This window comes from Oncorhynchus nerka, linkage group LG4, assembly GCF_034236695.1.
Source record: "Oncorhynchus nerka isolate Pitt River linkage group LG4, Oner_Uvic_2.0, whole genome shotgun sequence".
NCBI lineage: Eukaryota > Metazoa > Chordata > Actinopteri > Salmoniformes > Salmonidae > Oncorhynchus > Oncorhynchus nerka.
In genome coordinates, this window is record NC_088399.1 from 11,930,712 (window position 1) to 12,074,890 (window position 144,179).

Consider the following 144,179-nt stretch of genomic DNA (forward strand, 5'->3'; position numbering starts at 1 on the left):
GATTTCACCTGGCATAGAAAATGTGCTCTCTCGTCCGACTAGTTCATTACTATGGGTCAGCTGGAGATGAAATGTGAATATTGAAACAATGTTGCAAATGTCAGTGAGACAGACAGCAAGGTTTGTGCAAATCTCCGTTGTTGAAAACTAAATGTTAGTCTAAAAGAAATGTGAGATAATGTCTAGATGCTTTTTATAGTGGATATCAGGTTTATAAATTGCCTTGCTGGGCTGATGATTGCGCAATCAGATGGAACAGGGTAAATAGGCATTTTATCATAGCCGGTGGTAACTTTTGGATTATAAACTGGTTGGTTAGAGCCCTGAATGCTGATTGGCTGACAGCCGTGGTATATCAGACTGTATGGGTATGACGAAACATTTATTTATACTGCTCTAGTTACGTTGGTAACCAGTTTATAATAGCAATAAGGCACCTGTGGGGTTTGTGGTATATTGGCCATATACCACACCCCTCAGGCCTTATTGCTTATTAAATAGACACCTGCTGGAATGAGGTTTTAACCAATCAGCATTCAGGATTAGAACCACCCGTTGTATAAACTGATAAAATACCATATACTGTGGTAGGACATTGGGAACGGAGACCATGGGGGATAGAAGGATGCTGGATTGGTGCACAAACAACAATCTGATCTAGCAAAGTGGATGGATATTCATCAAATAAGTCATGATTGGTGTATTTTAACAGGCCCACAATGTAGTTACTAAAGTCAGATTTGGATATATCTGGCTGTTTTAGCTGCATAACATTTAGAAGTAGTCAGTTTTCAGGTTTAGAAGAAGTGACTGCTAAATGCTAACTCCCGTTCGTATAATTTAAGCTGGTAGCTTAGCTAGCATACAGATATCTGTGGTGGTAGTCAGTTGTTTTTAACTGTAATGCAGTTGATTGGTGACTATGACATGAACATGTATTGGGTTTAACATCCATACAAGCATTATACTCTGATTTTACCTCAACATAGTGTGAAATACACAACAAAAAAAATTAGCATTACATTAGCCTAAATGTAGGCTTATTTTGCTGTGGGACAATAACGAGATTCAGGATCTTTCCTCCCACGCGTTTCCATGGCATTTCCATTGTTTTGGTTGAGTTCCATTGGCCTTTTTACCGCATCTATAAAGGTATGGAAGTCTGGATACCCCTACAGCCATATAATAAGCAGGAAACAGCCACTTTAAATGAACATATATTTATTATTCAGTTCATCTCTTAATACATCTCTACATTGTTATTACATCATCTCTATACAGATCGTTGCTATAAAAGAGACACTTGATCAGACGCCAATTTATTTATATCTACAAATATAAATAATCTTAGTTAGTACTATACATTACCCACCAATTATTATTATTTTTTAATTATCTGATCTCAGAGAAACAATGTAAACATCAGCCATACACAGATATAAACAGAGGCAACTTATCTTGGCTGTTAAAAATTAAAATATCTGTACATTATCATGAGTATAGCTATTTTCTACATTTAGTACATGCTTATTGTAAGGCTTCTCCAACTTGAGAGATTGGAAATGGACTACAACTCTGTCGCCCAACGTTGCAGAGGAAATGCAAAACATTTATGTGAAAGAAAAAATAAGTATGCCCCCCAACTCTGTTCCCTTTAAGGCTGATGTTTGCAGGTATTTCTGCCTGAGCATTTTCTGCCTGTGTCAAGATTTGGTTTCTTTACAGTCTATAACTAGTCCTATCCCTGTCAGTGTTAAAAAAAACACAACCCTTTCAGGACAGCATCTGGTCCCTTAAGTCTAGTAAGGAAAGACACGTTGTAGAGACACAGAACATGACTTTCTTCAACACACTACATTAAAACAATAACTTGTTGGACATATGTCTTTTTTAACTGATTTAAAAGTTTCTGCACGGAGACTAAATTGACCATGTCAATTTACGTAATTCCAGGAAATAGATGTATCTGCCGAAATGTTTTCCCCCAAAAAATATTTAAGGACAAACAAGAACTCAAACAAAATGTTATTTTACATATTGTATAGATTATCAGAGCCTGGTGAGAATTAAAGCTCTGATAAAACGGCATGCTCAATTGAGGCATTTCACCGTTTTAGTCTGAAGTGCAATCACCGCAGCGGGAAACATTGAACACATGATTTAAACATGTGGAATTGTTGCTCAGTTGGTAGGGCAAAGAGCTTGCAACGCCAGGGTTGTGGGTTTCCATTCCCACGGGGAACTTGTACAAAACAATATGAACATGTATGCACTCACTACTGTAAGTGTCTCTGGATAAGAGCATCTGCTAAATTACTTAAATGTAACTCAGACCGTTCAGTCCCTCTTCCCTGATATTTGTCCATGGTGGTATAACAAAGAGTCCTAAGAGAAAACTAATTCTGACTATTAGTAGTGTAGCGGTTAAGAATATTGGGCAAGTAACTGAAAGGTCGCTGGTTCGAACACCCCAGCCGAGTAGGTGAAATATCTGTTGATGTGCCCATGAGCAAGGTACTTAACCCTAATTGCTCCAGGGTTGCAGTCAATAACGTCTGATCCCTGGACGTGACACCACTCTGAGGGTATCTCAAGGGGGAGTTGGGATATGCAAAAAACTCATTTCCAATTCACATGTGTGAAATAGGATAAATATAAGCGCCCACATAATTATTATGTTTCCCCTACATAGCAAATGGAATTATTCTGAAATCGGTCAAACTTAAGGTATAGTAGGGGTGTAGCTGCTTTGTACAGCTCAAGTCAGGGTAGCCTAGTGGTTAGAGTGTTGGACTAGTAACCGGAAGGTTGCAAGTTCATAACCCCGAGCTGTAAGTCGCTCTGGATAAGAGCGTCTGCTAAATGACTTAAATGTAAATGTAAATGTAAAAGGTACAAATCTGTCGTTCTGCCCCTGAACAGGCAGTTAACCCACTGTTCCTAGGCCGTCATTGAAAATAAGAATTTGTTCTTAACTGACTTGCCTAGTTAAATAAAGGTTAAAAAAAAAGTCATTACAGCAAGTTGCAACGGTAGCAGCAGCATTTGATAAACAAACAGAGTTAAGAGGCCTCACTTCCCTTTTTATCCCCAAAGGCCTGCAGGCAGTCTTGTTCCTCAAGCTTCCATTTCCTCTTGATGCTACGAGTGAAGATAATAGTTGACTTAAGATGGAGCTTCTATTTTTCATCCCTTCTACTTTTCTTCTCCAACATTTTGTTTCAATACCCGGATTAAATAAATGTACTATGATTTTTTTCTTCATCCACTATTAAGTTTGTGCCATGATAAGTAAGATAAAAAATATTTTTAACAAAGAATTGGTCCAAAATTAAATAAAAAATAACTTGTTGAATTTGTTGGGCTATAAATACTTTATTTTATTCTTTTTGAAAAAGGGAAATGCAAATTTATGCAAAACATAATCTTAATAGCCGAAATCTGATTTTTTTCACCCTGGCTCAGGAATTATGTGGAATCTTGAGGATTTTAGTTTCAGGAATGTCTGCTACCTTGACAAACACTTTTCCTTTCCACGCATCCAATGGAACACACACATTTCATATAATATTACTCCCTGTTACATAATTGAGAGCAATGATGGTTGAAGATAAATTCTACGATGTGATCGTTAAATAGCTTGGTTTTACGCAGCATTCAGCAATATGTTAGAAAACATATCTCTGAGGAGAAGGTGCACGGGGGGGGGTCCTCTCTGCTAGCATTATAATTGTGTTTCCAATGTCCTTTGTTGATCGTCCTCCATGTCTACCTGTACCTCACAGAGGTAAGCTTAGCTTAATGATCCCCATTGCTAACGGTGACTGCCTCAGGACCAGCTGTGGAGGCGGGGAGGCGGGGCATCTTCTTCACTGGGCTTGGGATGTGCTGCTGGGAATAAGGATGCAACACGTAAAAAACAGTTCCTGTTTTCTAATGTCACTTTTTATGTAGCTAATTTAATTATTTAATATGGAACAATGGAGCTTGTTTTTTCTGTCTCTGTGTGCATTGTTATTTTTATGTGTGGTGCCTGCATGCAAACTAAATGTCTCTCAGTGACCTAGCCTCCATACAATGTGCTGCTTCCAGCCACTAGTTTATGCGTATGAGTAGTGTCTGCGAGGTTGGGAATATTATTTCATTTATAAATGATTTGACTTCCGATTTACGTTGAACAATACAATTGTATTGTACCTCAGTGGCTGTGGTGGAGTTGACCAGGCCAGCCTCCAGGGGCAAGTCGTCGTTCAGGGAGCGTCTGGAGTACTCCCGACGGTGCTTTTCGTCCACCCGGGTCAGATACCACGTCCCAGGAAACAGCTCCTCCACAGCGCCCTGGGGCACGTACGGTGCTGGATGGGAAAGGGACGGGCATGGCTTCAAATTAAACATGAGTTCAATAAAGGCTCAAGCCTTTCTGTGTGTGTGTGTGTGTGTGTGTGTGTGTGTGTGTGTGTGTGTGTGTGTGTGTGTCATACCTAGGTGGTGGGTATCTTCCCTCAGCTGCATGTTTTCCGCAAACATGGCAGGTGACACCTTCCTCCTGGAGTCCAGTCTGGCCTTGAGGTCACACAGGCTGGCACAGAGCTTATCCAATCCAGAGCCTGAGGGAGGGAGACAGCCAACCAACAGACAATAAATACAGACCCCCGGGAAAGACCCAATACCTACTCATTCATATTTCAACTTAATAACCAATGCTCAGTCCAAAAACAACCAGCTCAGTTCATAACCCCTAGCACTAGACAATTCTCTTTCCTCTCTTTTGCCTCATTTGCCCAGCCATCTAATCCAGAAGTGTCAAGACTAGACGGGTTAATTTCTAGTTCCTTGGAGCGTAAATATCAGTGGAACCCATCTCTATAGACAAGATGTTTCCCCCATCCCATACAGGTGACGACCCCAGTGTGAGGTGAACCTACCAGGCGTGGCGTCCTGGGAGACTCGGAGGGAGTAGAGTGTGGCGGCAAACCCTGAGCCGTAGGAGAACAGGCCGATTCTCTGGCCCGCCAGGTGCTGAGGTGTGTGTCTGTCCAGGAACAAACGTGTTACACACACACACACACACACACTCCTATGTGTGCCTCTCCATAACTATCATTTCAGCAACACTTAATTACAGTGTCCTTATTGCTACAGTACTGAGATATATCTAAGTACTGTATAACTATTGTAATAACACAGTTATACTGTGCTTAGGTCAGTAAGGACAATGTAACACAGAGTGATTACAAACGTTGTCACACTACTTTCAGACATAATTACACAGTAATAATGACACTGTTATGTGCATTTCTTCTTACTAATGACTAATTCAAGTAGTAAGTTCATGTAATAATTAAAGTAGCACCTTTTATGCAAAAATGAGTTTACTCTGATTCATACGAGACTTACTGTGCGATGACAGAAGCAAGGCAGCCGTAGACAGAGGGGGTGTACATGTTGCCGTTCTGGTTGGAGACGAGGAGGGAAGCCTTGGTCTTCTGATCAAACATCTCTGTGCTGGCCTTCATGAAGGCCTTCTCCACATCCCTGTTGAAGTAGGTCTCTTCCGGCTTCACCTCCCTGCTCAGGACATAGAGGGAAGTATAGAGCCATTTAGAGTCATATATTTTTTTTATTTTACTAGGCAAGTCAGTTAAGAACAAATTCTTATTTTCAATGACGGCCTAGGAACAGTGCCTTCGGAAAGTATTCAGACCCCGTGACTTTTTCCACATTTTGCTACGTTAGTCTTATTCTAAAATCGATTAAATCATTTTTCCCCCAGCAATCTATACACAAGACTCCATAATGACAAAGCAAAAACAGGTTTTTAGAATTTTTTGCAAATTTATAAAAAATAAAAAAACGGAAATATCACATTTACATAAGTATTCAGACCATTTACTCAGTACTTTGTTAAAGCACCTTTAGCAGCGATTACAGCCTAGAGTCTTCTTGGGTATGATGCTACAAGTTTGCACACCTGTATTTGGGGAGTTTCTCCCATTCTTCTCTGCAGATCCTCTCATGCTCTGTCAGGGTGGATGGGGAGTGTTGTTGCACAGCTATTTACAGTTCTCTCTAGAGATGTTAGATCGGGTTCAAGTCTGGGTTCTGGCTGGGCCACTCAAGGACATTCAGAGACTTGTTCTGAAGCCACTCCTGCGTTGTCTTGGCTGTGTGCTTAGGGTCGTTGTCCTGTTGGAAGGTGAACCTTCACCCCCAGTCTGAGGTCCTGAGCACTTTCATCAAGCATCTCTCTGTACTTTGCTCCGTTCATCTTTGCCTCGATCCTGACTAGTCTCCCAGTCCCTGCTGTTGAAAAATATCCCCACACCATGATGCTGCCACCTCCATGCCTCACCGTAGGGATGGTGCCAGGTTTCCTCCTACAATCTTGGTTTCATCAGACCAGATAATCTTGTTTCTCATGGCCTGAGAGTCTTTAGGTGCCTTTTGACAAACTCCAAGCGGTCATGTGCCTTTTACTGAGGAGTGGCTACCGTCTGGCCACTACCATAAAAGGCCTGATTGGTGGAGTGCTGCAGAGATCAGATCCTTCTGGAAGGTTCTCCCACCTACACATAGGAACTCTAGAGCTCTTTCAGAGTGACCATCGGGTTCTTGGTCACCTCCCTGACCAAGGCCCTTCTCCCTCAATTGCTCAGTTTGGCCGGGTGGCCAACTCTAGGAAGAGTCTTGGTGGTTCCAAACTTCTTCCATTTAAGAATGATGGAGGCCACCGTGTTCTTGGGGACCTTCAATGCTGCGGACATTTTTTGGTACCCTTCCCCAGATCTGTGCCTTGACACAATCCTGTCTCGGTGCTCGACGGACAATTCCTTCGACCTCACGGCTTGGTTTTTGCTCTGACATGCACTGTTAACGGTGGGAACTTTATATAGACAGGTGTGCGCCTTTCCAAATCATGTCCAATCAATTGAATTTACCACAGGTGGACTCCAATCAAGTTGTTGAAACATCTCAAAGATAACCAATGAAAACAGGATGCACCTGAGCTCAATTTTGAGTCTCATAGCAAAGTGTCTGAATACTTATGTAAATAAGGTATTTCTGTTTTTATACATTTGCAAAACATTCTTAACCTGTTTTCCATTGTCATTATGGGGTATTTTGTGTAGATTGCTGAGGATTTTTAATTAATTTTTATTTTATTTTAGATTAAGACTTTAACGTAACACAATGTGGAAAAAGTCAGGGATCTGAATACATTTACATTTACATTTAAGTCATTTAGCAGACGCTCTTATCCAGAGCGACTTACAAATTGGTGAATACTTTCCAAAGGCTCTGTATTTTAGAGCCGTTTACATGCTATTCTGGGGACAAACTGGAACAGCATCGCATTTGAGATTTTTGGAATTTATCATGCTCTCACCTTTGTTGTTGTAATTGTAACGCCCTTATTATGTAATTGGTCTTTTTTTACTGCGTTTTTGTGAAGCAGTGCTCTCTGGGACTTCCCTATGTAAATAAAGGTTCAATAATATTTAATATTTGTATTCCAACCAGGAATTATGGTAATCTTGGTTGGATTATGTTTGGAGGATCGTAATTACTTGAATAAATGTGCCATTTTGGCTTCCGAGTGGCGCAGTAGTCTAAGGCACTTCATCACAGTGCTAGAGGCATCACTACAGACCCTGGTTCGATTCCAGGCTGTATCACAACCGGCCGTGATTGTGAATCCCATAGGGCGGCGCACCATTGGCCCAGCGTCGTCCGGGTTAGGGTTTGGCTGGGGTAGGCCGTCATTATAAAATATGAATTTGTTCTAAACCTCATAAGGATCGGACCCTTTTTTTTCAATTTCCGCCTAAAATTACATACCCAAATCTAACTGCCTGTCGCTCTCGACCTGCAGCAAGGATATGCATATTCTTGATACCGTTTGAAAGGAAACACTTTGAAGTTTGTGGAAATGTGAAATTAACATAGGAGAATATAGCACATTAGATCTGGTAAAAGATAATACAAACAACAACAAAAATCCCCCCCAAGGTCACAATGTACTATTCCAGGTTGGGCACTATTTCAATTTTGGCCACTAGATGGCAGTGTATGTGCAAAGTTTTAGACTGAGTCAATGAACCATTGTATTTCTGTTCAAAATGTTGTATCAAGACTGCCCAAATGTGTCTAATTGGTTTATTGATACATTTTCAAGTTCTTAACTGAACACTCTCCTCAAACAATAGCATCATATTCTTTCACTGTAATAGCTACTGTAAATTGGACAGTACAGTAAGATAAAAAAAATAATAAAGCTTTCTGCCCATACCACCCTGCATACCACTGCTGGCTTGCTTCTGAAGCTAAGCAGGGTTGGTCCTGGTCAGTTCCTGGATGGGAGACCAGATGCTGCTGGAAGTGGTGTTGGAGGGCCAGTAAGAGGCACTCTTTTCTCTGGTCTAAAAAAAAATATCCCAATGCCCCTGTGTAGGGTGCCATCTTTCGGATGGGACGTTAAACGGGTGTCCTGACTCTCTGAGGTCATTAAAGATCCCATGGCACTTAGCGTAAGAGTAGGGGTGTTAACCCCGGTGTCCTGGCTAAATTCCCAATCTGACCCTCAAACCATCATGGTCACCTAATAATACCCAGTTTACAATTGGCTCATTAATCCCCCTCCTCTCCCCTGTAACTATTCCCCAGGTCGTTGCTGCAAATGAGAACATGTTCTCAGTCAACTTACCTGCTAAAATAACAGATAAATAAAATAAAAAATCAGATATGTCTATGTCCTGGGAAATGTTCTTGTTACTTACAACCTCATGCTAATCACATTAGCCTACATTAGCTCAACCGTCCCGGGGGGGAGACACCGATCCTGTAGTTTTTTTTTACTGACCTGCCTAGTTAAATAAAGGTTAAATATTTATTTTAAATTGTAGATTTGTGTGGGAATAATATATCTATGGTGATTTATGACCAATCAAAAGGTAGTGCACTACGTAGCTAATAAGGTGCAAGCCTAACGGTGGAGTTCTAACCTGAAAGCCTCCAGGCCACTGAATGGTCCAGTCTCTGTGTTGGGCCTGGGGTGGCTGAGGAAGTCACTGAGCACCAGACGGGCTAAGGACTTCTGCACCAGCTTGCAGTAGGGAGAGTGGAACACCATGTAGCCAAAGTCCTCCAGGCTGAAACGCTTGTCCACACCCTCTGTGTAGAACATAGGACATGTTTTGAGCCAAACTGACCGGTGTCGCAGGAAAGCCAAGACCATCATCATAGAGCTCAGCTGCCACTGTCTGTTCTCCCCGCGTCAATCACTCAGACGCGGGCACTATTTGAGCATCGTGGCAAAAACTGTAAGACTGGCCCAATAGCTTCTACCACCAGACCATCAGGCTGCTGAATAGCCACCACTAGTCACCTAGCTGCTCCCCCTGTCCCCCGCAACCCTGTGCATGTAACTAATAAACTCATCTAATTTAAAACCAAATACAACGTTTTACCCAGATGGTCAATGATAAAACTGAGTAGACTGGGGTCAAATACAACAGTATCAAATACTTTTAAAATACCCAAGCTATCTCAGGAACAACAGAAACAATGGACTAGTCCCAAACTATAAACTAAGTCAAGCACACCTGAAATACACATAATGGACGTATTTGAAAGTATTTGGCATAATGCATTTGACCCAGGTCTGCTAGAAAGGCCGTACCAAGATTTCAATCAAGCTCATGGTCGGATAAGTTCCATATTGATATTGACAGTGGGAAAAAAGACACGTTTTGGTTAAAATGGTCTCTGATACTACAGAGGTGGGTGACACAAGGACAAACTATTCAGGATCACTGTCCAATCTTGTACCTAACCTAAATACCCTCTGCGATGACATTAGCAACACGCTACTTTCACTAAACCAATTTCAGGCCGCAGTGGAAAGGAACCTTAGTTAACTACTTAAGACTATAAAGGGAACTATAGGCCTGGCCTAAGCTCACTTTAGCTACTTAGGATTTAGCCTAAAGTGTTTGAATTGACCTGAGTGTTTGAATTGACCAAGGCCCATTGAAAAGGTATGGTGGATGCATTGAAATGAACAATGTTGTTATCAAATTTTTTAAACAAGCAATGTGCATCTTACAAAATGTACAAATGCTAATTTCTCTCACCTCTTTGCCACTGTGCATGGATCTTGTTGCGGTAGACAGAGTAACAGCGATCTAACGCGCTGAGGTAGCACTCGATAGACAGCTTTCCGTCCACCACAGGGTATTCTGACGCCATGTCTGGCTTGTAGAAGTCGTAGGCGTGCTGCATGTGTGTACCCCGCAGACCTGCAAGGTCAAACATGACGCACCATTTTATTCCATGTGTAACTCTGTTGTTGTTTTTGCTGCAATGCTTTGCTTTATCTTGGCCAGGTCACAGTTGTAAATGAGAACTTGTTCTCAACTAGCCTACCTGGTTAAATAAAGGTTACATTTAAAAATATATATTTAAAATAAAAAATATTTTTTAAAATCGCCCATTGTAGAGCAGGGTTGGGGTCAATTCCATTTTTAATTCTTGTCAATTCAGAAAGTAAACCAAATTCCAAATCCACATTTTCCTCATTGAAAAGCATTGAAGGGAATTGGAATTTCAGAATCAGTGTAAAGTACTTTTAAGTACAGCTTACGTAGTGTTTTGGGGTATCTGTACTTTGTTATATTTTTGACAACTTTTACTCCACTACATTCCTAAAGAAAATAATGTACTTTTTACTCCATGCATTTTCTCTGACACCCAAAAGAACTCATTACATTTAGAATGCTTAGCAGGACAGGAAACGTGTCCAATTCACGCACTTATCAAGTGAACATCCCTGCTCATCTCTACTGCCTCTGATCTGGTGGACTCACTAAACAGAGAACATCCCTGGTCATCTCTACTGCCTCTGATCTGGTGGACTCACTAAACATAGAACATCCCTGGTCATCTCTACTGCCTCTGATCTCGCAGACTAACTAAACACAATTGCTTGGTTTGTAAATGATGTCTTGAGTTTTGAACTGTGCCCCTGGCTATCTGTAAATTAATATAAGACATTTTAAATGATTTATACTTTTACTTTTTATAACTTAAGTACATTAAAACCAAACACTTTTTAAAACACTTTTACTCAAGTAGTATTTTACTGGGTGACTTCACTTTTACTTGAGTCATTTTCTTTTAAAAAATGTATCTTTATTTTTACCTAAGTATGAAAATGTGGTACTTTTTCCACCACTGAATTTCAGTGTACTTCCCGAATTGACTGGAATTGTTTTGGGATTGACCCCAACCCGGTTGTACAGCATCACATGAATTCAGACAGAAACTGGATGAATGGCTGGCTATCTATGAGATGGAAACGTACTGGCGGTCTCTTTGACGCATGGCTTGTTGAAATGTAAACAAAGCTGTGTATTCGTCAGTAAGATGAGCAGTGAGTGATATTGTGTGTATGTATGCATGTGTGTATACACACAGGTCTGAGGTGTACTGTTGAACTGATATTGACCTGAATGACTTAAACAAACAACAGAGGAACTGTGTCTATAATAAACAGGCTGGGGAGTCAATCTTCAGTCAGCGTGTCAACATCAACTATTTACACAGTAGGATATTGACCTACCTCTGTCAAAAGCCAGTGGGGCGTTGGGCCCTACCAACATGGCTATCGCACCGGCGCCCCCTGTCGGCCGGGCACTTCCTGTGGCGTAAACTGCAATGTCTCCTGCCACCGCCAGGGCATAACGACCTGCAGGGGGGCAGAAAGAGACAGCAGTAAGCAGACAGGTAACACAAATACTGAATATTCTTTATGAATAACAGATGATTTCTTCTCTCATTATGGACTGATACATTTGATTTATGGTAATTCTATTGTCAGCATACTAAGTCTAAGGTAGGTCCATTTAGAGGCAGTGTGTCAGACTTAAGAAATACGTCTTGTGTGTTCTTCAGTCAAATATTTGACTAAAATAGACAGTCACACACAGTCAAACACACCACACTTGAGAAGGTCAAAAAAACGTTGACACAATGTCAACACAACGTTAAAATCAATGCCTCTCACCGTCCCAGGAGCTAGACTCCACCCAGTTGACGGCGTTGAAGAGGGCGGCGGTGCCCCCATAGCAAGCGTTTGTCGTGTCAATCCCCTCCACGTCCGTGTTGCCCGATTCCTCGAACAGCTGCATCACCACCGTCTTCACCGACTTGGACTTGTCGATGATGGTCTCAGTGCCCACCTCCAAACGGCCCACCTGGTCGTAGGAGAGGCCATTCCTTTCCATCAGCCGCTGGACCACCGTCAGGCAGAGGGAGTTGATGTCCTCGTGGTCCGAGCAGAAGCCCATACGCGCCTGGCCTAGGCCCACCGTGTACTTGCCGGCCGACACGCCGTCAAACTGCTCCAGCTCGGCCTGGTCCACATACTGTGAGGGGAAGTAGATCTCCAGGGCGATGACGCCCACATCTTTGGGCCACGTGGCCTCGCCGTTGGCTGGGGCTGATCCAGGCATTCTGTATGAGCTGGTTGGGACAGAGAGAAGACAAGGATGAAGAGAGGTTTTAGAGATGTTAATATGGGGAGATTTTTATTCATGGTGGAATGTGAGGTCAGTAGGTTGATAAGGGCTGAGAATTAAGTGCAACAGAGTAGTTCACGTCATTATCCAGACTAGGGGGCACGAACCAGGGACCTTCTGCACAAAGACACTTAGCAGTCTAATCATTCTGAAGCTGTTAAGAATGGGGCGGCAGGTAGCCTAGTGGTTAGAGCGTTGGACTAACTGAAAGGTTGCAAGATCGAATCCCGGAGCTGACAAGGTACAAATCTGTTGTTCCGCTCCTGAACAAGGCAGTTAACCCACTGTTCCTAAATAGGAATTTGTTCTTAACTGACTTGCCTAATTAAATAAAGGTAAAATAAATAAAAGAATGACTGGATGATAATAAACAACAATGGAGCTAAAATAGCACAAGTTGGAAATGAACAGCAGTTTCTGGTTGGATTATGTTTCCTGAATAAGGATGTTTATTTGGGAGACCCGTTCGCGGATACTAAGATGGTGACAGACGAAGTGGGAAAGGTGGAGTCGGGTCAGATTGACCAGGAGTGGTATCATAGTGATTACATGTGTATTGAAAGAGCAAGAGGAAAAAGCTTTGTGGCTCTTTAAACTTTCAACATGGAAAATTACGATTTTCAGAGTCGGGCTCCGAATAAAGGTGTCATCTCTGGCGACTCGCTGGATATCGAGGCTTCTTGGTTAAGGGACAACATGCTGGTAATAGTTGGGGAAGGTCAATTAACCTGTACTATGAGCTTATGTACAAAAACTATTTCAATGTTATAAAATGCAAAACCTTTGGCCACCGGTCAAGTATTTGCAGAGAGTTTATCAGTGTTGAAGAGTCTGAGGATGCAGAATGCTGCAATTGTGATGGGAATCACATTCCAGAATTCACTGAGAATTCACCTGTTAGGGTGAATGAAGGAGGTCAATGTAGCGAGGATCAGGGCTGTCGAGCAGGTCTTCTATGCGGAGGCTGTGAAAATTGTTGAGAGAGTAGAGATTATGAAGCTATGACAGTGGATAACCAGCAGTCTATTGATGTCATTCATCAGAGAAAAGATTCTGAAATACTAATGGTGAAGGTGGATTTTGTTGCGTTAATTGTACAGGACAGACTACATTTTCAAAAAAAATCTAAGAGACTGGATATCATCGTGAAAGCGGCAAAAATATTATTGGATCTTCAGTACTTCACAGCAGAAACATTGCAGGGAATACTGTCGGAAAATCAGTGGTGTAAAGTACTACTTCGTTTTTTTGGGTATTTGTAAATTACTGTTTATATTTTTGACAACCTTTACTTAATTCCTAAAGAAAATAATGTACTTTTTAATCCATGCATTTTCCCTGACACCCAAAAGTACTCGTTACATTTTGAATGCTTAGCAGGACAGGAAAATGGTCCCATTCAAACACTTAACAAGAAAACATCCCTGGTCATCCCTACTTCTTCTGATCTGGTGGACACACTAAACACAAATGCCTCATGTGTAAATTATGTCTGAGTGTGTCCCTGGCTATCTGTAAAAAAATATATATATATATATTTTTTTTTATAATCTTTTTTATTTAACCTTTTACTAGGCAAGTCAGTTAAGTCAAGTAGTTTTGCTTAATATAAAGGAATTTGAAAGGTTTATACTTTTGATACTTAATTATATATTTCAGAAATTACATTTACTTTTGATACTTAAGCATATTTAAAACCAAATACTTTTAGAATTTTACTCAAGTAGTATTTCACTGGGTGACTTTTACTTGAGTAATTTTCTATTAAGGTATCTTTACTTTTACTCAAGTATGACAATTGGGTATTTTTTTTCACCACTGTGGAAGATATTCCCCCTTCTCAGGTTAGAGCCTATGTAGGAATCTAAGTAGACATTTTAAACTGACTGAAGGATTACATTGGTTTGTGGGGTAGGTCTGAAAAGCATACCAGCCTTCTTCCTATTATAATTTTTATTTTTGGACTACATCCCAAAAGGTGCATTGACGCCACCTACTGGGTGGGGTGAAAACTGAGCGACTTTAACGCAGAAAAAAGCAATAGGGGAAGTATTGATCATCAGGGAAGCAAACAATGTGATCAGCAGATGTCTTGCAGTAGTGAGTAATTGCGCTAGCGTGCTTTACGCGTTACTATTTCCTCTATCGTCTCCTTTTTCGTGATTTTTTTTAGCTAGCTAACGTTATCTGGCTAATAAAAATCCAAGAAAGAGAGTGGGATTGGAAGCTAGCTAGCTAATGTTAGCTCTGCAAGTCCATGGTTGGTCTGCCATCAAGTGTGTCAGAACGACAATATAGTGGAAGAGGATAGCCATAACAGGGCTAACTACAGCTACAATCTCTACAAGCCATGTAATCCAATTCTAGTTGATGACAGCTAGCTACGTAGGAAATTCGATTATTAGCTATGGCAAAAATATGTCTGTTCACATAAGCAGTCATCGAGAACATTCACAAAACCATCGACGATAGGTATCATCTTACCTTACAATCATAGGGTAATGACAAGGTGTCTGTTTGCTGTCCTTAGAGGCTAGCTAACCAGATCATAAGGTCAGAACTCGATGTGACCACAGTCGGACGAAAGAGCGGACGGACCAGCTTCCGTTTCGAATTCTCTGAACAACCGTTCGACGTAGAATGTTACAATGTAGCACGCTAGTTCCTCTCGTGGTACACGTTTGTTACTTTGTAATAACAGTGGTACTTTGTAAAATGGCAACACCTGACAGCACGATATGCATCCAATATTAGATTTAGGATCTACTCTACTAATACCATATGCAATTTAATTCAGCACCCCTCAGCAATCTAACTTGGAGCAAAAATGATATGCACCTAAATGAATAATCGTCTAGGCTACTCATTTGGAGCAACGTTTCTTAGGCTATATCAATTTAGATTACCCTATCAATTTTGACTACAAAGTAGATAACAGAACACTGATGATTTATCCATCACAGACAGAACACTCCGTTGACCATCTTGACCCTTGTGTACAGAAGCCTAACTTGTATCGTCACCTAGTTTAAAATAAGATGTTCCATAAAACCAACAATTGGTGTAGCCTATTTAATAGGTATAATTACTTTTACAGTAGCCTGTACCGCTATAGCCCAGTATACCATCTTGTGGATTGGAGAAAGGCAATCCCGTAATCAATCCGTGTACTCACCTTGAAAAAGTAAGTGGTCTATCACTTAAATAATATAACCAGCCAAACTTTAGTCCCTTAACACTTTCTTGGTAGTAACGACTGACTTCAACATGCAAAACATCAACCCATTTATATATGACGAGTGTACTGTACCTGTGAACGACACCCCGTTTTCCAAGTGCCGAAGACATGTCCAATCATAACAGAGATCCAAAGTTCTGAAGTTTCGGCATTGCCCACCCCTTTACGTATCCGACCAATCAACGAGAGGTAAAGAGAGACCATGCGCCGCAGCAGTCGAAGCGGTTCAATGGGGTGAGTGAATGACGGTGTATGGTGAGAGAGTACGGACCAATCAGGGAGCACGTCTGACTGCTGGCGAGGTAGTCAGAGACCTCCAGGCTCGAATCCGCGAGGAAGCTGAACTGTCTCCTTGACGACCAGGGGCTGGGTGTTCACGTGACTGGAATTGGTGGATCTCCTCATCCTGCCATTGATCATGAACTTTCCTATTTTCTTTGCTTTAAAAGGAACACTTATATACAACCGATTCTTGTTTGGCCGGGGTAGGCCGTCATTGTAAATAAGAATTTGTTCTTAACGGACTTGCCTAGTTAAATAAAAAGGTAAAGAATATATTTGGGGAAAATGAAGTAAAAATATACACCATGTGCTTGGTGGCTAGGCTACTGAGATTGTTTCTACAATAAACCCAACAGTCAGAATAAAATATAATCATGATATTCTAAAATAATAATATTTTATTCAATATATGTTGGAAGAATAGGCTAATTTAGGGGACTTTGGCATATCTGGGAGGTTTTGTTGGTAAAAAATTGCTTCCATAATTCAGTCAAAACTGAGTCCTTATTTAGGCCTTGGTCAAAGAGCAATATATATTTATTGGTCCTATCTTGCCCAGCAAGTGTTCAATGTCCTGACCCAACCAACAACGTTGTTTCCCAAGTAAAGTACTCAAGCAACCGGTGCATAAAATATTTCATAGCATGAAGTGTTTCTTGTATGTTGGAACAGTGTTCTGACTGCACGGTGCATTTTAAGATTACAGTTTAGAATGCATGTCTTGGAAAATTATTCTATAGTATGGCTTGCTTGCTCTGGGGTTGCCATTGCTCTCACAATGGGAAATAGTAATATACTGTAACACTGTAAGTGAACCCAGTGTACTTGATCATCATTTTCTCTGAAACCAAACCAGTGACAGTTTACCAGGTGGTGTCACTCATATGCTTTACCGCAATGCGAGAGCTAGGTTTTTGTAGATAAAGAAAATCTCGGATTGTGTGCTTTTAGGAGCCTATTGATCATGTTAAAACTAAAACCACTAAAGCTTGACACCTTTCAGTAAATGTTGGTTGAACATAACAATAAAGTCTTAGGTTTTTAGATGTTAGTGAGTTAAATTGTAGTTACATCTTTGTTTTTATGTTTGTCTGATTGGATCTTTTCCTACTTTTTCAAGGATGCATATGTCCTCTTTAATGTTTACAAATTTATCAAAGAATAACCAGTGAGTAACGACCCTCCCGTTAATGTTCATATTGTTTAAGTATCTATATGTAACAGGGTTAGAAAATGTCCCTGTTCAGTGGCTTTCACACAAAATGTATTGTTTTTCATATTTTTCATGTGGCAAGAGTGACCTCAATTGGTATAATGTGATACTGCAGTTCTGTGGTGACATCCTGGTTTTTGCAATCTCCAGGGCCCGTTTTTCCAAAGGTACCTGCAGGATTTCCCCAATAGGATAGGATTAAATGTTAGAATTGGGTTTTTCCAGATAAGGATTTAGTCATCCAATCTCACCTTTAAATCAGGATTAAATGTTGTTTTTGCTTTTTTCAAACTCAAAAAAGGGGAGTGAGTAGGATAGTTTTGATCCCAAAAATCTGGATTATCTTGATCCCACAGGAAGGGTGGATTCAGGGTGGCCCTACAACCTAGACATTTCTATGTAACGAAAGTGAGCAACTGAAAACCAAAGGCTCATTCTATTAAATTGATTGCTGTATAGGTATGTGGTAAATTGTTATTGAAAAGTGTCAAATACTTATAAGTGATATGCAGGCTCTATTATTTTCAATCAAGGTATCTCTTTATTCATGTACAGTAGTTTACTCATCTGTTTCCCTTTGACAGTGTAGCAGTAGCACCCACAGCCTGCCCAGTAGATGGCAAGGTGTAGGCCTGTTCAAAGCACTGAAAATCCGGACCCTGTGATATCTGGATCAGAATGATCCTAACCGATTATTTTCTTGAAAACCGTCTCAAACACAGCCAGACTGGTCTGATCCTGGATAGCAAAGAAGAGGATTACAGAATCTGCATCATTCTGATCCAGATACAAAGTTTTGAAAAACTAAATGTTGTAACATATATAACTGGGTGGGGTATTTAGAGACCTATCCAAATATGGATTGTAAATATCATGTAATTCTGGACTTTGGCCCCCAGGGCCCAGTTTTTCCATTTGGAAATTTGGTTGTGCATCAGCTATTTTTCTATTGTTATGTCAGTCACTGACAGGACACTCAATTAGCCCATGTCAGCAAACCATTTTTAGAGAGATTGGTAAATTAGTCTAGCTAGCTATCATGATTGAATTACCGACTGGGGGGGCCCCTCTGTTTTTGTTAGTCACTCTCATTCAGTGTACAAACGACTAGCTGGAGCTTGTCTGACCGGTTGGCTGTGAATGCCCTCACCCACTACTCAATGCTGATAGTTAAAATTATGACTCATTATAGCCTGTACCCAATACTGATAGTGTGTAGTTAATATTCTGGCAAGAACAAGACAGATGTGTCCATATCCAGAATTTCATTGGCTCTTTGTCACCACCACACATTACCAAACACACACACACAAATCTCAGTTCCATTACATTACACATAAGAGTCATTGGATGGAGTCATTGGAACCCTGATGCTCAATCTGAATATTAACAATTTCAGTATGGTTTTGAAAGCTTAAAAAGGTGAAAAGGTCTTTCATATCAGCGAGAAATAATAAATAAAAGGTTCAATTGTGACACATGTTTATAAGGTTAGTTTTAGTGTTCCCATAAGGACATGTCTCCATGTCACAGTGTGTTTTTACAGAAGACAGGGTACAGTAAGTGTATATTTAGCATTCTATTTTGACATGACATTAAAATAAAAGGTCTTTATGTTTCTAGAACCTTATTGCAATTGAGAATCGTTTCACGTTTAGATGGAGTATTTTATTTTTTGGGGGCTGTGATTGCCAGTCTAACTCTGAAAATAACATAAGATCCTTGGAGCTTATTAAAACCTCTACGGGATCGGTGTCCCTATACTGGGACAGTTGTTGCTCAACATGCGATAATGTGACTAGAATCATGTTGTAAACAACAGCCAACTTTACGGGACATAGACGGCGGCAGGGTAGCCTCGTGGTTAGACTGTTGGACTAGTAATCGAAAGGTTGCAAGTTCGAATCCCCAAGTTGACAAGGTACAAATCTCTCGTTCTGCCCCTGAACAACCCACTGTTCATAGACCGTCATTGAAAATACGAATTTGTTCTTAACTGACCTGCCTAGTTAAATAAATAAAAGGTATTAGACATGTCTTATTTGGGCAGAATGCTTAAATTATTGTTACTCTTAACTGCAGTGTCCAATTTACAGTAGATATTACAGCGAAATAAATACCATGCTTATTGTTTGAGGATAGTGCACAACAACAACACATGTTTATCACAGCAACTAGTTTGATACATTCACCTCTGAAGGTAAATAATGTACTTTACATTGTCATCTTGCTCTGATTTGTCATCCTGAGGGTCCCAGAGAAAAACTGTAGCATAGTTTTGTTTAATAAAATAAATATTTATATTCAAATGTAGGAACTGGGTTCCACAGTTTGCTGTCTCTGGCATCACACCCAACCCGCCTTGCCATCTAGATGTGTGAAGGTTAGTATCTTTTCTGTAGGGAAGCTAATGGTCCATCATGTATGACATTCCTGAGAGTGTGTCAACTTAAATTTGTATTACCATAGCATTTGTGTATGTTCTCTATAGTTATGTACTTGAAAATGTATACATTTACCAATTCGGCACATTTGGGCAAACTCCTGGCAGGCTTAATAGGAAATATTGTGGAGTCACTGGATCAGTCTGAAACTTTGCACATTCACTGCCATCTTGTGGACATCATCTAAATTACAACTATAATCCTAATCACTATCTGTCCTTTCTTATGCGTTTCAAAGATACAAAAAAAATTAAAAACACGTTTTTTTGTTTGTATTATCTATTACCAGATTTAATGTGTTATATTCTCCTACATTAATTTCACATTTCCACAAACTTCAAAGTGTTTCCTTTCAATTGGTTTCAATAATATGTATATCCTTGCTTCAGGTCCTGAGCTACAGGCAGTTAGATTTGGGTATGTCATTTTAGGTGGAAATTGAAGAGAGAAAAAAAAAAGAGAGTCCGATCCTTAAGAGGAGTAAGAGTAAATCTTGCACTAGCCAAAAGATAAACAATTATACCAGCTAACAAAACAAATAAATTACAGATGTAACAAGATAACTCTCTCTAGCAAATTCTCAGAAGCAAGCAGTAATTACAGTAAACAATCCCATAAAATATAAGCCCCCAATTTACATTGCAGATGCACTTCTAGAATACACACTGTATTGGTCGACAGCCAAATTTGCATCTTAATCTAATATGGTGTAATTGCAGACTGAATATGGTGTGATTGCAGACCGCACCCCGTGCGTTTCTTCTTCTGCTAAACTAATGGTGAAGAGGAAGAGAGGCCAGTGGAGATGACAGCGGAGATGCATAAATTGCGCAAGAAGGGAAAGTTGAACACAGATGTGTAAATTAGAAGTTAATTAAATCACTGGGCTATTAAGCCACCATTTTTATGCTAGCCTACTACAGTGGATTTAGGCGAGTGAATTTTGGCGAAATTTGTCTATCGCATGTTTTGTGCCAATGAATTAAAGTTGAACGTCGCCAAATGCTTCAGTTTAATTAAATGTGCAATTAAGAAGTAAAGTGCCTAAGCCTATTTAATGAAACCCTGGCTGTTGACGTAAACAACAGATCGCAACGCAGGGAATCCCCATTCCCCACTGAGGTAATTTTTGGAAATGGCAAATTCACTTTCTCATCCAAAACGCATATCAAGTGTAGTAAGCACGCTGTCCAGCAGTTCATATCAACAGGATGGGGGGGGGCCTTTCCATTACGAGGAACGTCTAACGTGGATCACTAAAATAATGATCACATTTCCTCAATAGGGCATTTAACAAACATGATGCTGTTGTTCATTTTTATGGTGTCTACCCTTGGCTTTTATAATGTGTCGATACATTTAGAACCCGTTGCACTGTGAATGAGGAAATATATGATTGTTTCTCCCTCGAGTATTGTGAGAAACCCCACGTTTGCTCCGGAAATGCACATGAGAACTATGCCCATTTCTGCTGAACAATATGGGAGAAATCGGACTCTTGCGTTTACATGTCAGGACTGTTCTCTTGGTACGTAACCATATCTCTGGACTTTACACATCTCCTGAAATATGTGGCGTTAAAGACTCTGGTGACTATGGATTATCGTTCAACTGCTGTCTGTAACTCCAAATGTTGTAACCCTCGATCTAGACTTGCCATTATCTTGCTGCTTTTTAGGTCTGGAAATGTCCAGTCTAATCCAGGTCCTGACATTCTTACCCCTGCCGAATTAAGTAGTCAGAGTGGCCTGAAGTTTTTGCATATGAATGTAAGAAGTCTTCTGCCGAACCTTGATTTTGTGAATATATGGATAAAAACTGCCGACCCGGATGTATTTATGCTTTCTGAAACCTGGCTTAAAAAATCTATTACAGACAAAAAAAAATATTGGCATAAAAAGGTTACAATGTTTTTCGTACAGATCGTAAATCTAAGGGTGGTGGTGTTGCTGTATATGTAAAAGACAAGTTCTCGGTGGTCGTTCTGAATTCTGTTACGAAACCTAAGCAATTTGAATATCTGTCTTTAAACCTAAACCATGGCTCATCTTTAAATATTGTTGTATCTTGCTGTTATAGACCTCCATGTGCTACTGTTGGCTCTTTGGATTGTATTTTCAAATAGTTATCACATAATGTCAATTCAGAGTTTGTCCTGATGGGTGATCTGAATCACGACTGGCTAACATCTAGCTCTGATCAATTTAAAATTCTGTGCAATACTTACAATCTCACTCAGCTTGTCAACAGTGTAACTAGGTTGAATATAAAATATCCTCTGAAATCCTCTTTGATTGATTTGATCAATACTCATAGTTTTAAAGCTCCTGGTATTTTTGTAAATGACATAGGTGATCACTGTGCTATTGCCTGTGTGAGAGATGATACAATTCCCAGGAAATGTCCATGTGTTATTACGAAAATAAACTGGAATTGGTTTGATATTCAAGGTTTTTTACATGATGTATCTAACATTGAATGGAATTAATCCCTGATGTTGAACTAGCCTTTTCTTACTTCCACAACACATTCCAGGAGGTATGCAATAGGCCCCTTTAAAAAAAAAAATCAGGATTAAGGGCAGAGAGAACCCTTGGTTTACTAAGGAACTTACAAAAATCATAAGGGAACAAAATGCTATGTGGGCTAAACCAAGAGGGACTGGTTTGGCAGATGATTGGATGGCTTTTAAATGTCTTCAAAATATGGGTATGGCTATGATCTGTAAATTTAAAGCAGACCACTACCTGAAATCTACTTCACAAAATTTAAATAATCTATCCAAATTTTGGCAAGTAGTGAATGGTTTGGAGTGCAGAAAAGACACACAGCTTCCTAAACAATTGTTGGTCAACACACAGATTGTAACTGAGAGAACCTCCATTCTGAAAGCCTTGAACCAGCATTTTTTAGATGCAGGCAGTTTATTTGAAAAGGTATAATTGAGACCCCTATGAATTTACCTGACACCCCTGTGCACTCCTTCGCCAGGTTCTCCTTTTCATCCTTCTCGGTTTCAGAAGTGTGTAAAGCCCTGAAAGAAATTGATTTTAAAAAATCCCCGGGCCCTGATGAAATAGACCCCTGCCTCCTACACATAGGCGCAGACATCATTGCTCCCCCTTAATTAACATGTATTTTTAACCTTAGGCTTGATGTTAAGGAAATCCCCAAGTTATGGAAATCTGCTTTTGTACTGCCTCTCCTGAAAGGTGGAGATCCCTCGCTACTTGACAACTATCGACCCATATCAAAATTGTCTGTACTGTCAAAGGTACTGGAGTCCTTAGTTAGTAGGCAGCTAAAGACCTACTTCCAAGAAAACAACATCTTAAATGGAATGCAATCAGGTTTTTAGGTCTGGCCACAGCACTGTTTCGGCAACATTGAAGGTTTTAAATGACATCCACTGTGCTCTTGATAAGAAGTTACATTGTGTGTCTGTTTTTATTGATTTGTCGAAGGCTTTTGACACCATGGACCATGCGGTGTTAGTACAAAGGTTAAAATGTTGTGAAATTACTGGTCATGCTCTAGATTGGTTTATAAATTACCTATCAAATCACAATGTGTAATGGCGGATGGTTGTAGAGTCCATAGAGGTGTGCTCAGGTGTTCCGCAAGGTTCTATTCTGGGCCAACTGTTGTTCATTTTGTATAACAACAACATTGGGGATCTTATTGAAACAGCGGATGTTAATTTTTATGCAGATGATACTGTTCTTTTATTCAAGTGGTAGTAGTTTATCTTTTGCCTTTGAAAATGCCCAAAGAGCATTTAACATCATACAACAGAATCTGTATGATTTAAAGCGGATTCTAAATTCGGGTAAAACAAAATGCATGGTATTTTCAAATGCCAGGCATGTTACAAATCATGTCATTGCTACATTGGCTGGACATACTATAGAGCAAGTTAAAGTGTATAAAATAATTGGGTGTGTGGGTTGATGATAAGCTGAGCTTCACTGTGCATGTAGAGAACCTGATAAGGAAGCTCAAGCTGAAAATAGGATTTTATTACCGGCATAAGTCTTGTTTTTCTTTTGAGGCCAGGAAGGAGCTGGTACGATGTACATTACTGCCGGTTTTAGATTTTAGTGATGTTATATATATGCAGGCCTCAGCCACTAACTACCCTGAGAGCACTTGATTCAGTGTATTTTTATTTTTTTACCTTTATTTAACTAGGGAAGTTAGTTAAGAACAAATTCTTATTTTCAATGATGGCCTAGGAACAGTGGGTTAACTGCCTTGTATCATGCAGCCCTCAGGTTCATTACAAATCAGAAACGTCTAACACATCATTGTGATCTCTACAGCGCTGTTGGCTTGTCGTTATTGACCTTGCGTAGGCTTAAACACTCAACGTCAACAAAACTAAGGAGATGATTGTGGACTTCAGGAAACAGCAGAGGGAACAGTAGTGGAGAGGGTAGCAAGTTTTAAGTTCCTCGGCATACACATCACAGACAAACTGAATTGGTCCACTCACACAGACAGCATCGTGAAGAAGGCTGAAGAAATTTGGCATGTCACCAAAAGCACTCACAAACTTCTACAGATGCACAATCGAGAGCATCCTGGCGGGCTGTATCACCGCCTGGTACGGCAACTGCTCCGCCCTCAACCGTAAGGCTCTCCAGAGGGTAATGAGGTCTGCACAACGCATCACCGGGGGCAAACTACCTGCCCTCCAGGACACCTACACCACCCGATGTTACAGGAAGGCCATAAAGATCATCAAGGACATCAACCACCCGAGCCACTGCCTGTTCACCCCCGCTATCATCCAGAAGGCGAGGTCAGTACAGGTGCATCAAAGCTGGGACCGAGAGACTGAAAAACAGCTTCTATCTCAAGGCCATCAGACTGTTAAACAGCCACCACTAACATTGAGTGGCTGCTGCCAACACACTGACATTGACACTGACTCAACTCCAGCCACTTTAATAATGGGAATTGATGGGAAATGTAAATATATCACTAGCCACTTTAAACAATGCTACCTTATATAATGTTACTTACACTACATTATTCATCTCATATGCATACGTATATACTGTACTCTATATCATCGACTGCATCCTTATGTAATACATGTATCACTAGCCACTTTAACTATGCCACTTTGTTTACTTTGTTTACATACTAATCTCATATGTATATAATGTACTCGATACCATCTACTGTATGCTGCCCTGTACCATCACTCATTCATATATCCTTATGTACATATTCTTTATCCCCTTACACTGTGTATAAGACAGTAGTTTTGGAATTGTTAGTTAGATTACTTGTTGGTTATTACTGCATTGTCGGAACTAGAAGCACAAGCATTTCGCTACACTCGCATTAACATCTGCTAACCATGTGTATGTGACAAATACAATTTGATTTGATTTGGTATACACTGATTTATAAGGCCATATTGGGTAAAATGGCATTTTCTCTCTGTTCTTTTTTAGTCAGGTCAGTAAATAAATATCAATTACGGTCTCATTCTGATTTGCTTCGAACAGTACCAAAAATTAGAACAGGTCATAGTAGAAAATGGTTTAAAAATATATATATATTAGACCTATGGGGACACCTATACATTTGGCAGCCAAGCAGGAGTGATCAATGTAGCTTCATTAGCTGTCTCTCTCCGCTGCTCCGTTTGCCTGCGGGCAATGGGCACCGCAGGTGGTATGAGCCAAACCATACTATCGTAACTCCTTGAACTCAATACAGACAAACTGAGTAGCGTTGTCGCTAACAAGCTCGGTAGGTATCCCCAATCTTACAAACATACCTTTGAGGCGGGTGATGACCTGCTGGCTAGTGGGCAGGTGAGCTATTTCTATGTCCCTACTATAGTAGTCCACCACTAGGAGGTATTTCTTGCCCTCTAGCTCACACAGGTCAGCTGTGATCTTCTGCCACGGACCCTTAGGTGAAGATGTCATGACAAGGAGTTCTCTCTTCTGAGTTGGTTTGTTCTCTGTACAGAACCTGCATCACGTTTCTTGCGATGTGGGTGCTGATGCCCGGGGCTACCACACCGACATCTCGGCTCTTTCTTTGCCCTTTGTCAGCCTCATGTGACCTTTGTGTATCTGTTGTAGAACTTCTCTCTGTGAAGTTGGGATGACAATCATGTCTTGATATAGCACAAGTCTATCCCGATCTGATAGATGTCTGTAGCGAGTAGGGTAGCTGCGTCATTCTCTGAGACCAGCCTTTTCAGATGTAGCCCGTGACCATTTGGAGATGGTCATCCTGCCTGTGTGCAGACACTAGTCTGCTCTCCCCCACAGATTCCACATATGCTTTGACTTCTTCTGTGTCTGACGTGTTTTCTTTCAATGGGTTTCTTGACAGTGTGTCAGCCACCACTAACTGCTTCCCAAGAAACACTGCTTTCACATTGAAACGTCTGAGGCGCATGAGCAGTCGCTGACACGAGTGGTGCTTTGTCCAGGTCGTACGTGTTGATCGATGGAACGAGTGGCTTATGGTCTGACTAAGACAAAGCTGCCCGTGCCCTGCAGGTAGCAGTCAAACCGTTCACATGACCATATACCTGCCAGGCACTCTTTTTCAATTTGCACGTATCTGTTAGTGAACGTGAACAAAATGCAACTGGACGGACCTCGCCACCCTCTTGTTCCTGTAAGAGGGTAGCTCTGAGGCCATAGCTGCTTACGTCCACACTGACCACAGTTGGTTTGCCGGCGTCGTAGTATGCTACTACGTTTGTTGACACTAACATAGCCTTGACCTTGTGGAAGGCCTGGTCCTGTGAGTTTCCCCACATCCACTCTGTCTCTTTTTTCAACAGCTCAGTGATGGGGTGTACACTGATGACAGGCCTGGAAAGAATTTCCCCAAGTAGTTCACCAGTCCCAGCAGTTGGCGAAGCTCAGTGATGTTTGTGGACTGGGCATCTCGGAGACGGCTTTCACAATGCTGTCATCCGGATTTATCTCATCCAAGTACAGGATCGCCGACTTCCCAAAGTGGCACTTGTCTCTGTTCAGCTTTGGTCCTGACTCTTTGATGGTCTGTAGCACTTTGCTCAGATTCCTGTCACATTCTTCCTTATTTGCACCGTAGACCAGCATGTCATCCATCACGACGACTGTGCCCTCGTGTCCTCTCAGGAGCTTGCTCATCTCCCTGGGAAAGATCTCTGGCGCGCTGTTTATTCCAAAAGGAAGGCACTTTTTGGGGAAAAAAGTTTTGCCCATGCTGCAGAGGGCTATATCAGTCCACTAATACAGGACTATTAAAGGCCCAGTGCACAACTTTTGTGATATTTTTTTATATTGTGATTTTTCAGGCGGTGTCACCCTCAGCACCCCAGTTTCCCGTGGCTATGTCTGTGTCTGAGGAAGCGGCCAGATGAGTCTCACACTTAGGAGAACAATAGGTGAAACTGGTTAGACAGGTGTTGTCACATTCCTAACCACCCACTTGCTCATGAGATTGGCCACCAAAGTAACTCTATTTGGTGGAGGGTGTGATTTTATTGGAGGGCTAGTCTGTGATTTAAATGTCAGTTGGTTGTTCGTTGCCGAGTCGTGTCACTGCAGCAAGCTGATGGCAACAGTTAGACCACAGGCCAGCTCCCTGGCACACAGTGGCCACGTTCCAGGACGGTTTTATTACAGTCAAGCTGCACACGGCAACCAATGGCTGCGTGCTACATCATCATCTGTGCAGTCAGCATCAGATTGGGCGTGTTCCATAGCTAATGCGAGGCGATGCAACAACCAATGGTCGCATGCCAAGTCATCAACTGTGTCATCAACTGACAAATTGCTATAACATATGACGTGATTAGCTGATACATAAAATACCTATCCAGGCATTGTAAGATCTGTCAGGCGTCAGCCATGTCTAAGCATAGGAACTTGCCAATTGCAACATCATTATGATGTGGTTAACTGATACGTTAAACACCTTTCACATTTTTATATATATATATATATCTTTTTTTTTAGATATCAAAATGTACCTTTACCAGTTGAATGTAATTTTTTGTTGTTGTATTACTATCTTTCTGAAATATTGTAACAAAATATGCAATTTAGACAATATACGTGCACATCAATATCCATTATTCATCAATATCCATTATCCATCGATATCCATTATCCATTATACATAAATATCTATTATCCATGATCCATCAATATCCATGAACCATCAATATCCATGATCCATCAATATCCATGATCCACGATCCATCAATATCCATTATCCACGATCCATCAATATCCATTATCCACGATCCATCAATATCCACGATCCATCAATATCCACGATACATCAATATCCACGATACATCAATATCCATCAATATCCACGATACATCAATATCCACGATACATCAATATCCACGATACATCAATATCCATTATCCACGATACATCAATATCCATTATCCACGATACATCAATATCCATTATCCACGATACATCAATATCCATTATCCACGATACATCAACATCCATTATCCGTGATACAAAAATATCCATCACATCACTGTTCCTAAGGCCGGCATTGAAAATAAGAATTTGTTTTTAACTGACTTGCCTAGTTAAATAAAGGTAAAATAAAATATATTATCCATGATACAAAAATATCCATTATCCATGATCCATCAATATCCATTATCCATCAATATCCATTATCCATGATCCATCAATATCCATTATACATCAATATCCATTATACATAAATATCCATTATACATAAATATCCATTATACATCCATATCCATTACATCCACAACCGTTAGGATGTTACTGATATCATAATGAAAAGAGAGAAACCAATTATGAAAGTTAGCTTTACAAAGAAAATGTTATTACGATACGATTTAAGGTGCATGTTTTACAAAAACGTTGTTACATTGCCTGTCCCAGTCACCTCAAGGCACTTTCATTTGGTTAACATATAATCTTCATAACTAATACTGGGTAACTGCTGTGAGTGGAAGAAAACAAGTTCTGTGAGTCCTTCCTAAAAGACATGCTCAGAAATACTTCAAAAAGTAGAGTCGCAATTCAACGGCTCAGACACAAGAGGTATGTGGCAGGGTCTACAGTCAATCACAGATTACAAAAAGAAAACCAGCCCCATCGCGGACCAGGATGTCTTGCTCCCAGACAGACTAAATAACTTCTTTGCTCGCTTTGAGGACAATACAGTGCCACTGACACGGCCCACTATCAAAACCTGCGGACTCTCCTTCACTGCAGCCGAAGTGAGTAAAACATTTAAATGTGTTAACCCTTGCAGGGCTGCAGGCCCAGACAGCATCCCCAGCCGCATCCTCAGAGCATGCGCAGACCAGCTGACTGGTGTGTTTACGGACATATTCAAATCAATCCTTATCCCAGTCTGCTGTTCCCACATGCTTCAAGAGGGCCACCATTGTTGCTGTTCGCAAGAAAAGCTAAGTTAACTGAGCTAAACTACTACCGCCCCATAGCACTCACTTCCGTCATCACAAAGTGCTTTGAGAGACTAGTCAAGGACCATATCACTTCCACCCTACCTGACACCCTAGACCCACTCCAATTTGCTTACCGCCCCAATAGGTCCAAAGATGACGCAATCACACTGCCCTAACCCATCTGGACAAGAGGAATACCTATGTGAGAATGCTGTCCATCGACTACAGCTCACCATTTAACACCATAGTACCCTCCAAACTCATCATCAAGCTCGAGACCCTGGGTCTCAACCCCACCCTGTGCAACTGGGTACTGGACTTCCTGATGGGCCGCCCCCAGGTGGTGAGGGCAGGTAACAACATCTCCACCCCGCTGATCCTCAACACTGGGGCCCCACAAGGGTGCATTCTGAGCCCTCTCCTGTACTCCCTGTTCACCCACGACTGCGTGGCCATGCACGCCTCCAACTCAATCATCCAGTTTGCGGACGACACTACAGTGGTAGGCTTGATTACCAACAACGACGAGACGGCCTACAGGGAGGAGGTGAGGGCCCTCGGAGTGTGGTGTCAGGAAAATAACCTCACACTCAATGTCAACAAAACAAAGGAGATGATTGTGGACTTCAGGAAACAGCAGAGGGAGCACCCCCCCTATCCACATCGACGGGACAGTAGTGGAGAGGGTAGTAAGTTTTAAGTTCCTCGGCTGACACATCACAGACAAACTGAATTGGTCCACCCACACAGACAGCGTTGTGAAGAAGGCGCAGCAGCGCCTCTTCAACCTCAGGAGGCTGAAGAAATTCAGCTTGTCACCAAAAACACTCAAACTTCTACAGATGCACAATAGAGAGCATACTGTCGGGCTGTATCGCCGCCTAGTACGGCAACTGCTCCGCTTACAACCGTAAGGCTCTCCAGAGGGTATTGAGGTCTGCACAACGCATCACCGGGGGCAAACTACCTGCCCTCCAGGACACCTACACCACCCGATGTCACAGGAAGGCCATAAAGATCATCAAGGACAACAACCACCCGAGCCACTGCCTGTTCACCCCGCTATCATCCAGAAGGCAAGGTCAGCACAGGTGCATCAAAGCAGGGACCGAGAGACTGAAAAACAGCTTCTATCTCAAGGCCATATCAGACTGTTAAACAGCCACCACTAACATACTGACTCAACTCCAGCCACTTTAATAATGGAAATTGATGTACAAAAATGTATCACTAGCCACTATATAATCTACTGCATCTTGCCATCTTTATGTAATACATGTATCACTAACCACTTTAAACTATGCCACTTTGTTTATATACCCTACATTACTCATCTCATATGTATATGTATATACTGTACTCGATACCATCTACTGCATCTTACCTATGCCGTTCTGTACCATCACTCATTCATATATCTTTATGTACATATTATTTATCCCTTTACACTTGTGTGTATAAAGTAGTAGTTGTGGAATTGTTAGGTTAGATTACTCGTTGGTTATTACTGCATTGTCGGAACTAGAAGCACAAGCATTTCTCTACACTCGCATTAACATCTGCTAATAAAATTTGATTTGATGTTGCAATTGAAAGGTCATCGCCTCAGTGTTGCCAACTTAGCGATTTTGTCTCTATATTTAGCGAGTATTCAGACCCCTCTAGCGACACATTTTCAAAAAAGCGACAAGCGACAAATCTAGCGACTCTTTCTGGTGTTATTGGAGACTCTGACGTGAAAGCACGTATCGTTCTTACTCTTCTCAACGAGCTGCGGGAGCTGCGGTTGCTGCCGTGGGCCCCAACCCGTCCCAAAGCACTCACAGGCGGCCCAGTCCTCGCGCAGCAGTCCCTCCCAGCTCCAGTCAGAGCAGGAGATGTTCACCCCTCCGTGTCCAGACTACAAATGAATCGCGCATGCGGGAAGCCGTCGCTGCCTGATCCTGCCCTGACTTACATTAAAAAAAACAATTAACCTGAATTAGGGCCAGACTAGTTACCATAATTTTCTCACATTGCCATTGACGGTTTTCTATTGTCTATTTTTGGTCCATTTAGATTCTTAAAGTAGATTGTATACAAAAAAGTGTTAAAAATGTTATGGTTAAAAATGTTCATGTTTTACTGTGACTTGTTGTAGGCTCCTAAGTGGACCATAAGGTCAAAAACCAAAACTAATTAAGAAAACTAAAGTTTAAAAAAACACACACAAAAAACGAAGTAACTCCGCCAGAGTGTCTCTTTTGCCGGTCCCAAGCCCGGATAAAGGAGGATTGTAGGAATTGTGACAATAAAAAAAACATGAATCGACAGAAGAAAGTTCGTTTGTAGTTTTAAACATATTTAGGGTGTCTTTTTAACTCACCCTTTGTCTCCCCCACGACGTTATTCCTCTCTCTCCTACAGCGTCCACCACAATTACATGGCCAATTATGGAAATTAGGTGATGACGCCATTTAGCGACTTTTAGGACAGCCAATAGCTACTTTCCTTCCTTACTAAATCAGTATGAATGAGAAGGACATCACCTCCAGACAGGTGCAGCAGACCAGAGTTATTCATGAGACAGAAGAGATCTTTCAGACCAGTTCACCGTGTCAACAGCTATTGAAGGGGGGGTCAAAGACCAACAGTAAATATCAAATCTGTAAATCATTTTTTTAAATGTAGATTTTTTTCATTTTACTCTAGATGGATTAAAGGGTTTTTCCAAGAGATTCCTATACGACATATTTACCAAATTTTATACAGATCTTGGCTGTAGTCATACAGTACCAGTCCCTCCTGCAATAGCCCATCCTGCAGCAAATCACCCCCACAACATGATGCTGCCACCCCCGAGCTTCACGGTTGGGATGATGTTCTTCAGCTTGCAAGCCTCCCCCTTTTTCCTCCAAACATAACGATGGTCATTATGGCCAAACAGTTCTATTTTTGTTTCATCAGACCAGAGGACATTTCTCCCAAAAGTACGATATTTGTCCCCCATGTGCAGTTGTAAACCATAGTCTGGCTTTTTTATGGCAGTTTTGGAGCAGTGGCTTCTTCCTTGCTGAGCAGCCTTTCAGGTTATGTCAGTATAGGACTCGTTTTACTGTGGATATAGATGCTTTTGTACCGGTTTTCTCCAGCATCTTCGCAAGGTCCTCTGCTGTTGTTCTGGGATTGATTTGCACTTTTTGCACCAAAGTACATTCATCGCTAGGAGACAGAAAGTGTCTCCTTCCTGAGCGGTGTGACGGCTGCTTGGTCCCATGGTGTTTATACTTGCGTACTATTGTTTGTACAGATGAACGTGGTACCTTCAGCCGTTTGGAAATTGCTCCCAAGGATGAACCAGATTTATGGAGGTCTACAAAAAAAAAATCCTGAGGTCTTGGCTGATTTCTTTTGATGTCAAGCAAAGGTAGGCCTTGAAATACATCCACGGGAAAACATCCAATTGACTCAAATGATGTCAATTAGCCTATCAGAAGCTTCTAAAGCCAGGACATTTTCTGGAATTTTCCAAGCTGTTTAAAGGCACTGTCAATTTAATGTACTTCTGACCCACTGGAATTATAAAGTGAATTATAAGTGAAATAATCTGTCTGTAAACAATTGTTGGTAAAAATTACTTGTGTCATGCATAAAGTAGATGTCCTAACCGACTTGCCAAAACTATAGTTTGTTAACAAGAAATTTGTGGAGTGGTTGAAAAACGAGTTTTAATGACTCCAACCTAAGTGTATGTAAACTTCTGACTGTATATACATAAACTTTATGAAATTATTTGATATTGTAAGCCATTAAATATTTCTGCAATGAAAACTGACTCTGTAACGGTACCCCCTGTATATAGCCTCGCTATTGTTATTTTACTGCTGCTCTTTAATTATTTCTTACTTTTATTTCTTATTTCTTTTTTAATAACACATATTTTTCTTAAAACTAAATGGTTGGTTAATGGCTTGTAAGTCAGCATTTCACTGTAATGTCTACACATGTAGTATTTGGCGCATGTGACAAAAACTATTTGATTTGATACACATAAAAACATGTTATGAACCTGGTGTGACATTGAAACTGTGCTGACACCTAGTGGAAATCAAGAGGAATTACACCACACACACACTAAAACAGATGCTTTACCTACATTGCTCTTTTTTATTAGACACTAATATATACGTCCAATAAACAGACATTAAAAAGTCGGAATGTAAAGCACAAACAACTGGAACGTTCTTCAAAAGCAGCTGTAGTGAGTCAAGCATCTTGAGGTTACCTGAAATAGATTAAAGCATATTTTCTAATTTATTTAGTTGAACTCAACATCATCGACAACATCATTATATCCTTCCTGTTTGGCCCTATCCGGGGGTATCATCAGATGGGGCCACAGTGTCTCCTGACCCCTCCTGTCTCAGCCTCCAGTATTCATGCTGCAGTAGTTTGTGTCGGGGGCTAGGTTCAGTCTGTTATATCTGGAGTACTTCTCCTGTCCTATCCAGTGTCCTGTGTGAATTTAAGTATGCTCTCTCTAATTCTCTCCCTCTCTCTGAGAACCTGAGCCCTAGGACCATGCCTCAGGACTACTGTTATGGGTGTAAGATGGTACAGTGAATGTTCATTACTGCAACTCATGTGTTTTACCGGTGTGCTTGAGATACCCGGATGGATTGTGATGTACTGAACAAGACTGGTTACTCGCATCAATGCCTCTGTCTCGTCATTAACGTTCAAACATGGTGTCAGAGTCGGATAACTACCGTAACCATGCTTTCCGCAAATTAGAGTAACCTGTTCTGGTTTACCAAACAAATGCTTGTTTGAGTAAAATTTTGCCGGAATTGGCCTTAGCTAGAGTGAGTTTGCTAGTTAGCTTCATTGTTGTTAGCACCGGTTAGACATGGCAGCGAACATTCCCCCTCCCGCCGTTATGAAGCTCTGCGGGGATTGGAGCACGAACTGGGATACGTTTAGAGGTGAATGGGAGGACTATGCGCTAGCAACGGGACGTCTGGAAAAGGACGATGATGCAGTGGCTGCCACTTTGAGGACTATAATGGGAACTGAATGCCGACACGTATACAAACACAACCTGAACCTAACAGCAGCTCAGCAAGGTAACGCTATAGCTATTCTTGATACTCTTGAACATTACCTTAAGCCAGCAAAGAACGTCATCTACGAGCGTTATGTTTTCGGTTGTTACAAACAGGAGGACGGGGAGTCCATTGACAGCTTTGTCACTAGGTTAAGGGAAAAGGCCCTCATATGACATGTGACTATGGTGCTTGTAAGAGATGAACTGATCAGAGATAAGATTGTGTTTGGCATAACTGATGAGGGCACCCGCAGACGTTTGCTGAGAGAACGTGACCTGACGCTGGTCTTGGCAGTGGAGACATGCCGTGCAGCAGAGCTTACTGATATACGGATAAGGTCCATGGAGCTAGAAAGGCAACATATGGACAATGTCAATGCTACATTCAGGCAGCCAGTAACACAATTCCCCTTTGCCACAGCTAATGCTACAGCCAACTCTGCAGTAGACAACCCCAATACATGCCGATATTGTGGCATTTCTCATGGACGAGGAAAAGAACACTGCCCAGCCTATGGAAAAATATGCAACTCCTGTGGTACAGCTCATCACTTCGCAAGGGTCTGCATGAAAAGCAAGAGAAAGGAGGGTAAAGTGCACTCCATGGAAACAAACACAGATGAAGGGAACGACAGCACAGAGGATATATATGCTAGCGAGTGCATTAGGGGCAGTGAGGGGAAAAAGGACAAAAGTGGTTTGTCACTCTGCTACTTAATAATAAACCACAGCAATGCCAGCTAGAGTCAGGGGCCACGTGCATTAAAGACAAAAGGAGTCGCACCAAGCTGAAACTGTATTCAGGCCAGCTCATGACCTCTTTAGGCCTGTTTGTGACAGAGTGTGTTTTACGTGGCCAGAAACACACCCTTGAGTTTGAAATAGTTGAAGCTAGTCAACAGCCATTACTGTCAGGTTCTACATGTGAGCGCCTTGGGCTTATTAACTTCACCATCCCAGCTGATCTTAACATTATAGACAAAGTCCAGGCTGGGCCCCTGAGCAAGGCGACGCTCCTAAGCAAGTACCATGATGTCTTCAACGTACCGGTCGAGTCAGTTCCCGGGGAAGTCCACTTTGAGTTGGACGCAGCAATCCAGCCTGTCCAGTGTGCACCCCTCAATGTACCAGTGGCCATGAAAGCCGCTACGAAGGCTCAGCTAGACAAATACGAAGCAGATGGCCACATCATATCCGTCACCGAGCCTACAGACTGGATAAGTAATATGGTTATCGTCAAGAAACCAGACAAGCTACGGATATGCATTGATCCTAAACACCTCAACCGGGCTCTGCGACGTTCACATTACATTATGCCCACGTTGGAGGATGTTCTTTACAAGCTCCCAAAGGCCAGAGTCTTCACGCTCGTGGATGCCAGAGATGCCTTCCTGCAGTGCAAGCTCGACGAGCCCAGCAGCTACATGACCACCTTTTGGACACCCTGGGGCAGGAAGAGGTGGTTGAAGCTTCCGTTTGGTGTCTCTGTGGCTCCAGAGGTGTATCAGCGGAAACAGCATGAGCTGTTGATGGGACTCAGTGGCGTGGAACCCATAGCAGATGACATCCTCGTAGTGGGCTGTGGGGACAGTGATGAGGCAGAATGTGACCATGACGCCAACCTGCTGGCCCTGATGGTCAGATGCAGACAGGTCAAGCTAAGGCGAAGCATAAAAAAGCTTCAGTTTAAAGTGCCAGAGGTCCGCTTTCATGGGCACATCTTGTCCTCCACCGGATTGAAGGCGGATCCTGAAAAAGTGAAGGCTGTCTTGGAAATGCCCCATCCATCTGACGTGAAGGGAGTGCAGCGCTTCCTACCGCGGCTCTCTGAAGTGTGTGAGCCACTAAGGAGGCTCATGGACAAGGACACCATCTGGCATTGGCTCCCAAAACATGATGCAGCAGTGAGGGAAATAAAAAACTGGTCACCCAGACACCTGTACTGTGATACTACAATGAGTCAAAACATGTCACGATTCAGAGTGACTCAAGCCAGTATGGACTTGGCTGTTGCCTCATGCAGGAGGGCCAGCCTGTGGCATTCGCCTCTAGGGCACTCGCCCCAACAGAGCAGAACTATGCCCAGATAGAGGAGGAGTGCCTCAGTATTGTGTTTGCATGCCAACGCTTCCACCACTACCGGTACGGGAGTGACAATATTACCACAGAGACAGATCACAAGCCCCTTATTGCTATATTCAGAAAGCCTCTTCTGAATGCCCCAAAATGACTGCAGTACATGCTACTGGCCCTACAAAACTACAAACTCAAGGTGGTGTATAAGCCAGGGCCAGAGATGTATGTGAGTGACACGCTCAGCAGGGCTACTGCATCAGGCACTCACACACGCTCCATGCATGAACAACACGCAGTGTGCAGCTTACAAACAGAGCAAGTGGATGTTGAACACATCAACCAGGCTGACTACCTCAATGATACGGACCAGTGTCTTATACAAATCAGACAGCACACAGACAGGGACGAGCAACTCCAGGCATTGAGGTCTGTGATTCTGATGGGCTGGCCCGACTGCAGGGAAGAAACTGCTTTAGCCGTCAGAGAATATTGGCCAGTCAAAGAGGAGCTCAGTGTTCAAAACTGAGTAATATTCAAGAGTCAGAGAGTCGTTATTCCCCGGTCTCTACGCCCTGAGATGTTGGCGCACATGCACTCAAGTCACATAGGAGGTGAGGCTTGTTACAGACAAGCACGTGACACACTGTATTGACCAGGAATGCAGAGTGAAATCAAAGACTATGTCAGTAAATGCACAATCTGCAATGAATATGCCATTGAGCAACAGAGAGAGACGATGATGTCCCACGAGCTACCGATGCGCCCCTGGCAGATAGTAAGTCTAGATCTCTTCCAGCACAGTGGCAAAGACTTTCTGCTGGTAGTCGATCATTACTCAGACTTTTGGGAGATTGACCTCTTCCCCGACCTCTTAGCAGAGACAACGATCAAACACTACAAGGCTCAGTTTGCCCGCTATGGCCAGCCAGATGGCACCACGCTCCTACTTGGTCGAAGTGAATGGATCACTGTACCGTCGTAACAGGGTTGACCTTCGGATTGCTGAGCCAGCACCTACTCAGACCCCTGATGGTCAAAGGGGTCGCATGACAAAAGACGGAACCCCAGCAAGTCACATGGGGCCTGAGGCACTGGGGGAAGAGCCAGGGGATCACAGGTCGGCCGCTCCCTCGCCCATCAATACTCCCCTTAGACAGTCAGGTGACACGCCTGTGCGGGAACCCGCAGTCCTCGCAGACAAGCACCCTGTCTTTTCACGCATCTGTCCCAGCCACCAAAAATACTTCATCTGTAGGTTTCCTATCAGGGATTGTTGACAGAGATAAAAGTGAAGAGAATATCAAAATGTATTGTTACCTGAGAAAAATAAATAAATAAACTGTTCATGTTGGAAATTATTACTAGGTTTGTTTTGTTAGTGAATTGACACCTCCTGTCCTATTTTATTAAAGGGAATATGTTATGGGTGTAAGATGGCACAGTGATCTCTCCCAAGTGGTCATTCTCTCTTTCTCCCCTTACCCATCTGTCTATCGCCTCCTTTGAATTCCATGCTGTCACAGTTACCAGCCCTTTCAAGCTTAACATCCTTATCATTTATCGCCCTCCAGGTTCCCTCTGAGAGTTCATCAATGAGCTTGATGCCTTGATAAGCTCCTTTCCTGAGGACGGCTCACCTCTCACAGTTCTGGGCGACTTTAACCTCCCCACGTCTACCTTTGACTCATTCCTCTCTGCCTCCTTCTTTCCACTCCTCTCCTCTTTTGACCTCACCCTCTCACCTTCCCCCCCTACTCACAAGGCAGGCAATTCGCTCGACCTCATCTTTACTAGATGCTGTTCTTCCACTAACCTCATTGCAACTCCCCTCCAAGTCTCCGACCACTACCTTGTATCCTTTTCCCTCTCGCTCTCATCCAACACTTCCCACACTGCCCCTACTCGGATGGTATCGCGCCGTCCCAACCTTCGCTCTCTCTCCCCGCTACTCTCTCCTCTTCCATCCTATCATCTCTTCCCTCTGCTCAAACCTTCTCCAACCTATCTCCTGATTCTGCCTCCTCAACCCTCCTCTTCCTCCCTTTCTGCATCCTTTGACTCTCTATGTCCCCTATCCTCCAGGCCGGCTCGGTCCTCCCCTCCCGCTCCGTGGCTCGACGACTCATTGCGAGCTCACAGAACAGGGCTCCGGGCAGCCGAGCGGAAATGGAGGAAAACTCGCCTCCCTGCGGACCTGGCATCCTTTCACTCCCTCCTCTCTACATTTTCCTATTCTGTCTCTGCTGCTAAAGCCACTTTCTACCACTCTAAATTCCAAGCATCTGCCTCTAACCCTAGGAAGCTCTTTGCCACCTTCTCCTCCCTCCTGAATCCTCCCCCCCTCCCTCTCTGCAGATGACTTCGTCAACCATTTTGAAAAGAAGGTCGACGACATCCGATCCTCGTTTGCTAAGTCAAACGACACCGCTGGTTCTGCTCACACTGCCCTACCCTGTGCTCTGACCTCTTTCTCCCTCTCTCTCCAGATGAAATCTCGCGTCTTGTGACGGCCGGCCGCCCAACAACCTGCCCGCTTGACCCTATCCCCTCCTCTCTTCTCCAGACCATTTCCGAAGACCTTCTCCCTTACCTCACCTCGCTCATCAACTCATCCCTGACCGCTGGCTACGTCCCTTCCGTCTTCAAGAGAGCGAGAGTTGCACCCCTTCTGAAAAAACCTACACTCGATCCCTCCGATGTCAACAACTACAGACCAGTATCCCTTCTTTCTTTTCTCTCCAAAACTCTTGAACGTGCCGTCCTTGGCCAGCTCTCCCGCTATCTCTCTCAGAATGACCTTCTTGATCCAAATCAGTCAGGTTTCAAGACTAGTCATTCAACTGAGACTGCTCTTCTCTGTATCACGGAGGCGCTCCACACTGCTAAAGCTAACTCTCTCTCCTCTGCTCTCATCCTTCTAGACCTATCGGCTGCCTTCGATACTGTGAACCATCAGATCCTCCTCTCCACCCTCTCCGAGTTGGGCATCTCCGGCGCGGCCCACGCTTGGATTGCGTCCTACCTGACAGGTCACTCCTACCAGGTGGCGTGGCGAGAATCTGTCTCCTCACCACGCGCTCTCACCACTGGCGTCCCCCAGGGCTCTGTTCTAGGCCCTCCTATTCTCGCTATACACCAAGTCACTTGGCTCTGTCATAACCTCACATGGTCTCTCCTATCATTGCTATGCAGACGACACACAATTAATCTTCTCCTTTCCCCCTTCTGATGACCAGGTGGCGAATCGCATCTCTGCATGTCTGGCAGACATATCAGTGTGGATGACGGATCACCACCTCAAGCTGAACCTCGGCAAGACGGAGCTGCTCTTCCTCCCGGGGAAGGACTGCCCGTTCCATGATCTCGCCATCACGGTTGACAACTCCATTGTGTCCTCCTCCCAGAGCGCTAAGAACCTTGGCGTGATCCTGGACAACACCCTGTCGTTCTCAACTAACATCAAGGCGGTGGCCCGTTCCTGTAGGTTCATGCTCTACAACATCCGCAGAGTACGACCCTGCCTCACACAGGAAGCGGCGCAGGTCCTAATCCAGGCACTTGTCATCTCCCGTCTGGATTACTGCAACTCGCTGTTGGCTGGGCTCCCTGCCTGTGCCATTAAACCCCTACAACTCATCCAGAACGCCGCAGCCCGTCTGGTGTTCAACCTTCCCAAGTTCTCTCACGTCACCCCGCTCCTCCGCTCCCTCCACTGGCTTCCAGTTGAAGCTCGCATCCGCTACAAGACCATGGTGCTTGCCTACGGAGCTGTGAGTGGAACGGCACCTCAGTACCTCCAGGCACTGATCAGGCCCTACACCCAAACAAGAGCACTGCGTTCATCCACCTCTGGCCTGCTCGCCTCCCTACCACTGAGGAAGTACAGTTCCCGCTCAGCCCAGTCAAAACTGTTCGCTGCTCTGGCCCCCCAATGGTGGAACAAACTCCCTCACGACGCCAGGACAGCGGAGTCAATCACCACCTTCCGGAGACACCTGAAACCCCATCTCTTTAAGGAATACCTAGGATAGGATAAAGTAATCCTTCTCACCCCCCCCCCTTAAAAGATTTAGATGCACTATTGTAAAGTGGCTGTTCCACTGGATGTCATAAGGTGAACGCACCAATTTGTAAGTCGCTCTGGATAAGAGCGTCTGCTAAATGACTTAAATGTAAATGTTAAATGTGATGCCATCTGTTGGTAAATGTTCATTACTGCAAATCATGTGTTTTACCGGTGTGCTTGAGATACCCGGATGGATTGTGATGTACTGAACAAGACTGGTTACTCGCATCAATGCCTCTGTTTCGTCATTTAACGTTCAAACAACTACCTGGCATGATGACTCCTTGCTGTCCCCAGCCCACCTGGCCGTGCTGCTGCTCCAGTTTCAACTGTTCTGCCTGCGGCTATGGAACCCTGACCTGTTCACCGGACGTGCTACCTGTCCCAGACCTGCTGTTTTCAACTCTCTAGAGACAGCAGGAGCGGTAGAGATACTTCCAATGATCGGCTATGAAAAGCCAACTGATATTTACTCCTCTGAGGTGCTGACTTGCTGCACCCTCGACAACTATTGTGATTATTATTGTTTGACCATGCTGGTCATTTATGAACATTTGAACATCTTGGCCATGTTCTGTTATAATCTCCACCCGGCACAGCCAGAAGAGGACTGACCACCCCTCATAGCCTGGTTCCTCTCTAGGTTTCTTCCTAGTTTTGGCCTTTCTAGGGACTTTTTCCTAGCCACCGTGCTTCTACACCTGCATTGCTTGCCGTTTGGGGTTTTAGGCTGGGTTTCTGTACAGCACTTTGAGATATCAGCTGATGAAAGAAGGGCTATATAAATAAATGTGATTTGACACAGACAAGTTACCTACTATATTTGGGAAACAGGATTAACACAGAAAGATCTTGGCAAAATACAATGTATGTTTTTGTAGTACGAGTAGGCTGGTATATACAGTATCAACGGTAACAATTCTGTACAAGCCACCTAGCTAATAAAATACTGGGGCTAGCTAGTTACATTTCAATCATAGCGATTGCCTAATTGAGGCGCAATAGAGTTCACTGGCGAATACCGGAAATAACTAAACCAACGAACGAGAAATGGTGGAGGCTATCAGAATGAAGAGACATTTTTCCGAATAAACGTGGTGAGTGAAAAATGCATTTACATACTGGGTAGGGAGTGGGCTCTCATTCTACCGCTATACGACTTTGTATGCGTTGTTTGTTGGTAACCTTGATATTTACTACGTTTTCGGAACGGATTCAGGGACATTCGAAAATGCAAAATAAGATGGAGGATTGTGAAATGAAGGGTAGAGTCCTAGATAGCATCAACTGTTAAACAATGGATAAAGGACTTTTTAGTTCTTATGGTTAAAATGAGCAGAGCAGTATTCCACTCCTAGGGGACTTCAGTAGTGTGCTGAACCAATTTACACGTCCATTTCTAGTAACAAGACCCACCAGAACTAATAATACCACCTGACGCTTCAGATAGTGTGGGCAAGTGTTGTTACTGATGTAGTGTAAAGGTCTACGTGGCACCGATTTCGGCACCTACAGCTATTCATACCAAAACCGCTGGCTTTCTGTCTGACTCTCACCTGTTACCGCAGGAACTGGTCCCAAACCCAACCAGTCCCGCAACGTTTAGGCATATGTGACGCAGCTCACTTGCCAGCCATGGTCCCAGCAATTATGCGCCCTATAGGAAATGGGTTAAATTACCAGAGATTCTCACATGGCCCTTTTTTATATTAGGCTTCCGGTAGTACTAGACATAGTTTGAAGAGAGCAGTTGGAGAGACTTTTACTTTCTCTTCATTCAATCAATCAATAACATTGGTTGTTTATAAGGCCCTTTTTACATCAGATGTCACAACGTGCTATACAGAAACTCCAAACAGCAAGCAATGCACTCTCTTAAACTACTACGTTGTATAGCCTACCGTTTAGGAGTGGGACGATTTTCAGGCGGAGAAAAATATGGGTGTTAATATTTATTTATAGGCAATGTAGTAAACTATAGCCTAATCATATTTAGTAAAGACAACTGCCTGGTGTTTCTCCGCCCATGCATAAGCTAGCCGACTACTTAATTGAGACCACTTTCGCACGACATGTATGGCTACTGAACTTGAAGCAACAAGAATGACAACAGCCGACACTTTTAGGAGGACGATTTGCAGGCAGAGACAAAAAAAATGGATAGTCAATGTTTATTGAGTAATAAAATGTGCAAGGCTCACACACCATGGTAGCCTGTGCGCGAGTTTTTTTTCAATGATTATCCATGTTTTTGATTGCACTTTGACTCACGTTGTTTGAGCGCCCTCCACTTTTCATTATCAGTATTTATTTTTCAGACACTGTAGTAAACTATAGTCTAATCATATTTAAATTAATTTAATTGTTAAGGTAACTGCCACGTTATTCCCCACATGCTTAGGTCGACTATTTCATTGAAACCACACATATAGGCTACTAGGCGCACTTGATCTCGCACGGCCAGCTGGGAGAGTAGGCTACTGAAGTCGAAGCAGCGAATTCTGAGTGCATAATTCGACAGACGTGTTTTTAATACACTAGGTAGGCCTAGGCTAACAGCACACAAAGCAGAGATGCCCGTTTCCCAATAATTTGCGGGACAACAAAAACATTTTCACCCGTCTTCTCAGTCCGACCGCGCCGCAATGATCTCTATCCGGACTCGTAGGTTTCAAATGGTTGTGAGAATGTCATAGTTTATGTACATATTTATATCCATATTTGTAGTGCACAAATTAAACGTGTTTTTTTTTCTTATTCATGGAAACTCCGTTGACTAGGCTTGATTGAATAGGACCCTCAGTCTGAACGCAAATTGCTCCAGTAGTTCATAGTAAAGTGAATAATACTGATGAATGAAAATGTAAAAATGTATAATGTTCAGAGTCAGCACAAAATAATGTTCAGAGTCAGCACATTGACAAAATCACAGGAGGAACAAGAAACTTCTCTCCAGACACCTATCCAATCGTCTTAGATTTCTACAAGTGCCTATAAAAGGGGTAGGAATAGGGCTGTAGGGGTTTATTTGAAAATGACAGATAACATAATATCACAACTGGTTTCTGCCTCCAGCAAAACTTCCTGTTGCAGTTTTCTCATTGGAAACCTCATTGACTCTATTACAGTGGGTTTGCAGGAGCCGGTGTCTTGTAGAAAGGGAAGGAAGAGGATACGCTGTTATAGAATGTATGGTATGTGAGCAGGTGAACTTGAATAAATGCCCATGTTAATTAGTAACTAACGTCTAGTTATTGCAATATCACACTCTATTCTAGTAAACCAGTAAGAAAAGGACAATCACCTCCGGACAGGAGCAGCAGACCTGAGTTAGTCGTGAGACAGAAGATAACTTTCCAGACCAGTTCACCATGTCAGCAGCTGTGAAGGGGGTCAAAGACTAACGGTAAAGATCAAACCAGAAAATTAAAGTTATTGTACACTCGACCTTCAGAGTGATTGTTCCCTAAGTGAAATATGCAATTACATGCTAAAAGGTGACAATAGGATCTCGCAGCCTCATCCTTGCTCTGCACAACAATAATACCCTTTGTAAAAGCCCATCTGAACTATCTTGGCTTAACGATAAGAATCTTTCACCATTTCCTACCGAACTACCTCCTCACTAGGCACAGACGTCAGTTCTACGTCTACTTTGGATTAACATTTGTTTGAGTTGTCAACGAACCTTGAATTCAACGTGAAATCGACAACACATTTTCACCATGTCATTGGATTGAGGTTAGAAGTTGGATGAAAAAAGACTAAATGCCCTTACATTGGTAACTTTTTGCAAATCTAATCCGTTTTTCACATTGATTCAACGTCATCACATTGCTTTTTTTTTGTTGGTTGAAATGACGTGGAAGCAAACACACAGACTATTTTGATTCAAACAGTTTTTGCCTAGTGGGTCATGTTTTCAACTCACTGATCAACAATGGAGACACCTGTCCCTGAGCTGCTGCTGGCCACTCTAGAGGACAACCTGTGTGAAAAAAAACTAAAGAAATTCAAATGGCACCTGGTCCAGGGTGTAAAAGGTTTCCCTCAACACATCCCAAAGGCTCGGCTGGACAAAGCCGACCACCAGGACACTGTGGATAAGATGGTGGAGACTTACGGCCTTGAGGGCGCAAAGATGATCACACTGGAGGTCCTGAAGAAGATGAAGCTGATTGATCTCACTAATATGTGGACAGAACCAGCAGGTTAGATGATTTAAAAACATATAAAGGGATAATAGATAGTCATATTGTGTTAGTATTGAAATGGCTATGGTCTGGCTCTGGCCTGTTCAAGAACTATAAGTTATACCCATTAGCGTATGTGATGTTCATGACAATATTATGATGCCATACAGTTAATGTGTTCAGAATGTATTGCCAAAATTCATGGTATCAATGTACGTACATTTAGTTTTAATAAAGGTTTGGGGTTGGTGTTCCATTGTAATTTTAGCACGGCTGTGATGGTCGATGGTACTACTTGGATAGCGCCTTTTTATATATGACCTCAGCACGTGCTTAAAGCCATGCTAAAACCACCATGAATCACACAGCCTCTCTCTCCCCTCTCTCTTTCTCAGCCCGGAGTAGTCCAGCAGTGGTTCAGAAAGTCAGAGGTGAGCAATACAAATGAGCACAACGGCTACGTTTGACACGTGGCACGTCATATTATGTGAAGTGGTTTTCTGGTTGAGAACCAGATAAGACGTCTTGTTTTTTTCATGACAAAATCAAAACATCCTAGGAAGAATACTGCAAAGTTGCTACTTTTCATACAACAATTACAAAACCTGACCAAAAGATGACATAATGATGTCAAACACGTGCAGTTATATAAATAACTAGTGGCACTGTGCCCTGCGGGCAGTCAGTCATCTGATTAATGCAATTCCATGCAATTTCATCTGATGACTGTAACCATAAAAAAATATATTTAAAAAATATGACTGAAATTACCACAGAATCTTTAACTCAATAACCCGTCTACTAATAAACTATGGTCAACTTCCTGTCTATTTGAAATGTAATGATTATTTTGCTTATGATCATGTGTTGAGCTATTCAATTGTCATAGACAATTATTTTGTTGCAAATGCAACTGTGACCATGTAAAGAATTGTTAGGCTACTCATTTGAAATCCTCAGGTGGACACCTTGTGTGACCAATAGTCTGTGTGAGACCTGGCACAGTAAAATAATTTTGTTGCAAAAGCGACTGCCTCCCATACATCATAGAACACTCTTCAGCATCATTTAAAAATAAAAAATAAATGAAAATGTTTTACCAATACTCCAGCAAGCTATCACAGGTGTGTAGAATCTGTAGAAAAGCTTTTCTTGTGCCGAGTTGCGGTAGCTCTGAAAAGTCCTGAAATCGGATCTTTGGGCTTCATTTGGATGGCACATGGGAGTTACCACAGGTTATGTTGATGAGTCCTAGCTTTTACCTGGGCCATTTCCCATATTGGCCTAGAACATATTATCTACACTACAGGCTGATCAGTTTTGGAAACCAAATCTAGCCGAGGCTACTTATTAGCCTACTGTCTGGAATTTATCTGGTGTTGGTCTGCAAATGTGATCAAAGATGCATGTGTTTTATTATAGACTAAAAGTGTAAAGAATAAACTAAATCTATCTTTGTTTTCCCTTGCAATTGAAGATGAACTGAAATCGTACCTAAAGAAGAAGTATGACCAAATATATGAGGGGACATCAAAGAAAGGGGATTTCGTCTATCTAAACAAGATCTACACTGAGCTTTACGTGATAGATGGGGCCATGGGAGGGGTCAGTGGTGATCATGAGGTCAGATGTCTGGATTCCAGAACACCAGCCACAGAAGAGACCGTTAAGCTCAGTGAAATATTCAAACCCCAGCCTGATCAGAAGAAACGAATCAGAACAGTGCTTTCACTGGGCATCGCTGGCGTGGGAAAAACTGTCTCTGTACAGAAGTTTATTCTCGACTGGACAGAAGGAAAGGAGAACCAGGACATTGACTTCATCATTCCACTTCCTTTTCGCCAAATCAATAAAATAAGAGAAGAAGACTGCAGTCTGATTGACCTGCTTCATCAGTTCTTCCCCTTCATGGAACCGATCGATACTCTGGAGGAAGGTTTTAAGGTTCTGTTCATCTTTGATGGTCTGGATGAGAGTCGGCTCCCTCTGGCCCTTAATCATAATAAAGATGTGGCTAAAGACACAACAACAGCTCCGCTGGACGTCCTGATCACAAACCTCATCACAGGACAGCTCCTCCCTTCTGCTCTCATCTGGATAACCTCCCGACCTGCAGCAGCCAATCAGATTGATCGAAACTACATCCACCAGTGGACCGAGATACGAGGTTTCAATGACCCTCAGAAGGAGGAGTACTTCAGGAAGAGATTCTGTAATGATGACCAGGCCTACAGAATCATCAACCATATAAAGTCTTCAAGGAGCCTCCACATTATGTGTCACATACCAGTGTTTTGTTGGATTTCAGCCACTGTTCTGAATGATATCCTGGGTAAAACAAAGAGTGGAGAGATGCCAAAGACTCTGACTAAAATGTACGAACACTTCCTGCTCTGCCAGACTGATAAAATGACAGAACAGAAGTATCCCACAGGTAGTAAAAACGCTGTCCTTCAACTAGCAAAACTAGCATTCTGTCAACTGCAAAAAGGACAATTGATTTTCTATGAGAAAGACCTGCGAGAGAGTGGTATTGACATTGAGGTGGCTATAGTGTACTCGGGTGTGTGCACTGAAATATTTCTGGAGGAGGAGAAAGTTTTTAGCTTTGTGCATCTGAGTGTTCAGGAGTTCCTTGCAGCTCTATATGCTTACCACTGTCACACAACAGACAACAACAATGTACTTCTCCCAAAGCTGACAAGGAAACATTCAATATTTTGTTTTGAATGTATTCCACAGTCTTGGAAATCTGTGTTTGATTTACATAAGACGGCAATCGACAAAGCCTTAGAGAGCCAGAATGGACACTTGGACCTTTTTCTCCGCTTCCTGCTTGGTCTTTCACTGGAGTCCAATCAGAGACTCCTGAGTGGAATCCTACCAGAGACAAAGGACAGAGAGGACATTGAGAAAACAGTCAGCTACATCAAGGAGAAAATCCGAGAGGACCTTTCTCCAGAGAAGAGCATCAACCTGTTCCACTGTCTGAGTGAGCTGAAGGATGAGTCTCTGGTGCTGGAGATCCAGAGCTACCTGAGATCGGGGAGTCTGCCAGTGAATAACCTGTCACCTACACAGTGGTCAGCACTTACCTTTGTGTTAATGACATCTGAGGAAACACAAGAGGTGTTTGACCTGAAGAAATACATCAGATCAGAGGAGGGCCTCCTGAAGCTGTTGGCAGTCATCACCTCCTGCAGGTGTGCTCTGTAAGTAGGCTACTAAAGTTAAAGTTGATCTTTGTATATCCCAGGGATAAATATATTTTGGTCTCCATAAAATCATCAAATCGTATTTGTCACATGCGCCAAATACAACAGGTGTAGGTAGACCTTACTGTGAAATGCTTACTTACAAGCCCTTAACCAATAATGCAGTTTTAAGTAAATAAAATAAAACGTTTTTTTTAAAGTAACAAATAATTAAAGAGCAGCAGTAAAATAACAACAGCGAGGCTATATACAGGGGGTGCCGGTACAGAGTCAATATGCGGGGGCACCAGTTAGTCAAGGTCATTGTGATAATATGTACAGTACATGTAGGTAGAGTTAAAGTAACATTTTCACGTTTGATTTTCTCTTTCCAAAGTATAATTGAATTGCACCATCCTTGCTAATTTCAAGTGCTTGGCCACCAGAGACGGGTAATGACATAGATGTGCCATTCAAAATGTAAACATCTAAAGCAGACACCTCCATCAGAGAGAGTGATAGATCCTCAGTAGACAATGGACCTGATCGGACAGCTCAGAGTTTCTGCTCTTTTCTGTCCATTAAAAAAAACAAATGGATTGGTGGAAGAGGCAGGGAGAGTGATAGATCCTGGAGGGATACTACTACTTTATACAACGGTTGGGTCTAATCTTGCACGCTGATTGGTTAAAACCGCATTCCAGCCAGTGTCTATACCAGAAGTTATCACCAGCTAAAACTATGATGTTAAAATGCCTATTTACTCTGTTCCATCTCACTGCACAATCCACTGTCTCATCAGCTCAACCAGACAAGTATAAACTTGATCTCCCATTTCTTTTAGACTAGCAATTGGTTTTCAGTAGCGGAGATTTGTAAAACACTTGCGGTCTGTCTCTCTGACATTTGCAACATTGTTTCAATATTGAAATTCGATCTCCAGCTGTCCCATAGTAATGAATGTGTCGAGACGAGACAGACAGGCAAGCATCTTTTCCCAGGTAGTTGAAATCACGAATTAGCATCATTTTTAACATTTACGTCATATAGCATCATATATAACATTTACGAGGAAATGTCAATAGAAAACAGGTAAAATGAAACGAAGTGCAGCGTTGATCGACATGGTAATAGCTCTATAGTATTGGAGATCGGGGAGTCTGCCAGTGAATATTGGAGAAAAGTTGAAAAAACTGACCCTCCGTTACATCTTGACGTGTCATGTCGTAACGTACAGCACGCATAGGCAACTATTTCTGTCTTACAATCTCTCTCCGCCAGGTGTAGCACTTCTCTCATCCTTTAAAAACAACATTTTAGAGGCGATAAGGTTATAAGTTGGACAAATCGAGTGGGAAAAAAAGCTATTTTCCCACACGACATCTCTCCTTCTCACTATCACGCATTAGTTTCGCTTCCCCACCCGCCATTTTTAAAAAGACCCGACGGGGCTCATTGCCTGCTTGAATTATGCAGAAACGGGCAGCATTTAGGTCATGTAATTGATTCTGCTGGAAAGGGGAGAAATTGTGCTTTACAATGGTATTGACATTACAGTTGATCTGGAAGTATTACGTTTTTGGGGCGCTAAAATAAGGGCAATTGTACGGACCAAGGCGATAAAGGAGTTTACGTTAGTTATGTTGTTGGCTAGCTCCTCTTAACAACAGTGTCCTGATGCGAGCACACATTTTCGGTGCCAGGTTAAATCGTGCATCATTAGCTCATTGTTATGGATGTATCCAAATAAATGTCTCAAGAAAACAGTTAAACAAATGCAATTGCAGCTACTGTTGTTATTCTGGCTGAACTGTTTGACGTGACTGTATGTTAGCCGTAGTTGGCTGGCTGGCAAGCAAAGGATAAGGACATTGTCAGCCAGTATGGCAATGGAGCATAAAGACTGATTGGCTGGGTCGCATCCATAGATACAGAACATAAAGACTGATTGGCTGAGTCGCATCCATAAATACAGAACATAAAGACTGATTGGCTGGGTCGCGTCCATAGATACAGAACATAAAGACTGATCGGCTGGGTCGCGTCTCTTGCAACCAAACCGATAGAACGAACGACCAGCCGGCTCAGGTAGCAACCCTAGATTTTGTGTTTCGACTATATCTCGTGGAAGGATGAAATAGTATTAATAAATATATCAAAATAACGTTTTTAATGAAAATATGTAAATCATTATTTGAATATGTTGGTAACCCGTTGTATAAAAGTGATAATGCCCTTGAAGCCGATGTTTGGAGGATATATTGGCACGGTTTGCCTAACAACACTCGTGCCAATATGTCCCCACAACACCGGCTTCTCTGGCATCATCACTTAAATACAAGACACCTCCATCAGAGAGGGATAGATCAGAGAGGGATACGACGACCATATAAGATGTTTTAAACACAAAATAGTTGATAATAGAGGAGCCAATACTGCCATGTGATTTGATGTGTAGCATTGTTGAAATAAACGTTTCATTCTGCTTCAGTGTCCCCCTCCCCACTCAGACCACTCCCAGACAGTCCTAGCAAAATTCTAAATACTTGCTTGAGAAATTGCTTTTGCTAAGAAGCTATTAGTTTCTTTTTGAACATTTTGATTGTTTTCAATCACAGTAAGGTACTTAATTGTTACCCAGAAATGATTTGATAATGAGGTCAAAACTGCTGCATTGGACCTTTAATGCATACACTATGAGAAAGAGTTATGCAATTTAACATGTGTGTCATTCTGTGAAAAACATTATTCTCCAGACTAGATAGCTGTAACCTTACAGCAAGATGCTGTGAAATGTTGGCAAAAGCTATCGGCTCAAACTCCTCTTACATGAGAGAGCTGGACCTGAGTGACAATGACCTACAGGATTCAGGAGTGAAACTGCTCTCTGCTGGGCTGAGGAGTCCAATCTGCAAACTGGAGACACTAAGGTGAATATTTCTAGACTTGAATTGGGCTCTGTTTATTTGTTCAATTGTGCTTTCTTTGTTCTTTTATTTATTTTTTAGACTGAATAGATGTAACCTCACAAAGAACTGCTGTGTAGCATTGGCCTCAGCTCTGACTCCGAGGTCAAACACCTCACACCTAAGGAAGCTGGACCTGAGTGACAACAATCTACAAGACTCAGGGGTCCAGAAGCTTTCTGATAGACTGAATGATCCACAATGTAAACTGGAGACACTGGGGTCAGTTGCTTTGGGTTATATGGGGCAATTTTCTCAGACCTTCTAGCTAATGTCTGTAGCTATTATAATGTATGAGTGTTCTCAATGTAGGCTTGAATAAAATGTTATCAAGCCTTTGGTTTATACCTGTGAACTGAAGAAGAGTTTTGGGAAGATTTGATGATAGCAACTGTTTCCACAGGTTGTCGCTCTGCGGAGTCACCGAGAAAGGCTGTGCTTATCTGGCTTCAGCTCTGAGGTCAAACCCCTCCCACCTGAAAGAGTTGGACCTGAGCTACAATCACCCAGGAGATTCAGGAGTAAAGCTGCTCTCTGCTGGACAACATACAGTCAGGTGGGTCACAACAATGCATACTGTGAAATGGGTGATAAACACTAATATTACAAAATCTTAATTCGGTGCATTCTCTGCTCTTCTCTTACTAGGTTTCACCCTGGGGGAGAATACTGGTTCAGCGTTAGATGTAAGTGTGTTGGTGACTTTGCTCCCAGTCTGCATGTTAGCGCTGGATTAAAATGATACTAAGAAAGAGCTCTGTGCTTGATTACATCGAAAAAGCTACATAAACATTAGGAACACCTTCCTAATATGGAGTTGCACCCTCCCCATTTGCCCTCATAACAGTCTCAATTTGTCAGTGCATGGACTCTACAAGGTGTCAACACACTGGCCCATGTTGACTCCAATGCTTCCCCCAGTTGTCAGTTGGCTGGATGTCCTTTGGGTGGTGGACCATTCTTGATACACACGGAAAACTATTGAGCGTGAAAAACCCAGCAGCGTTGCAGTTCTTGACACAAACCAGTGCGCCTGGAACCTACTACCATACCCCGTTCAAAGACATTTAAATATTTTGTCTTGCCCATTCACCTTCTGAATGGCCCACATACACAATCCATGTCTCAGGTGTCTTAAGGCTTAAAAATCCTTCTTTAACCTGTCTCCTCCCCTTCATCTACACGGATTGAAGTGGATTTAACAAGTGACATCAATAGCATTCACCTGGTCAGTCTGTCATGGAAAGGGCAGGTGTCCTAAATGTTTTGTTTACTCAGTGAACAGAAATATAAACACAACATGTAAAGTGTTGGTCCCATGTTTCATGAGCTGAAATAAAAGATCCCAGACATATCCCATACGCACAAAAAGCTTATTTCTCTCAAATGTTGTGCACAAAGTTGTTTACATCTCTGTTAAAGCATTTCTCCTTTGCCAAGATAATCCATCCAGTTGACAGGTGTGGCATATCAAGAAGCTGATTAAACAGCATGATCATTACACAGGTGCACCTTGTGCTGGAGACAATAAAAGGCCACTCTAAAATGTGCAGTTTTGTTACACCACATAATGCCACAGATGTTTCCAGTTTTGAGGGAGCGTGCAATTGGCATGCTGACTGCAGGAATGTCCACCAGAGCTGTTGCCAGATAATTGAATGTTAATTTCCCTACAATAATTTGGCAATACGTCCAACCGGCCTCACATGATAATGCAATTCCAATTCCTGGAAGCTGAACCTGTCCTAGTTCCTCCATGACCTGCATACTCACCAGATATGTCACCCATTGAGCATGTTTGGGTGGCTCTGGATTGACATGTACGACCGCATGTTACAGGTCCCGCCAATATCCAGCAACTTTGCACAGCCTTTGAAGAGGAGTGAGACAACATTCCACAGGCCACAATCAACAGCCGGATCAACTCTATACAAAGGAGATGTGCCACGCGGCATTAGGCAAATGATGCTCACACCAGATACTGACTGGCCCCTACTTTTTTAAAGGTATCTGTGACCAACAGATGCATATCTCTATTCCCAGTCATGTGAAATCCATAGATTAGGGCCTAATAAATTCATTTCAATTGACTGATTTCCTTATATGAACTGTAACTCAGAAAAATTGTTGCGTGTTGCGTTTATATTTTTGTTCAGTATAAATACATTTTTCATCTTAAATGTCCATTTAGTTAGGCAATTTATGTTAATAATTCATAGGACTACAATCTCGTTTGATAAAATAGATATGCCTAATATTTAAGTTCTCAATTGGCTTGATTTAGTTGCAACACAATGAAGTGGACAGTTCTTTACTTTAAAGGTTACACTTCCCTAGCGCCATCCCTTGACTGAAACAGGTGGTGGGGCTACTGTTTTTCCAATCCCAGACTGTTGTTTTAAATGTGCAGTCCGTAATTCAAAAATCAACCAAACGGCTGTCCGGCATCTTTTTGGGGGGGTGAAACAGCTACGGGATAGGGCTGGAGAGACCACTCTCAAATAGACAAACAGCTACGGGATGGGGCTGGAGAGACCACTCTCAACTAGACAAACAGCTACGAGATGGGGCTGGAAAAACCACTCTCAGAGACCACTCTCAACTAGACAAACAGCTACGAGATGGGGCTGGAGAGACCACTCTCAACTAGACAAACAGCTACGAGATGGGGCTGGAGAGACCACTCTCAAATAGACAAACAGCTACGGGATGGGGCTGGGGCGAGATGGGGCTGGAGACCACTCTCAAATAGACAAACAGCTACGGGATGGGGCTGGAGAGACCACTCTCAAATAGACAAACAGCTACGGGATGGGGCTGGAGAGACCACTCTCAAATAGACAAACAGCTACGGGATGGGGCTGGAGAGACCACTCTCAAATAGACAAACAGCTACGGGATGGGGCTGGAAAAACCACTCTCAAATAGACAAACAGCTACGGGATGGGGCTGGAGAAACCACTCTCAACTAGACAAACAGCTACGGGATGGGGCTGGAGAAACCACTCTCAAATAGACAAACAGCTACGGGATGGGGCGAGATGGGTCTGGAGAGACCACTCTCAACTAGACAAACAGCTACGGGATGGGGCTGGAGAAACCACTCTCAAATAGACAAACAGCTACGGGATGGGGCTGGAGAAACCACTCTCAAATAGACAAACAGCTACGAGATGGGTCTGGAGAGACCACTCTCAACTAGACAAACAGCTACGGGATGGGGCTGGAGAAACCACTCTCAAATAGACAAACAGCTACGGGATGGGGCTGGAGAGACCACTCTCAACTAGACAAACAGCTACGGGATAGGGCTGGAGAAACCACTCTCAACTAGACAAACAGCTACGGGATAGGGCTGGAGAAACCACTCTCAACTAGACAAACAGCTACGGGATAGGGCTGGAGAAACCACTCTCAACTAGACAAACAGCTACGGGATAGGGCTGGAGAAACCACTCTCAACTAGACTGGAGATATGGATTAAAGGATTGACCGTCCATGAGATCTAAATGATCATTTTAATTAACCATGTTTTGAAGCTATCGTGTTTTTATTCCATTTATTTTGTACAATTACTAATTATGGACATAATACTTTTGTACAATTATTAAGTCCAAAAATGGATGTACCAATTCCAGATTGCCCCTTGAATACTATTGATTAATGTCCACTGTATCAGTATGCATTTTAATAGAGCACAGTTTAAATGACTTGCTTACACTTTACATCGTTACGTGAATATTGATAACTTTTTTTCCTTCATTCCCCGACCAGATGCCTGTAACCTCACACTGGACCCAAACACAACATTCAGAAATCTATCTTTGTCTGAGGAGAACAGGAAGGTGACATGGGTGACCATGAAGCAGCCATACCCTGATCACCCTGAGAGATTTCACGACTATGCACAGGTGCTGTGTAGAGAGGGTCTGACTGGCCGCTGCTACTGGGAGGTCGAGTGGAGTGGGAATAGGGTTGAAATAGGTATGACATATAAAGGAATCAGCAGAAGAGGACAGATAGATGACTGTGTTTTGGGACACAATGACAAATCCTGGTGTCTAGATTGTGATGGTAACCAATACACTGCCTGGCACAATGATGAGGACACTGCCATATCTGTCTCCTCTCGCTCCAACAGAGTAGGAGTGTCTCTGATTTGGTCGGACGGCAGTTTGTCCTTCTATAGCATCTCTTCTTCTAACACGTTGACACACCTGTACACATTCCATACCAAATTCACAGAGCCCCTCTACCCAGGGTTTAATATTACAAACAACTCTTCAGTGACTTTGTGTCATAGATACCGAATGAGAAGTTCCCAGGCTCAAATTCCACCGCATATAGGCAAGAGCCTGATACACTATGCAACAGAGTGAGACTTGAAAGGAGCGCACCTTAAAATGGTGGTGGGAGAGAGAACCTGCTACAGTTGTTTAGATGGGATTTTGAAAATGAAGATTCTGAGTTTATAAAGTGAAAACGATTTCTAAGATGCATACTTTCACATATAATTAAGTCGTGCATTCGGACACGAGTCCTGCATTCAGACACGAGTGCCAGAAATGTTCCAAAAAGCGGAATCTGCATTGATTACCATGGAGAGTGGATGTTCCTATTCCGCTTTGTCCGGTGGAGCGGGCCAGAGGCTCCTTTCAAGTCCTGTTTTGAGGCCTTGTGAAACCAGAGGGTTCCAGAGAGCCGGCTGGGTGGAGGAGCACTATCTGTTGGATGTAGGCCCACAGACGTTCCCTCTCCTCTGTGTAGTTCCAGTTACACTCTAACTGGAATGTCAGCTGCAGGACAGCAAAACTAGGGGCTTGTGGAATGGAATGTCAGCTGCAGGACAGCAAAACTAGGGGCTTGTGGAATGACGGAAGCTATACTGTTACTCACACAAAACATGAAACAATACAAGAACGCCATTAGACAAGGACAGAACTACATGCCTTTTTAAAAATGTACACGCAGCCTACATATCAATGGATGCACACTTTTCCATTGATTCTATTGGATTTAGTCTATTCCAGTGAATCTTTTGGCTCTTATAGACTGTATTATACAGTCTCTTATGAACATCATGAAGTTGTACTTGTTTCATCAGTCACTAGTACTCTGGTCGTTGTCTTTGCTGGTGACATCACATTTCTCCTCTGGGGATTAATTCATCTCCCGTTAACAGACGTTCCATTTCTACAATTACGCAATATTTTAGTTCTGGGTTAGGGATGAATTAATGTAACAGGACTGTGTCCATGTCCATCTCAGATTCTATCTGGTGAGTGCAATGAATTAATGTAACAGGACTGTGTCCATGTCCATCTCAGATTCTATCTGGTGAGTGCAATTTGATTACCTGTTTGTTTTGAATAAAAATGGCTGACCAAATGGAAGGGTTGAACTATCCAGGGAAACTTAAATAGATTTAGCAATAGGACATTTTTGGGGGTATTACACGACACTTGATGTGATGTCACAGAGGACAAAACAATCTATTTGAAAAATGTATATTTATTTTGTTCTGTTTATCTGAAATAAATCATATTTAACAATGTAATCAAGTCTCAAGTAGTGATTTTCTACTGAAAGAAAATAAAGGCCTATAGATGCGGTAAAGAGGTCAATGGAACACAGACCGTGGGGGATAGAAGGACGGCAGATAGGCGCACAGTAAACAAATCTGATCTAACAAGGTGGATAGTCATCAAATCGGTCATGATTGGTGTATTTTAACAGGCCCACAATGTAGTTACTAAAGTCAGATTTGGATATATCTGGCTGTTTTAGCTGCATAACATTTAGAAGTAGTCAGTTTTCAGGTTTAGAAGAAGTGACTGCTAAATTCTAACTCCCGTTCGTATAATTTAAGCTGGTAGCATAGCTAGCATACAGATATCTGTGGTGGTAGTCAGTTGTTTTTAACTGTAATGCAGCTGATTGGTCACTATGACATGAACATATATTGGGTTTAACATCCATACAAGCATTATTTTGAGGTAAAATCAGAGTATATGTGTATTTCACACTATATTACCCTAAATGTAGGAACATTTTGCTGAGGGGCAATCAGGAGATTTAGGATCTTTCCCCAACACGTTTCCATGGCATTTCCATTGTTTTGTTTGAGTTCCATTGACCCCTTTACTGCGTCTATCAAATTGAATAATTACTATATCAAACTATTATGTAATAAAGAATTACATTTTGATAGAACATTACTTATGTCATAACAAATGAGGTTCCAGGAATTCCACAACATGACATTAGCTCAGCAGCACAGAATGAAATAATCTTTTCAAGTTTCAAGTTGTATTTATTACACTCATGTGGCAGTCACTACAAAGTGAAATCCATGAGCATACAACATATTCATGGATAAAAACTCATTTAAAAAAATGTAAAACAATAATGTTCTGCATTCTTTAAAGTGACTCATTAATCAATGAGCAGAAATATGGGTTGGTGACCTCATGTACCATTCCAGACTTCGGTATAGTCAGTGGGTTTTAGCTGCGGGAGTTCCTGCCTGACACTTTGATTCAAGTCTCTGAATTGAGATTTTAGGAGGCTGACAGCGAAGTCAGTACAGAGTTGTGTCCGTCTTCCATGAAGCTGGAGTAGGGTCAGGGTTGGAAGGTCCTCAGTACAACTGGGGTGTCCTAGGGACAGGATCTGAAGGTCCTCAGTACACCTGGGGTGTCCTAGGGACAGGATCTGAAGGTCCTCCGTATAACTGGGGTGTCCTAGGGACAGGATCTGAAGGTCCTCAGTACAACTGGGGTGTCCTAGGGACAGGATCTGAAGGTCCTCCGTATAACTGGGGTGTCCTAGGGACAGGATCTGAAGAGCTTCAGTATAACCGGAGTATCCTCCTAGGATGGTGAGGTATGCTCTCTTCTGAATACGCTCCAGGCCATCAGACTGGCCCTGGGTTAGTGAGCTGTGCCAAGCAGGAGCGACATACTCCATCGTGTGGGGGGTTATGTAGCTGGTGTAAGTGCTCACCAGGTCTTCCTGTGCAACATGGAACCTTTTAAGGCAGCGAAGGAGAAAAATGTTTTCTGTTGCACTTCGTTCCTTCTGTACCATTACCCCTAAAATCTTTACACCATCACACACTTTGAAATCCTGGAAGTCCAGAAGTCAGTGGTGATTTGAGCTACAGCTTACAAGGAACGGGACACGGATATGGACACATACAAGAAATCCCTCTATGACCTCCGACGAGACATCAAACATGCAAAAGGACAATATGAAAGGAAGGTGGAAACCTATTACACCGGCTCCAACGCTCGTCGTATGTGGCAATGCTTGCAGATAATAACGGATTACAAAGGGAAACCCAGTCGTGAGTTGCCCAGCAATGCAGAACTCTGGAACGAGCTAAATAAATGGCTTTTATGCTCGCTTTGATGAATATACCACTGTGCCTTCCGTGAATGACTTCCGTGAATGCCTTCCGTGAATGCCCTCGTTTTCCTCATGACTGTGTGATCTCGCTTTCCGTGGCCGATGTGAGCGAACCATTAGAAACAGGTTAACGATCACAAGGCTGCCGGGCCAGGCGTAATACCAGGCTGTGTTCTCAAAGCAGGCACAGATCAGCTGGCAAGTGTCTTCACTGACATGTTCCTTGTCCCAGTCTGTTTCAAGTTGACCACTATTGTCCCTGTTAACAGGAGCTTCAAGGTAACCTTCCTAAATGACTATCGCTCTGTAGCACTCACATCTGTAATTATGAAGTGCTTTGAAAGGCTGGTCATGACACTCCAACATCATCATCAAGTTTGCTGAAGACACTACGGGGATAGGCCTGATCACTGACGGCAAGGAGACAGCCTATGGCGAGGAGGTCAGAGATATAGCAGTGTGGTGCCAAGACAACAACCTCTCCATCAACGTCAGTAAGACCAAGTAGCTGATCGTGGACTATAGGAGAAAGAGGGGAGAGCACGCACCCATCCAAATCAATGGGGCTGTAGTGGAGTGGGTCGAGACCTTCAAGTTATTTGGTGTAACGGATGTGAAATGGCTAGCTAGTTAGCATTTCAATCGGTGACGTCACTTGCTCTGAGACCTTGAAGTAATGGTTCCCCTTGCTCTGCAAAGGCTGCGGCTTTTGTGGAGCGATGGGTAACGATGCTTCGTGGGTGACTGTTGTTGATGTGTGCAGAGGGTCCCTGGTTCGCGCCCGGGTATGGGCGAGGGGACGGTCTAAAGTTATACTGTTACATTGGCACCCACATCACGAAGGACTTAAGACGGTCCACACACACCCACAGTCGTGAAAAGGGCACGGTAGCACCTCTTCCCCCTCGGGAGGCTGAAAAGATTTGGCATGGGCCATCAGATCCTCAAAAAGTTCTACATCTGCACCATCGAGAGCATCTTGACTGGCTGCATCATTGCTTGGTTTGGCAAATGCAGCACCCTCGAACACAAAGCGCTACAGAGGGTGGTGAGGACAACCCAGCACCTCAATGGTGCTGAGCTCCCTGCCATGCAGGACCTCTATATCAGGCGGTATCAGAGGAAGGCCCGAAAAATTGCCAAAGACTCCAGCCATATACTGTTCACTGCTACTGTGCGGCAAATGGTACCGGAGCATCGGCTCTCGGACCAACAGGCTCAGAGACAGCTTCTACCCCCAAGCCACATGACTGCTATATAGTCAATTAATGGGACCCTACGCACACTCATTAGACTATATATATATACACACTCACACTACATTGACACTCCCACACATATTCACATAAACTACATACTCACATACCAACAACACAAATGCACGAACACACTTTTACATTCATAAATAGCTGCTTATTATTATCTATTCTGGTGCCGAGTCACTTTACCCCGCCTTCATGTACATATCTAACTCAAATACCCCTTACCTCTGCACATTGATCTGGTACTCCCTGTATATAGCCTCACATTGATCTGGTACTCCCTGTATATAGCCTCACATTGATCTGGTACTCCCTGTATATAGCCTCACATTGATCTGGTACTGGTACTTCCTGTATATAGGTCCACATTGATCTAGTACTGGTACTCCCTGTATATAGCTGCATATTGATCTGGTACTGGTACTTCCTGTATATAGGTCCACATTGATCTAGTACTGGTACTCCCTGTATATAGCTGCATATTGATCTGGTACTCCCTGTATATAGCTGCATATTGATCTGGTACTCCCTGTATATAGCTGCACATTGATCTGATACTGGTACTCCCTGTATATAGGTCCACATTGATCTGGTACTGGTACTCCCTGTATATAGCTGCATATTGATCTGATCTGTATATATCTGCACATTGATCTGGTACTACCCTGTATATAGCTGCATATTGATCTGGTACTACTCCTGTATATAGCCTCACATTGATCTGGTACTACCCTGTATAAAGCTGCATATTGAGTACCTCCCTGTATATACATTGATCTGGTACTACCCTGTATAAAGCTGCATATTGATCTGGCCTCCCTGTATATAGCTGCATTGATCTGGTACTGGTACTCCCTGTGCATATATCTGCACATTGATCTGATACTGGTACTCCCTGTATATAGGTCCACATATTGATCTGGTACTGGTATATAGCTGCCCTGTATATATCTGCATATTGATCCTAGGCATATTGACTGGTACTGGTACTGTGCATATTGATCTGGTACTCCCTGTATATAGCTGCATTGATCCCTGTATATAGGCATATTGATCTGGTACTGGTAGTCCCTGTATATAGCTGCATATTGATCTGGTACTGGTACTCCCTGTATATAGCTGCATATTGATCTGGTACTGGTACTCCCTGTATATAGCTGCATATTAGCTGGTACTCCCTGTATATAGCCTTTATCTGGTACTGGTACTCCACATTGATCCTGGTATAAAGCATATTGATCTGGTATATTGATCTCATTGGTACTGGTACTCCTGTATATAGCTGCATATTGATCTGCTGTATCTGGTACTCCCTGTATATATCTGCACATTGATCTGATACTGGTACTCCCTGTATATAGGTCCACATTGATCTGGTACTGGTACTCCCTGTATATAGCTGCATATTGATCTGGTACTCACTGTATATATCTGCACATTGATCTGGTACTGGTACTCCCTGTATATAGCTGCATATTGATCTGGTACTGGTACTCCCTGTATAAAGCTGCATATTGATCTGGTACTGGTACTCCCTGTATATAGCTGCATATTGATCTGGTACTGGTACTCCCTATATATAGCTGCACATTGATCTGGTACTGGTACTCCCTGTATAAAGCTGCATATTGATCTGGTACTGGTACTCCCTGTATATAGCTGCATATTGATCTGGTACTGGTACTCCCTGTATATAGCTGCACATTGATCTGGTACTGGTACTCCCTGTATATAGCTGCATATTGATCTGGTACTGGTACTCCCTGTATATAGCTGCATATTGATCTGGTACTGGTAGTCCCTGTATATAGCTGCATATTGATCTGGTACTCCCTGTATATAGCTGCATATTGATCTGGTACTGGTAGTCCCTGTATATAGCTGCATATTGATCTGGTACTGGTACTCCCTGTATATAGAGTGCATATTGATCTGGTACTCCCTGTATATAGCTGCATATTGATCTGGTACTGGTAGTCCCTGTATATAGCTGCATATTGATCTGGTACTGGTACTCCCTGTATATAGAGTGCATATTGATCTGGTACTCCCTGTATATAGAGTGCATTCGGAAAGTATTCAGACCCCTGGACTTTTTCCACCTTTTGTTACGTTACAGCCTTATTCTAAAATAGATTCAATAGTTATTTTTCCCTCATCAATCTACACACAATACACATAATGACAAAGAAAAAAACAGGTTTTTAGAATTTTTGGCAAATGTATTAAACATAAAAAAATTGAAATATCACATTTACATAAGTGTTCAGACTCTTTTACTCAGTACTTTATTGAAGCACCTTTGCCAGCGATTGCAGCCTTGAGTCTTTTTGTGTTTGACGCTACAAGCATGACACAAATGCATTTGGGGAGTTTCTCTGCAGATCCTCTCAAGCTCTGTCAGGTTGGATGGGGTGCTGCACAGCTATTTTCAGGTTTCTCTAGAGATGTTAGATCGGGTTCAAGTCCTGGCTCTGGCTGGGCCACTCAAGGACATTCAGAGACTTGTCCCGAAGCCACACCTGTGTTGTTTTGGCTGCTTAGGGTCGTTGTCCTGTAGGAAGGTGAACCTTCACCCCAGTCTGAAATCCTGCGCACTCTGGAGCAGGTTTTCATCAAGGATCTCGCTGTACTTTGCTCCGTTTATCTTTCCCTCGATCAAGACTAGTCTCCCTCCAGACGTGACGCTTGACATTCAGGCCAAATAGTTGAATCTTCGTTTCACCAGACCAAGGAATCTTGTTTCTCATGGTCCGAGAGTCCTTTAGGTGCCTTTTGGCAAACTCAAAGCGGGCTGTCATGTGCCTTTTACTGAGGAGTGGCTTCCTTCTGGCCACTCTACAATAAATGCCTGATTTGTGGAGTGCTGCAGAGATGGTTGTCCTTCTGGAAGGTTCTGCCATCTACACAGAGGAACTCTGGAGCTCTGTCAGAGTGACCATCGGGTTCTTGGTCACATCCCTGACAAAGGCCCTTCTCCCCTGATTGCTCAGTTTGGCCAGCCGGACAGCTTTAGGAAGAGTCTTGGTAGTTCCAAACCTCTTCCATTTAAGAATGATGGAGGCCAATGTGTTCTTGGGGACCTTCAATGATGCAGACATTTTTTGGTACCCTTCCCCAGATCTGTGCCTTGAAACAATCCGGTCTCGGTGCTCTACAGACAATTTCTTCAACCTCGTGGCTTTTTTTTTGCTTTGACATTCACTGTCAACTGTGGGACCTTATATAGACAGGTGTGTGCCTTTCTAAATCATGTCCAATCAATTGAATTTACCACAGGTGGACTTCAATCAAGTTGTAGAAACATCTAAAGGATCATCAATGGAAACAGGATGCACCTGAGATTCATTTTGAGTCTCAAAGCAAAGGGTCTGAATACTTACGTAAATACATTTGCAAAAATTATTTTTTTAAACTTTCCGCTTTGTCACATTTCAGCCTCAGCAATCTACACACAATACCCTCTAATGACAAAGCAAAAACAGTTAAGAAATTTCTGCAAGTGTATTAAAAATAAAAAACAGAAATACATTTACATTTACATTTAAGTCATTTAGCAGACGCTCTTATCCAGAGCGACTTACAAATTGGTGCATTCACCTTATGACATCCAGTGGAGCAGCCACTTTACAATAGTGCATCTAAATCTTTTAAGGGGGGTGAGAAGGATTACTTTATCCTATCCTAGGTATTCCTACCTTATTTACATAAGTAAATGAGATTCGCAATTGAGCTCAGGTGCATCATGTGTGGAGATGGGAGAACCTTCCAGAAGGACAACTAGGGTCTGGGAGACTAGTCAGGATAGAGGGAAAGATGAACAGAACAAAGTACAAAGAGATCCTTAATGAAAACCTGATCCAGGTTCACCGACCCTAAGCACACAGCCAAGACAACGCAGGAGTGGCTTCGGGACAACTCCTTGAGTTTCCCAGCCAGACCCCGGACTTGAATCCGATCGAACATCTCTGAAGAGACCTGAAAATAGCTGTGCAGCAACGCTCCCCATCCAACCTTACAGAGCTTGAGAGGATCTGCAGAGAGGAACGGGAGAAACTCCCCAAATACAGGTGTGCCAAGCTTATAGCGTCATACCCAAGAAGACTTGAGGCTATAATCGCTGCCAAAGGTGCTTCAACAAAGTACTGAGAAAAGGGTCTGAATACGAATACTTACGTAAATATGATTTCAGTTCATTTTTTTATGAACTACCAAACATTTCTAAAACCTATTTCTACTTTGTCATGATGGGGTGTTGAAACAAAAATGGCTTCTTAGTAAAGAGCAATTTCTCAAGCAAGAATTTAGCTAGGACAGTCGGAGTGGTCAAACTGAAAACTAGCTGTTATTGGCAGAGGGGTTAGGAACGGTCTTTTCTTATTTATTCTATTAACTCATTTAATGCCTGGTGATGTCATCAGGCAGGCATAAACTCAATCCCAACAAAACAGGTTAACATTTCAGGTCTTTTCAAACACCTCTTACACTTTTATATATACATTTTTTGGTGGCACTTTGGGTTTTTCAAAAGCGTGTTACAATTAAAAATATATATTATTATTGAAGTCAGACAAAGCATGTCTTGGTTGAATAGACTTTTAGACCAGTATTCCACTGAGTGACTTGTACTGAACCAACTGACAGGTCCATCTCCAACACAACCACCAGTAGGGCTGTGTCAGTCTGGAATTCTGGATGATCTTAACTGGCATGTTCTCCTCGTGAATGTGTGCTGCCATAGAAACAGAATGAAGATAACGAGTGTCCCCATTCCACAAACACTCTTTTGCTTGTTTCAGCAAGGAGCAACAAAGTTTAATCACGTTAAGAGTCCATGTTACAGCAAAAACCGACTCAACCGCACGAACGTCTTCAGTTCAACATTTGATGGTTATTTTCTTTTCATGACGGTCTTCATCCGTAACCGGCGGTTCCGCGGTAATTGTGCTAGCTCTATCCTCCAGAACAAGTCCTACCACATGATGCTTTGGACACTGTCCTCAAGGAAAGTGTTCATGGTTTTGATAGGCCTTCACCTAAGAGTTATGCACATCTTTGTGCTGTACTGACTAGTTATTTATTTGACCTTTATTTAACCAGGCAAGTCAGTTAAGAACAAATCATTTTTAATGACGGCCTAGGAACACTGGGTTAACTGCCTTGTTCAGGGGCAGAACGACAGATTGTTTTCACCTTGTCAGCTTGGGGATTCGATCCTGCAACCTTTCAGTTACTAGTCCAACACTAACCACTAGGCTACCTGTTAAGTATCCATCTCAAATGACCAGGGTTTAGTTAACCTATATTTTAAAAGGGAAGACATAAGTTGGACTGAACAGCACCGGCATTCTGAAGTAGAGGTTGTTCTAACTCGTAGTAAAGTCAATGATACTCGTCTGTATGCCCATTGATAAATTGAACACAGTAGTTGTGGTTCTGAGGCTTTGACAAAGAATTGACAGGAGGAACAAGAAACCTTTTTCCCAATTTTTTGTTTATTTACCATAAAGACAGACACCAAAATAAGTTCCAATTTATGCAATAAAATGCTTAGAATGGGGTAAAAATGGTAATAATTACAATATCTTGATACATTTTAACTTACAGGATACAGCTTAAGCAATTTTTTTTATTAATCCAGAGATTTCATGAGTTTATTTGCACAGTAAAGGTGCTAATATAAGTTAGCCCTTAAGCCCTGAAAATCTTTGAAAAAAAAAAACTAAGTCAAAAAAAAGATTATATATATATATATATATAAATATATATATAGAGAGAGAAAGTGAACTTTGGTAGAAGAGACTCTATAGGACACCTGAGGTAGTAGAGACTGGAATAAAACAGCAAGATGTTCTTTACAAATAAAAAAAAGTACCACCAAGTGACACAGGAAACAGGAAACAATTTCACACAAATTTCAGTCCAGCTTAGATCCAAAAAAAGCACATAAGATTTTACATCACATCAGCAGAAAATAAGACAGAATAGATAAAGAGCAGCAAGCTGGCTGAGACACAGGTGGACAAGAGGATTCAGAAGGCATTAAGAGATTGGTAAGAATTATACACATGACAAATTGAAGTAATACTGATTAGCTTTTATGAATGACAGAAACAGATTTTTCTTCCAGTATATAAAAAAAGACCAGAGTGCATAACTTTAAAGCTTTTAAAAAGGCATAAGAAAAATAACCCGAAGCAGGAACAAAAAAATAAAATGGAAAAGAGTGTGGTATAAAAATACAGTCAAGTACAATCATTTTAGCTACCAAACTTCACATGTATTTACATTTAACTCTTCCAGCTTGATCAGCTTGTACTCCATGTAAAGAATAGGATTTGTTTTAAATAGATTACATTTTCTGCTTAATTATATATATTTTTTTTAATTGTCTCAAACCCTTGCCATTAAGGGATTCCAAATAAAAATAGCAATTAAATGAATATTCCCCATTTTAAAAAAGGTTGACTTTGGAAACATTCCACATCTTAATTATCATCCTTTTACTTGAATGGATTACAACCAGAACACCACCGCTTGGAGTTATAGTTCATAAATTAACACCATTTAGGAACATGTTTGAGATTCTAATCAAAAAGAGATGGTAAAACATTTGAGCAGAAAGTCAGCCTTAAATCAGAAATATCCCTCCACCAAAAATAAAAAAAATTGTACAGCATTTATATTCATTATATAGAGTATCCACAATGGAAAATAGAAGAGTCATAGAAAACCTCAGATGTACATGGATTTTATAACAATTTGTTTTAAAAATAGAGCCAAGATAAAAAATAATAAAAAATGTAATTGTTGAAATGTAGCGTGACATTCTACAAAGGAACAGCACCAGAAGAATGGTAGATCAATATTGAATATAGCGGTTTTGAATGTATGGACACAGCATTTAGGGCTCATAAAATTATTTAAAAAGTCTCAAATATGTGCGATGCACATGGCTCAATTGTAACAGCGAGAGTTAAGAGACCAACAGGGTGTTTTCATTTTAACAGTGTGGTACGACATCAAAGTGTTGTTTGGAAAACTTACGCCCATACACAATAAATGTCTCAATCTCTTAAGGATAGCTTTGAATATACAATAACACCAAAAAAAGATATTCATATCTTTTTGGGGTGTTATTGTATATATATATATATATATATATATATATATATATATATATATATATATATAAAAATCATAACTTCAACATCTTTATCTCAAAAAAATAATCAAAGAACAAAAGAACATTTGAGACAATGCGGGCATCATAAGCGTTCACATTCAGCGTTATGCCAAAGTAGCAATGTTTCTGTTAGATAAATCACCGCTCCCTGAAATACTTAAGTAATCATCATGATTATTCGACTAAGCTTTACGGCCCAACAGTAAAATGCACATCTTAAACGCATCTTTATAGAAATGCAGTTATGCACAAATTCAATCGATGAAAACAGCTTCATTATGCCTTTCTTCTACACATAGGATACTCTAAAAACCGAGTCGGAAACTTATGACCCGACGTTACAACATAACAGTGATAAAAAAACATTTTACTCCGTCGTCTCCAGATTGCGGTTCTAAGGACTTATTTGTTGACTCACGGGGGGTTAAAATGGGAAGAGGAACTTCTCGAAACCATTGCAAAATGGCTACCAAAGTGCTAAAGGAACCATTTCTTTACCAGAACAGAGGCTTGATAAAACAGAGCAATACAGACTACAGTATACCAACATGGCACTAACTAAGAAAGCACCGTTTTCGTAGTAGAACTTTTGCGACTCGCTTTTTGCATTTTGTGCTAAAGGTACAGCAGTTTGAGGCCATAGTAGTGGAACGGGAAGGTATTACCCAGGTATCCCATCCATCCCAGGCCCTCCACTCATGACTGGGGGCAGCTTGGTGTGGATGGAGGGCGGTCTGGGGTTAGGGAGGCTGGTCTGGGGTGGATGGAGGGCGGTCTGGGGTTAGGGAGGCTGGTCTGGGGTGGATGGAGGGCGGTCTGGGGTTAGGGAGGCTGGTCGGTGGTGGATGGAGGGCGGTCTAGGGTTAGGGAGGCTGGTCTGGGGTGGATGGAGGGCGGTCTGGGGTTAGGGAGGCTGGTCGGTGGTGGATGGAGGGCGGTCTGGGGTTAGGGAGGCTGGTCTGGGGTGGATGGAGGGCGGTCTAGGGTTAGGGAGGCTGGTCTGATTGTCAGCGGTGGGAGGAGGAGAGAAAAGCAGGCTGGCTGGGCCTTCAGTAGTAGACACTATGGGATAGGGAGGCTAGGGGCCTGTGGGAGGATGTTGGGGCCTGTGGGAGGATGTTGGGGCCTGTGGGAGGATGTTGGGGACTACCAGTTGAGGCGGAAGACTGGGTGCTTGAGGAGTTCCCTGGATGGGGGCCGGTCGGCAGGCTGGAGCTCAAGGCAGCGCAGGGTGACGTCCCTCAGGCCAGGGGTCAGTTGGGGAGGGATGGAGGGCGCCGTGGTGGCACTCGCAATCTGGGGGAGGGAGGGTGAGGTCATGCTACTGTTGAAACCCAATCAACCTTTGGATGAAACAGGCCAATAGGGTGCTTTTTCAGGTATATGTATTTTACAGCGTACATCAATCCTAAAACAGTAAGTGTTGTGCCAATTCCATCTAGTGATGTAAAACAGTGACTGTGGTTTTTAGTGGGTCACATATTCAACGGTAATGGTAAAGAGTACTAATAACATTTCTAGGTATAGAATATTTCTGGTCGTGAAGACAAATGGATCACTTTTTTATTTGTATAAAATGTATTTATTACTTATCTAACTGAATAGACATGGTTTCCTTAATAATCTAACTTTGTGGCTGTGCTTGTATTGGTGGCACCTTGAATATGAGAGCGAGATGGTTGGAGTGTTTCTCTGCGTTCCAGGGGGGCTTGGCACACGACATCTCGATGATGGCACAGCCCACACTCCACACGTCACAGCTCCGGCCGTACTGCTGTCCACGCAGCACCTACAGAGTCAACCGTACACAAAAAGGTATCAACATATGGACAACTGCGTGACGTTAATTGAATTTAAGCCTTTACTGCACGCTCCCACTACACACACTTAACTCTACTCCATTCATAGTCTAGCATTTGCAAATAGCAGCAGAAAGGACTGAAATAGCAAGTCATTATTTCATAGCACTTGCCTGGGCGTTGTTGAGGAGTGGCATAGTTACACAGCAGACCACTTTTTGGTGGATGGACACAACGTCAAACCAAAAGGAGTTCAATTTATTACGGATCCTCCCATAGACTGCCATTATGTTTTGTGTCTTATTTAGTTGCCCTGTTTCTACATTTGTCACATGACTATGGCTTCAATTTATTCTCAGGCCAAATTTGGCTTTCGTATATTTGGGGAAGGCCATTTAAAATGTTGTTTGCTTCCGACAAAGCTTTTTTTCCGACAGTGAAACCCAACCGCCATTATGCTGGTCATTCAGAGTCACGTGTTCGCTACGGAACTGAAATAAAGTGGATTTAGATTTCTCAGTAACTCCCAAATGTAAGAGCATTTTAATCCCCTTTGAAAGAGAAGACCCCCACAATGGAGGCCGACCCCTTAATGTCTTGTTATTGTAGTGGTTCCAAAAACCTTGTTTAATTAGGAGGGAGTTCAACTACCCAGGCCTCCCACAGCATGACAGCCCAGTTTAATACCAGCATGATCAGGGCTCTCTTCAAAACGAACAGCCCCCACAGAAGGCTAATTGCTTCGGCTTCTACCTCTTTCAGACCCTCTCCACAAAGAGGATACAGAGGACTGGGGGGGTTTGATCTTAGGACATTGGTTTAAGTGGCGGAATTTACTAGTTTTATGCGAGCCATCACTTGTACGCAGTGTGTGTGTGTGTGTGTGTGTGTGAGTGAGCCTGTGTCTGAAATGGCTCCAGTCAAAAGGATTGCACTATAAAGGCCGGGAACAGAACGCTAATTCTAAACACAGATTTACTCTCTCTCCCTTTCATCCATGCGTACCTCTGGGGCCATGAAGGCAATGGTTCCCAGGAGTTGGCCCTGGAACTCCCCTGCTCCAGTGCCCTTGGAGGCCAGTCTGGCTGCAGCACCGAAGTCAGCTATCCTCAGCCTCTGACCTGTGCTGTCAATCAGCAGGTTTGCACCTGGAGGAGACAGGGGGAGAAAAGGTGAGTTATTGTATGCCATAACAGGTGAGGTAGGGTGAGGTGTGTTCTGACTAGTCACCCAGTAGTCAGTCTAGTTAGTTATTCCTGACCTGTCCAGTACAAACCCAGTAGTCAGTCTCTAGTTAATTATTCCTGACCTGTCCAGTACAAACCCAGTAGTCAGTCTCTAGTTAATTATTCCTGACCTGTCCAGTACAAACCCAGTAGTCAGTCTCTAGTTAATTATTCCTGACCTGTCCAGTACAAACCCAGTAGTCAGTCTCTAGTTAATTATTCCTGACCTGTCCAGTACTCAGTCTGTAGTTAATTATTCCTGACCTGTCCAGTACTCAGTCTCTAGTTAATTATTCCTGACCTGTCCAGTACAAACCCAGTAGTCAGTCTCTAGTTAATTATTCCTGACCTGTCCAGTACAAACCCAGTAGTCAGTCTCTAGTTAATTATTCCTGACCTGTCCAGTACAAACCTAGTAGTCAGTCTCTAGTTAATTATTCCTGACCTGTCCAGTACTCAGTCTCTAGTTAATTATTCCTGACCTGTCCAGTACAAACCCAGTAGTCAGTCTCTAGTTAATTATTCCTGACCTGTCCAGTACAAACCCAGTAGTCAGTCTCTAGTTAATTATTCCTGACCTGTCCAGTACAAACCCAGTAGTCAGTCTCTAGTTAATTATTCCTGACCTGTCCAGTACAAACCCAGTAGTCAGTCTCTAGTTAATTATTCCTGACCTGTCCAGTACAAATCACAAGCCCTTATTATAGTTTCTTATTGTTCCACTACATTTGTCATTTAGCAGACGCTCTTCTGCAGAGCGACTTACAATTACTGCAGCAGCAGTTCGTTACCACTCACAGTCTCCAAAGTTCCACCCCTAAAAGGTGAAACACATGGAATGAGTGTTTCCCTGAGAGTCCACCTTGAACCCTGTGACAGGCAGCTCAATAGCAGCAGGGACTTCCTGTGCGCTAGAGGGTGTGTATGTGTGTGCCCTCACCTTTGATGTCTCTGTGGATGATCTGGTTCTCGTGGAGGTAGGCCAGGCCTCGGAGCAGCTGCTCCGTGTAGTTGATGATCACAGCCTCCTTGAAGGCCCCATACTTGTTCAAGAGATGGGACACACTGCCACCTGGACACAACAGAGAGGATCAACCCATGAAATAATGACTATTTATCCTATTAATAATACACCCAGTTCTTCTATTTCTACAGGGGCAACATATGTGATTGTTATAGGAGGAAGGACAATAGTTTATAGTAGGGATGGGGTCAAGTGTTACAATATCTACTGTCAAGTTCAACTTCTGGTTAGTTCCAATTGGACATGACTTGTCTTATTTACATACAGGAAGTTAACTGATACATATTCACTCATTAAAGGTTCAAGTAATACTATTTTATGTACCCAGTTCTGAAAAGTTGAATAAATACAAAATAATGAATTATCACACCAAAGATAAGCAAGAAAACGTATCAAATTTAATTTGGTTTTTGTATCAAAAAAAATCTAAATTAAATTGAACAAATGAGGAAAGCAGGAAACAAAAAAACAAACATCCAAAAGTCAATGAAGGCTTTTTCAACGTGGGATATCATCATCATCATCATCATCATCAGCGGAGTGGTCCTTACCTGCCATCCACTCCACCATCAGGTTATAGTTGCTCTTCTCGCAGGTGGCCCCCAGCATACGGATGATGTTGGGGTGGTTGAGGTGGGCCATCATCCGGATCTCCTCCCTCAGAGCAGTCACCACCTCCTCTTGCTCCGACGATGTGTTCCTGACGTAGGTCACCTATAGTCGGGGAGGACATGCATACACAGGGTTATCAGGGGAAGAGAGCTGGACATTCTCTTTATGGGCAACATCTCAGTTTGAGGTCACTAGCTAAAATGAAGTCACAACTCTGACATGGAATCCCCAGAGTTTCTGCACCAGGGGACACAAGAGACCCATAGGCCCCACCTAGCAACAACACCTAGCCCTTATTCCCTAAACACTCCTGTAGATGGGAAAGCATTGAATAGGTATAGGCACTATGGTAAGAGCTCTGACTGGCTAGGACTCATTTTATAACCATCTATTTCTCCGACATCAACAGGTGTGTATCAGGGCAGACATCTGTGGTTGCCATGCGTCGGTCTTCTCACCTGTTTGACTGCCATCAGGGTGCCAGTGCCCACGTCCTGGGCCTGGTAGCAGGAGGAGAAGGCCCCCAGGCCGATCTGCTGGCCCTTCAACCACTCCTGGCCCTCCCTGTAGGGCTGCTTGGCTTTGGTATGGCCAGGCAGAGTCTCTGGAGTCTGGGGAAGCATGGGATGTCAGTATGACACACACACACACATACACACACACACACGACTTGCCAAAACTATAGTTTGTAACAAGAAATTTGTGCAGTGGTTGAACAACGAGTTTTAATGACTCCAACCTAAGTGTATGTAAACTAGTTTTAATGACTCCAACCTAAGTGTATGTAAACTAGTTTTAATGACTCCAACCTAAGTGTATGTAAACGTCCGACTTCAACTGTACACACACACACACACACACATATTTATACACACACACACACATATTTATACACACACGTGTATGTTTACATCCCTTCAAATGAGTGGATTCGCCTATTTCAGCCACACCGTTGCTGACAGGTGTATAAAATCAAGCACACAGCCATGCAATCTCCATAGAGAAACATTGGCAGTAAAATGGCCCTTACTGAAGAGATCAGTGACTTTCAACGTGGCACCGTCAATTTCTGCCCTACTAGTGCTGCCCCGGTCAACTGTGAGTGCTGTTATTGTGAAGTGGAAACGTCTAGGAGCAACAACGGTTCAGCCGTGAAGTGGTAGGCTTCCCACAGCCAGCATGTGTATAGGCAATAGACCTAGTACCACACACACACTGTGGGTTACATTTAGGGCTTCAGTCAACATTGGCAGGTTGATATGAATGATTATTCCCATGTATTCTCTGACCTTGGGTGTGACAATGTTCTCTACTTATATGTTAGTTATTAAGCCAGTTACTGGGGCAGCTTCCTGGGCACAAATTAAGCCTAGTCCTGGAGAAAAAGGAAGCTCAATGGAGGCTTCGTCTGTGTCTGGGAAACTGCCCTTTTGTTTAGGGAACACTGAGGATGTCTAAAGTCTTGTAGGGACATATGTTCCTGAAGGTGCACGTTGACTCACATCTGCCTGGATGATGATGATGTCCTGGTCTTTATCCACCTGCAGCTGGGGGATGACGGGCAGCGCATCCTGCGACTCGGACATGGCCATAACTACAGCCAGCGCCGCCTCCTCCTCCGCCTCCATCTTCTCCTTGCACTTCTGGTGTTGCGTCACGTCCTCGCTGTACATTCCCACCTCTCCCCCTCCTCCCGGCCCGTCCCCAGCCCGCTCCGGCGACAGCACGGCCACCTCCGACTGGAACGTGACGGTGGTGGTGTCGCCGGCAACGGGCAAAGATGCTTCCAGGAGGTCTTCCATGGAGGAGTTGAGCTCAGCAGAGGCGTCCAGTCCACGGAACTTCTCTTCCACCGGGGTGAAGCAGCTGTCCTCGCTGCTGATGAGGGTGGTGGCACCCCCCATGTGGCCCCCTGTGGAGGGGCCTTCACCTCCGGAGGCGCTGGTGGAGAGGCTGGGCTTTTCCCCTTGGAGGTCCAGCATCATGCCCATCTTGGAGGCTCTTGGAGTGGGCGAGGTGCAGAGGGTCTTGGCCCCCTCGGAGGGGGTGGGTCGGGAGGGCTTTGGTCTGTGGATCTGGCTGGAGGGGAGGGGTCGGGCCTGGGTGAAACAGGGGGAGGGGAGCTGCTTCTCTGGGTCCTTGTTGCTGAAGGGCTTCTGCTGGGGAAACCTGCGCTGGGAGCCTGGAGAGCAGGAGGAAGCAGAGGGGGCAGTTGACGCTAGCTTACTGGGGACAAAGCTCTGGGGCCGGGGTTTGGTACTGCTGTCAGGTCCTGGGAAGGAGGGGGGAGGGTGGGAGGCGGAGGGCGAGGGGAGGCTGGGGGCTTGACTGGTAGGCGTAGAGTTCAGGCACTGGCTGAGGGGGCGGTTACGCGCCTGAACGGGGGGCTTTTGGTGCTCGGCCAGGGCCCCACCGCACGTGGAAGTGGCCATATTGGGACGCCCAGCGCTAGTGGAGATGGCCGCTAACCTCTCACTTATATCCTCAGGACTCGCTCCCACGTTGCCGGAGAAACCTCTCCCTCCCTTCCCACTGGTCATCTGGACTGTATGCGTCGGGGTGTTGCTCTCGGTCACGTTGGGCGAGTTCTGAGGTGCGGAGGGCTCAAGGAAGGCGGCGTTGGCCCGTTGGTGCGCCTCGCTGGCGCTGTGCTCCATGTTCTCCAGGCCCAGGTTGATGGCGTCCAGGATGTCCATCTCCTCGGCAATGGCGAGCAGGCGGCGGCGCATGCGGGCGTAGTGCGTGGAGCTGGTGACGCTTAGCATGTCCAGGAGCTTGACGAAGACGTGCGGCACGCGGGCCACCATGCGCGCGGCGCTCAGGAACACACGGCGAGACAGCTTGCCCACCATAGAGTGGGAGTTGTCGATGGACTGCAGCGAGAAGCTCAGTAGGGGGAGCAGCTTCTGATACCTGGACAGAGGAACATGAGAAGGACAACTTAAAAGGCTGTAGCTTCCTATTCCCTATAGTACACTCTCTTGCAATAAAATCACTGTGTGAGATATAAAGACATGATTCAAGGAAGTGTTATCGAGACCAGAGTGTGGTCATCACGAGTCTCCATATTTTAATTACCATAATATCAGCAACATTAAAAACAGACCAAACTAGCCTCCCGGGTGGCGCAGTGGTCTAAGGCACTGCACCGCCACCAGAGACTCTGGGTTCGAGCCCAGCCTCTGTCAGAGCCGGCCACGACCAGAAGGCCCATGGGGCGGCGCACAATTGGCCTAGCATCGTCCGGGTTAGGGAGGGTTTGGCCGGCAGGGATTGTCTCATCGCGCACTAGCGACTCCTGTGGCGGGCCAGGCGCAGTGTACGCTGACCAGGTTGCTAGGTGTACGGTGTTTCCTCCGACACATTGGTGCGGCTGGCTTCTGGGTTGGATGCACGCTGTGTTAAGAATCAGTGCGGCTTGGTTGGGTTGTGTTTCGGACGACGCATGTCTCTCGACCTTCGCCTCTCCTGAGTCCGTGCGGGAGTTGTAGCGATGAGACACGACAGTAACGACTAACAATTGGATACCACAAAATTGGGGAGAAAAAGGAGGTAAAAAAACAGACCAAACTACTGAATTACAAGCTACAAACCAGAACACCATTTTTAATAAAGTTTGTAGTGTTTATTAATAGCAATGTCCAAAGAATCCATAATAGCACATTAGGCGCCTTAATGAACTTCCCAAGCATTCAGAGTAATGGGCCTGGCTCTCGACCTTCGTTATGTATCCAAGGCTACGCACTCAAACATACAAGGTTTTGACTTTGTCTAGGTGATCGAGGCTATACCAGGACAAGGTCACCATCTCAATGCTGTGAGCTCAAGGCTACGTGACTACAAGATCCAAACTACTAAGTCAGGGAAATATCACTGGGCACAACACTCATCCCTGTGGCACTCCTCTACCTCTCCCAGGGAGTCAGACTCGAGTCAGCAGCAAGGTGAATCAGGCTATACAAGAACAAGTCTATAAGACGATAAGATTGCATACCTATCCCCCAGGGTCTGAGACTGGTGCCAGTCCCCTCCAGAGACGATGTGTGGGTAGAACTCAGCAGGGAACTCCAGCAGGAGCCTGTCAATCAGACACAGACGGCCCAGCAGGGCCTGCCAGTTATTGGCCTCCGTCTGGGGCCCCAGGATGCAGTTCAGGACATAGTCCACCCCGCCAATACCAATGGACCCTGAGAGAGATGGATAGGAAGAGACGCTTACAGCGAGTTGCCAGTTGGATGTCGAGGACCGAGGCACCTGGGCATTAATGGCCAGATGGATATTGAGTATTAAACAAGTGGCATATTTACTGTTGTTGAGAAGGGGAAAAAAACACTGAAGACATCAGATAGTCAAAGTCTCATATATAAATTCTGGTGAGTATGTGATATGGGGAGAGGACTACATTTCCACTGATAACCCAGAGGGGCTGCATGGTATTTGTAGCTCTTACCTGCTTTGAGGATCTCTCTACCTACAGCCAGCTCTCCCAGCTGGCCTTTACACAGCTCCAGTAGTGTGGACACCGACAGCTGGCTGGTACGACTGGACAAGCCACAGAATCGACAAAGAGGAACGACACACAGAATGAATGTCCATGCTAGACTGCTAATGGCGATCATTCATACCCATACTTTTATACAGTATGTTATCTCTTGTGGACAGCCTACGTTAACATTCTGACCAAATTAAGCAACATTTTAGTTCTGCCTTAAACGACATTATACAGTGTGCAACATAGACCTACTGAAATGAGACAGGAATCATGGAAATCAGTTGACTAACAGTATTATTATACCACAAGTAAAGGTTCCCATATTTGAGTCAGTTCTTGGAGATATACAGTATATCATGGAAATTCATATCTGGACCTGGAAGCCATTTCCACTGCTGATTTTCATTGTTCCCCTCTGATCAGTGACTGATTTAGACCTGAGACACCAAGTGGGTGCAATTAATTATCAGGTAGAACAGAAAACCAGCAGCACTCCAGACCTTCAGGCTCAGATATGAATATTCCCAATAGAACTCACCACTGATCATACTGGGAGAAACATAACAAGTCCTGTATTCTCCACCTGAGGGCACTAGCTACAAGCAGTTGTCGTCAGGCTCCCATATCTATCCCACTCTGAAGTTTCAGACCGACTTTACCTGTTGGCGTCGGCACATTTGACCAGGATGGTCTCCACCACGGACCGGAGCAGCTGCTGCAGGCGCGAGCGTTCAGACACGGAGTGGCAGGGCGTGTACACCAGCATGGCCCGCAAGGTTTTCTACAACAAGGGGGTGAGAGGCCAGGGTTCACATTAACACTTTAAACATACAGTCAGTACTACAAACACTATCCCTAGTCCTGTGTGTGGAACATGGGTAAATACAAGAACAGTGATAGTGAATGTGACAACAATATCGTCCAGTCTAAAGTATAATAACTTACTATCAACTATGAGTTTTAAATACTTTATATAAAGCCCCCCCCCAAAAAAAAAATGTTGGGCCCTACATGACTAAACCAAACACGGGAAATGCTGAGACTGAAAGTTGCGTAAAAACAATTCAAATTAAAAAATAAATGCGCAACACAAGAACTCTTGGAGCCCAAATGTAACACTAATAAGGCGGTTGGGGAAATTGCGCTTTCGACCCAGTCGAGTTACGACCCAGTCTATTCCTGTGAGAATATGTCCACCTGGGCCTGACCACAAGGTCATAAGAGACCCTCTGTGGCCTCGGCTGGAGGTGGAGGGCACTTGGTGGTGCTCCCCCCAGGAGAGGGGTAGAGGTGCTGGGTTACAGGCGGTGCAGCCTGACCCTTACTCCCAGAGAGAGAAGAGGTGTGGGGAGTGGTGACTGATAGAGCGTTGCATTGGAATGCTGCCCAGAGACCGATAGAGAGAAAGGGACTCAGACTCTTTCTCCCCCTCCCTCCCTCAGGCAGACAAGGCTACTCCTTCCTCCAACCACCTCATCCCACTCACTCACAAATCACTCAAACACACCACTACATACACGCATGCAGTCCCTCCCTCTCCCTCAACCTCCATTACTACATTCTCCACAGCCTACTCTACTCTCAGGAGAGACGGATCATATCAATAAACAAGCATTTTAGCAAAACAAACAAAACTTCCAAAGGGGAAGCCACATCACATGGTATGACAAGGCAAGAAAATAGGACCCCATCAAAGTTATTGTAATGGTGGCTCTGGCATTTTCACTCGTTACAAGGTCCTAGGTAGTGTGCACGTAGCTAACGACTGAGCACACTTTCTAAGGCTGACTCAAACAAAGTAGGCTTTTCAAAACGGCAATTTAAGTCGATTTTTGTCCCACTCTTCCAACTCTGGTTGTGCCCATGGTATTTTTAGTCCACTCCCCGCCATTACCAACATCCCCTGCTTTGTCTTAAACGAAGAATACAACAGACGCCAAAAGTCTGTCTGCTGCTAAACACGCTGGAAAGCCCCCAGAGGAGACAGAACCCTTTTTGTTTTCCATAACCACAGCTCTGCTGAAGCAAAGTGCCGCAGGGGGAAATGTCAAGCTCCCCAGAGGTTCTGCAGTTTTTTTTTTTTTTTTTTTAAGCCACCAATAAATATTGTTCTCTAAAAGAGACGAAGTAGAAGAAATTCGGCTCGGAGGAGTGAAAAAAAGAGACGCTCAATCTGTCCCTGGAGAATCCCTGCTAGTTTGACTTCAGGACTAGCCAGGCTAGCTTGTTGTTGAAGTGGACTTTAGGACAATTCAAGACCCGTGGTGTGAGAGAGATAGGCCAAGAGGTGAAAGCGGAGATCGGGTAGGGCCAACTAATCAATTCCTGAGTACCGTTAACAATACGGTTCATGTGTTCAGCACCGGGTTCATGGCAATGAGCTGAAGTTACTTGACCCTCTATGCATTGCAATCACTGTGTACATGCAGTACAGTGTACCATTTGTCTTTGAAGTGATGGTGATTCCTGGAAGACAAACGTTTTGGAAGCGCTGTTTATGGTCGGGGCTTCAGACTTTATGGGGCCAAAATGCTTTCCTTGACAGCTGGAGTATGGTACAGTCATATTTAAGAAAATAAGGTACTAAAACACTCACACTGCTCTTTTTACTAGTACCAACTTCGCTGATAACTATTTAATTATCAGCTATGACTGTGATATGTGGTTGTCCCACCTAGCTATCTTAAGATGAATGCAGGAACTGTTAAGTGGCTCTGGATAAGACCATCTGCTAAATGACTAAATGTTGAGTCTCACCAGTGCAGCCACGTAGACCTTGTAGACAGGGTCAGCACACACCATGGAGAGGACACTACAGCATGACTCCACCACCACGTCACCCGACACCTCAGAGCAGCCCGCCCCGGCCCCTAGCCCCGCCCCCGGCCAGGAGCGTTCACCATTGGCCAGGAGGAGCGCGCCGCTGACGTCATGCGACAGCCGCCGCAGGGCCATCTCCCTGATGTTCCAGTTCCTGGAGAACAGACAACCCACCACCTCCATGCCAAACACCTTGGGAGGACAGAGACAGTAAATTAGTCTGAAAGGAATATGGCACTGATCGGATAGAGACACAAGTACACGTAAACCCCTCTTTGTAGGCAAAGGGAAAGGAATAGTCCCAAAAATGCAAGCTCAAAAGGTTATTCAAGAATTTGAAAGTATAAGACAGGATCCCTACATTATAGACCCCCACGTCCATCTTCCCACCCCTCTCACCTTTATCCAAGGCTCAGCAAGTTCTTTGTACGTCTGGGGGATCTGCTGGACCCCGTATTGGGGCAGGGTGAAGTCCCCCTCCTGGGACGATGACCCCCCTCTTGAACCCCCTTCACTGTGGGACGAGGACGCTGCCGCATTCTCCATGGAGACAGATGAGGGGTCATGGCTGCCAAGAAAGAAGCCAAAGTCAGTCTGAGCTTTTAGCGACTTTTGGGGGACTCAAAATGGTGGTGGTAGACAGGTAACTAGACTAAGTTTGAATTGTAGTTCTGAGCATTTGATATTACAATCAAGAATGGCCACGAATATGCTGATTCAGGCTTGGTCAGAATTCAGGAGTATACTTTCAGAATATAATGAAATGGAAGGGGGGGGAATCATATTCTAAAGACACCAGGAATCAACCCAGCAAAACCGGAAAATTAGATAGCGGGTCATCATAATTGCAAACAAACAAAAAAACGTAGAAAAACAACTGGGTACAATTTCAGGGCGGAGGGGGTAACAGATACTTTGACAGTATTCATGTCTTAAGGGGGAAAAAACAACAACAGCTATCATTTCATTCCCAGGCAGAAGCACAAAACAAGGGCTGGTGCCTGGCTGTCTGGCTCACATAACCGCACTGTGGAGGGGATCGAGCTTACGACAAACCTACGAACACAGGTGCGCACACTAACATACGTGTGCATACTCACACACACGGCACCAAGTTCAAAGAAGTTCTTGAGGCTAGTGTATTTAGCATGTACTTATGGTACGAAATGGGCTCATTCAGGGATAAGTAACATTATACACCACTAGAGCATTCAGATAAACATTGTGGAGACATTAAAATGTCTATAGTTTTTAGTTCTATAATGCTTTACAGTGGCTGGTTGTAAGAGTTGAGAGCTAAGGGAATGGTGATGTGTGTGGGGTGAGTGTCGAATGGTGATGTGTGTGTGTGTGTGGGGGGGGCTGCGTCTCGAATGGTGATGTGTGGGGGGGTATATATGATGGGGCTGTTGACACTGGTATTCCTGAACTCCCAATCTGGGCTCAGTTGTTGGCTTCTATTAAGCTTTAAGTGGAATGGCTCTGGCACACTGCGTTAGCGTAGCCCTGTTTGACCTAGCATGATATAGCCTAGCGCACCACTAACATGCTAATGTGATGTTCTGGCACACTGCGTTAGCGTAGCCCTGTTTGACCTAGAATGATATAGCCTAGCGCACCGCTAATGTGATGGCTCTGGCACACTGTGTTAGCGTAGCCCTGTTTGACCTAGAATGATATAGCACCACTAACATGCTAATGGGAGACTAGTTGGGATCAAGGCAAAGATGAACGGAGCAAAGTACAGAGAGATCCTTGATGAAAACCTGCTCCAGAGTGCTCAGGATCTCAGAAGGTTGACCTTCCAACAGGACAACGACCCTAAGCACACAGCCAAGACAACGCAGGAGTGGCTTCGGGACAAGTCCTTGAGTGGCCCAGACAGAGCCCGGAATTGAATCCGATCTCTGGAGAGACCTGAAAATAGCTGCGCAGCAGCGCTCGCCATCAAACCTGACTGAGCTTGAGGGGATCTGCAGAGAAGAATGGGAGAAACTCCCCAAATACAGGTGTGCCAAGCTTGTAGCGTCATACCCAAGAAGACTTGAGGCTGTAATCGCTGCCAAAGGTGCTTCAGCAAAGTACTGAGTAAAGGTACTGAATAGTTATGGAAATGTAACATCAGTTTTTTATTTTTAAAATGTCTAAAAACCTGTTTTTGTTTTGCCATTATGGGGTATTGTGGGTAGATTGAGGGGGAAATACATTTTAAAATAAGGCAGTAACGTAACAAAATGTGGAAAAGGGGAAAGGGCCTGAATACTTTCCGAATGCACTGTAGCGTAGCCTGTGACGTAGCCTGCAATGAATCCACAGACTCATTGTGCAGTTCCAAATCCCTAACACTTTATGAGCTTATAAACAGCTTATAAACCATTCAATTGTTAGCTAACTGTTAGTTAACCATAACTCGCATTCAGCTTGCATGAGATTTGTGAAGCTCCACAGCTGTTCTGTCATCTCAGACGAGGCAGGTGTTTCCTTTCCTCTCAGACACAAATATAGTGAAGCCGCTTCCCCCGTCTTTCACACAACAATACCAGATACCAGCTGGTGCGCTGTCAAATCATTCCCCCTCCCCCATCCCAGGAGTCTTTCCAGGAGTTACTAGTTCCTAGCCCACACAAACGCATGTTAAAATTACCTGTAAAAATCATGGGACTTCCACTTGGCTCTACAGAGGGGGCAGATGAGCGTCTCGTGGTTCCGCCGGCATTCCTCAGCCCCTGCGAGACAGAAAGACGGTCCAACAGAATTAGCTCTCCCCCAGTTTAGAAAAAAGGACAATGCACTGACTGGCTGTCAAGGAAGTCAATGCGCCAATAAAATGGAGCAACAATTAGACTGGAGTTTAGAGAGAGAGAAGAGGGCTAGGGCCTCGGCACGAACGTGGCAGACTATCGAGAGGGCTGTATAGGGCTGTGTGTGTAATGGGAGTAAGTGGAGTGGCCTGTGGTGGTGCTTGCTGGACTATAAAACCTTCATGGATGACTGCATGGAGTCACTAAATGTCAGACGAGTCCATTTCTGAGGCCGGGCCACAGAGACCCAGGTCTTAAGCAGTCAGTCGGTCGATGTTAGGGGAGGTCGCTAACGGCTCGGAGCCTATTAGAATTTCCCCCTTCACAGAGTCAGCCTCTGTTTGACGAGGTGTGGGGTGAATAAACATGTATTTTGAGAGAAGCTGATACAGTGAAATGGCACTAAAATAGACAGAGTAGAAGCTCTGAAAGTCTTGTTTTCACTCAGTGCTTTTCTTCACCAGTTGAAGTAGTTGGTGTACAGTGGTAGTGCCATAATAGATATATATGTGCATAGTGTTCCTAAAAGCAACTACAACAGAATACCATATGCCCCTCAAATAGAAAAATCTGGACCTTGATGCCAGTTTAACTGCTTTTTAAAAAAGTATTCTTCCCCTCTAAATCAGGGACGGATTTAGACCTGGGACACCAGGTGAGTGCAATTAATTATCTGGTAGAACAGAAAACCAGCAGTACTCAGGACCTCGTAGAGTCAGATTTCAATACCCGCCTTATGAACTAACCCCAAGTGTTACTGGGGTAAAACTATTTTGACAATGTCAGAGCTCACCTTGGCTTAGATGACACGAACCATATTACACTGTACACGCGTCAAAAGTATAAATGAGTTGAACTTCTGATAGTGTACTGTAGTACTCACTGACATGCAGTCTTCTGATAGCGTACTGTAGTACTCACAGACATGCAGTCTTCTGATAGCGTACTGTAGTACTCACAGACATGCAGTCTTCTGATAGCGTACTGTAGTACTCACAGATAGACATGCATTTTCTGATAGCGAACCGTAGTACTCACAGACATGCATCTTCTGATAGCGAACCGTAGTACTCACAGATATGCAGTCTTTTGATAGCGTACTGTAGTACTCACAGATAGACATGCAGTCTTTTGATAGCGAACCGTAGTACTCACAGATAGACATGCAGTGGTGGTGCAGCTTGTTCCTGCAGCCTTCCTCACACACAGTCAGACTCTCCTCATCCAGCATGTCCAACAGACAGATAGGACACATCTGCTCCTCTTCATCCTTCAGACTACTGACAGAGAGAGACAGAAGGGGTGAGAGAGAGAGGGGGGCAGAGAGAGAAAGAGAGACACAGAGAGGGGGATGCAGAGAGATGGGGAAGAGAAAAATAAAGGACATATACATATATATACATACACACTGCTCAAAAAAATTAAGGGAACACTAAAATAACACATCCTAGATCTGAATGAATGAAATAATCTTAAATACTTTTTTCTTTACATAGTTGAATGTGCTGACAACAAAATCACACAAAAATTATCAATGGAAATCAAATCTATCAACCCATGGAGGTCGGGATTTGGAGTCACACTCAAAATTAAAGTGGAAAACCACACTACAGGCTGATCCAACTTTGATGTAATGTCCTTAAAACAAGTCAAAATGAGGCTCAGTAGTGTGTGTGGCCTCCACGTGCCTGTATGACCTCCCTACAACGCCTGGGCATGCTCCTGATGAGGTGGCGGATGGTCTCCTGAGGGATCTCCTCCCAGACCTGGACAGTCTGTGGTGCAACGTGGCGTTGGTGGATGGAGCGAGACATGATGTCCCAGATGTGCTCAATTGGATTCAGGTCTGGGAACGGGCGGGCCAGTCCATAGCATCAATGCCTTCCTCTTGCAGGAACTGCTGACACACTCCAGCCACATGAGGTCTAGCATTGTCTTGCATTAGGAGGAACCCAAGGCCAACCGCACCAGCATATGGTCTCACAAGGGGTCTGAGGATCTCATCTCGGTACCTAATGGCAGTCAGGTTACCTCTGGCGAGCACATGGAGGGCTGTGCGGCCCCCCCAAAGAAATGCCACCCCACACCATGACTGACCCACCGCCAAACCGGTCATGCTGGAGGATGTTGCAGGCAGCAGAACGTTCTCCACGGCGTCTCCAGACTCTGTCACGTCTGTCACATGTGCTCAGTGTGAACCTGCTTTCATCTGTGAAGAGCACAGGGCGCCAGTGGCGAATTTGCCAATCTTGGTGTTCTCTGGCAAATGCCAAACGTCCTGCACGGTGTTGGGCTGTAAGCACAACCCCCACCTGTGGACGTCGGGCCCTCATACCACCCTCATGGAGTCTGTTTCTGACCGTTTGAGCAGACACATGCACATTTGTGGCCTGCTGGAGGTCTTTGGCAGATTGGCCAACAACCTCCTTCCGTCAGTAAGAGCATTGAAGATGGGTCGTGGCTGGGTCTTCCAGCATGACAACGACCCGAAACACAAAGCCAGGGCAACTAAGGAGTGGCTCCGAAAGAAGCATCTCAAGGTCCTGGAGTGGCATAGCCAGTCTCCAGACCTGAACCCAATAGAAAATCTTTGGAGGGAGCTGAAAGTCCGTATTGCCCAGCGACAGCCCCGAAACCTGAAGGATCTGGAGAAGGTCTGTATGGAGGAGTGGGCCATAATTCCTGCTTGCAGTGTGTGCAAACCTGGTCAAGAACTACAGGAAATGTATGATCTCTGTAATTGTAAATAAAGGTTTCTGTACCAAATATTAAGTTCTGCTTTTCTGATGTATCAAATACTTATGTCATGCAATAAAATGCAAATGAATTACTTAAAAACCATACAATGTGATTTTCTGGATTTTTTTTTTAGATTCCGTCTCTCACAGTATGATAAAAATTACAGACCTCTACATGCTTTGTAAGTAGGAAAACCTGTCAAATCGTTTGTGTATCAAATACTTTTTCTCCCCACTGTATATATAAAAATAACGGCCAGGGCAGAAAGGGAAAGAGAAATGGATGCTGGACCAATGTGTTAAACCAATGCTTGACCCTCGTTCACATCAAAATCAAAAATTTGACACCACTTATGTTTATACAACTTGGTGGTATTCAAGGGCCTTCTTGCATAATGTTTTACAATACAACATCTGTACCCTGTGTGTGTGTGTACACTACCTGCTGTCGTTGCTCGAGGCGCCAGAGTTGCTGGACGGACAGGACGTGTGGGGGTTGGACATGCGCGACACAAACTTCTGAATGGTATTGCGCGACGGCGCCTTGATGCGCGAGCTGCGGCGATTGTGGTACTTCTGGAACAAGCTCTCCACCTGGAGACAGTGCCACAGTTAGCAGTCGTAGGGAGAAATTTGCCCTAGACGCTGATCTTGGGTCAGATTGGCATTCTCTCTACTAGTGGTAAAGTATCTACGTATTCAAGTGCATATCTAACGTGCATTCAAGATGGTGCAAGTTATTGAAAGTTAACATAAATTAGAAATATTCTAGCTTTGAAGTTTCTTTGGAAATTGGTCATTACAAAATGGGTTTAGCTAATCATGTATGCCCTTCTCAAACTATTGTTTCAACCTGAAGCATACTGTGCTGGTTTCGGATATCCCCATTTTCACATTGTCCTGGTTTCAGCAACTATGGTGGATCCTTAAACAGGCCAGCACGGTACAGCTCAGTTTGCTCAGCTCAGTAGGGAGAAAGGGGAATTACACAGATTGGTTACAGGGCATGTCAGTTGGTTGCTGGAAGGTTACCTCAAAGTTTTTGAGGGTTTTCCTCCAGAGCAGGGGGTCTGAGGGCTCCAGCTGGAAGACACGGAGCATGACGAAGAGGACGTGGATACAGAACGCCCCTCGGCCACAGCTACAGGTCTACAGTGAATGGAGAGGAGGACAGCAGACTGGGGGGTTACTCACGTGTGTGTGTATATACATACCAACACCGCACACACAAACACACGCGCAGGCACACACAGATGGCCATAAATGGTCACACAGACCGATACAGACCTGCTGATCCATCTGTCCCAAATAGTACCCTATTCCCCCACATTGGACAACGCTCTGGTCAAAAGTAGTGCCATTTGGGACGCAAGCCTTTAGTAAGAGGAAGCTCTACATCGCTCCATCTCTACATTAGCGATGGAGCGTTTACCCAGCCATTTGCTACTGTAGCGTATACCCAGCCATTTGCTACTGTAGCGATTACCCAGCCATTTGCTACTGTAGCGATTACCCAGCCATTTGCTACTGTAGCGATTACCCAGCCATTTGCTACTGTAGCGATTACCCAGCCATTTGCTACTGTAGCGTATACCCAGCCATTTGCTACTGTAGCGTATACCCAGCCATTTGCTGCTGTAGCGTATACCCAGCCATTTGCTACTGTAGCGTATACCCAGCCATTTGCTACTGTAGCGTATACCCAGCCATTTGCTACTGTAGCGTATACCCAGCCATTTGCTACTGTAGCGTATACCCAGCCATTTGCTACTGTAGCGTATACCCAGCCATTTGCTACTGTAGCGTATACCCAGCCATTTGCTACTGTAGCGTATACCCAGCCATTTGCTACTGTAGCGTATACCCAGCCATTTGCTACTGTAGCGTATACCCAGCCATTTGCTACTGTAGCGTATACCCAGCCATTTGCTACTGTAGCGATTACCCGGCCATTTGCTACTGTAGCGATTACCCGGCCATTTGCTACTGTAGCGATTACCCGGCCATTTGCTACTGTAGCGATTACCCGGCCATTTGCTACTGTAGCGATTACCCAGCCATTTGCTACTGTAGCGATTACCCAGCCATTTGCTACTGTAGCGATTACCCAGCCATTTGCTACTGTAGCGATTACCCAGCCATTTACAAACGATAAATCGCTCCAGTAGTATATGGCCGGGTAACGCTCCAGTAGTAAATGGCTGGGTAATCACTCCATCGCTACAGTAGTAAATGGCTGGATAAACAAAAAGAGCCTGCCAATGTACAAGTGAAGCAAATTGTTAAAGTAACTGTCCAGTGTTTCCAGATTGATGAAATATGACCTATAATTACTTACAATATGAGTAAAATGGTTTTCCTTCCAAAAAAAATGGTAATTCAGTTTTGTATGTTAAAAAGCAACAGAATAGTGTGGGCATATATTGGTCATAAAAATATTAATGCGAGTAGACCGCTGATTGTCCAGCTCATCCTCCTTTAGACCGCTGATTGGCGAGCTCATCCTCCTTTAGACCGCTGATTGGCCAGCTCATCCTCCTTTAGACCGCTGATTGGCGAGCTCATCCTCCTTTAGACCGCTGATTGGCCAGCTCATCCTCCTTTAGACCGCTAATAAGCCAGCTTATCCTCTTCAGGAGTATGACGTCATACTCTGAGAAAATAGCAAGCGTTCTTGTTGAGATACAAGTTTGAGGTGTGTTTTTTTAACTGCTTTTTTTCTTAGTATAACTACATATGGGGATATTATTTTTTGATGATATATAGTATTATATCGTTTTGACAATATTGTAATATTTTTTTGCACTAGTCTCCTCAGGACTGTAGGGGAAGAAAATTGAATCGCAATAAAATCACAGTATCGAATTGCAACACATATCGGCCCCTAAGTATCATGACGATATCGTATCGTGAGGTCCCTGGCAATTCCCAGCCCTATTATTTCTCCAATTTATGCTTTGGCCACAAATACGAGTATAAGATGAGTCAACAACAGTATTTGGCAGTGGTGGGCCATCAGGGCCAGCAAGGCCTTCTCTACTGGCCTAAACATCAGAATATATATTTTTTTTAAATATATTTTCCCACAAATATGTATTAAATTATTCCCCAGAGTAAGAGTTACACTCTTCATTTCATAGCGTTCCTCTTGGTTGCACTTTTTCCAGCCCCAGGTTGAGATTTGGAGGGCTGGTCTTTATGTTAGATCTTTTATCCAATCATATTCAGCCATCATGTGTTGCCAGGGGTCTAAAATCTGCCCTCAGGCCTTCAGAATCAACAGTGCGGGCGCTTGTAGCTTAACCTCTTACCTCTACCTGGGACGCTTGCGTCCCAACTAGAGCTCTGGAAATGCAAATGCGCTACGCTAAATGCTAATAGTATTAGTTAAAACTCAAAAGTTCATTAAAATACACATGCAGGGTATCAAATTAAAGCTACACTCGTTGTGAATCCAGGCAACAAGTCAGATTTTTAAAATGCTTTTCGGCGACATCATGAGAAGCTATTATCTGATACAACACAAAAGCACAGCAGGGGACGTAAACAAAATAATTAGCATTTCGGCGTTACACAAACCGCACAATAAAATAGAAAACAGTCATTACCTTTCACCATCTTCTTTGTTGGCACTCCTAGATGTCCCATAAACACTATTGGGTCTTTATTTCGATTAAATCGGGCCATATAAAGCCAAGATATCGTTATATGTAGACTGTGTGATAAACGAAAAAAACTGCGATTTCACAACGCAACGTCATTTTTTTAAATTCAAAAAGTAGACGATAAACTTTCACAAAACGTTTGTAATGCTACTTTAGGTATTAGTAAACGTTAATAAGCGATAAAAATCATCCGTAGGCGATGTACATATCATTAGCTGTCGTCTTGGAAAAAATTTCAGGAGAGAGCTCTTCCGGAATGATCTGGGCGGAGACCGGAGGTACGTCGTGCCCCTCTTTCGGTTCAACCAAGAATCAAAGAGGATTAAATTCACAAGATACTCGACTGCATGGGGATGCTGTGGGAGTTGAATGCTCGGTCTTATCTAATTCGGCTCACTGTTAACAATTGCTGGAAGTGGCGCAAGGATATTTATTTCCATTTTCTGTGATCAGGTTTTCCTGCGCTTTCCGATGTAACGCACGTTATGTAATAGCCACAGTCGTGATTTAACCAGTTTTAAAAATGTCCGAGGGTTTCCTATACACACATTCTAACCATATGAACGTACTATATTCCTGGCATGAGTAGCAGGGCGCTGAAATGTTGCGCGATTTTTAACAAAATGTTCAAAAAAGTAGAGGGTAGGAGCAACTAGTTAAAGTGAATGGAAATTAAAATTTAGTGTCAACCAATCAGCTTTAGAGTTGGCTATTGTATGTCTCCTGACTGGCTCCAGTGTTACACAGGAGCCAGCTAGCAGGCGTAGTGCGTGCACGTCTTTTGATTGGATTACAAATATTGAGAGGCAGGTCCTATATGGGCTGGTCTCAGAACTAGGAAACTGAAATTGATCAACAAATTAATTTGCGTACTACTAAGCTGTTTTTTCAACCCACAATGGCGGAAGGAGAAGATATCGACTTGGTCGAGAATATAATTATAACGCCATTCTCAAGACAAACTTTTCAAGAAAAGTTCGACATTGTCAGGTGAGGTAGACGCCGACGCTACAAAGCCTGTCACAGGCGGGAAAGGAGTTTGTTCGCCACTTTCAACTATGAATGACTCACGGGCTCCGAGAAGCACTGCAAACTCTACTGCTGGGAATGCCTATTATTTGCAAGTGATCGATTTGGTGATTTTCAAATTAACAGTTACTCTACCCCCATTGCTGTAAACACAATTTGGTAAAAGCTGGAGCCGTTGTGCAGCCAAGCCTCAATCTAGCCTGCCAGTTGGAATCTGACAAACTTCCATCAGCTTAATCAATTCCCAATCAACCCCAAGTCTAGACACTTGTATATGTTTGAAATGTCTGTATCGGTATAATAGCTGATAACACCCATCTAATCCTTTTAATATCTACACAAGTACATAGAGGGTAGAGGGAGTCGATTTGAAAATAAGTCTAGATTCTGTTTAAATCTTCATTGGTCTGAGTGGACTTCCAGCACTTCCTACCTGTGGACCAATGAACACCCTGTATTTGTTGTCGGGGCTGTCTCCTCCAATCAGAAAGGAGTTGGGGCCTATCTGCTGCAGTAGGTAGAGGCGAGCCCTCATGACCTTGTTGACACGGCGACTGGTCTCCTCAGGACTGTAGGGGGAGAAGCCGTCTGGGGAGGGCGCCCGGCGAGGGGGCGTCACCCTGCCACTCTGAAACTACACAACAACATCAGATCAAGACAGCCTCAGAACAATAGTTACATGGGTATATTATACCGACACCAAATAGTCACTTAGGACTTTATATTGCCATGATAGTTTTTACAGTTCTTTCAACCCCAAGTGAAGAGGCTTGATATCTAAACAATGTTATATTATCATCAAAATGTTGTTATGCCTGTGCATTGTGTGCGCGCTACGTCTGTGTGTGGCTAATCACCGGCACGGGTGAGGCCCTCTTCCTGCGCACCCCGGGGGACTCAGGCTTCCCACCGGCCCTGCCAGAGGAAGAGGAGGAGGAAGAGGGGGGTCCAGGGGAGGGGCTGCGGCGGCCTCTGCTCTGCTGGGGGGAGGAGCTGGTGGGTGCGTCGGCTCCGACCTCTGCCCCTTTGCAGCCCGCCTCGCTCCCATCCGGTCGCAGGGGGACGGGCTTCACCACCTGAGGGAGAGAAGGAGAGGGGGTTAATATGCGGTTGGGGTAGGCCAAATGAGGCCCAAATGACAGTAGAGTCCCTTTACAGTGGGACGTTCAGACAGACATTTGTTATGTAGAACAAGCATGCTTCTCTGACATGTAGAACAAGGAATCATATCAGCTCTATCCATGGCATTTCTATTTGCGGCTTTGGTCAACTGAACACGGGTCTGTAGATCTGGTGGAAGCATTGACATTTCCACGCAGCCAATCGGAAGGCATGATGTAGCGATATTACCATAATACAAATATCCATCTAATCCTCTCAGAAGAGTGCCAAGACTAGAGGTCGGGGGCTAGAGGTCAGGGGGCTTGAGGTCAGCATGTGTGTGTGCTTTGAAAGACTAGGTGCAACATAATGGTGCAATGCCCAGGGTTGGACATGTCCAATTCTGCTCGATTTCAGTCATGAAAACAAATTTTATTTCAAAGCATTAACAGATTCAAATCAATCTTTAGAGTAGTGAATATTTAAGAGTTGCTTGGATCTATAAATGTTAAGCGTGGCACAGTAAGCTAAGTGCACACACATGTGGTGTTCTCTGTGTGTGTATGTATAGACCTACATGTTTATATAGTATTATAGCCTAGCCGTGTGTGCACGTGTTTGTTTCTGTGTCCATGTGTGTCAGGCTGCAGCAGCTCACCACCGGGCCCCTCCTGCTACGTCTCTCCAGCCACTCGTGCTTCCAGGTGGGCATGCAGGTGGCCTTGAGCTTCTCCCGGATCATCCGCTCCTCGGGCCGGTCTTCCATCTTCTGCAGACCCCGCAGGGTATCCTTACTCTCCATGTCGCGACTACAGAGAAACCACAGAGGGGGAGGAGTTAGACAATGGCAACTGCTTGGCATCTGACCGCAAGGCACTACAAAGGATAGTGCTTACGGCTCAGTACATCACTGGGGCTAAGCTACCTGACATCCAAGATCTCTATACCAGGCGGTTTCAAAAGGAAACATATCAACAGGCTGATTAAACAGCATGATCATTACACATGTGCACCTTGTGCTGGGGACAATAAAAGGCCACTTTAAAATGTGCAACATATTGCCACAGATGTCTCAAGTTGAGGGAGTGTGAAATTGGCATGCTAACTGCAGGAATGTCCACCAGAGCTGTTGCCAGAGAATTGAATGTTAATTTCTCTACCATAAGCTGCCTCCAACATCGTTTTAGAGAATTTGTCAGTAAGTCCAACCAGCCTCACAACCGCAGACCATGTGTAACCATGCCAGCCCAGGACCTCCACATCGGGCTTCTTCACCTGCGGGATTGTCTGAAGGGGGGGGGGCTGAGGAGTTTTTGTCTGTAGTAAGCCCTGATTGGCTGGGCCTGGCTCCCCAGTGGGTGGGCCTGGCTGCACTCCTGCCTAGTCATGTAAAATCCATAGATTAAGGTCTAATGAATTTATTTAAATTGACCGATTTCCTTATATTAGCTTTAACTCAGTAAAATCTTTGTTCAGTGTATGTACGTACATATATATCTACCTTAAGTACCCCTGCACAGACTCGGAACTGGTAACCCGTGTGTGTACAGGGCCTGAAACGTTTTGGTCCACCATGATTGTTGCCATAATTACACCAAACACTTTTTTTAAACGTTTTTTTAACAGATGAGCATGCTTTGTAATGTTTCTAAAACAAATGTATTACTAGTAAAAAGTGGTAGATTGCTAAATGTTTACATTTGAACCAAAATATTACAGAGACAAATGTTCAGCTACTCCCTTCAAGGGCGGGAGGTTACCATGGCAACGGGGGCACTAGCTGCTCAAGTTGTTAGTGACACAGAATCTGACTAGTAGCCGGTGCCTTCAGTTGAAGCAAAAAATCAAACATTGAAAAACAACCTAGCTTGTGAACAAAACAAATGTAAATAGTCAAGACACAGAAGGACAAAGTCTCACTTTAGTAGACTTGAGTAAATTAGACCAACTTTAATGCACTTCCAAAATGACTTCCATCTCAGTGTGTACAGCTCCCCAGCCAGGTGTTGCTGTGTGTCACGGGATGGATAGATATAGAAGTCCTAGTTCTTTGTGCGATTAGCTACAAGCTATGAACCAAAACAACAGAAACACATTGAAAACAGCTACTGCAGCATTTATTTAGCTGTAAATGTGCTCATACTTGGCATTTACATTACATTTAAGTCATTTAGCAGACGCTCTTATCCAGAGCGACTTACAAATTGGTGCTTTCACCTTATGACATCCAGTGGAACAGCCACTTTACAATAGTGCATCTAGGTCTTTTAAGGGGGGGGGAGAATGATTACTTTATCCTATCCTAGTTATTCCTTAGGTGGCGTGTGTTCATTTTAGACCCTGCCATATAGCCAAGTTAATCATTGTGTATTTATTCCTCGTGTTATTATTTTTCTATTATTTCTCTGCATTGTTGGGAAGGGCCCATCAGTAAGTTTCACTTTGTCTACAACTGTAGATTTGGTTGACAATACCCAGCAAACTAGAAACATTCCCAGAACAGTATCCAATATTCCCATGATGTTCTAGTTAGGGTTCTCTCTTACATTAGGTTGATAAACATTCAGAGGATGTTTTTAATAACATCTTTATGTTTAACATTCACTAAAATATTGTGCACAAGAACCACCGCAGAACATTCCCCCAAAAGTTATCATTGGGTTTCCAGGTAATGTAATAATAAATGTACCAGTAATGTTTTCCCAGCAAACCAAAATTGGTTCTGTGAAAGTTCCCATAACTTTCTTTAGGTCACGGCAAATGTCCTCATAACACACATTCCTGGTGATGATTATAGAAGGTTTGTATAAAATATTTGATATTGTTGCAAAAATGTTACTATAAAACATTTTAAAAAGGTTACCAGGATGTTTCATAAGGTTGTGGGACCATTGTGGGGACATGACAAAAGATACCCTACCGGTCAAAAGTTTTAGAACACCTACACAGTCAAGGGTTTTTCTTTATTTTTACTACATCGTAGAATAGTAGTGAAGACATCAAAACTATGAAATAACACATGGAATAATTTAGTAACCAAAAAAAGCGTTAAACAAATCCAAATGTATTTTATATTTGAGATTCTTCAAATAGCCACCCTTTGCCTTGATGACTGCTTTGCACACACTTGGAATTCTCTCAACCAGCTTCATGAGGTAGTCACCTGGAATGCATTTCAATTAACAGGTGTGCCTTATTTAAAGTTAATTTGTGGAATTTCTTTCCTTCTTAATGCATTTGAGCCAATCATTTGTGTTGTGACAAGGTAGGGGTGGTATACAGAAAATGGCCTTACTTGGTAAAAGACCAAGTCCATATATGGCAATTACTTTAAGACATGAAGGTCAGTAAATACGGAACATTTCAAGACCTTTGAAAGTTTCTTCAAGTGCAGTCGCAAAAAAACATCCAAGTGCTATGATGAAACTGGCACTCATGAGGACAGCCACAGGAATGGAAGACCCCAGAGTTACCTCTGCTGGAGACGATAAGTTCATTAGAGTTACCAGCCTCAGAAATAGCAGTCCAAATAAATGCTTCAGAATTCAAGTAATAAATCCAATTTTATATGTCACGTGCCCAGAATACAACAGGTGAAATGAAATGCTTACTTACAGACTCTAACAGTGCAAAAAAGGTATTAGGTGAACAATAAGTAAGTAAAGAAATAAAAACAGTAAAAATTACACCGGTTAGTCAGGCTGATTGAGGTAGTATGTACATGTAGATATGGTTAAAGTGACTATGCATATATGATAGACAAAGAGTAGCAGTAGCGTAAAAGAGGGGTTGGCGGGTAGCGGGACACAATGCAGATAGCCTGGTTAGCGATGCAGATAGCCGCGAGCATAGAAGTGATTTAGCTCGTGTCACTGGGCAGCTTGCGGCTGTGCTTCCCTTTGTGCTTCCCTTTGCCACATAAGACGAGCGTCGGAGCCGGTGTAGTACGATTCAATCTTAGCCCTGTATTGACGCGTTTGCCTGTTTGATGGTTCGTCAGAAGGCATAGCAGGACTTCTTATAAGTTTCCGGGTTAGAGTCCCGCACCTTGAAAGTGTCAGCTCTACCCTTTATCTCAGTGCGAATGTTGCCTGTAATCCATGGCTTCTGGTTTGGGTCTGTACGTACAGTCGCTGTGGGGGCGACGTCCTCGATGCACTTATTGATAAAGTCAGTGAGTGATGTGGTGTATTCCTCAATGCAAATCGGAAGAATCCCGGAACATGTTCCAGTCTGATAGCAAAACAGTCCTGAGGTTTAGCATCTGCTTCACCTGACCACTTTTTTTATAGAGCGAGTCACTGGTGCTTCCTGCTTTAATTTTTACTTGTAAGCAGGAATGAGGAGGATATCATTGTGGTCGGAATTACCAAATGGAGGGCGAGGGAGAGTTCTTTACGCGTCTCTGTGTGTGGAGTACAGGTGATCTAGAATTTTTTACCATCTGGTTACACATTTAAGATGTTGATAGAAATTAGGTAGAACTGATTTAAGTTCCCTGCATTAAAGTCTCCGGCCACTAGGAGCGCCACCTCTGGGTGAGCGGTTCCCTGTTTGCTTATTTCCTTATACAGCTAACTGAGTGCGGTCTTAGTGTCAGCATCCGTCTGTGGTGGTAAAGAAACAGCCACGAAAAGTATAGCTGAGAACTCTAAGGCAAATAGTGTGGTCTGCATTTTATCACAAGATACTCTACTTCAGGCGGGCAAAATCTAGAGACTTCCTTTGATTTCGTGCACCAGCTGTTTACAAATATGCACAGACTGGCCCCCCTTGTCTTACCGGAGTGTGCTGTTCTATCTTGCCGGTGCAGCGTATATCCCGCTAGCTGAATATCCATGTCATCATTCAGCCACGATTCCGTGAAACATAGGATATTACAGTTTTTGATGTCCCGTTGGTAGGATATTCGTGATCGTACCTCGTCTAATTTATTGTCCAATGATTGCAGGTTGGCGAGTAATATTGACGGTAACGGAAGCTTTTCCACTAGCCTTCCGTATCCTTATGAGGCACCCCGCTGTGTCCTCTGTACCTGCGTCTCTTCCTCTTGCAAATAACTGGGATGTTGGCCTTGTCAGGTGTTCGGAGAATGTCCTGTGCGTCCTGCTTGTTGAAAAAAAAATATATTGTCTAAACCGAGGTGAGTGATCGCTGTCCTGATATCCAGAAGCTCTTTTTTGCCATAAGATACAGTGGCAGAAACATTATGTACAAAATAAGTTACAAATAACACGAAAAAAACAAAACAATAATAGCACAATTGGTTGGGCGCCCGTAAAACTGCTGCCATTTCTTCTGGCGCCATTTTACCTCAACAGACACATCTTAACAACAACTGTTCAGGAGACAACGTGAATCAGGCCTTCATGGTCGAATTTCTGCAAAGAAACCACTACTAAGAAGGACATCAATAAGAAGAGACTTGCTTGGGCAATGAACATTAGACCGATGAGAATTTGTCCTTTGGGCTGATGAGTCCAAATTGGAGATTTTTGGTTCCAACTGCTGTGTCTTTGTGAGACGTGGTGTGGGTGAATGGATGATCTCGGCATGTGTATTTCCCACCGTGAAGCATGGAGGAGGTGTTATGATGTGGGGGTGTTTTGCTGGTGACACTGTCGTGATTTATTTACAATTCAAGGCACACTTAACCAGCATGGCTACCACAGCATTCTGCAGCGATACGCCATCCCATCTGGTTTGTGCTTAGTGGTACACTCATTTGTTTTCAACAGGACAATGACCCAACACACCTACAGGCTGTGTAAGGGCTATTTGACCAAGAAGGAGAGTGATGGAGTGCTGCAACAGATGACCTGGCCTCCACAATCACCCGACCTCAACCCAATTAAGATGGTTTGGGATGAGTCGGGCCACAGAGAACGAAAAGTAGCCAATAAGTGCTTAGCATATGTGGGAACTCCTTCAAGACTGTTGGAAAACCATTACAGGTGAAGCTGGTTTAGAGAATGCCAAGCGTGTACAAAGCTGTCATCAAGTCAAAGGGTGGCTATTTGAAGAATCTCAAATATATTTTTATTTGTTTAACACTTTTTTGGTTACGATTCCATATGTGTTATTTCATAGTTTTGAGGTCTTCACTATTATTCTACAACATAGAAAATAGTAAAAATAAAGAACATCCCTTGAATGAGTAGGTGTTCTAAAACTTTTGACCGGTAGTGTTGTTCCCAAAATACAAAAACTGTCCAGTTGTGCAGATGAGACAAAGAGTGCAAAAAACATTCACCTGATGTTCCAAGAATGTTCCCAGAACACATTCTCTGTCCTTTAAAAGGCTCACAGAACATTTCACTGCATGTTCCCAAAACACAGAAAATGTCCAATTGTGCTGACATTCAGAAAATGTTTGTATCAGGATGCACAAAATATTCCTCTGATGTTGCAAAAATGAACAGCCTTTTCTTTTTTTCTTGAATTTTACCCCCTTTTCTCCCCAATTTCGTGGTATCCAATTGTTAGTAGTTACTATCTTGTCTCATCGCTACAACTCCCATACGGGCTCGGGAGAGACGAAGGTCGAAAGTCATGCGTCCTCTGAAACACAACCCAACCGCACTGCTTCTTAACTTCTTGGTGACAGAGGGCAGTATTTTCACGTCCCGATGAAATGCATGCCCAAATTCAACTGCCTGCTACTCATCCCCAGAAGATACGATATGCATATGATTAGTAGATTTGAATAGAAAACACTCTGAAGTTTCTAAAACTGTTTGAATCATGTCTGTGAGTGTAACAGAACATATTAAGCAGGCGAAACCCAGAGGAAAAAAACATTCATATATATATATATATATATATATATATATATATATATATATATATATATATATATAGTGCCTTGCGAAAGTATTCGGCCCCCTTGAACTTTGCGACCTTTTGCCACATTTCAGGCTTCAAACATAAAGATATAAAACTGTATTTTTTTGTGAAGAATCAACAACAAGTGGGACACAATCATGAAGTGGAACGACATTTATTGGATATTTCAAACCTTTTTAACAAATCAAAAATTGGGCGTGCAAAATTATTCAGCCCCTTTACTTTCAGTGCAGCAAACTCTCTCCAGAAGTTCAGTGAGGATCTCTGAATGATCCAATGTTGACCTAAATGACTAATGATGATAAATACAATCCACCTGTGTGTAATCAAGTCTCCGTATAAATGCACCTGCACTGTGATAGTCTCAGAGGTCCGTTAAAAGCGCAGAGAGCATCATGAAGAACAAGGAACACACCAGGCAGGTCCGAGATACTGTTGTGAAGAAGTTTAAAGCCGGATTTGGATACAAAAAGATTTCCCAAGCTTTAAACATCCCAAGGAGCACTGTGCAAGCGATAATATTGAAATGGAAGGAGTATCAGACCACTGCAAAATGAGACTGGGACGGAGATTTGTCTTCCAACAAGACAATGATCCAAAACATAAAGCAAAATCCACAATGGAATGGTTCAAAAATAAACATATCCAGGTGTTAAAATGGCCAAGTCAAAGTCCAGACCTGAATCCAATCGAGAATCTGTGGAAAGAACTGAAAACTGCTGTTCACAAATGCTCTCCATCCAACCTCACTGAGCTCGAGCTGTTTTGCAAGGAGGAATGGGAAAAAATTCAGTCTCTCGATGTGCAAAACTGATAGAGACATACCCCAAGCGACTTACAGCTGTAATCACAGCAAAAGGTGGCGCTACAAAGTATTAACTTAAGGGGGCTGAATCATTTTGCACACCCAATTTTTCAGTTTTTGATTTGTTAAAAAAGTTTGAAATATTCAATAAATGTCGTTCCACTTCATGATTGTGTCCCACTTGTTGTTGATTCTTCACAAAAAAATACAGTTTTATATCTTTATGTTTGAAGCCTGAAATGTGGCAAAAGGTCGCAAAGTTCAAGGGGGCCGAATACTTTCGCAAGGCACTGTATATATAAAAACAAAAAAAAATTAGGTCACTCTTTTCAATGTGTTTTCATTGGGAACCCAGATTTCTAAGGGACCTTCTTGCAGTTCCTACCTCTTCCACTGGATGTCACCAGTCTTTAGAAATTGGTTGAGGTTTTTCCTTTGTGTAATGAAGAAGTAGCCCCGTTCAAAACGAGGGTCACTTCAAGTGTACTGTTTGTTAGAGGCACGTGACCAGAAAGGTAGCGTCAGTTTGTTTTCTTCCTGTATTGAACACAGATCATCCAGTCTTCAATTTTATCAATTATTTACTTTTAAAAATACCTCAAGTTGTATTACAAAAGTAGTTTGAAATGTTTTGGCAAAGTTTACAGGTAACTTTTGAGATATTTTGTATTCATGTTGCGCAAGTTGGAACCTGGTGTTTTTCTGGATCAAACGCTCCAAATAAATGGACATTTTTGATATATATATATATATATATATAGACGGAATTAATCGAACAAAAGGACCATTTGTGATGTTTATGGGACATATTGGAGTGCCAACAGAAGAAGCTCAAAGGTAAGGCATGATTTATATTTTTATTTCTGCGTTTTGTGTCGCACCTGCAGGGTTGAAATATGTTCTCTCTTTGTTTACAGAGGTGCTACTCTCAGATAATAGCATCGTTTGTTTTCGCCAAAAAGCTTTTTTGAAATCTGACATGTTGGCTGGATCACAACACGTGTAGCTTTCATTACATGTGTGATTTCATGGAATTTGATTTTTATAGTAATTTATTTGAAGTTAGCGCTCTGCATTTGCTCTGGCTTTTGGCCAGAGAGGTTAACACAGCGCGCATCCAACCCAGAAGCCAGCCGCACCAACGTGTCGGAGGAAACACCGTGCACCTGACGACCTGGTTAGCGTGCACTGCGCCCGGCCCGCCACAGGAGTCGCTGGTGCGCGATGAGACAAGGATATCCCTACCGGCCAAACCCTCCCTAGCGCGGACAATGCTAGGCCAATTGTGCGTCGCCCCATGGACCTCCCGGTCGCGGCCGGCTGCGACAGAACCTGGGCACGAACCCAGGCAATGCAGTGCCCTAGACCACTGCGCCACCCGCGAGGCCACATAACGGCCTTTTCTAACTCCCAGAATATGTACAGTTGAAGTGGGAAGTTTACATACACTTAGGTTGGAGTCATTAAAACTAGTTTACATACACTTAGGTTGGAGTCATTAAAACTAGTTTACATACACTTAGGTTGGAGTCATTAAAACTCGTTTTTCAACCACTCCAAATGTCTTGTTAACAAACTATAGTTTAGGCAAGTCGGTTAAGGACATCTACTTTGTGCATGACACAAGTAATAATTGTTTACAGAGAGATTATTTAACTTGTAATTCACTGTATCACAATTCCAGTGGGTCAGAAGTTTACATACACTAAGTTGACTGTGCCTTTAAACAGCTTGGAAAATTCCAGAAAATTATGTAATGGCTTTTGAAGCTTCTGATTGGCTAATTGACATCAATTGGAGGATGTATTTCAATTGTATTTCAATTCAAACTCAGTGCCTCTTTGCTTGACATCATGGGAAAATCAAAAGAAATCAGCCAAGACATCAGAAAAAAAAATGGTAGACCTCCACAATTCTGGTTCATCCTTGGGAGCAATTTCCAAACGCCTGAAGGTACCACATTCATCTGTACAAACAATAGTACACAAGTATAAACACCATGGGACCACGCAGCCGTCATACCGCTCAGGAAGTAGACGCGTTCTGTATCGACATAACCTGAAAGGCTACTCAGCAAGGAAGAAGCCACTGCCCTATGGGACTCCCAATCACGGCCGGTTGTGATACAGAACCGGAGTCTGTAGTGTCACCTCTAGCACTGAGATGCAGCACCTTAGACCGCTGCACCACTCAGGAGCCATGATGTTTTTCTCCATATTTAATGGCAATTCACATATTAGGACTGTATTGTAGGTGATAGACACAAGTGGCATTTTTAGTTAATTCATAGGAAATGTGAACAGTATTTAGAAATCATACAAACAACCATATTATTTACACTTCATATATTGACAATCTGCACATTATTTAATTCATAGGAATAGGCATTTAAACATGGATCTTGTGATCTCTGGGACTCCTAGTATTATGTGATCTTCTGTATACTGCACCATACAACCCGAGAGCAAACAAATCCTCCTCCCACCCCTGGCCAGTCTGTGTTTAAGGCTGTCGGATCAGAGTGCTTCAGAACAAATATTCCGCCTCACACGAGAGGATGTTATGATAAGGAGGCAGCAGTCTGAGCCCGTTAGAGTTCCAGTACATCATACAAATGGGAACTGACATCCTTGTTCGCTGCCCTCCCAATGCTGCTTTGTGAATGAGCCTCCCCTTTCAGCTCCCAAACACTTTGCCTTTAAAAAAAATGTTTTGCCTACAAACCCCTCTAGTCAGACCTCAGAGTGCTGTGGTCAGGTCAATTCATCGCTTCACTACAACAACCTTGGAGTCTTTTTCCATTGGCTGGACTTGGAGGTGGGGGCTGCTCACCAGTCAACTGTGCATGAAGCTTACTCTTATCAAAGGATAGAGTTCATTAACCATTTTCACAAATCTTACACTTCAATAAAAAGGTATATTCTCAGTTTGATGAGTCATAGAACGCTGCAGCTGTACATAGTCTATTGGTAAATAGCCCACCCATTTTCACCTACCTCATTCCCATACTGTTTTTATACTGTTTTTTTTATTTATTTACTTTTCTGCTCTTTTGCACACCAATATCTCTACCTGTACATGACCATCTGATCATTTATCACCCCAGTGTTAATCTGCAAAATTGTATTATTCGCCTACCTCCTCATGCCTTTTGCACACATTGTATATAGACTGCCCATTTTTTTTCTACTGTGTTATTGACTTGTTAATTGTTTATTCCATGTGTAACTCTGTGTTGTCTGTTCACACTGCTATGCTTTATCTTGGCCAGGTCGCAGTTGCAAATGAGAACTTGTTCTCAACTAGCCTACCTGGTTAAATAAAGGTGAAATAAAATTTTTAAAAATAGAAAAAGTGAAAAAGGACTAAAGTCCATAGAACTACAAAGTCCTTGAAACGAAATAACTTTGGTTACCATTCAAGACCTCCAACTTACAAAGATCTGAAGACTACAAAGATCTGAAGACTACAAAGATCTGAAGACTACAAAGATCTGAAGACTACAAAGATCTGAAGACTACAAAGATCTGAAGACTACAAAGATCTGAAGACTACAAAGATCTGAAGACTACAATATCAATATCTTCAGACAAAAAAATACCACAACTAGCTTAAACATCATGCGAATACAACCGGGTGCTGAACTGAACTTCAAAAAGTCTCCTACAAAACCTCTCTTAAGAATTGCACACGTCGCATCGAATGTGGATCTAGCATGCTTGCCGATCATTCAGCGCGCTGTGTTTTAGGGACCACCCACTGTAGATGTCTGACTGTTGACATTCTTCACTAGATTCTACATGTAAAAAGTCCGTGAGCACTCAGTTTGCAAAGTACGTTCAGAGGGGCGAGATACTCTCGACCAGCAAAAGCTATTGGTGTGTCTGTGCCCTTATGGTCGTCAGTCAGAAGATTAAAGTCGGAGGGTGAAAGACCTCCTTACAACAATTATATCAACCTCTGAGAGGAAAGATTCCTCTACTGGATATATAGTTGTTTAGCAGACCTCACTGCATCCCAAATGGCACCCTGTTCCCTATATACGGGCCTGAAAAGAACTCACCCGGTGGGCCGATGGGAGTCACATGCAGGCCAGGGCCAGCTGTGGAAACCAGACATTTTTAATTGATGCTGTGATCAATGCTTCTACCCCCTTCAGGCCTTTTCCGTTGGTCGATTGAATAAGAGGCTCGACTTGCTGCGGCTAACGAACGCTGTCAGTTCGACAATAACAAGTGGTTGGGTTGGTTAGGGGAACAGGAAGAGAGGAGTCTTCCTGTTCTGAGAACTGAAGAACCATTTGAAGCGTAAGATGTAGCAACTAGGAAGTAGACTGGGGTTTAAGTCAACATTACAGGGTAACGTTTATGTGGGGTTGATGCTTTGTAATCATTGGTGGAATGACTTAATGTGATTGGGACCATTGCCCTGTATTGTCGTCTTTCAGATGGAACGTCAATCGGCTGTCCTGACTTTCTGTGGTCACTAAAGATCCATGGCACTTATCGTAAGAGTAGAGGTGTTTAGCCCAGTGTCCTGGTTAAATTCCCAGACTGCCCCTCATACCATCATGGACACAATCATCCCCAGCTTCCAATTGGCTCATTCCTCTCCCCTGTAACTATTCCCCAGGTCGTTGCTTGAACTGAGAATGTGTTCTCTGTCAACTTACCTGGTAAAATAAAATACTTAATGTGTCAGCTTAGCTACAATGTGTTTAGACTTTTCCTCTGTGGATGATGTGTTGGCTACAAACAGAGGGGGGCTCAAGTGTGCTTCCCATGGGCTAGTGGGAGGGCTAGTGGGCTTCCCATGGGCTAGTGGGCTTCCCATGGGCTAGTGGGAGGGCTAGTGGGCTTCCCATGGGCTAGTGGGAGGGCTAGTGGACTTCCTATGGGCTAGTGGGAGGGCTTAGTGGACTTCCCATGGGCTAGTGGGAGGGCTAGTGGGCTTCCCATGGGCTAGTGGGCTTCCCATGGGCTAGTGGGAGGGCTAGTGGGCTTCCCATGGGCTAGTGGGAGGGCTAGTGGACTTCCTATGGGCTAGTGGGAGGGCTTAGTGGACTTCCCATGGGCTAGTGGGAGGGCTAGTGGGCTTCCCATGGGCTAGTGGGAAGGCTAGTGGGCTTCCTATGGGCTAGTGGGAAGGCTAGTGGGCTTCCTATGGGCTAGTGGGAGGTCTTGTTGTTCATTAGGAGTACTCTCAAAACAAGTTATTTTCTGAGAATGAACTTAAAATGTTACATATACATCCTTCAGTAGATTTTCCTTCAAGTTTAAACTGTCTGTGATTAACTCTGATAGCAATGCTGTTCTGCGGCATGCTCTTTGAAAATGATCACAGTGCATGTCTCCAAAATGTCCTTGTACTGTATAAGTGATCGTTAGCATAGCGTAAGTGCCTTCAGCTTCACTAAGGAGAAGAAATATACAAATTTGGGCACCATAGTTCCTAGCTACACGCCATGTTCTGTCAAGCTAGCAAATGAAAAGAGAAGTCAATGTAGCCCAACTCCTTCATTTTTTACAGATCTCAAACCTTCCAAAATAGACTTGTGTCAATGAGCACAGTGTGAAAGTCAGTTAAAAACAACTGGAGCGGCCGCCTATTCAGTCCCCACTGGCAGAGACCCGAGGCCGCCTATTCAGTCCCCACTGGCAGAGACCGAGGCCGCCTATTCAGTCCCCACTGGCAGAGACCGAGGCCGCCTATTCAGTCCCCACTGGCAGAGACCGAGGCCACCTATTCAGTCCCCACTGGCAGAGACCGAGGCCGCCTATTCAGTCCCCAATGGCAGAGACCGAGGCCGCCTATTCAGTCCCCACTGGCAGAGACCGAGGCCGCCTATTCAGTCCCCACTGGCAGAGACCGAGGCCGCCTATTCAGTCCCCACTGGCAGAGACCGAGGCCGCCTATTCAGTCCCCACTGGCAGAGACCGAGGCCGCCTATTCAGTCCCCGTTGGCAGAGACCCGAGGCCGCCTATTCAGTCCCCGTTGGCAGAGACCGAGGCCGCCTATTCAGTCCCCACTGGCAGAGACCGAGGCCGCCTATTCAGTCCCCACTGGCAGAGACAGAGGCCGCCTATTCAGTCCCCACTGACAATGGAACCAGATAGGAGTTAACCATCTTTCCTCGGAATAAAGAGTCAGTGGTGTTGCCGTCCCCTCGCCTCTTAAATAACAGCTATCCCACAGGGCCGTGGGCTGGGAACAAAAGGGCATTGTGGGGCTGTGCAGGTGGGACCTGGAAGGGCCGGCAGGCTGGGAGTCCATTTCAAACCTCCACGTAAGCAGAGACTGCGTCACACACACACACACACACACACAGCCAAGCTCGCTGGGCACACACCCTTTCTCATGGGCTTCAATGCTCCCAAAAACTCAGGTTACCGGTTCACACAATCCCTGCCTCTGCTGGAGGGAACAGAGGAGCCAGGGCTGCTCAACAGTGTATAATGACAGACGGAGCCTGGTGTTTCTGGTCGAAACAAGGCTGAGCAGACTCAACAACAACCATAAACAACTTCAAAAAACAGACACAGCATTGCTAACCTTTCAGGCAATACAGAAAGGCAGCAGTTGAATTTCTCCTGACAAAATAAACGGTAACATTTAAAAAAGGGAAAGAAACATATCCACATGACTAACCAACGAAACAAAAAGGTCAACTGCTCTGACTAACATATGGAAAGAGCCGGCTCTCTGTAACCAAATTAATCAATGACACAATGAGATTCAGCACCTCTAAATAGTGAGTGGAATCTAATGCTGACATGAAACTAATAACCATCACTAATGCTGTGAGGGCCATATCTCTGTAACTCTCTGGCTCAGCCCCCCAGTGACTTGGAGGGAAGGGGGTAGCTTAACTGAAACCTTATTACAACCGGCTTGCATCATGACCATGAGTTTGATGATCTAACTCCACGGACCAGAGAGACCCCCTGAGAGACCCCCATTGCGAACAACCGATGGTCAACTAATCCCGGGAGAAATCTCCGACAGACCAATAAAAGTTGACCAGAGATTTGAGACAATAGTTCTACTATTAGGAACCAACAGAAGTGAACCGGTTAGAGGGCAGACACAGAGGTGAAAAAGGCAATCCTCACAAGAGACTAAGCAACCTGACGGAGGAATTTTAAGTGTAAATCAAATGGGAATGACGTTTTAAATGAGCGCTTTCAACTCAATGTTATTTAAGCCATTTGCCTGATGAATCTGGCAGCTTTGAAACCCCTTAGTCGTATTAATGCGGATTCAAAGTGCAGCCACTGCTGCCTGTAAACAGCCAGAGAAATCAAATGATGTTTCCCTCTATGAGAGAACCAACCATGGAAGAACTATTTAGACAAAGTGCTGCAGTCCTCCCAATAGAAACATGGGGCCCGGAGAGGAGACAGTACCCACTGAAACACTGAGGGGGGAATTCTTCTGCACTGAATTAGGGCTGTGACAATACCAGTACCGCAATAGTTTTTCCACTGCAAAAATGATAACATGAAGCAGACTACCCTCTTTGGTCCTTTGTAAACCCTGCTGAATGTTAAATATTGTGTGCTATAGAAAATAAATTATGTGAATTTTGATGAAAACATAAATTATACTGGTTTCCAAAATTAGGGATGTTTTCCTAAAGAAGTCAAATCCGCTTCGTGTTTTGTTTCCTTGCCAAGATACTAACGAGTATGGTGATACTGGTATTGCCCCGACCCTACACTGAATGTTAGCTTCAGCATCAGGTAGCCTTGCCCAGTGCTGACACATTCCCCTCCATCTAGAGCTGCCTGGGACTGTGTGTGGGGTGGAAGGGGAGTATCCATCACTTTCTCTAGGGAAACAAGAGGGCCAGGGAACAATCTCGTTGACATATTGATTAAAAAGAAAAATGGGAGGGTAAAAGGAAGCCCTATCATTCTTATTCATTCCAACAGAAACAAAAACGGCCCACCTGACCTAGACGAACATGAGAATTATCATCCGCTGTAATAAACCTGAGCTGAAGGGACAAGTCACTAGTTGTGTTGAAGTTTCTGCGTCTTTGGCGTGAACTTCCTCTCAGGCAAGCAAACAAACCAGCAGCTTATGGTCGGAGAGGAGAAATTAGATTCCGAGCAGATATCCGCCACATGTGCCGGCCGGACGGAAACTGGTCCACCAAGAGGAGAAGTTCCCCATTTCGGTTTCAGATCATGTGGGCAGGCGAGGGGGGGGGATATACCACCTCCACCTGTCAATTCAGATAAAGGGTTGGTCAGAAAGGAAGAGGAAAGACTATCAGAGCCTCAATAGCAGCCCGATGCAAAGAAAGGAAATCAGCTTTCTCTGCCTGTGAGCTTTTTTTTGTTAAACCAGACAGTGGTGGTGTCATTGGGTATAAATACCATTGGTAGTCACATGAGTTGATTTCTAAAAAGGTAACAAACACAGCCACCACTATGAAGACCCTAACCATAAAGATGTCGGATCAGAGAGTCAGTTGGACATTATATTTAACATTCAAGACATTTAGCAGAAACTCTTTTCCAGAGCGACTTACAGTAATGAGTGCATACATTTTCGTACTGGTCCCCCCCCATGGGAATTGAACCCGCAACCCTGGTGCCATGCTCTCCCAACTGAGTTACACGGGACCTGTGTGGCAGGACATCTGCACAGACTCTCGCTTTGTCCCTCTCCAACCTGCTGTTTGGTTTGCTTGCCTGAAGAGGTTTAGGTCCAAATCCCATTCCTGATTGGAGGATAACTGGGTCACCATGTAAGAGATAAAAGTTCATGACGAATGTTACGCAACACAGGAAACTGGACTCTGGTGTACCATTCAGAGCGCCCTTTTGGGAGGTGTGCCTCTGTCCAATAAGGTCATTTCTGGGAAATAGTTTACGGCAATTGAACATCCCTAGATGGAAAACTTCAGTATCGCGTCATTGGACAAGAAAACATGTTCAATTCAGTTGAGAGTTTATGCCCAATTACGTTTGAACAATGGCAGGACTACCAATTTAATAGCAATTAAATTTGTTTGCCAACATTTTGGTAGCGAAGTTCTCTAGCTTTTATTTTAAACAAATAAAAGAGTAGAAATTTATCAAACGGACTAAAGCTGGGATGCCCTGACTTTGAAATGTCTATCTAGTTCATAATAACGTGTGATGATCACATACAGGATGTAGGCCGCTGACTAACTAAACGTACTAGGTATTCACATTCTCCACATTAGAATTTTGGCCTATGGAGGAAGACTCGTTTAAACATGTTCGAACCAGTCTTCCTGCATTACCATAACATTTTCTTGACCTCTAATGGCATCCTGCTCGAGTCTACTCATTCAAATGAATCTTACCGGATACTTTCCAAAACAGGACATGTCTGAATAGAGATCTTTTTTTGCAGGTCATCTGAAGCCGTCGTTTTAGTGCAGCCAGCTTCTAAATTTAGGCCTAGTGCTGAATTTAGGCCTAGTGCTGAATTTAGGCCTAGTGCTGAATTTAGGCCTAGTGCTGAATTTAGGCCTAGTGCTAGTAGAGGCAACATACCATGGTCTCACCTGCTATATACATGTCTGATAAACAATTTAAAGTCACAAAAGTAGCTACACAATCAGTTTGTTTCATACCACTATAGCAGTTGCTGATGGCAAGTGGGAGTGTTGTGTGCATGTGTGTGAACAATGTGTGTGAACAATGTGTGTGCGTGTCATTTAGTTCAGTGCCCACTGCTTGGCTATGGAATGTAGATGGAATGCAGAGAAATTCCTCCCACCCAGAGTTATTCAGAGCGCTTGGCCCCCACTGTGATGGGGGTATTTGGAAGAGGTCAGGACCCCACCATCTCCCCATCTTCCCTCTGAGCAGGGGAAGCCCCATTAACCTCTCCCGGGAGCCCTCAGCTCTCTCACCAAGCCACAAACCAGACCAATAGTACTGCTAGTGCCTCTCACACACACACACACACACACACACACACCACGTCCTCATCCCAAACCAGACTACTTTCAGTGATGATAAAATAAAATAACTTTCAGGGAGGAAAAAAAAAAGCTTAACTTCTGCACCATGAATCATGGATGTGGATGAGGTGTCCCCCGCCCCCAGGGCTCTTCTCCCCTCCCCCCAGCGTGTCAGTGCGATTGTGCACAGTGCCCCAATGAGCAGACACTCCATTAATGTCCCACTGGCCAACATGTTGGAAGTGGAGCATGGCCTCCGGGGAGGAGAAGAAAAGGGGGAATCATGAGGCAGGATGAACACTGGTTTTAGGAGGAGCGGTGAGGCAGGATGAACACTGGTTTTAGGAGGAGCGGTGAGGCAGGATGAACACTGGTTTTAGGAGGAGCGGTGAGGCAGGATGAACACTGGTTTTAGGAGGAGCGGTGAGCTTAATATCACTCTCCCTTTTCAACCGTGGCTTGGCCAATCCCAACGCACTTGTCAAACGCAGGTATGGAACACATCCCTACGGCAGCCGCGAAGAGAGGTTCTATGAAAAGTAGCCATTCCCTGGAAAATCATTCAATGAGTCTCCTGATGACATAGAATACACAGAAACCCAAGCATCTGACAACTATGAGCCACGACACCATCAGATCTCTCAACTGATGTTACTTCTCCGATGCTAAAAGATGCCATCTCAAGGTCTCCGGAACATTCTAGACAAAGATAAACACAACCACCATAGAAACCTGTACTGGAGGCCAACCTTGGTCTAAAGTGTTCAAAAACAATGTATTTATGTATTTGGGTGTTATGTTTTGTTTGTGAAATTGTCTTTAAATTAACCTTGGGTTAATGAGAAGCATCATAGCTTCCTCTGCTGTGAGTCTCCGGGCACCGAAGACGTGGATGTCGTTTAAGGCACCCCCCCCCCCACCTCTCTAATTCAGAGGGGTTGGGTTAAATGGAGGAAGACACATTTCAGCTAAACAACTGACTGGGTATCGCTCTTTCCCACTGGAGTTGAAGTAGGCAAAGGAAGGTGTTAAATATTCACTCTGCTGTCTCAGAACATAGAGTTGAGTGGAAACTTAGACAGGTGATTTACCCAAGTTAATCAATATTTTCACCAGACACAAGTGGAACAAAGTTCGTAAAAACACATGCAGTGTTCTGCGAATATCAAAAGGAGGTTTTTTTATTGCCGTTTTCTTATTGGACTTTTGTGTTTAATGGTCCGACTTTGACCGTAACTCTCCAACCATCTGGCCAGCTGTTATATCAGGTTTACAGTTCGCAGAACATTTCCAGTCCAACTCAAAATGACACATTGCTCATACCGTAAAAACAGCCCATGCGTCGACCATTTACAACCTTCACATCCAAGTGTGGTAGTATCACAGTCTCAGCAAGTTAAACCAAGGTGGTGCCCAGCCCAGCACTGCTCTCTAGGACACTGTTCCTGTTGCCTAGGACCGTGTTGCCTAGGATATTACAGTTAGAGTACTCTTAGACTGGAGATGGACAGCAGTGTAGCTAGCATGGGAGTCTGTAGAATATAGTTCATGAACTGTCCATGACTTTGCCTGAGATACTGGCTGATGCAGTCATGAGCAGAGATCATCAGAGATGATGTTCGTACACAGCAGGATCTTTCACTGGCGATGCAAGCTGACACCTTAAACCACACGGACCCACGGGGGGGTATACCATGATCACACGGACCCACGGGGGGTATACCATGAATCACACGGACACGGGGGGTATACCATGAATCACACGGACCCACGGGAGGGGGGTATACCATGAATCACACGGACCCGGGGGGGGTATACCATGATCACACGGGGGGGTATACCATGAATCACACGGACACGGGGGTATACCATGAATCACACGGACCCACAGGGGATGGGGGGTATACCATGAATCACACGGACCACGGGGGACGGGGGTATACCATGAATCACACGGACCCACAGGGGATGGGGGGGAATCACGGACCCACGGGGGAGGGGTATACCATGAATCACACGGACCCACGGGGGATGGGGGTATACCATGAATCACACGGACCCACGGGGATGGGGGGTATACCATGAATCACACGGACACGGGGAGGGGGGTATACCATGAATCACACGGACCCACGGGGGTATACCATGAATCACACGGACCCACGGGGGGTATACCATGAATCACACGGACCCACGGGGGTATACCATGAATCACACGGACCCACGGGGGGGGTATACCATGAATCACACGGACCCACGGGGGTATACCATGAATCACACGAAACCACGGGGGGTATACCATGAATCGCCATGAATCACACAGCCCATAGTGGGTACACGATGAAAGCACCTCTCCCCCTAAAAAAAAATGTAATAATTCTTAACACAAAAAGCTAGAAGCCCATGGGAGCCCCTCTCAGGTCAAGGGTGGCAGGGGTCTGCACCCCCTCCCCCCACCCTCTAAATATCCCTCTTTCTTACGTTCTCTTGCTCAACTCATCCGTCCCCGCTGTGAGCAGAGGTAACAGCGCAATTCACAGGGTTTCTGCGGGCCCTCCCCAGTCACATGTGAAAGCGACTCGAGTCCAAATCTGCCCAGAGAATCACATGCATGGCCTCTCCTCGTGCACCACTGACAGGTAGGGAGTGAAGGAGAGAGAGCGCACGCGAGAGAGCGAGCGCACGCAATAAATATGCAAAGTTGGCACTGTAGTAGAACTGCCTAGTTCTCTCCATCCATTATGTTTCTTGGCTACGTCTAGGACACTAGAAAGTGCATCTGGCTATTCCTGCCTTGGATATTTTCATGCAATCACATTTAGCTCATACTTTTATAGATACACGGCTCTGAAGTATTTTTATTATGTGATCAAATAGCCCTTGTGCCTAACTAAGAACATCATTGCAAAATATCAGTTGGACGTCGGTTTCAGCGTTGGCATTTTGACAGTTAGTTCCAGGAAAGGTGAGCTTTGGCACGGCCACAACTTTAAGTCTGAGACAGTAGACATTAAAACAGAGCAAACGAATCACATCAGTGAAGTCAGATCAGCATGTTGAACGAAAGCTGTGGAGCTGACCGTCACGGGGGTCAGACAGGTTCCTGACCGTCACGGGGGGTTCAGACAGGTTCCTGACCGTCACGGGGGGGTCAGACAGGTTCCTGACTGTCACGGGGGTCAGACAGGTTCCTGACCGTCACGAGGGTCAGACAGGTTCCTGACTGTCACGGGAGGGGGGGGGGTCAGACAGGTTCCTGACCGTCACGGGAGGGGGGGGTCAGACAGGTTCCTGACCGTCACGGGAGGGGGAGGGGGTCAGACAGGTTCCTGACCTTCAAGATCGCGAGATGCTAACAAGAGCCTCCGACAACACATGTAGTCCACAGGAGGTTGGTGACACCTTTAATTGGGAAGAAAAGGCACTTGGTTATGGCTGGAGCGGAATCTGTGGAATGGTATCAAATGCACCAAACACATGGTTTCCATGTGTTTGATGCCAGTCCATTCGCTCAGTTCCGTCCTCCCCCTCAGCAGCCTCCACTGACGTAATCTCTACCGAGACTCATTCAAACTGGCTCGTGGATAGTTGAAGAAAAGTGCTACCATCTCTGTGGTCGAAGGGCAGGGATACTCCGATGAGGGCAAAAAGGTGAATGCGGCTGCATTCAGCCAGGCACAAGCCAGCGTTTTCAGCTGCTTGAGGAAACATGGCTTGAAACAAAAACAACTTGACCTGAAAAGCACAAAGAAAGACAAAAAAGGAAAACAAGTGTGGAACAGTGACCCTAGGGGAGTGTGTGGAGGCCAAGGCAGCTGCCCGGATGAACGCACGGTGGAAGAAAGGCGTGGCTAAGTAAACATTTCTAAGCCCTTCCAAAAACAGCTTTGACTGTAACAAATGGGCAGGCTGAACACGCCAGCCAGGGGCCATTATTTTAACACAGCAAATTCAAAGCAAGGTCCTCATACAACGCATAAATGGACATATAAACTGCTTTGGGAGAAACAAAGATTGCACAACTTGTTTGTTTCTCTGCCACTATACATTAGCACATCAGCAGAAGAAAGAAGTGGAGCAACACATGAACAGAATGTTGTTAGGAGCTTGGCAGCTAATCGTCAGAGGCACTGGTCAATATTTAGCTGTCCTTGACCCCACCTTCTGGAAAATATTAAACCAAAACTACAAGCCATGCATTCTTTATCAGCATTCAAGATTGCCCTTCTCCCCCCTGTAAGCCTCTAGAACACACCAATAATATAACACATCATGCAACAATTTCAACAACTTTACAGAGTTACGGCTCATAGAAGGAAATCAGTCTATTGAAATAAATAAATTAGGCCCTGATCTAACCAATCAGAATGAGGTTTTCCCTAAAAATACATTTTTAAAAGCTTTATTACAGACAGAAATACTCATGGTAGAGAAATTAACATTAAATTCTGTGGCAACAAATCTGGTGAACATTCCTGCAGTCACCATGCCAGTTGCACGCTCCCTCAAAACTTGAGACATCTGTGGCATTGTGTGGTGTGACAAAACTGTACATTTTAGAGTGCCTTTTGTCCCCAGCACAAGGTGCACCTGTGTACTGGTCATGCTGTTTAATCAGCTTCTTGATATGCCAGACCTGTGAGGTGGATGGATTATCTTGGCAAAGGAGAAAATGCTCACTAACAGGGATGTAAACAAATTTGTGCACAAAATTGTAGCGAAATAAGCTTCGTGCGTGTGGACAATTTCTAGGACCTTTATTTCAGTTCATGAAACATGGGACCAATAGTTTACATGTTGCGTTTATATTTTTGTTCAGTGTATATCATATCAGTGTATACTTACTTGCTGCTTCAAGTTTGAAGTCATGTGTAGTGTTAGCGACATGATTTTTGGAGGTCTGTTTTCAGAACATGTCATGTGAAAGTGTGTGTGTGTGTATGTACATGTCGATGTCTGTGTGTATGTTGGCTGTGTGTTGAATGCATATACGGAGGGCCTGCAGGAGACCCGTTGTTTTAACTGGTAATCTGGCCCTGATTAGGCAGGGACCCATGTGTTTACTTTTCACATGTAATCTCCAGCTTGCCTCGTCCTGCTGCTAACTAAACAGAATCTGGGAGGGGACCCCTAGGCCTGCTCACACGCCTAATGGGGATGGAAATATCCGGGCCTTTTGTTAGCGGCCTCCAGCTCTGAGTGTTGAGCTAACCCCGGGCTTTAAACAGCCAGTTCTGGTGAACGTGGAGAGGCCCAGGCAGGCTGGTTAGACAAAACAGTCAAACTCAGCCTCCAACCCTCTGGAGTCCAGGGCCAACCCACAACCCACTGGGGCAGGGCCATAGAAAACAGACCTACAACTAGGCCTCTCTCTCAACAACACATTACCATCGGAAACCCAACAGCTATCAGGTAAGGTCTTGGTTAAAAGATAGCCATTAAAACGAAAGACATTTGCCCCCAAATCCATTTAAAAGATGATACATTAACATGGGCTTCTAAGAACATCCCTTCTGTTCCAAAACCACAGTCAAACATTATCCAGCAATCGTCATTCATGCTGATGATGCTGTAGCGCCGCACACGTCGAGCGTGAGACATGTGTTTTCAGTGAACACAGTATTGGCTCCCCAGTCTTAAATCATATACCAATTATCACAAATAGCATTAGGCTTTTTCAGAACGAGTTGGAGAGTGGAGAAGGACAAAAGCTGGCTTCTGACCCCCCCCCCCCCCCCCCCCCCATGTGAAGAATAGAATTTGAGAGCATTCCAGCCCCTGGTCTGCCTAGCAACAGTGCATTTCAGATGCTTCGGGCTGCTCCAGTCTTGAAGTGACTGCTCGTTATAAACATTGCCATGTTGTCTTTATAAAAGCTTTGCATTTACCCAGGCAAGTATTGAACCTTGGCCAGGAGTTTTATGGAATGGATAACGGTGAGAGCTACTTTTCAATAACAGTGTCTGACTCAAAGTTGCGTTGTTTGTGTGATTTAAAAAAATGTCACGTCCATCACTATAAAATGTAGAGGTTAGAACAGCTCTGAATCAAACCCTGAAAAACAGACGTGTTTCCCACTAGATACTAGAAGAAGAAGTGTAAAAAGGGCAATATATTGAATGTGAATATTTGTCAAAGAAATACTCGTAAAACCAATCCTCTCTGCAAAAAAATCTGTCTGGAAAATCCCAATCCTTGAATTAAAATGATTCAGTAAAAACTAAAAATGTTGAAAGCTACGCTGAGTCATTGAAAACCGATCTGTCTGCGGCCATCTCCTCCACAAAACATAAACATAGCGCCTTTTAACATACCTTGATGGTGGAGTTGGCAGTGGACATAGGGGCTGCGGTCAAACCAGTTCTGGATGACCAGATCAAAGCACTCAGCAGTAGTCATGTGATTCGGTGGGAGGAGATCGGTGGCTCCCCTTGACTCCAACGGCTCCATACTATCCCCGAGAAGTAAAGTGCCTCATTTTACACTCAAACGCTACTTGCCGACCCTGCATTGAACACTGGACAGTAAGCGAGTACAGAGAAGATCCTCTGGTCTGGTCAATGTCAAAGGAGCTGACGTTAACAACATATGATACATAAGAAACTGATCCATAGGACCACTCTCCACGACGTTTCATGACTTTGGAAGATCTAGAACTAGCACCGGGACGATACCAGTATCACCATACACTCCTTAGTATTGTGGCAAGGAAACAAAACACGAAGCGGATGTAACTTCTTTAGGAAAACAGTCCTGACGTTGGAAACAAACATCATTGTGTTCTCATCCTGAGTCACATGTATTTATTTTCCAAGCTATAACACACAATATTTTATATACTGCAGGTTTTTAAAGGACCAAAGAGCTGGATCTGCTTCGTGTTTTCATTTCTGACATGGATAACATATCGCAACACCTGGTACCATCCCAGCCCTATCTAGAACTTTGGTTGATGAGCATTGACCTGACTTTCTCTACAGGTTAACAGTCTGAAGTGAACATTTGCAGGTCTTTCTAGAAATCACACCTATGCTGGTATCATTTTTCCATATGACTTCACTGACACCCAGTCTTTGAGATGACGTGAGGTCATACTCTTTGAAGGGCCATGGGGTTTGTTCTTCATAGGCTTTCCCTCTACTTCACCCATGGAGTCATTGGGCATCCAGATGTTAACCAGCTACTAATCTGACTCCAAAACAGCCGCTCCCCCCAGCTGTTCAGTAACCATCCCAGTGTTGGAGCCACGATGACTCATTCTATCACGATGACAGGATAACAAAACGTTAATGACATGATGCCCGCCACCCCCCCGAAAACGACTGCAGACAAACATGACTTAAGCCCAAATATTTCTTGAAATCTCCAACATCGCCACCAGCTTGACAATTGAGTCAAGCTGTGTTTGAAACCTAAGCCCTGAACAGCATCAGCTAAATAAAATGTGAGATGAAATTACTTCAGGAAACTCTCAATTATGGATCCTAAGCAATGTGCAGAGGGAACTTTGTCTTTTTTTTCCCAGAAATGTCTACTTGGTGATTTTTGGAAGGGGTGTAGTCCAAAGGAAGTGTACTTCACAAATTACCTCTGGTCTGATGAGACTGCCGATAATAGCAAGGAGTTTGTGCAGTTAAGAATACAAGCTACCAGCCAAGGTTATGAGGAGTTTAAACGAGGTGTACAAACACAACCACAGTACAAGATATAGGCTACTTTATAAACTGGGTTAGTCGAGCCCTGAATGCTGACTGGATGGATGACAGCCGTGGTATATTTAAGTCCTTATGCACGACGCAACGCAGAGTGCTTGGACACATGATGGTAGGGCATACACTTTTCCAGGGGAGGGCATATCTTATCCTGCATCAGACTGTCGGTCTACTGTAAACCACAACGTCAGAACTCCTGCCACATCCGCTGGAAATGCAAACAAATTAATTGCGACCCCCCGTGGGTAGGGAACACCCATTGGCCACATACCAGCTTCTTTTCCAACGGAAACTTCTGTCCTTCAGAAGCAAAAAGCACAATAGTCAGGTTCCACTACGATCAGCCTTTCAAGTGCCAACTGGTCAGTTGAGGTGAAGGCCCTGGTCAATTGTGTCCAGTTTCATTGTAAACATACCACAGAGCCAAGCAAGAGCTCCAATAACTTAAAAATGGCCAAGCAGAGAAAATATGGACGAAAGGCCAATGAAGGTGCAGCTTTTCTTGTTTGAGTGACCGGTTCAGGACGTGGTTGGGGGATGTTCTGGCCCGAGGCAGTGCAAGTGATAGCTTCTCTCTTCCATTAGACCTCAACCTCACAATGTAGACAGGATATGTAGGGCACCAACTGGATAAATAAATCAACTTACACGGTGAAGCCATGAAACTTCTCCAAAAAAGGTCGGCCACATAATGTATCGTACCTACCATTACACCATCTCCCTCAAATACTAAACTTTGATTAGACCTCTATGAATTAAATCTGCAATATGGAACTTTTTGGGGTGACCCGACCAAAACTCACATAGAAATGTGAGTTATAGATCATTCAGTCTCATTGAAAGCAAGTCTAAGAAGCGGTAGATATGTTCTATGTGCACTATTTCTATGCTTTGGTTCTTAAGTTTTGTTTTTGCTTCTTGTACACCAGCTTCACATAGCTGAAAACAATAGTTTTGGTTATGGAAAATATACTTCACAGTGGTTTAGATGGTACAATGATTCTCTACACTAAATATTGCTTGGTTTTTGTCACAAACTGAAATTAAGTGAACTATTAGAATTTTTGCAACCAGGAAATGGCGGAGCGATTTCTGCATAGTGCATCTTTAAATAAGGGACCTTGCGAGACATGAGACATTCAGTGTGCCCAATCGAGTCTTCCCTGTAGTTAGTGTGAAGCATACGAATAGAGTTCAAAGAAACGCCTGACCTTAATGTGTAACCGTCACTGTAGATAGCAAGGGAAGAAGCAATCCAGGCCTTTGAATTATTTAAATCCTAAGAAACTGTCAGCCAGAGGAGAAAGAGACGTTTGACTAAATTCTCTGTTGATCTCTCATCAGTAAGACAACTGTAGTTTACGAGTAGTCAACGAGGTTCTGACTTAACACACCTGCTTTTTGAAACGTCAGCAACACCTGTCGGATGGCTCATCTTCTACCAGCAAGGGTTGTTCAGGGAGGACAAAACAGCTACGAATAGCTCCACAAAACTCTGACACTCTTTGATATTCCTGAGGCAACATGTCAGTGAGTGATTCAGTTTGCAGACGCAAACCGAGGCGTTTCGCTTTATCTGACTCAAAATCACAATGTAGATTCTACAATATGTGAGTGCTGTGGTGGAGTACAACACACCAGCCGTCCTTGAAAGCACACAACATGTCCAGCTAGAGCATTTCAATAGGATGTGGAAGCCTAAAGGCATTTGCCTGAGCATTAGCCTAATTATGTCTAATATTGAAACTACGCTATATACACAAAAGTATGTGAACACCCCTTCAAATTAGTGGATTCAGCCACACCCATTGCTGACAGGTGTATAAAATTCGAGCACACATCTATGCAATCTCTATTGACAAACATTGGCAGTAGAATGGCCCGTACTGAAGAGCTCAGTGACTTTCAACGTGTCACCGTCATAGGATGGCACCTTTCCAGCAAGTCAGTTAGTCAAATTTCTGCCCTGCTAGAGCTACCTCGGTAAACTGTAAGCGCTGTTATTGTGAAGTGGAAGGGTCTAGGAGCAACAACGGCTCAGCTGTGAAGTGGTAGGCCACACAAGCTCACAGAACGGGACGCCAAAATAAATTGTCTGTCCTCAGTTGCAACACTACCGAGTTCCAAACTGCCTCTGGAAGCAACGTCAGCACAAGAACTGTTCGTCAGGAGCTTCATGAAATTGGTTTCCATTGCCGAGTTCGACAGACTAATCTGAGTTTGGCAGATGCCAAGAGAACGCTACTTGCAGCAATGCATTGTGCCAAGTGTAAAGTTTGGTGGAGGAGGAATATTGGTCTGGGGCTGTTTTTCCATTGTTCGGGCTAGGCCCCTTCGTTCCAGTGGAGGGAAATCTGAACGCTACCGCATACAATGACATTCTAGGCGATTCTGTGCTTCCAACTTTATGGCAACAGTTTGGGAAACTCCCTTTCCTGTTTCAGCATGACAATGCTCCTGTGCACAAAGCGAGGTCCATACAGAAATGGTTTGTCGAGATCAGTGTGGAAGAACTTGACTGTCCTGCACAGAGCCCATCGAACACCTTTGGGATGAATTGGAACGCTGACTGCGAGCCAGGCCTAATCGCACAACATCAGTGCCCAAACTCACTAATGCTCTTGTGGCTGAAAGGAAGCAAGTCCCCACAGCAATGTTCCAACATCTAGTGGAAAGCCTTCCCAGAGGAGTAGAGGCTGTTATAACAGCAATGGGAACCAACTCTATATTAATGCTCATGATTTCGTAATGAGATGTTCGATGAGCAAATGTCCACACACTTTTGGTCATGTAGTGCATGTCTATGCAAACTCTGACAAACCCATGACTAAGATATTTCCCTCAACTTCTTCAGCTTTTAAGTGTAATAAAATATCTGATATGGGATTGTGTTTACTGCTATGCTTTGTGTAATGCAAGTCCCTGCAAGCTATTGACACAATGATGCCTCACTAAATAAAACATGCCAATTATGGGTTTGGCTTGTGATGTCTTGCTCTACTAAATGAAAAAAAAGGGTATAATATATACTTAACATTCATTATTGTCTCTATATTTCATTGGCCCAAGGATCAGTAGAGAGAGGACTAAAGTTCAACCGGGAAACTATTGTGTGCAGAAAAGGGCTTGGGCCTCTGAGGTCCAACAGTGGAGTTGAGTTTGTTGGAATTTTACCTTTGTGCGGTGAGGGGATACTGATGGTTTGCCTTAGCCCATTATCCCGGACAAGAAACACCACAATGGGATCCAGCTCTCTTTCCATCCATTTCTTTAGCTTTCAACGTCCTATTCATCTTTCATTATCTGTACCGTTCCAAAAGCCAATGTCTCATGTTGCAACAAATTCTCATCTCACAATCTTTCCTTTCTAAAAAGCTGTCATTCATCCCGGGCTGATCTTTACGTTATATGGCTGTGTTGAGAAAGGAAGCCCAAGTCTGATATATTTTTTTTCACTAATAGGTATTTTGACCAATCAGTTCAGCTCTGAAAAAGAGCGGATGTGAAAAGATCTGAAAATATCAGAATTGGTCTGCCTGTTAATACACCTATGTCACTCATTAACCCTTAAGAGTCTATTGACGCACCCGTGCAGCAAACATAATACAAAAATCTCCATCAAAATCTGCTAGTTTTAACAGTGCGGTTTGTCAGACCAGGGGACATGACGAAATATGTCTAACATCTGAATGGTTTGGTCTACTAACTATGACCACCACGATGGTGTCCTCCATTCTGCTCTACAACTCCCACAAACCCCACAGGACTTGTCTGAAGTTGGTACCGCCAACGTGTGATCTTCTGTCTGTAGCGTCCAAACTAATATGACTCCACTATGGAAAGGGAAGACTCTCACGAACACGATGGTGGTAAAATGAGTGTCCAAAAAACTAAAATATTTGCTGAGCTTTCTTATATCTCCTAGACATAGGACAGACACTTCAAATCCTTATGAGTGTCTGTTTTTCCATTTATGAATGTGTTATTCAATTAGTTTCTATGGGCTATAGCAATAAAGGCCAAATTCAAGATTTTATTAAAAGCATTTTAAATATTTGGTTTGATACTTACAGGGGTCCTAAAATTATAAATCAAATAGCTAAATGATCCATGGTATGACCATCTTAAAACAATTCCATGTTAGTTTAGGAGAATACCCACCCCACCATGAACCAGGTTGCCTAGCGGTTAAGAAGGTTGGTGGATCGAATCCCTGAGCTGACAAGGTAAAAATCTGTCGTTCTGCCCCTGAACGAGGCAGTTAACCCACTGTTTCCCGGTAGACCGTCATTGTAAATAAGAATTTGTTCTTAACTGACTTGCCTAGTTAAATAAAGGTTAAATCAAAATAATGGACACTAAGATGTTGATTGGTAAACACTACTCACAAAAGGAAATGTATATAAGTTGGCTGATTTTTAATAGCAACCATCACAGAACTGTGTGTGATCGATCACAGTACACAGGACAAATTCATTTGAATTGTAGAACATTGCATAACAAAGGATATTCTATAAATGGAAAAACAGCAGAACGGGATACCTGATTAAAGCACTTGACCTACTGTAAAGGTTGTCACACAGAATTTATTTCACAATTAACTTTTTAATAATAAACAATTCCGTTAAAACATTAGCTATGTTTTTCTGTGTGTACCGTGATGACATTGAAATGTCTTACTCTCAGAAAACCTATTGGTAGTGCAAACTAGTGCTGCTGACCGTGGCACATCTGTAAATAGACACTTTAGCCTCTACTTCCAAAATACACATAGCCTACACAAATGGTCCTTCTACATGAGAGCTTGTAAGTAAGCATTTCACGGTAAGGTCTACTACACCTGTTGTATTCGGAGCATGTGACAATTACAATTTGATACAAGTTGGACAATTACCGACCTTGAATTCTCTTGTCTTTGATATTTTGACATATGCTTTTGAAAAAGCCTACATAAAAGACCCTGAACCATTATTAATTAATTATTTATAAACCAATAAAAACGTTTTATTGTCATAAAAACTATGCTTACAGTAAACACGCACTTGCATTTCATAAATCGCTATTGCAAGTTTCAAAAACTGATAGAAACCTGCGCCAAGATGAGGAAATCTCACAAATTAATATAGAACTCTGCAACTGACAGAATCCAACCAACAAGATAAACAGTATAACGATTATCAAACAATCCATGCAGTGAGAGTCAATCTTGTATGTACAGCTTACCTATTTTGTGTAGTATTAACTTCTATTGAAGTTACGGTTGCACCATTATCCGGACTGAGATGGTCGCTGCTGTTTTTGAAAGAAGTTTTCAACAATTCCTGAGCGGCTGTAGACAAACTATTAGTCGTTTTATCCGAGAGAGGGTGATCAGTTAGTGAGTTGCTCTGCTGAATGTGGGGTGTTTTCTGTAATAAAGTAGCCTGGACCGCACCAGGCGAGGAAATGGACAAGAAGTGAAGCTGCGCGGATATCGGTGCCGTCCCAGTCTCAGGAGATAGGAGCAGCGACTCAGGTTTATCCAGATCCACACTTCGGACTTTGCGTAGATCTTTACGTCTCCATTGTGAGTTTTCCCCTGTACTACTCTTCGCCTTACCGTGACTGCTTGGAAGACTAGGGGTGCTTGAATTTCCTTGAAGACAGCTTTCAACGTTTGTGCTGTTATTCGACTCGTATATTCCCGACGACGAGGTCCGGCTCCCCGCCGTCGCCATTTTCAGTCCCGGAGTTTATCACTTATTAGGTTCTATGAAGAGGGAGTGGAGGGCATTGGGGGATGGTCGGGAGGGAGGAGCGAGAGAACCGTGGTGTTTACATTCGACCGTAAAAGGCGCTTCAGTTGGCGTATTTTGCGCAACTTTACGCAAATTCCAAATCTCTCAAAATAAGATTGACAATAAATTATACGTGACTCCTGTTACAGGCAGCATGTGATACCACCTCAAAACGCTTAAAATGATGAATCAGAATTAAGTTATTAGTTTTATTTTAGATGTACTTAAAAAACTGCAGAGAAAGTTAAACCATACATAACTACAAACCATTGGTAGCTGAAAACACACCCAGGGAACACTCAGGTTAAAATACATGAAACACAAAACTGACACAAGAATGCTGCATTTACACAGGCAACTCAATTCTGAGCGTTTTTGCACTAATTGGTCTTTTGACTAATCAGATCTGCTCTTTTGCCAAAAATTAGGCAAAATATCAGAATTGTGCTGCCTGTTTAAACAACACGGCTCTATTTAAAATGAGCTATTTGGCGCAGTAACAACACATGTCTATTGGCCACCAATAATCTCAACCAATAGAAAACAAGAAACACTTAATGAACACGTGCTTGTAAAGGTTGTAAACGGATGGGAAATTAGGCCTACTAACTGTAAGTTTCATAAATGACTGAGTAAAACAAACATAGGTCTACATTGAATACATAAATACTTTGAATAAAGATGGATAGGATTCTTATTGTTGTTATATGGTAAGGCCTACATAAATGAACAAAAAAAACAGAACTTATAACTAGTAAAATAATTACTTATCTTTTGAATACATTAGTATTCTGTTCTGATATTTACTTATCAGTATAAACTGCAGAGATTGTCCCAAAGCACTAGGGAGGTCTCTGGCCATGACCAACCAGTTCAGTGTGTTCCTCTTTTTCTAGGGCAACCGTTGGTCTGGGCAGAGTGTCAGCTTTGTGAACCTGCAAATTGCATGTCCCCCTGAATCTATCTTTTGTTATTCAAGTTATATAATGGCACAATTGAGTTTAAGATCCTAACAGCAAATAACGATTGGGCTTGAAGGCTTCAACACAGACCAACATCATGTAAAGTACATTCTTATTTGGAAATACAGTACTCTTCCCTACACTGTATTCATGTCATGTACATTGTTGAAAACATCAGCCCTCAAATGAAACCGTTGATATAAAGGGATTGTTCTTCTTGATTCAGAGCACATTACATGTAGGTTACACCAAATGATTTTATGTATGAATAGTATGTGCTATTATGACCTGTAGTGCATGGTATTCAGGGATTGGTGTCAAATACATCACATAGATGAGTACTCCTTATTTAGTGTTCTGTTGTATAGAATTCTGTATCAAATTCCCCCCCAAAACATTATCTCCACAAACATGAAAGTCAATGCCGAGCTATCTTGATATAACAATCAGAAACTATTGAATATGGACCATTTCAGACTGTGTTTTGAGCGTGCAAACTCAGCAAAAAAAAGTTTGTTTTCCCAGAAACCGGTAGTTGGGCAAGCAGGTTATTTTCTTAAAAAAAAAACTGAGAGCAGAGTGTATCTTTGAGCCCTGGGGAGAAAACAATTTCCTGTCAATGTGGATTCAATCCATCACCAAGCGCTATTCATAGCCACTCAGACTTCCTGTAGCTTCTACACGTCCTGCTCACGTGGGCCTGAACACATGAAACATGCCCACACACCTCCTCACTCATGGTCATTTATACCAGGGTTGCTTTGGTCATTGAGGCTTACAAAGGTGTCATCGTTTGATCATTGACAGGGTAGAATCAAATGAAACGTTATTTTTTCACATGCTTTGTAAACAACAGGTGTTGACTAACAATGAAATGCTTACTTACGGGTCCTTTTCCAGCAATGCAGAGTTAAAGAGAAAACATATAAAATATAAATAGTCACATGAGGAATAAATATACAATAAATAATGAATAACAATAACGAGTAAAAGTAACATGGCTATATACAGGGAGTACCGGTACTGTGTCGATGTGCAGGGGTACGAGGTCATTGAGGTAGCTATGTACATGTAGGTAGGGGTAAAGTGACTAGGCAACAGGATAGACAATAGACTGAGCTGTGGCCGCAGTGTATGTGGTGTGTGTGTGTGTGTGTGTGTGTGTGTGTGTGTGTGTGAGCATGTCATGTGTGTGGGTACCAGTCTATGTGTAAGCGGTAGCAGTCTTATGGCTTGGGGGGTATCTTTTCAGGGTCCTGTTGGTTCCAGACCTGGTGCACTGGTACTGCTTGCTGTGCGGTAGCAGAGAGAACAGTCTAGGAGTTGTCATGCCTTTTTCACAACTGGGTGGACCATGTTAATACCTTAGAATTAATGATGTGAGTGCTACGGGGCGATATTAATTTAGGTAGGTTACCTTGATGCATTTGTGTTCATTTACCTTTATTTGAATTTATTCAACAGGTGCTTCAACTTCTTAAGAACTTTATACAGTGAACATACTAAATAAACATGACAATTTAACTTATATGTTTATGAGAAACATAATAATGAATTTCGTAATATCGATGTTTAGGTCACTGTAATGATATCTGCCACTGTGGCTCTGCAGTCTTCAGCTGACACCTTGCCAGGGGTCAATAGGACTCCTGCTCCTCCCCCGGGGGTCTTAAAAGCCTTCACCATTGAGGTACTACTGTTGCCTGTTCCTAGGCAGAGGGGGCAGCCGTCACCGTATCCACCACCGCATCTTGTTGGCTACCCTCATCCAGCGCTGCTTCACAGCCTGCACTGGCCTCCACAGTATCATTCTCCTTGATCTGGTGACCTCAAGCACCTTTTGTGACAGGGCGGCCGGTAAACCAAAAGACAGGCCTTCTGTTCTACATTTCTTCCTATCTGGAGGACCACATGTATTCACGTCATTCCTCTCAGTGACCGTCTACCCTTGCTGCCCTTTGTTGTTGATTTCAAAGCACGCTGTGTGGTCAGAAACGTGCTTTCCCCATCCTGATGAGTACTTCCTGTCACGGCCGCTGCTGGAAGAAGACCAAGGTGCAGCGTGGTGAGCGTACATTTTCCTTTTTACTTCAAAATGTTGTCAACAAAACAACAAAAAACAACAGTGAAGCTTACAGGGTATTAGTGCCACAAACAAAGTTAACTACCCACAACGAAAGGAGGGAAAAAGGGCTACCTAAGTATGGTTCCCAATCAGAGACAATGATAGACAGCTGTCCCTGATTGAGAACCATACCCAGCCAAAACATAGAAACACAAAATCATAGAAAACAAAACATAGAATGCCCACCCCATATCACACCCTGACCAAACCAAATAGAGACAAAGGCTCTCTAAGGTCAGGGAGTGACAGTAACCCCCCCCCCCCCCCCCCCCCCAAAGGTGCGGACTCCGGCTGCAAAACCTGAACCTATAGGGGAGGGTCTGGGTGGGCATCTATCCGCGGTGGCAGCTCAGGTGCGGGACGCAGACCCCGCTCCACCACTGGCTCACCCCACTTTGGTGGCACCTCTGGTGCGGGGACCCTCATTGCGGGCCCCAGACTGGGCACCCTCGCTGGAGGCTCCGGACTGGAGGCCGTCGCTGGAGGCTCCAGACTGGAGGCCGTCGTTGGAGGCTTTGTGCCATGACTCCTCACTGGAGGCTTCGTGCCCTGGATCATCACTGGAGGCTTCTTGCCATGGATCATCACCGGAGGCTTCTTGCCATGCATCATCACTGGAGGCTTCGTGCCATGGATCATCACTGGAGGCTTCTTGCCATGGATCATCACTGGAGGCTTCTTGCCATGGATCATCACTGGAGGCTTCTTGCCATGGATCATCACTGGAGGCTTCGTGCCATGGATCATCACTGGAGGCTTCTTGCCATGGATCAGCACTGGAGGCTTCGTGCCAAGGATCATCACTGGAGGCTTCTTGCCATGAATCATCACTGGAGGCTTCGTGCCATGGATCATCACTGGAGGCTTCTTGCCATGGATCATCACTGGAGGCTTCTACCTGGGCGCAGGCACAGGACTCACCGGGCTGGAGAGACACACAGGAGGACTGGTGCGTGGGACGGGCATTGGATACACTGGGCCGTGAAGGCTCACTGGCAGTCTCGAGCGCAGAGCTGGCACAACCTGTTCTGGCTGGATGCCCACTTCCACCCGGCAAATGCGGGACATTGGCACAGAGCACACCGGCCTGTGAATGCTCACTCGAGACACCGTGCGCATCACCCCATAACACAGTGCCTGACCCGTCACATGCTCCCCACGGTAAGCACAGGGAGTTGGCTCAGGTCTAACCTCCGACTATGCCAATCTTCCTGTCTGCCCCCCCAAAAAATTGGGGGGCTTCCTCTCGTGCCTGCTTCGCTGACTTGCCTCCTCATATCGCCGCCGCTCCGCCTTAGCTGCCCGCATCTCCTCCCTCGGTTGGCGATACTCCCCGGTCTGCGTCCAGGGTCCCTTTCCGTCCAGGATCTCCTCCCATGTCCAGAAGTCCTCTTTACCACGCTGCTTGATCCTTTGGTGGTGGGTAGTTCTGTCACGGCCGTTGCTGAAAGAAGACCAAGGTGCAGCGTGGTGAGCGTACATTTTCCTTTTTATTTCAAAATGTCGGGAACAAAACAACAAACAAAAAAACAACCGTGACGCTTACAGGGTATTAGTGCCACAAACAAAGTTAACTACCCACAACGAAAGGAGGGAAAAAGGGCTACCTAAGTATGGTTCCCAATCAGAGACAATTGCCTGGCCGGTTCCCCTCTTTCCACTGGGATTCTCTGCCTCTAACCCTATTACAGGGGCTGAGTCACTGGCTTACTAGGGCTCTTTCATACCATCCCTAGGAGGGGTGCGTCACTTGAGTGGGTTGAGTCACTGATGTGATCTTCCTGTCTGGGATGGTGCCCCCCCTTGGATTGTGCCGTGGCGGAGATCTTTGTGGGCTATACTCGGCCTTGTCTCAGGATGGTAAGTTGGTGGTTGAAGATATCCCTCTAGTGGTGTGGAGGCTGTGCTTTGGCAAAGTGGGTGGGGTTATATCCTTCCTGTTTTGCCCTGTCCCATCATCGGATGGGGCCACAGTGTCTCCTGACCCCTCCTGTCTCAGCCTCCAGTATTTATGCTGCAGTAGTTTATGTGTCGGGGGGCTAGGGTCAGTTTGTTATATCTGGAGTACTTCTCCTGTCCTATCCGGTGTCCTGTGAATTCAAATTCTCTCTTTCTTTCTCTCTCTCGGAGGACCTGAGCCCTCAGACCATGCCTCAGGACTACCTGACATGATGACTCCTTGCTGTCCCCAGTCCACCTGGCTGTGCTGCTGCTCCAGTTTCAACTGTTCTGCCTGTGATTATTATTATTTGACCATGCTGGTCATTTATGAACATTTGAACATCTTGGCCATGTTCTGTTATAATCTCCACCCGGCACAGCCAGAAGAGGACTGGCCACCCCACATAGCCTGGTTCCTCTCTAGGTTTCTTCCTAGGTTTTGGCCTTTCTAGGGAGTTTTCCCTAGCCACTGTGCTTCTACACCTGCATTGCTTGCTGTTTGGGGTTTTAGGCTGGGTTTCTGTACAGCACTTTGAGATATCAGCTGATGTACGAAGGGTTATATAAATACATTTGATTTGATTTGATTTGATTTAGACAGCTGTCCCTGATTGAGAACCATACCCGGCCAAAACATAGAAACACAAAATCATAGAAAACAAAACATAGAATGCCCACCCCAAATAACACCCTGACCAAACCAAATAGATACATAAAAAGGCCCTCTAAGGTCAGGGCGTGACACTTCCACAGTTTTCCCTCCTGCTGAACTTTTCCTCCTGTGGACTGAATCCCTGTATGTCTCATGTTTAATTGTACGTGCATCTAAACGTAAGTGCTTTGAGATCTCTGTCATGTTAAGTGGAGCTAAGTTTTGTGGTTTATTTTATAGCTTGTTAGCTAGCTCGCGCTCCGACTAGCGTTAGCAGTACCGTTAGCATTTTGCATTGGAATGCATGAGCATTTTAGAATGACTGTTAGCGATTACCATATTCTAAGCATTGCTCATTTATGGTGCTAGGCTGTTTTCTATTCTATATATCACTCATGCTCATTGTAATTATATTATGTATATATTTTAACATTACTGTAATGTTTATTTGAGCACATTTGCCTGAGTTTCAGGTTTAGAAGTCCAGTAGGCTGTTCAGTCTATTGCCATGTGTCACGCCCTGATCTGTTTCGCCTGTCCTTGTGCTTGTCTCCACCCCCCTCCAGCTGTCACCCATTATCTCCATTATCCCCTGTGTACTTATACCTGTGTTCTCTGTTTGTCTGTTGCCAGTTGGTTTTGTTTTGTCAAGCCTACCAGCACTTTTCCCTCTGTTCCTGCCTATTGATTCTTCCTGTTTTTCTCAGTTCTGACCTTTTCTGCCCGCCCTGACCCTGAGTCTGCCTTGCCTGATGTCCTGTACCTTTGCCCCACTACTCTGGATTACCAACCTCTGTCTGACCTGAGTCTGCCTGTCGTCTTGTACCTTTGCCCCACTACTCTGGATTATCGACCCCTGCCTGCCTTGACCTGTCATTTGCCTGCCCCTGTTGCTGTAATATGCATTGTTACTTCAAAACAGTCTGCTTTTGGGTCTTACCTGAAACATGGTACCATGTAACTAGGCCTTTTACATACCTGCTGTAGTATATAGCCCTTGATATTATATACTTACCTGTGCTAGTTTATACAGCCATGTCATTCATAATATAGCAGTGCTATAGTTTTCTTTCACCTATTTCCTTTCAGAACCATAGTTAATGTCAGTTCTCACTGGGCATGACACTCAGTTATCTGAACCGTGAGTGGCCAGATGTGTGTGTGATGTGTGAATGTGGACATCTTCTTCCATTAAACTCCCCCTAATCTGGACAACCGCCTCATCCTTCTTCTGAGCAGACATTCTGTAGTGGTTGCTACCAGCCTTTAGCCAGCACCTAAGGTTTCTTATTACTACATTCATGGTCCTTCGATTCTCTACAACCCTAACCTTATTTTTCACCAGCACCTAATTAAGGATGTGCGTATGACTGCTAACTTTTCTATAGATGGAATTTTGATGTTTACCATTATATTGTCAGATGCGATTTGAAAAATAACTGTAAAACTGTACCCTCAGACAATTACTAACAACAACCCTCAAATGACAAAGGCTTTTCTAGTCTGAAGTACAAACTCAAGAAAAAGTATCTTAAGGCTACGCTCATTTTAGAGCCATATCGGATCCTATGGTTCTAATGACGAATTTATCCTTAAACTGCTTTTGAGAAACCGGGCCCTGGACATTTGTAAAACCTGTGAAATGCCTCACAATTACCTTTCTCACTACGGTTGGGTATGGTATTAATACCAGGCCCTGGAATGTAACAACTCACTCAAAACACAGCATAAAGCAGAAATCTGTGTTGTTGTTGTTTTTTTGACAAGTTGATGTAGCCTCCCGCTTCAGAACGTTTTCATCCTACTGGATAAGGACCAAGCTACAGGTACAGTACAATGTTGGTTCAGTTAGGGGAGAACCAGATTAAACACTAACTTGGCATCCTTTAGCGACAAATTACTTGTATTAAAAAAAGATTGGGCCACAGCGACCGTGGTCACCCTCACTGTCATTCTTCATCAGCCAGTGGTTCACAAAAGGTACAAATGCAACAGGTTTTGTCTATTAGTTTGCCACAACATATCACCAACCACACATACTGTATCTTCTTCAGTCCCACGGTTGCTGCTTCAATCTGGGACCAAATACTTTGGGGTGTAGTCAAGCCAAAGGTTTCCAAGCACAAACAAGACGGTCATGTTCATTAGGGCACGCAACAGAAAATGGATGGCGCCTGAGGAGATGGCTGCTGTTTTACAGGCTCACAACCAGTTGTGCTATTGTGTGTGTTTTTTTTCGCGTTATTTGTAACTTATTTTCTACATAATATTTCTGCCACTGTCTCTTATGACCGAAAAGAGCTTCTGGAAATCAGGACATCGATAACTCACCTCCTACTGGACAAATAATTTTTCTTTAACGAGTTGGACGCGAAGGATTTACTTCAGACATCCCTGGCCCAAATCCCGTCATTCGCATGAGAAAGAGACGGAGACATAGGGGACGTAGGTCGGGGTGCGTTGTAAGGATCAGACTGCCTCGACCATCAGTCCTATTAGCCAACGTACAATCATTGGATAAGAAAATAGACAAGTTACGATCACGAATATCCTACCAACGGGACATTAAAAACTGTAATATCTTATGCTTCAACAAGTCGTGGCTGATCGACGACATGGATAACATACAGCTGGCGGGTTTTACGCTGCATCGGCAAGATAGAACAGCCGCCTCCGGTAAGAGAAGGGGTAGTGGTCTGTGTATATTTGTAAACAACAGCTGGTGCACGAAATCTAATATTAAGCAAGTCTCAAGGTTTTGCTCGCCTGAGGTAGAGTATCTCATGATAAGCTGTAGACCACACTATTTATCAAGAGAGTTTTTGTCTATATTTTTCGTAGCTGTCTATTTACCAACACAAACCGATGCTGGCACTAAGACCGCAGTCAATAAGCTATATAAGGCCATAAGGCCATAAGCAAACAGGAAAACACTCATCCAGAGGCGGCGCTCCTAATGGCTGGGGATATTACTGCAGGGAAACTTAAATCCGTTTTACCTAATTTCTACCAGCATGTTAAATGTGCAACCAGAGGATAAAACCTCTAGACCAGCTTTACTCCACACACAGAGACGCGTACAAAGCTCTCCCTCGCCCTCCATTTGGCAAATCTGACCATAATTCTATCCTCCTGATTCCTGCTTACAAGCAAATGTGGTCAGTTGAAGTAGTGGTCAGATGAAGCAGATGCTAAGCTACAGGAAGGGCTGTTTCGCTAGCACAGACTGGAATATGTTCCGGGATACTTCTGAGGGCATTGAGGATTACACCACATCAGCCACTGGCTTCATCAATAAGTGCATCGACGATGTCGTCCCCACAGTGACTGTACGTACATACCCCAACCAGAAGCCATGGATTACAGGTAACATCCACACTGAGCTAAAGGGTACAGCTGCCGCTTTCAAGGAGCGGGACTCTAACCCGGACGCTTATAAGAAATCCCACTATGCCCTCCGACGAACCATCAAACAGGCAAAGCGTCAATACAGGACTCAGACTGAATCGTTCTACACCGGCTCTGACGCTCATCGGATGTGGCAGGGCTTGCAAACTATTACAGACGACAAAGGGAAGCAAAGCCACAAGCTGCCCAGTGACACGAGCCTATCAGACGAGCTAAATTACTTCTATGCTCGCTTCGAGGCAAGCAACACTGAAGCATGCATGAGAGCATCAGCTGTTCCGGATGACTGTGTGATCACGCTCTCCGTAGCCGATGTGAGTAAGACCTTTAAACAGGTCAACATTCACAAGGCCGCAGGGCCAGATGGATTACCAGGACATGTACTCCGAGCATGCGCTGACCAACTGGCAGGTGTCTTCACTGACATTCTCAACATGTCCCTGATTGAGTCTGTAATACCACCATGTTTTAACCAGACCACCATAGTCCCTGTGCCCAAGAACACTAAGGTAACCTGCCTAAATGACTACCGACCCGTAGGACTAACGTCTGTAGCCATGAAGTGCTTTGCAAGGCTGGTCATGGCTCACATCAACACCATTATCCCAGAAACCCTAGACCCACTCCAATTTGCATACCACCCCAATAGATCCACAGATGATGCAATCTCTATTGCACACCACACTGCCCTTTCCCAGCTACGTGAGAATGTTATTTACTGACTACAGGTCAGCATTCATCACTAAGCTAAGGACCCTGGGACTAAACACCTACCTCTGCAACTGGATACTGGACTTCCCGATGGGCTACCCCCATGTGGTGATGGTAGGTAACAAAACATCTTCTACCCTGATCCTCAACACAGGGCCTCTCAGGGGTGCATGCTCAGTCCCCTCCTGTACTCCCTGTTCACCCATGACTGCATGGCCAGGCACGACTCCAACACCATCATTAAGTTTGCAGACGACACAGCAGTGGTAGGCCTGATCACCGACAACGATGAGACAGCATATAGGGAGGAGGTCAGAGACCTGGCCATGTGGTGCCTGGATAACAACCTCTCCCTCAACATGATCAAGACAAAGGAGATCATTATGGACTACAGGAAAAGGAGGACCGATGCTGTAGTGGAGCAGGTTGAGAGCTTCAAGTTCCTTGTTGTCCACATCACCAACACACTATCATGGTCCAAACACACTAAGACAGTCGTGAAGAGAGCACGACAAAACCTATTCCCTCTCAGGAGACTGAAAAGATTTGTCATGGGTCATCAGATCCTTAAAAAGTTCTACAGCTGCACCATCGAGAGTATGGTTGCATCACTGCCTAGAATGGCAACTGCTCGGCCTCCGACTGCAAGGCACTACAGAGGGTAGTGCGTATGGCCCAGTACTTAACTGGGGCTAAGCTTCCTGCCAGTACCTCTATACCAGGCTGTGTCAGAGGAAGGCCCTGAAAATTGTCAAAGACTCCATCCACCCTAGTCATAGACTGTTTTCTCTACTACCGCATGGCAAGCGGTACTGGAGCGCCAAGTCTAGGTCCAAAAGGCTTCTTAACAGCTTCTACCCCCAAGCCATAAGACTCCTGAACAGCTAATCAAATGGCTACTCAGGCCCCTCTTTTACGCTGCTGCAACTCTTTGTTTATTATCTACGCATGGTCACTTTAACTCTACCTACATGTACATGTCACCTCAATTTCCTCGACTAACCAGTGCCCCCACACATTGACTCTGTATCGGTACCCCCTGTATATATTCTCCACATTGACTCTGTATCGGTACCCCCCTGTATATAGCCTCCACATTGACTCTGTATCGGTAACCCCTGTATATAGTCTCCACATTGACTCTGTATCGGTACCCCCTGTATATAGTCTCCACATTGACTCTGTACCGGTACCCCCTGTATATAGTCTCCACATTGACTCTGTACCAGTACCCCCTGTATATAGTCTCCACATTGACTCTGTATCGGTACCCCCTGTATATAGCCTCCACATTGACTCTGTATCGGTACCCCCTGTATATAGCCTCCACATTGACTCTGTATTGGTACCCCCTGTATATAGTCTCCACATTGACTCTGTACCAGTACCCCCTGTATATTGTCTCCACATTGACTCTGTACCAGTACCCCCTGTATATAGCCTCCACATTGACTCTGTACCGGTACCCCCTGTATATAGCCTCCACACTGACTCTGTATCGGTACCCCCTGTATATAGTCTCCACATTGACTCTGTACCGGTACCCCCTGTATATAGCCTCCACATTGACTCTGTACCGGTACCCCCTGTATATAGCCTCCACATTGACTCTGTACCGGTACCCCCTGTATATAGCCTCCACATTGACTCTGTACCGGTACCCCCTGTATATAGCCTCCACATTGACTCTGTACCGGTACCCCCTGTATATAGCCTCCACATTGACTCTGTACCGGTACCCCCTGTATATAGCCTCCACATTGACTCTGTACCGGTACCCCCTGTATATAGTCTCCACATTGACTCTGTACCGGTACCCCCTGTATATAGTCTCCACATTGACTCTGTACCAGTACCCCCTGTATATAGTCTCCACATTGACTCTGTACCAGTACCCCCTGTATATAGCCTCGCTACTGTTATTTTACTGCTCCTCTTTAATTAATTATTATTTTTTACTTACCACTTATTTTTCTAAAAACTGCAAGGGCTTGTAAGTAAGCATTTCACTTTAAGGTCTACACCTGTTGTATTCGGCGCATGTGACAAGTGAGATTTGATCAAATTTGATTTGCAGTGGAAAACAAACATTGCAAATCCAGGCAGTCCTTGCCTATTTTAGTCCACTTTCTTCCATTTGGTGACTAATGAACGCGACCACATTGTCCTGAGGTGGGGCAAAACCCCACTACTACCACATAACCGGCATACAGTTGGAAGGTTTGTGGGACTGTTTGAGATCCTGCATTCTCTACCTTCCTTTGTCAGGTTTGTTTCCTGTAACTAATATACCATCAAACATTAAAGTTTAGGAACATGTTCATAAAAGGTCAATTGCACAACTGTCAAGTGACATTTGTGTTTACAACTAACATCAAGGCGGTGGCCCGTTCCTGTAGGTTCATGCTCTACAACATCCGCAGAGTACGACCCTGCCTCACACAGGAAGCGGCGCAGGTCCTAATCCAGGCACTTGTCATCTCCCGTCTGGATTACTGCAACTCGCTGTTGGCTGGGCTCCCTGCCTGTGCCATTAAACCCCTACAACTCATCCAGAACGCCGCAACCCGTCTGGTGTTCAACCTTCCCAAGTTCTCTCACGTCACCCCGCTCCTCCGCTCCCTCCACTGGCTTCCAGTTGAAGCTCGCATCCGCTACAAGACCATGGTGCTTGCCTACGGAGCTGTGAGGGGAACGGCACCTCAGTACCTCCAGGCTCTGATCAGGCTCTACACCCAAACAAGGGCACTGCGTTCATCCACCTCTGGCCTGCTCGCCTCCCTACCACTGAGGAAGTACAGTTCCCGCTCAGCCCAGTCAAAACTGTTCGCTGCTCTGGCCCCCAATGGTGGGACGCCAGGACAGCGGAGTCAATCACCACCTTCCGGAGACACCTGAAACCCCACCTCTTTAAGGAATACCTAGGATAGGATAAAGTAATCCTTCTCACCCCCTTAAAAGATTTAGATGCACTATTGTAAAGTGGCTGTTCCACTGGATGTCATAAGGTGAACGCACCAATTTGTAAGTCGCTCTGGATAAGAGCGTCTGCTAAATGACTTAAATGTAAATGTACACTACACACAGTATGACTGAACTAATTTAGACCAATCAAGATTCAATGCAGATAATAATTTATTTAAAGGGATAGTTCACCCAAATTTCAAAATACATTTTGAATGTTTCCTTAGCTTGAACACAGTCTATGGAAAAAATAGAGATTGCAATCTCCACACTTTGAGTTTGTTTATCTAAAATCTAAGCTGTCACCAACTCTAAATATGTGTATTTTCTAGCCGAAAACCAATGAAAATCAATGTAGGTCTGTCTACTCCCAGCCTGAAATGTAAAGAATGCTGCAGCTACTTTGGTGTACATTGGTTTTTGGTGGGAAAATGCTATTAGCGCAGTAGCTATATACATTTTGCAGACCCTGTGTCACGCATTGTACATCATCAGAAAATTCTTTATAGCTTCATGATACATTTCTCCTCCTTTCTCTGGTGACAAGCCTCAACGTTGAGGTTTATTTGGGGTTCAGAAAGTAATTGAAGTTCTATACCGTGCAACAGCCGACACCCCGTCATCGCCCTTCTCTGAGAAACACCAAACCCAATGCCAATGTCCCAAAAAATGTTTCACCATTTTCATTGTGTTGAGCAACGGCTTTTCCCTAAAGACATGCCACTCATTCCATGTGATTTGGCATTGATTTCACACCAGTGCGCTGGCCTGACAACCACACAAATGTCTTTAACCTCTGTGTGTCAAATGCACTCAATTTGCGTGATGGCCTCTTGATGAATGCTTTCTGGTCATGTTCAACTATGCACTGATTCCCCATAAAATCCAAATCCCAATTATTCTGTCCCAAGGAACAACTCACGCTGGGCGTATTAAGCTCTTGCATGCGGATGCGGCATCTGTCCGACCGGGTTTGGGACCCCGGCCCAGAATCTGTCAGATTCAGTTGGGGTGGGGAGTGTGGGAATAGCTTTTGTTTGTGGGACCCTAGCCCCCCAATGCCCCACCCACTACTTTTGGAGCCCGGTAGGTGCATACGTTCTTCAAACAGAGGCATTCTGAAGCTCAAGGTTTCATGTCCTCAAGAATGTGTAATTTCCACCCCTACACTATCCTACTCCACTGCTGTGCAGCTTGATATGAAACCCTTTGGAAAGCTCCAGAATGTGTGTTCACACAGTGGCACTGGTTAGCTGTGTCAATCCTCGAGGGGGAAGCCCGTCAACTAGTCTATGTGTCGGTGTCAGTGACAAATCAAACAAACATTCATCACAACTTCATGTGTGTATAATTGCTAAATGTCATCCGCAATCAAAGGTTATCTTTTGTGAAAAGGATCCCCTGTTGTGTGGCAAGAGCTTCGGCTCTCTGTCTCTCCCTCTCTCTCTCTGCCGAGCTTCCCTCAGCGACTTCAACGCTCTATCCCTGCCTCTCTCTCTGCCGAGCTTCCCTCTGCCACTTCAGCTCTCTATCCCTGCCTCTTCCTCTGCCGAGCTTCCCTCAGCGACTTCAACACTCTATCCCTGCCTCTCTCTCTGCCGAGCTTCCCTCTGCCACTTCAGCTCTCTATCCCTGCCTCTTCCTCTGCCGAGCTTCCCTCAGCGACTTCAACGCTCTATCCCTGCCTCTCTCTCTGCCGAGCTTCCCTCGGCCACTTCGGCTCTCTATCCCTGCCTCTTCCTCTGCCGAGCTTCCCTCAGCGACTTCAACGCTCTATCCCTGCCTCTCTCTCTGCCGAGCCTCCCTCGGCCACTTCAGCTCTCTATCCCTGCCTCTCTCTCTGCCGAGCTTCCCTCAGCGACTTCAACACTCTATCCCTGCCTCTCTCTCTGCCGAGCTTCCCTCAGCGACTTCAACACTCTATCCCTGCCTCTCTCTCTGCCGAGCCTCCCTCTGCCACTTCGGCTCTGTATCCCTGCCTCTCTCTCTGCCGAGCCTCCCTCTGCCACTTCGGCTCTGTATCCCTGCCTCTCTCTCTGCCGAGCCTCCCTCTGCCACTTCGGCTCTGTATCCCTGCCTCTCTCTCTGCCGAGCCTCCCTCTGCCACTTCGGCTCTGTATCCCTGCCTCTCTCTCTGCCGAGCCTCCCTCTGCCACTTCGGCTCTGTATCCCTGCCTCTCTGTCTCTCTGCCGAGCCTCCCTCGGCCACTTCAGCTCTGTATCCCTGCCTCTCTCTCTGCCGAGCCTCCCTCGGCCACTTCGGCTCTCTATCCCTGCCTCTCTGTCTCTCTGCCAAGCCCCCCTTGGCCACGCTCCTTTTCAAGGCTAACACTAAGCCCTATGGAGACAGGGCACTCTCTGCATGTTAACGGGATCAAATGATCATATTTCATTGGCTATTTTTTGTCGTCCCTGTAATATGAAATCCCATGCCAAGCCTGGTGTATTATGATCTGGTAATCAAGTTAATGGTGCTAGGAACGCTCTGATCTTCGTCTGGTGTTGGATTGGAGGGCATGGGCCCATATCTATCCAGGAAGTCTGGCTGTGTCCAAAATCCCTGTGACCCCCCCACCCCCCCACACACATCTCAAGAGGCTACAGGGGCCCGTTCTATCCAGGAAGTCTGGCTGTGTCCAAAATCCCTGTGACAACCCCCCCCCCCCCCCCCCTCACACACATCTCAAGAGGCTACAGGAGCCCGTTCTATCCAGGAAGTCTGGCTGTGTCCAAAAGACACATCGGCTCAAATAGTTTTCGATGTCTTCTAAGTACTTTAGATGCTCTTGATTGAGCTTCCCTGGCGCAATGAAACCAATAGAAGGGTTCCAAAAGTACAAACACCACCCATCAGGTAGGCTCTAGCAAACACTCAAAAGTTTATGAAAGATTTTGAACCCTGATCCAGAGCAATCCACAGTCTGTCCATGTGTAAGCCTAGTCACATGATCCCCACGTTATGACAACACAAACACCCATGGCTGTATTTCACTTTGAGTGTCTGCATGTTTTTGCCTGTCTTTGTGTGTCTTTGCCTGTCTTTAAGGTGTCTTTGCATGTCTTTGTGTGTGTTTGCCTGTCTTTAATGTGTCTTTGCCTGTCTTTAAATTGTCTTTGCCTGTCTTCAATGTGTCTTTGTGTGTCTTTGCGTGTGTTTGAGGCATCTTTAAATTGTCTTTGCCTATTTCCAAACGTGAACCCCTGTTGGGAAGACTCAGATATCAGATCACATTACTCTCCCTGGCACTTTCACTTCCAGGAAGACTCCTCTGTAGGTCATTGGACACTACCTTTTTCACCCTCTCCAAGCCCCCGCATTTCATCTCAAATGTTAAATGTCTCAGCCTGTCATTGCTTAATAAGTGACAGCGGCAGATGTGAAGAAAACACTAAATCACACTCAGTACAATTAAGGCAATTAAGCAAGGGGGTGTGGTCAATATACTGCGGCTAAGGGCTGTTCTTATGCACGACGCAATGCAGAGTGCTAGGACACAGCCCTTAGCCGTGGTATATTGGCAATATACCACAAACCCCCGAGGTGCCTTATTGCTATTATAAACTGGTTACCAATGTAATTAGAGCAGTAAAAATACATGCTTTGTCATACCCGTGGTATACGGTCTGAGATACAACGGCTTTCAGCCAATCAGCATTCAGGGCTCGAACCACCCAGTTTATAACAAGGAGCACATAACCTCGTTATTGTTATTTTATTGTTGCTCTTTTATTTTTTACTTAGTAAATCTTTTTCTTAACTCTTATTTTTCTTAAAAACGGCATTGTTGGTTAAGGGCTTGTGAGTAAGCATTTCACAGTAATGTTTTGTTTTTGGTGTATGTGACAAATACAAATGTAATTGATTTGAAATTAATTGACATGCAATTGTATATAAAAATATAAAGTGCAGTTGAGCTGTAAATGTATTTCTGTTTTGTAAAGACATGTATATACAGTGGGGCAAAAAAGTATTTAGTCAGCCACCAATTGTGCAAGTTCTCACATTTACATTTACATTTAAGTCATTTAGCAGACGCTCTTATCCAGAGCGACTTACAAATTGGTGCTTTCACCACTTAAAAAGATGAGAGAGACCTGTAATTTTCATCATAGGTACACTTCAACTATGACAAACAAAATGAGGGAAAAAAAATCCAGAAAATCACATTGTAGGATTTTAAATGAATTTATTTGCAAATTATGGTGGAAAATAAGTATATATATATATATATATATATATATATATATATATATATATATATATATATGTGTGTTTTTACTTGGAAATGTTTTAGGTTAGAATGTGTATAAAATGGCCATTTGTATTAGGCTGTAATTTCAAATACTTTACTGTTCTGCACGTACGCTGAACTAACTTGTGACACATTCTCCCCCTCAAAAAAATAAAACATTCTTTTAGGGGCTCTAAAATACTTTCTTTTAATCATGACTACATATTCCTTTCTGAACACTCTCTTTTTGTATTTTCTTGCCAGTAGTAAACAAATCCACTGTGATAGTGAAACATATGCACGTCTTCCCAGTATGTAGAGTTGAAAGGTCCAGTCTTTCCCACCAAAAGCATTTCAAATCCACCATTGTATCTTTGTTTGTGTTCGAGACAGAGGGAAATGAGAACAGAAGGAGAGAAAGCGAGAGACAGAAAAGGAGGCCAACTTGCTTTCTTAACCCAGGGGTTGATTTACTATCTATATGACTCAAGTAGGCTAGAAAGGCATTATACGTCTTAAGTGCAGAGCTGAGAATACGGAATTGTGAACAGTCAAAGAAATGTTGAAATACATAATACTTTGAAGAAGAAAAAATCTAGACGAAAGGACTGTGTTTTGTTTGTACAATTTTTTCTTCACAATCATGTGACATCCCTCCCCCCTAAAAAAGTAAATACTGGTTCTTCATCTATAAAGTGGCTTAAATATCCGCCATCTCCAATCATAACACAGCAACACACACCACAGGAAACTCTGAAGGCCTCGAGATAATTAATGTTTCTGAGTCCGCAAAGACAGTGTTTGAATCCTGGTGTTCATCCCAAATGGCACCCTATTCCCTATATAGTGCACAACAGTAGTGTACTACGTATATAGGCATTAGGGCGCCATTTAGGAGTGTATAAATCCTGACTTCAGAGAAAGCACAGCTCCAAACAATAGCAATAACCTCTTTGTCCCGTTAGCGCTCACCTGATGGGAGCTGGATGAGCTACGACGGTAATTCTACACTTTGATTTACAACAGAGCTACATTATCAAAACAGACTGGTTAGTCTGTCTCTTCTACACTTTGATTTACAACAGAGCTACATTATCAAAACAGACTGGTTAGTCTGTCTCTTCTACACTTTGATTTACAACAGAGCTACATTATCAAAACAGACTGGTTAGTCTGTCTCTTCTACACTTTGATTTACAACAGAGCTACATTATCAAAACAGACTGGTTAGTCTGTCTCTTCTACACTTTGATTTACAACAGAGCTACATTATCAAAACAGACTGGTTAGTCTGTCTCTTCTACACTTTGATTTACAACAGAGCTACATTATCAAAACAAATTACTTCATCTCTCTTTTCTACACTTTGATTTACAACAGAGCTACATTATCAAAAAGCGGGGCTTGTTCCAATAGACTGTGGCTGTGTCCCTAAATGCTCCTTATTCCCTACATAGGGCGCTACTTTTGACCAGGGCTCTAAAGGGAATAGGATGCCATTAGGGACGGAGCCTGTATACAGTTGTTCCACCTACCATGACTCACCTCTCCGTGTGTGTGTGTATGTGTGTGTGTGTGTGTGTGTGTGTGTGTGCGTGCGTGTGTACGTGCGCGCGTGTGCATGTGTGTGTGTGCTACTACTACTGATGAGGGCAATTCAGAACCCCAAACACCCCTAAAAACACCAAAATACACACAGAGATATGCACACACACACACACACACACACACACGTGGGAAATATCCCCACGAGGGAGAATTTGACTTGTTTTACTATCCTTGTGGGGAATTTTGGGGATTTTACATCTCCACAACAATAGAAGAACCAATCAACACACACACACACACACACACACACACAAAAGCAAATTATATTCCTATCAATCTCATGCACGATATAGTCATTACAGCATAGTACCTTCAATTCCATTTACCCCTTAGTCTCCCCACTTGCAATGGGACACTAAAAGGGAACCCATCCAGGAATACACCTCTCTTGCAGCCCTGCATGAGCACAACGAGAGATTAAATCACAGTTCTCCTCTTCAGACTTATCCTTTCATTGATGGGGAACAATGAAATCTCTCCACCAAGCTGTTTCCTGCCCTTACCTAAACATGGAAGCTGGCCTCCTCTCCTCCTCGCATCAGCATGAAAAAAGGGGAAAAAATGTATTTATTCATTTGGTTTCCATGTGTGGGCTCTTCCTCAGGCATGTTTATCTATCAGTGAGGGATTCAGGGACTGCGGCCGCGGGCAGCGAGGGGATGGAGTTTCCAACATGGAAAGGAAGCAGTGGAAAGCGGCCATGTTTTTTTTGGCGAAACAACCAATTGTTTTTAATTCAAGAGACACACTACCAAAAAGGTCATTTCCCCCCTTCCAAAAAAATAAAAAATAATCCACCAAATTACACATTCAAAAATAGGTTTTGGCATTAAATTCATACTTTCTTTGAGTGAGGCTCTCTGACAGTGATTTGACTAACAGCAGCAGAAGCTGTTTATGGATAGCTATTTTGATAACTACATAACATAGCTAGCTACTCATATAGCCACAGTACATGGAGACTCATGGGATGTTCTGATAATGGTGTGTTTTATCAACTGCAGAGAGACAGAGAGCCACAGAGCCATTATCATTTGACTTCACTCCACTGTCAGTGGCTCTAGCTTCCCTTCTGATACTGTTAAGAGCTGCCCGGATAGTTGCTTCCTGTTTTAGCTTTCCTAAAGGTCAGAGGTCAGACTGATGGCCTACAAAGTCCCAGAGCCTCTGTCTGTCTGCAGACAATATCCTCTTTATCCAGGCCACACTGCTTTCACCCACACAGCAGTACAGCCCAAATACAACCACATCACCACCACAGCAGAACAATTATTTAGGGAATGTTGGTGCTGTATTTGAGATTGAGACAGAAGACAAATGTCCATGTCTCACAAAAATGGTCATTAATGTACTATATCAAGATGGTTGCAGATTGTTGCTGGTTTTCTGCTGACTTGTTGAAACATTATGAGCTTGTTGTTCAGTGTTTCTATTTAAGACGATAAAAATTAAAACGGGTGTATGACAAAGTGTGACAAAACCGTCCTAAAACTCATAACATTATTTTCTGACAAATAATTGAAGATGTTCTGCTGTCGTGCTGATGTGGCTGTGCTGCTCTGTGAGTGAAAGCAGTGTGGCCTGGATAGAGAGGATGTTGTCAACACCCCATATCATCTGTCTGCAGAGTCTCATTGCTGTGTTTATTCTCATACAACATGTTGTCTTACGGAGGAAGACGTAGGCCTACATAGATAGCAAAGACAGATGGTGAAAAAGAATAATGTTTCTAATTGCTAGCCTTTGCCAAGGTCTCTTAAATCAACTTACAACCGTTTGGGACTTCCCACTCTTCCCACAATTCATTTCACCCACTCTCCCACTCTGTTCACCCCACTCTGCTATAAGTGTTCTACCATGTCTAAAATAACTTTACGTTATGATATATATATTATGAGATAAGCCGGGTCTTGAATGAATCACACTTATTCAGCTGTGAGTCATTCCCTGCTAGTACAGATTGTCACGACAACATTATATCATGAAAAACTACAGAGCTGTTGATTTTGAAAGAGGATTTTGTCGAGACATGTCAAGACATGTCAATGTCTTTCCAAGGAAGAGCATACCGATGCATGTCATTGATATCCTAAACGGTGTACTCGTCAGGAATTGGTTCTACTTTTCACATACTGAGAACTCATGTGCAAATTCAGTAAATGGGATATGTGTGTTTGGTTCCTCGATATAAGCCTCTCACTGTTCCTGGCTGCCAGTAAGGGCAGATACAATGCCACTCATTTCAGCTTCTTTGCCATCTTTGTGTAACCCACACAAGCTTTGGCTTGTCTGCCATTTTTCCAACACACCTAACCGTCAAACGGAGGCTCCAATGGAATGCATTTCAAAACAAAGGTGAGTCATGGTGCAATCAACATGGCCCACAAGATGAATATTAATCTTCCCTCTTAAGATACAAGTGCTTCTCACTTAACACAAAGAATTTGTGCTGTCGCACCCTTTGTGAGGTGAGAATTGTAACACGTTTGTGAGCGTGTTAACACTTGGTGTTAAAGTCTCTGTGCAGTGCAACCACAAGTTGTCCCCTTTAACATTTAACTCTTCAACTGCTGAGCTTGTGTGGCCCACTACTCCATCAAGCACTATGCATTAGGCCCTATAGCCACAAAACTGAGGGGGTAAACACCCTGGCCCCACCAGACCAACATCATCATCCCCAAATGTAAACACTAAAAGCCTGAACGCAGAACCGGTTATCACCACGGCAACGTTGTGTACATTAACTCCCCAAAGACAAATCCCAGTGCTTTTAATTTCACAGTGAGTAGTCAATATATATTGTTGGGGCTCTGTGGGTTTTTGAACCAAACCCACGATGAAAGACTAGAGAAGGAGAGTTGTGAAAGAGAGAGCGTTACTGTACACTCCAATCCCCGTCTCAACAAGAGTGTTATGGGCAGGGGGGTGGGTACAGCTGCTCCTAGATACAAGAGTGTTATGGGCAGGGGGGTGGGTACAGCTGCTCCTAGATACAAGAGTGTTATGGGCAGGGGGGTGGGTACAGCTGCTCCTAGATACAAGAGTGTTATGGGCAGGGGGGTGGGTACAGCTGCTCCTAGATACAAGAGTGTTATGGGCAGGGGGGTGGGTACAGCTGCTCCTAGATACAAGAGTGTTATGGGCAGGGGGGTGGGTACAGCTGCTCCTAGATACAGCTGCTCTCCTTCATCAGGATAAGTGAACGGGGAGCCAAAAAAAAGATGAAAAACGATCCGCCTCCTTGATTTCTGGCCAAGAATAATGCTTGGAGGAGAACACTATCCAATTAGTGGTGTAATCATTGGGTTTCTATTCAGGTTAGTGCATTTTGTCATTTATCTTATGTTTGTTGTGTAGTAAATATTTCACGTTTTATTTTCAGAGTTTTTTATTTGTTTTTCCCTGTGAGGCACATTGTGTTGCATTCCGTGTCTGAAATGTGCTGAATAAATAAAGCTTGATTTGATTTTGATTTGACAGAGGTTGGATACAATCGTTACAGACTTACTTGGTTAGAACCTGTTTATGTAGAATATTACTGGGTTAGTATATTAATCATGTTTGGGTTCAGTGGTAGACTACACTACAGTCGTGGCCAAAAGTTTTGAGAATGACACAAGTACTCATTTTCACTAAGTCTGCTGCCTCAGTTTGTATGATGGCAATTGGCATATGAACTGAATCCCCCAAAAATATTTCCACTGCATTTCAGCCCTGCCACAAAAGGACCAGCTGACCATCATGTCAGTGATTCTCTCGTTAACACAGGTATGAGTATTGACGAGGAAAGGGCTGGAGATCACTCTGTCATGCTGATTGAGTTTGAATAACAGACTGGAAGCTTCAAAAGGAGGGTGGTGCTTGGAATCATTGTTCTTCCTCTGTCAAGCATGGTTACCTGCAAGGAAACACGTGCCGTCATCATTGCTTTGCACAAAAAGGGCTTCACAGGCAAGGATATTGCTGCCAGTAAGATTGCACCTAAATCAACCATTTGATTTTATCTTCTCCGGATAAAAGCTTGTCTGGAGAAGACAAGGTGAGCACTACCATCAGTCCTGTGTCATGCCAACAGTAAAGCATCCTGAGACCATTCATGTGTGGGGTTGCTTTTCAGCCAAGGGAGTGGGCTCACTCACAACTTTGCCTAAGCACACAGCCATGAATAAAGAATGTTACAAACACATCCTCCGAGAGCAACTTCTCCCAACCATCCAGGAACAGTTTGGTGGTGAACAATGCCTTTTCCAGCATGATGAAGCACCTTGCCATAAGGCAAAAGTGATAACTAAGTGGCTCGGGGAACAAAACATCAATATTTTGGGTCCATGGCCAGGAAACTCCCCAGACCTTAATCCCATTGAGAACTTGTGGTCAATCCTCAAGAGGCGGGTGGACAAACAAAACCCCACAAATTCTGACAAACTCCAAGCATTGATTATGCAAGAATGGGCTGCCATCAGTCAGGATGTGACCCAGAAGTTAATTGACAGCATGCCAGGGCGGATTGCAGAGGTCCTGAAAAAGAAGGGTC

The 144,179-nt window shown here is 43.8% G+C and overlaps 3 protein-coding genes and 1 long non-coding RNA gene across 11 annotated transcripts; 1 reads left to right on the forward strand and 3 right to left on the reverse strand.

Moving 5' to 3' along the window:
- Window positions 1-1,204: 1,204 nt before the first annotated feature.
- On the reverse strand, window positions 1,205-31,596 carry hmgcs1 (3-hydroxy-3-methylglutaryl-CoA synthase 1 (soluble)). Of its 5 annotated transcripts, none has more exons than XM_029646665.2 (11): window positions 31,572-31,596; window positions 13,473-13,542; window positions 12,065-12,522; window positions 11,621-11,746; window positions 10,134-10,298; window positions 9,003-9,171; window positions 5,398-5,568; window positions 4,926-5,032; window positions 4,482-4,607; window positions 4,198-4,355; window positions 1,205-3,891 (listed from the first exon to the last, which is right to left on the reverse strand). In XM_029646665.2, the coding sequence occupies exons 3-11, from the start codon at window positions 12,510-12,512 to the stop codon at window positions 3,799-3,801; spliced, it is 1,563 nt and encodes a 520-aa protein (XP_029502525.1). In that variant the 5' UTR covers window positions 12,513-12,522; window positions 13,473-13,542; window positions 31,572-31,596; the 3' UTR covers window positions 1,205-3,798. The 5 variants fall into 5 exon arrangements, with proteins under 5 accessions (XP_029502525.1, XP_029502514.1, XP_029502531.1 ...); XM_029646654.2 differs by lacking the exon at window positions 31,572-31,596 and adding an exon at window positions 15,754-15,862; XM_029646671.2 differs by lacking the exons at window positions 13,473-13,542; window positions 31,572-31,596 and adding an exon at window positions 15,754-15,862.
- A 1,736-nt stretch (window positions 31,597-33,332) lies between these two features.
- Window positions 33,333-42,562, reverse strand: LOC135571367 (uncharacterized). Its single transcript, XR_010463740.1, has 3 exons — window positions 42,336-42,562; window positions 41,991-42,091; window positions 33,333-33,470 (listed from the first exon to the last, which is right to left on the reverse strand). It is a non-coding gene; the product is annotated as an uncharacterized LOC135571367 (long non-coding RNA).
- Window positions 41,446-56,344, forward strand: LOC115118147 (NACHT, LRR and PYD domains-containing protein 3-like). 2 transcript variants are annotated; one of them, XM_029646691.1, is made up of 9 exons: window positions 41,446-41,531; window positions 43,713-44,645; window positions 45,023-45,058; window positions 46,105-47,839; window positions 50,578-50,751; window positions 50,830-51,009; window positions 51,191-51,343; window positions 51,436-51,473; window positions 54,562-56,344. In XM_029646691.1, exons 2-9 carry the CDS (start codon window positions 44,375-44,377, stop codon window positions 55,164-55,166), a joined length of 3,192 nt encoding a protein of 1,063 aa, XP_029502551.1. In that variant the 5' UTR covers window positions 41,446-41,531; window positions 43,713-44,374; the 3' UTR covers window positions 55,167-56,344. The 2 variants fall into 2 exon arrangements, with proteins under 2 accessions (XP_029502551.1, XP_029502573.1); XM_029646713.1 differs by lacking the exon at window positions 50,578-50,751.
- Window positions 56,345-64,932: 8,588 nt separating this feature from the next.
- On the reverse strand, window positions 64,933-121,020 carry map3k1 (mitogen-activated protein kinase kinase kinase 1, E3 ubiquitin protein ligase). Of its 3 annotated transcripts, none has more exons than XM_029646730.2 (20): window positions 120,489-121,020; window positions 90,611-90,761; window positions 89,709-89,927; window positions 89,285-89,485; window positions 85,190-85,306; window positions 84,600-84,751; window positions 82,575-82,696; window positions 81,263-81,344; window positions 79,018-79,186; window positions 78,556-78,810; window positions 76,458-76,579; window positions 75,757-75,848; window positions 75,301-75,493; window positions 72,809-74,219; window positions 71,765-71,917; window positions 71,246-71,408; window positions 70,611-70,742; window positions 69,450-69,592; window positions 68,303-68,434; window positions 64,933-67,941 (listed from the first exon to the last, which is right to left on the reverse strand). In XM_029646730.2, exons 1-20 carry the CDS (start codon window positions 120,980-120,982, stop codon window positions 67,792-67,794), a joined length of 4,653 nt encoding a protein of 1,550 aa, XP_029502590.1. In that variant the 5' UTR covers window positions 120,983-121,020; the 3' UTR covers window positions 64,933-67,791. The 3 variants fall into 3 exon arrangements, with proteins under 3 accessions (XP_029502590.1, XP_029502583.1, XP_029502596.1); XM_029646723.2 differs by having other exon boundaries at window positions 82,575-82,699; XM_029646736.2 differs by lacking the exon at window positions 120,489-121,020 and adding an exon at window positions 101,667-101,814 and having other exon boundaries at window positions 82,575-82,699.
- Between the last annotated feature and the right edge of the window lie 23,159 nt (window positions 121,021-144,179).

Excerpts from the sequence above, each read along its gene's own strand:
- hmgcs1 (XM_029646640.2), bottom strand. Across the intron at positions 10,299-11,620 it reads CCCACTGGCTTTTGACAGAG|GTCTGCGGGGTACACACATG; the intron begins GTAGGTCAATAT and ends TTGACCTTGCAG. Across the intron at positions 4,356-4,481 it reads GGAAGATACCCACCACCTAG|CACCGTACGTGCCCCAGGGC; the intron begins GTATGACACACA and ends TTTCCCATCCAG.
- LOC115118147 (XM_029646691.1), top strand. The coding sequence starts at position 44,375 with ATGGAGACACCTGTCCCTGAGCTGCTGCTGGCCACTCTAGAGGACAAC. Across the intron at positions 50,752-50,829 it reads TGCAAACTGGAGACACTAAG|ACTGAATAGATGTAACCTCA; the intron begins GTGAATATTTCT and ends TTTATTTTTTAG. Across the intron at positions 51,010-51,190 it reads TGTAAACTGGAGACACTGGG|GTTGTCGCTCTGCGGAGTCA; the intron begins GTCAGTTGCTTT and ends CTGTTTCCACAG.
- map3k1 (XM_029646723.2), bottom strand. The coding sequence starts at position 120,982 with ATGGCGACGGCGGGGAGCCGGACCTCGTCGTCGGGAATATACGAGTCG. Across the intron at positions 78,811-79,017 it reads TTGCTGAGCCTTGGATAAAG|GTGTTTGGCATGGAGGTGGT; the intron begins GTGAGAGGGGTG and ends TGTCCTCCCAAG. Across the intron at positions 71,918-72,808 it reads TCATCATCATCCAGGCAGAT|ACTCCAGAGACTCTGCCTGG; the intron begins GTGAGTCAACGT and ends ATGCTTCCCCAG.